Source organism: Hordeum vulgare, chromosome 5H (genome assembly GCF_904849725.1).
Source record: "Hordeum vulgare subsp. vulgare chromosome 5H, MorexV3_pseudomolecules_assembly, whole genome shotgun sequence".
Lineage (NCBI taxonomy): Eukaryota > Viridiplantae > Streptophyta > Magnoliopsida > Poales > Poaceae > Hordeum > Hordeum vulgare.
Window position 1 is genome coordinate 95891156 of NC_058522.1, and position 144179 is coordinate 96035334.

General features: G+C 44.6%; 1 pseudogene; it reads right to left on the reverse strand.

Moving 5' to 3' along the window:
- Positions 1 to 2173: 2173 nt before the first annotated feature.
- LOC123396364 lies at positions 2174 to 101760 on the reverse strand (annotated as a pseudogene).
- Positions 101761 to 144179: the final 42419 nt, after the last annotated feature.

Sequence of the window (144179 nt, forward strand, 5' to 3'; positions counted from 1 at the left end):
CATACATTTGGGAAGATGATAAAAAGAGAAGTATATGTATATGTATATACGAAAACTACATGCCATCATATGTATATACGAAATTTATTGTGATAACTCATCATAGCTCCAGATTTACGCAGAAACATCTCAAGTATATGTATATACGAAAACTACATGCCATCATATAAGGTACTATACAAAAAATTGAACTCCTAATGACCTTCACTCTCAAGTAGTATGAGCTAGCAACTCTCTTTCCCTCTATCTAGTTCTAAATATGAACAACTGAGTAACAAAAAGCATGTGATTACTCACTCTCCTCATCTTTACATATCCTTTTTTGTATAACTGTAGTAGAAATTGAGCCAATACCAGCAATCATGACATATATAACATCTTCCCTTGAAAACGGAAACAAAATCTGATAGGTTCATGCTCAATCTTGAATTCCAGACCCAAACCATAGTCAAATCTGTACGCAAAACAAGACTGGATTGACTGGTCTTAGATCACCTCGACTTTTTCCACTGTTGTTTGAAATCCTCGGATATTTTTTCTTTATATAAGCACAACAGATAATCAGCTGAATAATGGAAGTGGGCATATTATTCTAGAATGCTCCGAATAATTCTAGATGGCTACATGTTATTACATTCTTTTTCTAGTGCCTACATCTTGTACTTACAAGAATATATGATCTATCTGAAGTAAAGTATGTACATTGAACATAATGATATCTGAATTATTTTGCGGATTAAGTACTTTTCTCCAAATTTAGTATCCTTGATTGTGTGGGAATCAGGATAACAACGAGTTAGTCGAGAACGAAAATAAGGCAAAAGCAGCCTTACATGACAGATAACCTTTGCTATGACATCATAGATGATATTCGCTTTGGCCGAACCTATTCATAAAAAGAACTATCAATAACAAGATAAAAAAAATAACAACAACAAAAATGGCATAAGAAACAACTGAAGGGTGGTGGTTCCAGGTGCGATGTAGGTTTTTTATTGAACTATAATCGGCTGGTTTATCGTCTGGTTTATGGAGGGATTGAAAAAAATCGGTGGAACGGTGGGAAGGCTAGCGGTAGGAGGGGGATCGCTCGAGGTTGAACCATCACGAAGACGACAGATCCCCCTTTCTGACTGTTCATGAACCAACATACTCGAAGAGCTAGGTGTGATCGTCCATGAACCCAAAAACTGGAAGCACACTATTACGGGAAAAAAAGTCTATGTAGGTGATAGCATCCAAGATCACTAATATATTGTTAAGCGTCTATAGGTTTTTAGATGAACACATTCCAGTCTTGCCTATATTCCTATAACTCTGTGTGATTAACTGAATATGTACCAGCAGGCCAATAAGAATGGCACCTAGAACACCATAAAGGTAGGACCAAGCCAGAGACCCGGTCTATAGTTTGTGTCAACATAAGTTTGCAAAATGTCAAGTTCAGTCTGCATAAACGCCTTTTCTCTCCTATAAGATTTCACACAAGTAATGGGTATGTTCTTATTTCATTCAATGTTGATCTGAACTGTGCTGAAGAAAAGCTATCCTATGCTACAGCTTCACAAAAACTTCTCTCGTGAAGATATGTGTCATGGTAACTACATCACACTGCTTGAATATATACAATAATGGTAATACCTGAACTTGATAACATTTAGGGTTAATAGGTGTGTCGTTCTTACACTTTCTCTACATAGTGGGTCACACGGTTACTCCTTGATCATTTTATCAATTACATTAAAAAGGTGGTTCTTAGATCTGTGATTGCAGCTGACATGGAGAACCTCATCCGTATTTCCCATGTGTAATTACAATGCAAGGTACAAAGAAAATTTATTACTAAATATATCTAGAGCTTTGTGTGTTTACTTGTACCCCTTAAGATTTCCCCCTTAATATTGAAAATCTTGCTGAAGAGGCTTGGTCTTGTGCTTCTTGAACGGGCATAATACTCCGAGACCTATAATAGAAGTGTAAAAACAGATACATACAGTAAAATGGACATGCAGATTCCATATCTTGACTACAGTTAAACTATCATCAGAAAAGAATTAAACTTCCTAATCTACAAAATTACCAAAAGATTATAGAATATAAGAGATGCAACCTTACTAAAACAGGACGGAACAACAAGTCGCAAATGCATATTGATCCGAGAATTTTTCAGTGTTCACTGGGTGATGTTCGTCGTCGTGATGTTGCACAGTGGCACATCAGGCCATCTATTTCTATAGATGGCATAAATGTACTCAGAATTCAGCTGCAATTTACAAATTGAGAATAGTCCAAGGAAAATTTAGAATAGTCGAAGGAAAACTTGGCTCTCCCACTGGCTGACATTGGTGAACAAAAGTTGACTGAAACGTAAATAAGTTCAAGCCTGCAATATTTTGAATCCAAGGCAGATCTGTTTGTGACTATTGCACATGAATTAAAACATAGAACTGCGGGACTTGATTAGAATATAAAATCCCACGAATTCATAAGAAAACTGATCACGTTGGAAAACTCAACAAGTGATCACACACATACGGGGAGCTAAAGGTGCAGGTGGGGTTTCATTTTCCTTCGAAGAAGCCCATGTAGAACTTATTTTGGTCTAAAAGTGTAGACTAATATACGACCAATTTATCTACTTGCACAGATAAGTTCAAAATGAAGATTGTAACACTTTGTGTTCAAATTAATACACACTTGTACTCCTCGATCTTCAATGTAGCAGTTGGGTAAACTAAATGACATCACATTATCTGATTTCATGAACCAACCCTGCACTGAACGATGGGCGGAGGAGAATAGATAAGCGAGACATCGAGAGCAACCCAAATTAAGATGGGGAAATGCACTTACAGGAAGGTATGTGACATTTTTTTTGCTTCCAATGCTTCCATGCAACATCAACGGGCCGAACATCCAACAGAGAAAGAACTAACGTACAACATGAACCGACAAAAAAATCAAGATTAAGGCGAAAAGTAACCAAGGGAGAGTGAAGAAAAACAGGACGGGGAAGGAATAGAGCCACACCACCCAGAGTCGGCAGCATGTGCTTCAAGATGCACCGGCACATGAGGACCTCGCCGGAGCTCTTATCATGCCGCCGCTTGACATGGATAGTGTCACCATCGAAGAACGAATACACCGGCCATGAACCTGAAGCAGACTAAATCAAGATATATATCAAAAATCAGATTTAATCCAATCCATAGCAGTAAAATAAAAAGAGTATATGGACACAAAAAACTATTCTACTTCAGGAATATGATGACAAAAGCAATGATCAGCTAATATTGCAAAGGGGAAATCAGTTACGTACCCTGGTGAGAAGCTGGTTGGCTTTCTTCTCGGCGAGCAGCCTCCCTCTCATTTGTCTGCCCTCCTCCCCAGTGATACTATGGCCCCCGAAGCTCGCGCACGTCTACTACCCAGACATCGGCGGCGTTTCACTGGATTTGGATGGATGCGAGCTACTCTCACCGTCGTCTTCACGTGGTTCTTCCTTCTCTTGGAGCAGTGGCATCGGCTGCCCGTGGTGTTGGCCTCCGAGTGCGCGCCGGTGCAGGGCTTCCTCTTGTGCCCGGACAGCGGCGGCTTGCCGGCGGACACCAGGCTGCGGCCCTTGGACACGCTCCCCTCGGCAACGGTCACCAACGAGAAGAAGGACGTGGACGTCACGGACGTCGCGCCCAACATGGTCAGGTTCGGCTTGGTGAAGTCTAGCGTCAGGCTCTGTGGCTGCGGGACCGAGACAGCCATCGAAACCGGCACCACGACGGCCAAAGGGGCTGGCCTGGACAGCTCGAGGGCGAGAGGGCGCGGTGGGGAAGGAGGAGGAGCGACCAGAGCTGGAGGAGGCGGCGGCGGCGGTGACTAGATGGGGCCGCGGTGAAAGCGGGCGTGGCCGGTGCGGTCGGGGATCTCGCCGAACAGTTGCTGGTGCTGCTGCCGCGGCACCTTGGAGACGGCCTGGTCGGCGATCTCGCCGAACAGCTGATGGTGCTGCTGCTGTGGCGCCTTGGAAGAGATGCCTCTTGCGGTGGTGGAGGCGAGCAGGTCGTACAAGGGCGGCGTGCACGGGCTGCGAGACGGCGATCGAGGCGGGCGCCCGATGGCGATGGGATGGGCAGTTCATCGGGGAACACGACTGTGGGTGCGGCGGCGGCGAGATCGAGGGAGAGAAGAGATCGGGAGCGAGAGGTGGGGCAGACCGGGACAAAGGACATGTGACGGGGGACGGGACTGGGTCGTGGTTGTTTCCTTTTTTCAATTGTGCGGAGGAAGGTTGCGAGGGAACGTGGGAACATGGGATGCTCGTGCGATCTTTTTGCGCGCGGGGTCAACGAGGGTTGTTGCTCCTCTTTTTTACCGCACGGGTAAGGTGGGATCGAAGGTGGGATTGAGAGGTCGAACCATCACTGGTTGAACCATCATGATGGCACATCCTGCTTTAATCTACTACTATTACTCCACACATCGACCGCTATCCAGCATGCATTTAGTGTATTGAGTTCATGACGAACAGAGTAATGCCTTAAGCAAGATGACATGATGTAGAGGGATAATCTCAAACCAATGATGAAAACCCCATCTTTTTACCCTTGATGGCAACAACACGATGCATGCCTCGCTACCCCTTCTATCACTGGGTGAGGTCACTGCACGGTATGAACCCAACACCAAGCACTTCTCCCAATGCAAGAACCCTAGATCTAGTTGGCCAAACAAAACCCACAACTCGAAGAGAATTACAAGGATATGAAATCATGCATAAGAGAGATCAGAAGAAACTCAAATAAGATTCATTGATAATCTGATCATAAATCCACAATTCATCGGATCTCGACAAACACACCGCAAAAGAAGATTACATCGGATAGATCTCCATGAAGATAATGGAGAACTTTGTATTGAAGATCCAAGAGAGAGAAGAAGCCATCTAGTTACTAGTTATGGACCCATAGGTCTATGGTGAACTACTCACGCATCACCGGAGAGGTCATGGTGTTGATGCAGAAGCCCTCCGTATCCGAATCCCCCCTCCGACAGGGCACGAGAACGTGCCCCAGATGGGATCTTGCGGAGACAGAAGCTTGCGGCGGCGGAAAAGTACTTTCGATGATCTCCTGATTTTTTGTGGAATTTTTGGGGATATATAGATGCAAACCCTAGGGCAAAGGAGGTCCAGGGGGCCCACAAGCCTGTGGGCCGCGGCCTCCCCCCTGGCCGCGGGGTGAGGACTTGTGGGGCCCCAGGGGCCCCGCTGCCTTGGCTCTCAAGTCTCCTCATCTTCTTCTGTTACGGAAAAAATATTTTCGGGGATTTTATTCCTTTTGGACTCCGTTTCAAAATCTCCTCTGAAAGGGGTCAAAAACATGGAAAAAACAGGAACTGGCACTTGGCACTGAGTTAATAAGTTAGTCCCAAAAAATATATAAAAGGCATCCAAAACATCCAAAGTTTGACAAGATAATAACATGAAACCATCAAAAATTATAGATACGTTGGAGACGTATCACCATCATGGCGTAAATACTGTGAAGGAAGAAGGGGTATACCGCCCCGGGCAAGGGCCGCTCCTCGATGGTGCTAGGCCAAATCAGGGTTCGCCCGTGCTTGCTGGACTCGGCCGCGGTCCATGGAAACACTGGGACAAGATCTGCGTCCTTGGAAAGGGCGCAGTCGAGGAGCGGACAAGCCGGGGCCGGATCGTGCCCCTCTAGCTTGTGCTTGTCGGCGGGCGCCATTACTGAACTGTCAAGGAACTATGCGGCACAGGATCTGGGAGGCGCCGGTTGGAGTCGGAGACCTAAGAAGAAAGGCGAGTACGGAAGAAGGAAAGCAATAAGGCACCGAAGCTACAAGCAGGGCACCTAATAAGGGGGGCAGAGATAGAGGACAAGGAGGACCAGACACCAGCCGCGTGACACACGACGGCCTGGCCTACAGGCATTCGAGGGCCCACGGTGTCTCATTCTGCCCCCCGAGGCTCCGTCCCAAAGACAACGCGAGCACTCCGCGGGCCCAGGGGCTACTGTCGGTGTTCTGGGATTGGGGGTACCCAGACCTGCCTGCCTGTGGCCCAGGGCGGGCCCGCCTCACTAGAGCAAACCAACGAGCCTGACACAGTTCAACGTAAGGCCCTCGTGAGGGGCCAAGCCTTACGAGGAGGAGCAGCGTCAAGACCCGCATGGGGCCTCCTCGCGACTCCTCCGGAGCGGCGGTTATTGTGAGGCAAGGCCAGGCCTCATGAATCAAGGGTGACGCCAGGAAAGGACAGGCGAGCAGCAGATGGAAGGACGGGGCAGTTTCCCCTTTGGTGCAAAGGAGGAGGGAGCGTATAGGGGTTCCAAAGGTTTCCATTCTGGTGCAACAAAGCCGCAGCCGCTCGCCAGTAGGGCAAACGTCACCCTCAGGCCCGTCGCTGCAGCGTGGACAGTTACTTTGCACGCGAAGACCACCTTTGGGCAGGGGAGCATGTTCCCCTGTTTCCCTTCAAAATTAGCCGCTGTGGGATCCCTTCTCGCCAAAGCTATGAGGGAAGAGGACCCAGGCCTCCGACATAAATAGAGAGGGTAGGATACTTGAGAGAGAGAGAGAGTTTATTCGGATGGTAGAACAATACACCTAGCCACTTGGCCTCCGGAGGCTCGAGAGCACTATACTAATTCATCCACCACCTCTGCGAGAGGCAATCCAGCAAAAGCAGGAGTAGGGTTTTATGCTTCGGAGCGGCCCGAACCTGGGTAAACTGTTGTGTCCTATGCTACCCTCGCAATCGAGCAAGTCCCTCATCGTTTCCATCGAGTAGTGGGCTAGGCGAGGCAGAGCAGGAAGAGACCTTCGTACATGCCCCATTGTTCGAATCCTTAGGGTTATGCGGAGCCCGGAATCTGATAACTTCATGTGGCAGATTAAGTCCTTGACCGTTGCTTCCTCTTCGGTGCCTTCATCTTGCTGTGGACCGAGTGACGAGATCCGTCCTACTGACGCGAGGTTGTCCGAGTGACTCTGAGCAGGCCAAGTAACGGTTGTCAAACCGAGTGAGGTCGAGGCTTCAACCGTGACTTGTAGGACAGTGATATCCGTGAGGGATCCTGGGTAGGCTTAGGGAAGCGGATCCGTAGGCCTACCCCTAATGCACAACCCCATCACCGCCAACTATTTCCATTCATCCCTACCGATTTTATTCTTGACACATCCTATACCAAACCCTACCATCTCGATACCACCAACTTTCACATCGGTGCCACCGATATTTAGTGACCAACTTTCTGTAGAGAAGAATTCAAGAATCAGAATTTCCGAGTTTGAAATCGGTCTCACCGAGATTTGGAAACTCGTCTAGGTCATCGTATCTGTACCACCGAAATTCCTATATCAATATCATCGAGAACTCAAAAGTTGCCACATTTAGTGCAACTCGGTACCACCGAGATTCATTTCGGTGTCACCGAGGTGGGCAATAATGTTGGAACGATTGGATTTTGGGGTATGCCTATATATACCCCTCCACCTACCTCTCATTCGTAGAGAAAGCACTCAGAATACGCTTACACTTGCCATATCCATTTTTTTGAGAGAGAGCCACCTACTCATGTCCTGAGAGCAAGAGAATCCATTCCAACCATTTGAACCTTGATTTCTAGCCTCCCCAAGTTGCTTTCCAAAAGATCAATCTCTCCTACCCATGCCAAATCTGTGAGAGATTGATTGAGTGTTGTGGAGACTATCTTTTAAAACACAAGAGCAAGGAGTTCATCATTCTACCGCATCTATCACCTTTTGGAGGGTGGTGCCTCCTAGATTGGTTAGGTGTCGCTTGGGAGCCTCCTACTTCGTGTTGTGGAGTTGAACTAAGATGTTTGTAAGGGCAAGGAGATCGCCTATTTTGATAAGATCTACCATGAGTGAGGCTAGTCCTATGTGGACGGAAGCCATGGTGGAATAGACAAGGCCGCTTCTTCGTGGACCCCTTGTGGGTGGAGCCCTCCGTGGACTCCCGCAGTTGTTACCCTTCGTGGGTTGAAGTCTCCACTAACATGGACGTACGATAGTGCCACCTATCGGAACCATGCCAAAATCTCCATGTCAACCTTTGTGTTTGATCTCCCTACCTTACCCTCTACTTTACATTTGCATGACTTACTTTCCGCTGCTATACTCTTAGATGTGCATGTGTAGGGTGAACTTGACTAGTCATAATTGCTAAAACTGGCCCACAACTAAAATTGGGAAAAAGCTAAGTATTTATCTTATCAAGTAGTCTAAACACCCCCCCTAGACATACTTTCGATCCTGAAAGTGATATCAGAGCTTTGGTATCCATTATATTAGTTTCACAACCTAGGTGAGTATGGCGCCTAGTGAGGGAATTATCACCGTAGAGGTCCATACTTTGATGGTACTAATTTCGCTAGTTCGAAGCATAAGATGAAAATGCATATTCTTGGTCATAGTCATGTCGTTTGGGCTGTTGTTCGTGTTGGTGTGCAAGGTGAATTCTTCACAGAAGGAAAAGAACCGGATCGTGATGCGACAACGGATGAGCTGAAGATGTTGCAACACAATGCTCAAGCCTGTGATATCCTGTTCATCTGCTTGTGTCCCAAAGAATTCAACAAAATTAGCTGCCTTGATAATGCAAAGGAAATTTGGGATACTTTGATTGATATGCATGAAAGTACTGATTCTGTGAGGGAATCTGAGTTGGATGTGCTTCAAAGTCGGCTTGACAAGTTCAAGATGAAGGATGGTGAAGAAGTCGCTGAGATGTACTCTAGGCTAGCTCGCATCACAAATGAGATTGCTGGCTTAGGAAGTGAAGAGATGACGGGCAAATTCATCATCAAGAAGATACTTAGAGCCTTGGATGGAACATACAACACCTTGTGCATATTAATCCAAATGATGCCAAACTACAAGGATCTCAAGCCAAGTGAATTCATTGGAAGGATTGTCGCTCATGAAATGTCACTCAAGGACAAAGATGAGTTGCACAACAAGTCAATCTGTGCTTACAAAGCTTTAAGTGATACTCCCGTTACTTCAAATAACAACCTTGTTATCAATGAAGAGATCAGCCTCATGGTGAGAAAATTCAACAAGTTCTACAAGAGTAGATGCAAAGAGAGAAGCTCAAGCTCAAGATATGATGAGAAGCGTTCCTCTAGTCTTGACCGAAACTGCTACAACTGTGGAAAGCCTGGACATTATTCCAATGAGTGATCGGCTCCCCACAAATGAAGAGAAGCGTCACCTAGAAGATGAAGCTCAAGGGATGAGCCACCTCGCACAGAGAGAAGGAGTAGAGAAGATCATTATGGATGAAGACACTCCCGAAGAGGCAAAGAATCGGAGAAGAAGGACAAGTACACCAAGAACAGCTCAAGAAGAAGACATCAAACTCATGTTAGTGAATGAGTTCCCGGCTCCGAGTTTGACAACCAATCCGAGAGAAGCTACCATTCCAACTCTGACTATAGTCAAGATGAAGGTGTTGCCGGTCTTGCACTCGTTTCCTCCAACTCATGTGACTTATTTGATTCACCAAGTGAAGGGATTGGAAACTGCTTCATGGCAAAAGGCCCCAAGGTATCACACCCCGAGTACTTTGACTTTTATAGTTATGAGGATGAATTGTTAGGAGAAGATGACTTGCTCTTTGATAAGACTAGTGATAACATTGAAAATGAACTTGAAAATAATCATGCTAGTCAAGAGAAGTCAAATGATGATGATAAGAAAGAGACTGAAGGACTAACTAAAGAATTAAACACTCTTAAGATAGCTCATGAACCTACTCTAGAAGATCATAGAGAGCTTGCAAGAACTCATGAGAAGCTACGCATCAACAAGCTAAATTTAGAGCAAGAGCATGAGTTTCTAAAAGCAATCAACGATGATCTTTGAAAGAAGAGTTCTTCTTATCCAACCAAATGATTAATATTGTCTACTTTTGTTCCACAAGTTAAACCTAAGAACACTAGTAACAAAGGCAAGAAAGTGTCTTCATCAAGTAACAACAATGCTCACGCTAGATCAAATGATGTTGTTGCTAGTAGATCTCTTGATTCCACTAATGATTATCTTAGCCTAGTTACGCTTGAGCAAGAAAATGATTTATTGAAAGGGATTAAAGAGAGAGGTGTCATCGAGAGTCTTGCCGGAACTATGAAATTCGAGGAAATTGTGCGCAAGCAAGTAGGACATCAGAAGAAGCAAGGTGTTGGCTACTTCAATGTCAACAGAGATGTTTGGGAAGAAGGTCCATATCCCATTCCCAAGTTTGTTCCTCGAGAAGAGAAGTATGATCCTACTCCTCCCAAGGGAACAATCTCTCAAGATGGCCTTCTACCACAAGACCACAAGGGCAAGGGAAAGCTTCAAGAGGAGATTCACTTATTTGAGGAAGAACCCCAAGCCAAGGTCGAGTGGGTTCCCAAGGATACTTATACTACTATCTAGTACGTCTCAAACATATCGACTTTTCCAAACACTTTTGCTATTATTTTGGCCTCATTCTTGCATGATTTGAATGAAACTAACCCGGACTGACGCTGTTTTCAATAGAGCTGCCTGTATGGTTTTCTTGTGTGCATGAAAATGAATATTTAGACGCCCCGGAAAAATCCCATAAAAATAGAGGAAATCCACGTTCCGAGAGGGACCATGGGCCAGAGGGGAGCCACAGGGCCCCCAGGTGACCTGCTCGCGCATCCTGCACCCTGGCCACGCTAGGAGGCCGACTGGGCGGGGCCCACCCCCTCTAGTGCCCTACTTTGGCTTCTATTTTTACCCGTGACAAGGAAATTCCAGAACAGAAGTTGTTTTGCAAGTTCTCAACGCGGAGCCGCTGCCACACTCGGTTCTTCATCGGGAGAGCTAATCTGGAGGCTGTTTTGGCCTCCGGAGAGGGGAAATCGTCGCCATCGTCATCACCATCACCACTCCATCATCCTTCCATGGCTTCTCCCGTCATGTGTGAGTAATTCCCTGCTGTAGGTGAAGGAGATGGGAGAGATTGGATGAGTTAGATCATGTAATAGTTCGTCGGATTTTTGGGGGCATGTTGCATATCATCTACTATGGTGTTTATCATCTTTGCTACTACTTGTTACTCTTAAGGCTTGTCACTTTGGGCCCGAGTGCCATGATTTCAGATCTGAATTCATTATGTTTTCATGAATATATTTGTGTTCTAGATCGTATCTATGAGTAGTATGCACCTATTATAGTCAGAAACCGACGATCCTAATGGTGACAGCTTGGGACACCAAAGAGGATAGGCTATAGTTTGAGGATTCCATGTATCCATTGATTGTTAATGCTTTGTTCCGGTGCTCTTTGACAGGAGCACCTTAATCTCCATATGTTTCTTTTCGCCCCGTTGATAGCGGGATGGTAGGACAAAAGATGTTGTGCAAGTTCTTATTGCAAGCACGCACGACTACCTCGGGATACATGCCTAATGTTTGATATATGCCTAGATGATCATTACTTTTCTATGTGTCTTGCCCCGAATTAAATACATGATATCTCTCATCCATGACCAACCATCCATCTCCTTAGAATGTAGTGTTTTAATCCTGCTAGTCACAAGTTACTTTCCTTTCATCGTTTTACTTTTGTTGCTTTGCCACTATTATTCCCGTTGCCACCATCACATCCATATCACCGTTGCTACTAATATTTCGTTGCCAAGCAAGTATCTTTCAGGTGCGGTTGAATTGACAACTCAACTGTTAAAGCCTATAAATATTCTTTGGCTCCCCTCGTGTTGAATCAATAAATTGGGTTAACTTACCCGTGAAGACTATTGCGATCCCCTACACTTGTGGGCTATCAAGACCTTTTTCACGCGCCGTTGCCGGGGAGCCTAGCTTTATTTACAAGTCTACTTGGAGTTATTTTTCTTGCTGCAATTTATTCACTATGGGTAAGAAAGGAGACCCCAAGGTTCCAATTTAACCATCCACTACTAGAAAAGGTACGGTTCTTAGCACTAGCGCTACGCTTGATTCACCTTCCGTTATGAGTAAGTTCGCTTCACCACCATCACATGTCGCTTCTACCGACTCTGTTACTATGCCTGATAGTTTTGATGATGCTTCCACTACTATTGATGAGACTGGTTTGCTTGGTTATTTATTGAGACTCAGATTGCTAAGGCTGCTAAGTAGTCTGGAATTGAACTTCCTGTTACACGCTACCCCATTAGTAGATCTTTTGGTTACCCAGACTTGAGTGGTCTCAAGGAAATAATTCTCGATGATGATTATATTGAACTTGATGATATTTATGCAGGGAACTTACAGAGTGTGCTGACTCTGACCCTGCTTGTGTTAAGAAGCTACTTGAAAAGCATTCTATGAAGAACAAGTTTACTCCTAATCCTAAGTTTTCTTCATCTCCTATTTGCATTGAGGATGTTGATTTTGATTTCTTTGTTGATCTTTCACTTACATCCACAGTTGAAGCTGACCCCTTTTATGGCAAAGAAGATGACGATGCTATTGCACACCTTACCAAACTCACTGAGTTGGGTGGCTTATTCACTACAGAGGACAAGAAGAGAACTTATTATGTTACTAAGCTACTTCCTTTCTCTTTGAAGGAAGATGCTAAAGTATGGTATGATGCACTACCATGTGGTTCCATTAAGAGTCCTCTAGATTTAGCTCAATCTTTTGTTCCATTAAGAGTCCTCAATTTATAACTTTAAATAGTTGCAGGATGAGCACCTCCCTAAAGCTTGGGGGAGGTATTGCACTTTGCTTAAGGCTAGACCTGTACATGGAATTCCAAAGAATGAATTGCTTGATATATTTTATGCCGGTCTAACCGATGAATCTAGAACCTATCTGGATAGTTGTGCTGGTTGTGTTTTCAAGGAAAGAACACCGGATGATGCCGAAGAATTAATGGGCAAGATAGCTAAGAATCATGATGATTGATCCCTTCTTGAACCACCTCCATCACCCAAGAAGAGAGGTATGCTTTTCTTAAGTCCAGAAATTATGCAAGAAGCCAAGAAGTCTATGAAAGAGAGAGGTATTAAAGCTGAAGACGTGAAGAATCTACCTCCTATTGAGCAAATATGTGAGCCTACCACTCACCCACCTATGGTAGAGGAACACTCCCTTTTAGAATTCAATGCAAGAATCATGTAAGTCTCCTGGGTAATGTTTAGATGAGCTTGATAATTTCATTGTCAAGCAAAATTACTTTAATGAGTGGATTCAAAGCCAATTGCATGATAATTCCCTTGCTATCAAAAGTTTGCTTGATGTTTTAAATAGAACTGTTAATGATGTTAAAGGTCTTATTAAGCATTTTCATATGGTTCAAACTCAGCTTGAACAAATTTCTAATGTGCAAAATGATTTTCTTGCTAACAATGCCAAACAAGTTGATACGCACGCATGTGGTATAAAGACCCGAGGAGGTACACATACCCAGGACCCCCTTTATCTGGAGGGGCATCCAAACATGATCGAGCAAGATTCTCAATTGCAAGAAGAAGACATTGTCAGCTCCTGAAAGAAGAAGAAGAAACACAAGGAGGCTGACAACTCCAATGATCCCTTAATTAATGAAGAGCCCATTGTTGATCCTAATAGTATATCTATTTTCGATGCTGAAACTGAAGATGGTGGTGAACCTGATAAACATAATGAGAATATTGATCCTCCTGAGATACGAGTAGAAGAAGCACCAGACAAGCGCAAAAGGTATACTAGAGAAGATATTACTGCAAGAAAACATGGGAAGGAAAGAGAACCATGGAAAAAAAATCAATGCCCTTCCCAGATAAGTCTTTCAAAACTAAAGAAGAAGAGCATTACAATAAATTTTGTGATTGAATGAAACCTCTTTTTCTTCAAATTCCTTTGACTGATGCTACTAAGTTGCCTCCATACTCAAGGTATATGAAAGATATTGTTACTAACAAAAAAAGAGTTCCTAATGAGGCAATATCTACTATGCTTGCTAATTACTCTTTCAGTGGCAAGATTCCTGGGAAGCTTGGTGATCCAGGTATACCCACCATTCCTTGCTCCATAAAAAATAATTATGTCAAAACTGCTTTATGTGATCTTGGTGCAGGAGTGAGTGTTATGCCTTTCACTCTTTACAAAAGGCTATGTCTAGATAAACTAAAGCCTACAGATATCTCTCTTCAAATGGTTGCTAAGTCAACAACCGTTCTTGTAGGAATTTGTGCGGATGTTCCCGTTGAAGTTGCTAATTGCTTGATCCTTACTGACTTTCTTGTGCTTGACATGCCCAAGGATGGGAGCATGTCTATTATTCTAGGTAGACCTTTTCTTAACACTGCAGGTGCTATTATTGATTGCAATAAAGGAAAGGTGGCCTTCAATGTTAATGAGAAGGAGCACACGGTATATTTCCCGAAGAAGATTGATAAAAGGCATGGCCTTAATTCTATTGAGAATATTGAGACCGTGAAGTTTGGAGAGTGGGATTGTCCTCTACATGTGCAGCACAAATACAAAACCATTATGGTGGGGACAATATCCATTGAAATAAAGGTACCATGATTGCTTTATAAGAAGTGAAACTTTTTGCTTGATATAACACCTAATTGGTAGTAAGACTTGATCAACCTTGCTAACAAATATGTTTTATATGAGTAAAAAGTGAAGCTTCTTATGTTTCATTTCCTTTATCTTTCTTCCTCCTTGTTGTACCATAGTTTAATGTTTTTGAAACTTCATATGTTTTACTATTGTTTCGAGCTTACCGGAAGTTTTGCAGCTTTTAGTATTTCGAAAAAAATTCAAAAGTGAAGTTGTCAGAAAAATTCCAGAAAATTCAAAATAAAAATTTCCATCGAAAAAGTGACGCACGGGCAGCTGGAGCCAGCTAGTGGGAACCCTCTGTCCAGGTGACCAGCTTGCGCGGCCTCCCCCCTGGCCGCGCCCACAAGTCGCTTGGGCCCACCTGGGCCCCTTTCCAGGTACTTCTTCCTCCATTCTCTCTCTCTCTCACTCTAAAAATGCCGATTTGTCTGCCAGGGCTCGAGTTCTTGCTGTTCTTGGTGGAAAATTTCGATCTCTCTCTACATCCCATCATTTGCATTAAGAATTTGAGCATTTGCTCCCTCGTATGTGACTCCTCCACTCCTCCAATTAAAATTTTGATTGGTGGTCTTATTTGTGATTATTTAGGAGCTCTTAGTGTTGTCCATATGAGCTTGCTTGCCTGCTTAGAAATTTATTTGTGAAGTTTTGATGCAAGCTTATGCATAAGGGAAGTTGTGGGGACCCCGACTTACGAGTCAAGATCGCCGTGCTCAGTGATCCCAGAGATCAATGCTCACCGAACACAGATACCGAATAAGAGAGTCTTACATCCAAATACCGATTATTACAACACAAGACTGAATGGTCAGGTTCACAAGGCAGGGCCTAAGTCCAAATCACTCAAATACAACTAGAAGCGGAAATCATAAGGGCTAAGCGGGTGCCCATGACATCAAGCCTACACCGATAGGCATTCTGACTTGGAAGCATCCTAGTTCGCAGGGGCGTCTCCGAAGGCATACTCATCTCCAAACTCCGGTCCTTCCATGTCTGGTCAATAACATAACCAGTGGCAAGCCAATGATTACTTCGAATGTACTCGCAAACAACCCATGACATGAACAATGAAAGTGAAGGATAATAATAACATGCATCTTTGGTGGAATTACTCTTGGTGGAATGATCAGGAATATGCATCAAATTATTGAAGTACTTTTGAAGAATAGGTTACAGATATCAATATATCTGTCGAGGGCCGAACATCCGGGTTCACCCTATATGCCAAGTCACCAAACTTGGTCATATCATTACTTTCATAACAATACCTTTTTATCACCACTCACAGACACTTGGTTTATGGGAAACAACTGGACGTAGTTTAAGCAGGATTACCAAACTGTCCTTGACCGTGGACATGACTATTCGAATAGTTTTACACTTTGCAGAGGTAGTACGCTGGACCCACGAGATCCAGGAAACTTCCGTGTCATCCACGACTCGTGGTATATAACATACCCGAGGTAAGTACCCGATCAATGCCTTTCCCCTGACGATACTAGACAAAGAGGTCCACTCGATTGGTACCCAGCCCATATGTTGTACGTCTTACGAGCACCGACTCTGGACAGTAACAACCATGCAGGGACCAACGGTGTGCCTGGAACTCATAAAAATGGCATAGTCGTCCTACCTGGCACGACCCCATAATGAGTGACCACACATCACTCCCACCACTAGTAATGTGGCTCTTTGCTAGCACCGACCAGAGTAATTAACATACCCCCGTACCATAAGGGGTAACGTGGTCGTACTGGTAAGGTTGGGACGGTCGACACATCTTAAATCTAATCCCATTTCCGAAACCATACTTACACAAATACCGGGTGCACCACTTCACCAAAAGTGGCCACCTAACTCATCATCACCCTCGGGCATTAGTGGCACCCGATAGGGTTTTCATAAATCTTTGATTTATGTCATCAATATGCTCATGTTATTTACTCTAGCATTACTTGTCAACATGATAATAGTGTGATCCTCAAAAGGGGGTAGGGTCAAGCTTAATGCATGTGCTCCGGAGGAGCCATCGGTAACATCACCATCGGATGATTTACCGACACTCATGATCATATGCAACGGAAATACTTGCTATTTTAACATGCAATATAACATATGCTCAGTCATGGTCAAAGGGTTGCTTGCCTTGGTCAGCTAGGTATCCGGGGCCTTCGAGGTCTTCCGCTCTGATTCCCTCGTCACACGGATTTTCTATCGTCGATAAAAGAATAAATAAGAAATAGCTCACACAGAAACAGATCACAAAGTCATTTTAAAAATGTTCTTTATTACTGATAAATCTAAGTTGTCATTTTGAAAAATATTTGCTTCACTTTTTCTTGAAGGAACATTTTTAAAATTAACCCAACAAAAGCAAAACTATTCCAATTTAGTCCATTTTATTATTGTAAAACAGAATAGTTGTTGCAAAATTCATCCAATCATATCATTAAATACTACATATTTTTAGAAGAATAAAAGTGGAAAAAATATATTTTTACACTGGGTAAATGTTTTTATAAAAATCTTAGATATCAGGTTTTAAAAATAAAAGAAAACAGGCTAAGTCCCTGGCTGGCTCGGCCTGGAACTAGGCTGGCCCATGGCCAGCCGATAGCCTGCCCAGGCACGCGCGTCGTCAGGTTTGAACCTGACGTGCGGGGCCCTGCGGTCAGTGGCTATGGGCAGCGCGGGGGAGGAAGCTGGGCTACTGACAGGTGGGGCTCACCTGTCGGGGTCGTCTCCTACCTCTGGCCAAAGAGGAGGAGGAGCACGCCAGCAAGGCTGCCGATGCTCTCAAGCCCCAACAAGGAATGGAACGAGTTTGCCATGACATCGCCTACCTGCTGGTGGTCGGAACAATGTCGGAGAGGCAGGGGTTCACCGACGACAAGGAGGCCGCGACGGAGGAGTTTCAGGAGGTGGTCGAGGAGGTGACTAGAGGCACGAAAATGCTCTGGCGAGTTGGGGGAAAGCTTCCTGGGGTTGAGGGGGTCAATTTGGTGGGTCGAGGGGCGCAGGAGCCGTCGTGTAGTCAGAGATTGACCGGAGTTCCGAGGCGGAGGGGCCTCGGTCGATCTCGAGCACGGGGGCTTTGCTGGTTTGCTGGGGTGGCTAGGGAGGTGCTAGTGGTCGTGGTGAAGCTATCTGAGAGGTGCTGGAGCGAGGGGGGGTATAAATAGGCCCGCGACGGTGAGCCGATTCGGGAGCGCTGGTGACTCACCGTGGCGCGCATGGGGGTGCAGAGAGGGGCTGGGATCAAAACCACGGTCTCAAGACATGGTTTTGGACTACCAGAACCATCTGCTGCAGAGTGAGAGAGGGAGGAGTCGAGCATCCATGGCCGTGCAACCTTGGCCGGTTCTGGTGCGCGTGGGCACGCGTCGCATGAGCTCTAGCACGGAGAATGAGGGACCCTGATGGTTTCTCGACGCAGAGGGGTTGTCGGGGAGGAGGTTGGACACCTCGGGGGAGGCTGGAATCGGTCGGGAGCGTCGCCCCCACCTTGGTGGCTTCCTGTAGCGTGCCCAGAGCGCAGTTTTGGCATGACACGGCATGCTGGTGCGCTCGGAGGCACTTTGGACATGTCTAGCATGTCCTGGCACTGGCTGGGAGTGTGGCTAGCCGTTTGGGTCTCTTGGGAGCTTTGGCTGGTCAAGGGAGACAAGAAATACTGGTGCTGTCAGCCTTGAACTGAAGCCTAAATTGGAGTTTTTGGCCTTTCCACTTTGAACCAGTGACGGGGCCAGTTGACTGGGGTTAGATATGGATACTGGCCACCTAATCTATGAGTTTGGGGCAAAGGGGTTGGGTTTAGCTGTTCCTAAGGTGGCTTTTTCCCATCTGTCAGAAGGTGCTCGACAGTGGTTTGAGGGGGTTGCACCCCACCACTGGTGCTGCGACATAACAGGTTTGGGTTTGGTGCTAAAACATGGGGTTTCACCAAGTTTGAGCTCAATTGGACAAGTTTAGCTTTGTAAACTTGAAAACAATTCAATTTGACCAGATCTGTCCCTTTCAAAGAGAGTGTGGGCAAACTAAGTCCCGCAAATCCCATTTTTTGTGTGGAACCCTCATTTGAGGTATTAGGCACTCCTGCAAAGTTTCAGCATCATTGGATAAACTTTGCTATGTAGAGTTTCTCTAACTTCAATGTAGACAGAAGGGGTTTTAGGGTTATTTGTGGTCCTTAATCACCTTGTATCAAGGTGAAACTTTATGTGGACACCAAATATGGCTTAGGGATACTACTAGAATTTTCTAGGATTTTATTGAGAATATTTCCTTTGGAAATATTTCAAAAGGTCAAAATAAACAGAAATGGCTTCCAGGGTTTTATTCAAATAATTATAATATAAAATAGGGTTTAAAATCTTATGTATGGAAAATATATTTCCTTGTGATCATCTCCAAATTTAATCAGATTTTTCTAAGGCAGAAAAGTATTTTTCCATGTAGGAATGCCAATTCTGGCCTCAGAAATGGACATGCAATTAAATTAGGGAAATAATTATGAAAATAATTATTTTTGTGGTTTTGGAATATAAAGACAAGTTAAAAATCAGATCACCAACTTTGAGTAGAAACACCTCTTGCCATCAAGGGCATGTAGTGCAACTCAAAGTAGGGTTTTTACCTTGATCAGAAATAAGTAAAGGTTTTTAGAAACAATTCAATATTGTGAAATGGGTTTTTATCATCTCATGATCACACACACAAGCATACAATGACAATCATGGCACTCACATCATTAGTTTTGAAAAAAAATAACAAGCTCAGATTTTCACAATACAGAGAATGTGGTAGTAAAAACACGGTGTGACAGACCTATCCCCCTTACAAGAATCTCGTCCCCGAGATTCCTAGGTTAGGTGCTAAAAAGGTCTGGAAACTCAGATCGGAGATAGTCTTCACGCTCCCATGTTGCTTCTGCTTCGGTGTGGTTGCTCCATTGAACCTTGAAATACTTGATGGTGCGGCTTCTGGTGCAACGCTCAGCTTCATCCAGAATGCGGATCGGCTTCTCGTGGTAGGTGAGATCAGGCTGAAGGTCAATGGCGTGATGGCCAATGTCCTTGTAAAGATCCGGACGATTTGGCGCTTGAAGACACTTCCGAAGTTGTGACACGTGAAAGACGTTGTGCACACCCGAAAGTTCCGGAGGTAGTTCCAACTGATAAGAAACTTCTCCATGCCTTGCCGTGATCTTAAAAGGTCCAATGAACCTTGGAGCAAGTTTCCCTTTAACGTGGAAACGCTTGGTTCCCTTGAGAGGTGTAACACGAAGGTACACCAGGTCTCCGGGAATGAACTCCACATCCCTGCGGCGAGAATCCGCATAGCTCTTTTGTCGTGACTTGGCTGCCATTAGATTCTCTCGGACCGGTTGCACCTTCTCTTCTGCCTTGTGCAAAGCTTCCGCCCCGAAAATCATCCTTCTCCGGTTTCAGACCAGTTGAGCGGGGTGCGTCACTTTCGTTCGTACAACACTTCGAATGGGGCCATCCGGAGACTGGACTGGTAGCTCTTGTTGTATGAAAACTCAACGAACGGTAGACAATCTTCCCATTTGGCTACATGCACCAAGACGCATGCACAGAGCATATCTTCTAGTATCTGATTCACTCTTTCTGTTTTCCGCCCGTTTGCGGGTGGAAAGTGGTGCTGAAAGAGAGCTTTGTTCCGAGGGCTTCTTGGAACTTTTTCCAAACTCTTGAGGTGAACTGCGTGCCTCGGTCAGATACAATTTCCTTGGGAACTCCATGAAAGCTTACAATATGCTCAATATAGAGACTAGCTAACTTGTTCCCATCATAAGTGGTGTTGACAGGAATGAAATGGGCCACTTTGGTCAAATGGTCGACAATAACCCATATAGAGTCATGGCCTCCGCTAGACCTTGATAAGCCGGTAACAAAGTCCATAGCTATCTTGTCCCACTTCCATTCTGGCACCTTGAGAGGTTGTAGCAGTCCTGCAGGTCGCTAATGCTCAGCCTTGACTTGTTGGCACACGTCGCACTTGGCAACATAAGACGCTATTTCCCTCTTCATGCCATGCCACCAGAATCTTTCTCGGAGATCTTGATACATCTTGGTACCACCGGGGTGAATAGAGTAGGGTGTATCATGTGCTTCCTGTAGGATCAAGTCCTTGAGTTCAGCCTTGTTGGGTACGCATAAACGTTTCCCAAACCACACCACTCCTTGTTCATCCACCGAGAATCCTGGGGCCTTGCCTTCTTGAATCTTCTTCCTCATGCCTTCAATGCTCTTATGACCCTTCTGGGCCTCCTTGATGTCATCCACCAGCGTTGGTTTGACTTTGAGGTTATCTAGGAATCCTGATTCCACTAGCTCCAACCCAAAGTTCACCAATTCTTCATATAAGGCGGGTTGCCTTTCCTTGAGCATGACGTTCAAGGTGCTGGTCTTCCGGCTTAAGGCGGCCACTACATTGGCCTTACCGGGGTGATATTGAATGCTGAGGTCATAGTCTTTGATTAACTCCAACCATCTTCGTTTCCTCATATTCAATTCCCTTTGGGTGAAGATATACTTCAGACTTTTGTGCTTAGTGTATATTTCACATCGCTTCCCCAGAAGGTAATGTCGCTATGTCTTCAGGGCATGCACTACTTCTGCCAACTCGAGATCATGGGTGGCATAGTTCTCCTCGTGCGGGTGCAGTTGCCGTGACAGATACACCACGGCTCTGTCATCCTGCATTAGAATCCCACCGAGTCCGGTCCTGGAGGCATCACGATATATCACAAACTCCTTGATGATATCTGGAGTGGCCAATATCGGGGCGGTCGTTAATCTCTTCTTCAATTCTTGGAATCTTGCTTCACACTCCGGCGTCCATTCGAACTTCTTGCCTTTCTTCAAAAGCTGAGTCATGGGTCTAGCGATGCGGGAGAATCCTTCTATGAACTTGCGGTAATATCCCGCGAGTCCGAGGAAGCTCCTGACTTCCTTCACATCAACTGGCGATTCCCATTTGGTTATCGTAGTAATCTTGGAGGGATCAACTGCCAATCCACTTGCTGTCATGGTATGACCCAACAATCCAACTTCGTTCAGCCAGAATTGGCACTTGCTGAACTTGCCATAAAGTTGGTGCTCTCGAAGCTTCTCCAATACTAACCTCAAGTGTTGGTCATGCTCTTCTTCGGGCTTGGAAAAGATTAATATGTCATCGATGAATACAACGACAAACTTGTCCAGGTATTCCATGAAGACCTTGTTCATGAGATACATGAAGTAAGCTGGGACATTAGTCAACCCAAAAGACATGACAGTGCATTCATACAGACTGTACCGGGTCACGAACGCAGTCTTGGATATGTCCTGAGGTCGGATCTTCAGTTGGTAATATCCAGATCGGAGGTTGATCTTGGAGAATACCTTAGCTCCATTTAGCTGATCGAACAAGTCTTCAATCTTGGGGAGTGGGTACTTGTTCTTAATCGTGACCTCATTGAGAGAACGATAATCGACACAAAGTCTGATAGTCCCATCCTTCTTGGGCACGAAAAGAACGGGTGATCCCCACGGTGACGCACTCAGACGAATAAATCCTTTCCTGAGTTGCTCATCCAGTTGCTTCTTCAATTCTGCTAGCTCTTCGGATCCCATCCTGTAAGGCTTCTTACAGATAGGCCTTCATCCGGGCATGAGCTCAATAATGAACTTGATGTCTCGGTGAGGAGGCATTCCCTGTAGCTCATCAGGAAAGACGTCCGGGTAATCACAGACTATTGGGACTCGATCGAGTTCTTCCTCTGACAGGGTGTTAACCCGTGGTACTCGAGCGGGTACTAGCTCAAAAACATACTTGACTTTGACCCCTTGGTCTCTTGTCATGGTAATGGCCCTGTTGGCACAGTCCAAGATGCTTTGATGCTTGGCCAACCAATCCATGCCGAGAATTACTTCTAGGCCTTGCGACTTAAGCACAATGAGATCCGCTAAGAAGCTCGTCCCATTGATAACTATCTTGACCTTCCTACACCCTAGGTTGGTCCTCAAAACTGCTCCCGGGGTTTGAATTGCCATATGCCCACGAAGCAAGGTAGGTTCTAAACCACATTTTCCGCAAACTTTTGCATAACAAAAGAATGTGAAGCACCACAATCGAACATTACTATTGTTGGGGTAGAGTTGACGAGGAACGTACCCAGAATGCAGACCGGGTCTTCCTGTGCCTCTTCTGCGGAAATATGATTAATCAGCCCCTTGCTGTGATACTGCTGATTGCGGGGAGTCTGATTCCTGCCTGGTGCTCCTTGGCCTGGATTTGGCGCATTGGGGCGCGGAGCATCGAGCTTCTCGTTGGAGCACTACCTGGAATAGTGCCCTGTTTGACCACATCCAAAATAGGTAACTTGCACTGGAAGATTTGTCTTGACTCCACCTTTGTTCGGCGGATGGTTTGCTGGCTTGGTGTTGACTTGCTGCTGAGGCTGGTAGTTCTAGCGAAATGTTGGATACTTGTACTACTGCTGCTGATAGTTGGGTCTTGCTGGAGCTGACTGCCATGGTCGTGGCTTCATGTTACTTGGTCCTCCATTACCCATTAGCTTGCGCTTACGGGTGTCATCCATAGCACGGCGCTTGTCTTCCAACATAAGTGCCTTATTAACCAGATCGTTGAAGGCCCGGCATTCACAAACAACCAGATGATACTGGAGTGACTGTTGTAGTCCTTCCATAAAGCATTCCACTTTGGCGGCCTCAGTGTTGACGTCCTCAGGTGCGTACCTTAATAGGAGGTTGAACTTCTGCAAATATTCCTTGACGGATCCACTGCCTTGTCTTAAGGCTCGGAATTCCCGCTTCTTAATGGTCATCATTCCGGGAGGAATGTGAGCACCGTGGCATCCATCTTTGAACACAACCCAAGTGATGACTTGCCCTGCTCGCATGATCTGGAATCCATCCCACCAAGCTCTGGATGTGCCTCCATGACAGTGAGAAGCATAGAGAACTTTCTCACGATCATCAGTGCACTTGATCCAGCGTGAGGAGGTCTTCGATAGTACGGATCCAGTCATCGGCATCCAATTGTTCAGTCGTCTCCGTGAATTTGGGTGGCATAGTTCGCATGAACTCACAGAGAGTAGAGAGACCATTTCCTTTCCCGTTCTGCGGCGGGTTGTTCACCAAGGTTTGAGCCAGCTGCTGAATAGCGGCATTGTTGGCTTGACGCTCCTCTCGAAGAGCTTGAAGGAACTGAGCCATAGTCATGCTTTCAGGAGGAGGCGGTAGCGGTGGAACATCGTCTTGCTGCTCGTGGTGATCTCCAGCTTGAGCTTCCCCTCCGGTTCCCTGCTGCTGACCTGAAGAGGCAGAGCCGGGGTTGCCGAAGGTGCTGTTGCGAGTTGCATTACCATCCTGTCAGGGGAGTAGACAAGTCAATTTGCCGAACTGGCTGAAATCATCAGGGATGATGCTCTAGTAACAAGGGGGTTGGTTGTTGTGCTAGTGTGAATTTTTTTTAAGCCAATGGTTTTTGAAAGAGCTACTGCATTAGATTAAAAACAAGCGATGTAGTCGCTCACAAGCTACTTAAGGCAGAATGCGACTTGCATCCAACATGCTTACACAACACTCGTGGTTCATACAAACCAATACAAGAACTCCTATGCTCGGGGGTACATCCTAATTGCCTATGCTGCTAAAGCTAAATGGCCGACTGTGCGGTCTCATAAGCGGGTTGTGCGGGATCTTCGTTTTCATCTTCATCTTCATCTTCATCTTCATTAGTGCTTCCCTTCTTTGAAGGAGTAGGAGAAGGAAGCGGATCATCACGGCGTCTCTTGGTTGGCGAGGTGGCGAAGAGTTCGGTGTACTCTTCCACGGTCAAGCGACGACTCTGAAGAGTGGCCTGAAGCGGTGGTATTCCTCCTCGAAAAGCAAAACCAGATGGTCCTACGGGTGCTCCTTCCTTCTTCACCTTGCGGTTCTTCATCTTCTCCGTGCGAAGCAGATCCTTGACTTGGTGCAGCTCTTGGCGAATCCTAGTTGACTCCTTGATCAAAAGGTGCGTCGAAGTGTCGGAGGAGAGATTGAAGTAGGTCTGAAACCTCAGTGGCGTCCCGTCCTTGGAAGATGGGTTGAGTGTCCAACTCCCGTCTACCCCATCCTTAAAAAAAGGTTGATGACGAGTAGCTGGATCATCAGCCATCTCGGGTAGGATGTCGCGGAGTCGCACGAGCGCCTCTCGTGTTGCGGTCTCCACTACCAACATCAGTCCTCCATCTGTGGTCCTTCAAAGAACCAGCTAGTCGGGGAGCCGTTAGCCTTTACTATCACGTCCACGTGATATTCCTTGGTGTTGGCGTTGACCCAGTGCTCGTGGTAGAGAAAGATGGGCATGCGGCGTACTTGACACTTCTCGAGGCTATCACTCAAAAGCAGAGGAAAGACCGTCTCCAGAAGCATCTCAGGTACGGCGGCCATCTACAAGATGTAGAGGAGAGAGTTAGAAAGTTTTTAGTGGGTGCAGAATCTCAGTTTAAGGTCTTTGTGCACTAAACGTCTCAGCTATCGCCCATGCTACCTAAGGCCTCCTATAGTCAGGATGGCTCTGATGCCAGCTCTGTGGGGACCCTGACTTACGACTTGAGATCGTCGTGCTCAGTGATCCCAGAGATCAATGCTCACCGAACACAGATACCGAATAAGAGAGTCTTACATCCAAATACTGATTATTACAACACAAGACCGAATGGTCAGGTTCACAAGGCAGAGCCTAAGGCCAAATCACTCAAATACAACTAGAAGCAGAAATCATAGGGGCTAAGCGGGTGCCCATGCCATCAACCGTACACCGACAAGCATTCTAACTTGGAAGCGTCCTAGTTCGCAGGGGCGTCTCTGAAGACATACTCATCTCCAAACTCCGGTCCTTCCATGTTTGGTCAATAACATAACCAGTGGCAAGCCAATGAGTACTTCGAATGTATTCGCAAACAGCCCATGACATGAACAATGAAAGTGAAGGATAACAATAACATGCATCTTTGGTGGAATTACTCTTGGTGGAATCATCATGAATATGCATAAAATTAAAGAATTAATTATGAAGAACAGGTTACATATATCAATATATCTGTCGAGGGCTGAAACATCCAGGTTCACCCCATATGCCAAGTCACCAAACTTGGTCATATCATTACTTTCATAACAATACCTTTTTATCACCACTCACACACACTTGGTTTATGGGAAACAACTGGACGTAGTTTAAGCAGGATTACCCAACTGTTCTTGACCGTGGACATGGCTATTCGAATAGTTTTACACTTTGCAGAGGTAGTACGCTGGACCCACGAGATCCCGGAAACTTCCGTGTCATCCACGATTCGCGGTATATAACATACCCGAGGTAAGTACCCGATCAATGCCTTTCCCCCGACGATACTAGACAAAGAGGACCACTCGATTGGTACCCAGCCCACATGTTGTACGTCTTACGAGCACCGACTCTGGACAGTAACAACCATGCAGGGACCAACGGTGTGCCTGGAACTCATAAAAATGGCATAGTCGTCCTACCTGGCATGACCCCATCACGAGAGTGATCACACATCACTCCCACCACTAGTAATGTGGCTCTTTGCTAGCACCGACCAGAGTAATTAACATAGCACCGTACCATAAGGGGTAACGTGGTCGTACTGGTAAGGTTGGGACGGTCGACACATCATAAATCTAATCCCATTTCTGAAACCATACTCACAAAAATAGCGGGTGCACCACTTCACAAAAAGTGGCCACCTAACTCATCATCACCCTCGGGTATTTGTGGCACCCGACGGGGTTTTCATAAATCTTTGATTTATGTCATGAACACACTCATGCTATTTACTCTAGCATTACTTGTCAACATGATAATAGCGTTATCCTCATAAGGGGGTAGGGTCAAGCTCAATGCATGTGCTCCGGAGGAGCCATTGGTAACATCACATCGGATGATTTACCGGCACTTATGATCATATGCAACGGAAATACTTGCTATTTTAACATGCAATATAACATATGCTCAGTCAGGGTCAAAGGGCTGCTTGCCTTGGTCAGCTAGGTATCCGGGGTCTTCGAGGTCTTCCCCTCCGATTCCCTCGTCACATGGATTTTCTATCATTGATAAAAGAATAAGTAAGAAATAGCTCACACAAAAATAGATCACAAAGTCATTTTAGAAATGTTCTTTATTAATGATAAATCTAAGTTGTCATTTTGAAAAATATTTGCTTCACTTTTTCTTGAAGGAACATTTTTAAAATTAACCCAACAGAAGCAAAACTATTCCAATTTCGTCCTTTTTATTATTGTAAAACAGAATAGTTGTTGAAAAATTTATCCAATCATATCATTAAATATTACATATTTTTAGAAGAATAACAGTGGAAATTTCATATTTTTACACTAGGTAAATGTTTTATTAAAATCTTAGAAATCAGGTTTTCGAAATAAAAGAAAACGGGCTAAGTCCCTGGCCTGGCTTGGCCTGGAATTGGGTTGGCCCATGGCCAACCGACAGCCTGCCCAGGCACGCGCGCCATCAGGTTTGAACCTGACATGTGGGGCCCTGCGGTCAGTGGCTGTGGGCAGCGCGGGGGAGGAGGCTGGGCCACCGAGAGGTGGCGCACACATGTCGGGGTCGTCTCCTACCTCTGGCCAGAGAGGAGGAGGAGCACGCCGGCGAGGCTGCCGACGCTCTCAAGCCCCAACAAGGACTGGAACGGGTTTTCCATGACGTCGCCTACCTGCTCGTGGTGGGAACAACGTTGTAGATGCAGGGGTTCGCCGGTGACGAAGAGGTGATACGTCTCCAACGTATCTATAATTTTTGATGGTTTCATGCTATTATCTTGTCAAAATTTGGATGTTTTGCATGTTTTTTATTTATTTTCTAGGACTAGCTTATTAATTCAGCGCCAAGTGCCAGTTCCTGTTGTCTTTCATGTTTTTGACCCCTTTCGGAGGAGATTTTGAAACGGAGTCCAAACGGAAGAAAATCCCCGAAAAGATTTTTTTGGAACGGAAGAAGATCGGAGAACTTGGGAGCCTAGCCAGAAGTGCCCCAGGGGCCCCACAAGCCTCCACCCCGCGGCCAGGGGGCCGCGCCATCCAGGCTTGTGGGCCCCCTGGAGGTCGCCTGACCTAGATCTTGCGCCTATATATTCCCAAATATTCCCAAAAAAATCAAGAGACGATCACAATTACTTTTCCGCCGCCGCAAGCTTCTGTCTCCGCAAGATCCCATCTGGGGCACGTCCTGGTGCCCTGCCGGAGGGGGGATTCGGATACGGAGGGGTTCTTCATCAACACCATAACCTCTCCGATGATGCGTGAGTAGTTCACCATAGACCTATGGGTCCATAGCTAGTAACTAGATGGCTTCTTCTCTCTATTGGATCTTCAATACAAAGTTCTCCATGATCTTCATGGAGATCTATCCGATGTAATCTTCTTTTATGGTGTGTTTGTCGAGATCCAATGAATTGTGTATTTATGATTAGATTATCTATGAATCTTATTTGAGTTTCTTCTGATCTCTCTTATGCATGATTTCATATCCTTGTAATTCTCTTCGAGTTGTGGGTTTTGTTTGGCCAACAAGATCTATGATTCTTTCAATGGGAGAAGTGCTTGGTTTTGGGTTCATACCGTGCGGTGACCTCACCCAGTGACAGAAGGGGTAGCGAGGCACGTATTGTGTTGTTGCCATCGAGGGTAAAAAGATGGGGTTTTCATCATTGGTTTGAGATTATCCCTCTACATCATGTCATCTTGCTTAAAGTGTTACTCTGTTCGTCATGAACTCAATACACTAGATGCATGCTGGATAGCGGTTGATGTGTGGAGTAATAGTAGTAGATGCAGAAAGTATCGGTCTACTTGTCTCGGACGTGATGCCTATATGCTAGATCATTGCCTTAGATATCGTCATGACTTTGCGCGGTTCTATCAATTGCTCGACCGTAATTTCTTCACCCACCATGATATTTGCTATTATGAGAGAAGCCTCTAGTGAACACTATGGCCCCAGGGTCTACTCCACACCATATTTTTAGCCTTACACTTTTTACTTCGTTGCACTTTCCGCCTTTAGATCTCACTTTGCAAACAATCCTAAATGGATTGACAACCCCTTGGAAGCATTGGGTGCAAGCTTGTTTGTGTTTGCGCAGGTACTTTGGACTTGACGAGGATCTCCTTCTGGATCGATACCTTGGTTCTCAAACTGAGGGAAATACTTACTGCTCCTGTGCTGCATCACCCTTTCCTCTTCAAGGGAAAAACCGACGCAAACCAGAGAAGTAACAAGAAGAATTCCTAAGCACTAGGTAAGGACTTTTGATGCCGCAGCAGAAGAATTTCTGACGCCATTGCCGGGGAGGAAGATCAAGTCAAGAACTCATCCAAGTAGGTGTCGCAAACTCATCTCTTGCATTTACTTTGTTTGCCAGTTGCCTCTCGTTTTCCTCTCCCCCACTTCACCAATTTGCCTTTTTCGTTCGCCCTTTTTCTCGCCCTATTTCTGTTTGCTTGTGTGCTTGCTTGCTTGCTGAAGTCACCATGAACGAAAACACCAAACTTTGTGACTTCCCGAATACTAATAATAATGATTTTATTAGTACTCCGATTGCTGCCGCCACTAGTGCGGAGTCATACGAAATCAATGCCGCTTTGCTGAATCTTGTTATGAAACAGCAATTCTCTGGCCTTCCTAGTGAAGATGCCGCATCCCATCTCAATACCTTCATTGAGCTTTGCGATATGCAAAATAAAAAAGATGTGGATAATGACGTGATTAAATTGAAGCTTTTTCCTTTCTCGTTGCGAGGTCGCGCAAAAACTTGGTTTTCTTCTTTGCCCAAAAATAGTATCGATTCTTGGGATAAGTGCAAATATGCTTATATATCCAAGTATTTTCCGCCGGCTAAGATCATCTCTCTCCGTAATGATATCATGAATTTCAAGCAACTTGATCATGAACATGTTGCACAAGCTTGGGAGAGAATGAAATTAATGATTAGAAATTTTCCCGCTCCTGGTTTGAGTCTTTGGATGATTATTCAAATCTTTTACGCTGGCATGAATTTCGCATCTAGAAATATCTTGGACTCCGCCTCAGGTGGAACGTTCATGGAAATCACGTTAGGAGAAGCCACAAAGCTCTTAGACAACATCATGATGAACTACTCTCAGTGGCACAGTGAAAGGTCACCTACTAGTAAGAAGGTACACGCTATAGAGGAAATTAACTCGTTGAGTGCCAAGATGGATGAGTTAATGAATTTGGTTGCTAGTAGAAGTGCTCCTTTGGATCCTAATGATATGCCTTTTTCTTCTTTGATTGATAGTAGCAATGCTAGCTTGGAAATTAATTTTGTTGGTAGGAATAACTTTGGCAACAACAACACTTGTAGAGGAAACTATGTTCCTAGGCCTTTTCCTGGTAACTCCTCTAATAACTTTGGCAACTCCTACAACAATACCCATGGAAATTACAATAGATTACCCTCTGATCTAGAGAGTAATATCAAAGAGTTCATCAACTCTCAAAAAAAATTCAATGCGTCCATAGAGGAAAAACTACTCAAAATTTACGATTTGGCTAAGAGCATTGATAGGATTTCTTGTGATGTTGATGCTTTGAAAGCTAGATGTGCTCCTCCCAAAATCAACATGGATGAAACTTTGAAAGCTATGCGTGTTTCCATGATTGAGAGCCAAGAAAGAACCACCCAAATTCGTGCTAGACATGAATGGCTTAAAAAGGCGTGTTCTTGTGATGAGAATCACGAAGATCTTAAAGTGCTTGGTGTGACTCCCATTGAATATTTGTTTTCTTGTGTCAAACCTAATGATTATGGGGCTGGATATGAATCCACTTTGGTTGAAAAGTGCCCCAAGGATTCGAAGTCCATGTACCTTGATGCTAAAAGCATTAAAAGTGGAGTAGAAGACGTTAAAACTTTGAGTAGTAATAAAATTACTACCGTGGATTTCAAGGAATTCAATTATGATAGTTTCTCCTTGATTGAATGCATTTCTTTGATGCAATCCATGTTGAACTCTCCACACGCTTATAGGCAAAACAAAGCCTTTACCGATCATAGCGTCGAAGCTATGATAAAAGCTCTTGAAGAGAACCTTGAATTGGAAGTCTCTATCCCTAGAAAGCGTCATGATGAGTGGGCACCTACCATCAAAATCAAAATCAAAATCAAAAACTATGAGTGCAATGCTTTGTGTGATTTGGGTGCTAGTGTTTCTGCGATTCCAAAGTCTTTATGTGATATTCTGGGTTTTAATGAGATTGAAGAGTGTTCTCTTAATTTGCATCTTGCTAATTCTACTATCAAGAAACCCATGGGAAGGATCAATGATGTTCTTATTATTGCAAATAGGAACTATGTACCCGTGGATTTCATTGTGCTTGACATTGATTGCAATCCTACATGCCCTATTATTCTTGGTAGACCTTTCCTAAGGACTATTGGTGCTATCATCGATATGAAGGAAGGGAATATTAGATTTCAATTTCCTTTAAGGAAGGGCATGGAACACCTTCCTAGAAAGAAAATAAGATTGCATTATGAATCCATGATGAGGGCTACTTATGGTTTGAGCACCAATGACGACGATACGTGATTCTATCGCTCCTATGCCTAGCTAAGGGCGTTAAACAATAGCGCTTGTTGGGAGGCAACCCAATGAATTTATCTTTTTCTTTCTGTTTTGTTGCATCCACACTTTCACAATTCTGTTGTGATTGTGTTTTTTGTGTTTCTTTTTGTGTTTGTGCCAAGCAAAACCTTTATGACTAGTCTTGGTAATGGTTGTTTGATCCTGCTGGAAAAAGACAGAAACTTTTCGCTCACGAGATGATTTTTCATTTTTATTCAGAAAGAGCTTTTGAGTTGATTTTTTTTCTGCTGATTCATATGGTCTTTCCCCCACACCTTCCTAAGTTTTCAGATTTTTTGAGGTACCAGAAATATACGAAGTATACAGATTGCTACATACTTGTCTGTTTTTGACAGATCCTGTTTTTGTTGACTTGGTTGCTTGCTTTGATGAAACTATGGTTAGTATCGGGGGTACTAGCCATGGAAGAGTGAGAATATAGTAGCCCATCATCAATATAGATGGAATTCAAGTTTTCTACAGTACCAAAAGAAGTGGTAGTTTGTTTTCTTGTACTAATGTTATCACAAGTTTCTGTTTAAGTTTTGTGTTGTGAAGTTTTCAAGTTGTGGGTGACGTTCTCATGGAAAAATAGATAAGGAGTTGAAAGAGCTCAAGCTTGGGTATGCCCAAGGAATCCCAAGCCAAATTCAAGGACACCAAAAAGCCTAAGCTTGGGGATGCCCCGGGAAGGCATCCCCTCTTTCGTCTTGAATCCATCGGTAACATTACTTGGAGCTATATTTTTATTCACCACATGATATGTGTTTTGCTTGGAGCGTCTTGTATGTTAGGAGTCTTTTCTTTTTGTTGTGTCACAATAATCCTTGCTGCACACCTTTTTGAGAGAGAGACATGCACTCATCGTGATTTTGCTAGAATGCTCATAGTGCTTCACTTATATCTTTTGAGCTAGATACTTTTGCTCTTGTGCTTCACTTATATCTTTGGAGCACGACGGTGCGTGATTTGGTAGTTGGCTTATGCTATGAAAGTATTCCCAAATGTGCTAGGTACCCGAAGAGGATGCAAAAACCTCCATCTTCATGTGCATTGAATTGAAAGAGAAGTTTCGATTCCTCTCAATTAGTTTTGAGACGTGGATTCGGCAATATTGAGAGTTATGTTAGTAGGGTGTTGTGAATCTAGAGATACTTGTGTTGGAGTTAGTGATTCCCGTAGCATGCACGTATGGTGAACCGCTTTGTTAGGAAGTCAGAGCATAATTGATCTATTGATTGTCATCCTTTGTGTTGAGGTCGGGATCGCGCGATGGTGTACACCTACCAACCCTTCCCCTCGAAGTATGCGTTTAGCACATTGTTTTGATTACTTATAAAAACTTTCGCAATAAGTATGTGAGTTCTTCATGATTAATGTGAGCCCATGGTATAGATGCACTTTCACCTTCCACCATTGCTAGCCTCTCTAGTGTCGCGCAATTCTCGCCGGTGCACAAACCCACCAAATTCCTTCCTCAAAACAGCCACCATACCTACCTACTATTGCATTTTCATAGCCATTCCGAGATATATTGCCATGAAACTCCCACCGTTCCGTCTCATGACTTGTGCCGTCACTCTTATATTGCCATTGCATGATCATACTAGATCGTTGCACATCCTAGTACATTGCCGGAGGCATTTCCTATGGAGTCATCATCATTGTGATCTTTGACCTGTGAGTAAATAAAAGTGTGATGATCATCATTATTAGAGCATTGTCCCATGTGAGGAAATAAAAAAGAGGCCAAAGAACCCAAAAACAAAAAAAAGAGAAAAGAAAAAAGAGGCCTAAGAGCCCAAATAAAAAAAGAGAGAAGGGACAATGCTACTATCTTTTTCCACACTTGTGCTTCATGATTAGCACCATGTTCTTCATGATTGAGAGCTTCTTGCTTTGTCACTACCATATGCTAGTGGGAATCTTTGTTTTATAACTTGGCTTGTATATTCCAATGATGGGCTTCCTCAAAATTGCCCTAGGTCTTCGTGAGCAAGCAAGTCGGATGCACACCCACTAGTTTTTCTTCTTGAGCTTTCACATACTTATAGCTCTAGTGCATCTCTAGTATGGCGATCCCTACTAATTCACATTGATATCTATTAATGGGAATCTTCATAGCCTATTGATACGCCGAGTCAGTGTGACCATCTCCTCCTTTTTGTCTCACAACCACCACCACACTCTATTCCACCTATAGTGCTATATCCACGGCTCGCGCTCATGTATTGCGTGATAGTTATAAAAAGTTTGAGAAAGTAAGAGTGTGAAAACAATTACTTGGCCAATTCCGGGGTTGTGCATGATTTACATTAGTTGTGTGAGGATGATGGAGCATAGCCAGACTATATGATTTTGTAGGGATAACTTCCTTTGGCCTTGTTATTTTGAAAGTTCATGATTACTTTGCTAGTTTTCTTGAAGTATTATTGTTTTCATGTCAATAGCAAACTATTGTTTTGAATCTTACGGATCTGAACATTCATGCCACGTGAAAGAAGTTGCAAAGGACAACTATGCTAGCTAGCATTCCACATCAAAAATTCATTATTTATCACTTCCCTACTCGAGGACGAGCAGGAGTTAAGCTTGGGGATGCTTGATACGTCTCCAACGTATCTATAATTTTTGATGCTTTCATGCTATTATCTTGTCAAACTTTGGATGTTTTGCATGCTTTTTATTTATTTTCTGGGACTAACTTATTAACTCAGTGCCAAGTGCCAGTTCCTGTTTTTTCCATGTTTTTGACCCCTTTCAGAGGAGATTTTGAAACGGAGTCCAAACGGAAGAAAATCCCCGAAAAGATTTTTTCTGGAACGGAAGAAGATTGGAGAACTTGGGAGCCAAGCCAGAAGAGCCCCAGGGGCCCCACAAGCCCCCACCCCGCGGCCAGGGGGCGCGCCATCCAGGCTGGTGGGCCCCCTGGAGGTCCCCTGGCCTAGATCTTGCGCCTATATATTCCCAAATATTCCCAAAAAAATCAAGAGACGATCCCAGTTACTTTTCTGTCGCTGCAAGCTTCTGTCTCCGCAAGATCCCATCTGGAGGGCTTCTTCATCAACACCATGACCTCTCCGATGATGCGTGAGTAGTTCACCATAGACCTACGGGTCCATAGCTAGTAACTAGATGGCTTCTTCTCTCTCTTGGATCTTCAATACAAAGTTCTCCATGATCTTCATGGAGATCTATCTGATGTAATCTTCTTTTGCGGTGTATTTGTCGAGATTCGATGAACTGTGGATTTATGATCAGATTATCTATGAATCTTATTTGAGTTTCTTCTGATCTCTCTTATGCATGATATCATATCCTTGTAATTCTCTTCGAGTTGTGGGTTTTGTTTGCCAACTAGATCTATGATTCTTGCAATGGGAGAAGTGATTGGTTTTGGGTTCACACCGTGCGGTGACCTCACCCAATGACAGAAGGGGTAGCGAGGCACGTATCGTGTTGTTGCCATCGAGGGTAAAAAGATGGGGTTTTCATCATTGGTTTGAGATTATCCCTCTACATCATGTCATCTTGCTTAAAGCGTTACTCTGTTCGTCATGAACTCAATACACTAGATGCATGCTGGATAGCGGTCAATGTGTGGAGTAATAGTAGTAGATGCAGAAAGTATCAGTCTACTTGTCTCGGACGTGATGCCTATATGCTAGATCATTGCCTTAGGTATTCTCATGACTTTGCGCGGTTCTATCAATTGCTCGACAGTAATTTGTTCACCCACCGTGATATTTGCAATTATAAGAGAAGCCTCTAGTGAACACTATGGCCCCCAGGGTCTACTCCACACCATATTTTCAGCCTTACACTTTTTACTTTGTTGCACTTTCCGCCTTCAGATCTCACTTTGCAAACAATCTTGAAGGGATTGACAACCCCTTTGAAGCGTTGGGTGCAAGCTTGTTTGTGTTTGCGCAGGTACTTTGGACTTGATGAGGCCCTCCTTCTGGATCGATACCTTGGTTCTCAAACTGAGAGAAATACTTACTGCTCCTGTGCTGCATCACCCTTTCCTCTTCAAGGAAAAAAACGATGCAAACCAGAGAAGTAACAAGAAGAATTCCTAAGCGCCATGGAAGGACTTTTGTTGCCGCACCAAGAGGCCACGACGGAGGAGTTTCGGGAGGTGGTCGAGGAGGTGACTAGAGGCACGGAAATGCTCACGCGAGTTGGGGGAAAGCTTCCTGGGGTTTAGGGGATCAGTTTGGTGGGTCAAGGGGAGTAGGAGCCGTTGTGTAGCCGGAGATCGACCGGAGCTCTGATACATCTCCATTGTATATACTTTTCCAAACTCTTTTGCCCTTGTTTTGGACTCTAATTTGCATGATTTGAATGGAACTAACTTGGACTGACGCTATTTTTAGCAGAATTGCCTTGGTGTTGTTTTTGTGCAGAAATGAAAGTTCTCGGCATGTCCTGAAAATTTACAGAGAATATTTCTGGAAAATATGAAAAATACCTGCGCAAAGATCCACCGGAGGGGATGGGCCAGTGGGCCACAAGCCGTGTAGCCGCCGCCCCCTGGTGGCGGCTACCAAGCTTGTGGGGCCCACGTGGCTCTGCCACCCCCACACTCATGTATATAAATTCACTTTCGTCCTAGAAAAAATAAAGAGAGAAGATCTCATCGCGTTTGCGATACGGAGGCGCCGCCACATCCTGTTCTTCATCTAGAGGGCAGATCTGGAGTCCGTTTTGGGCTCCGGAGAGGGAAATCGTCGCCATCGTCATCATCAACCTTCTTCCTTCTCCAATTCCATGAATCTCTTCATCGCTCGTGAGTAATCTATTTGTAGGCTCGCTGGGCGGTGATGAGTAGGATGAGATCTATCATGTAATCGAGCTAGTTTTGACGGGGATTGATCCCTAGTATCCACTATGTTCTGAGATTGATGTTGCTACTACTTTGCCATGTTTAATGCTTGTCACTAGGGCCCAAGTGCCATGATTTCAGATCTGAAATTATTATGTTGTCACCAATATATGTGTGTTTTAGATCCGATCTTGCAAGTTGTAGTTACCTACTATGTGTTATGATCCGGCAACCCCGGAGTGACAATAACCGAAACCACTCCAGGTGATGACCATAGTTTGAGGAGTTCATGTGTTCACCAAGTGCTAATGCGTTGGTCTCGTTCTTTATTAAAAGGAGAACCTTAATATCCCGTAGTTTCCTTTTGGACCCCGCTGCCACGGGAGGGATGGACAATAGATGTGTAAGTGCATCTAGTGCCCCTTAGTGATTTTGGTTGTTTTGAAGACTTATAGGTTAAGTATCTAATGTGTTTGTGAGTGTACACAGGATCTATAAGTAATTGAGGAGTCTGAGATATTTGAAGAATATCGACCCCTAAAAATATATGTCTTCAGTTGAAGAGATTGGTCTGAAGCTGAAGAAATGAATCGCGAGGAATCTGCGATGAAATTGATATTCCTCATGAAGATACTGATATTGAAATTCGGTGGTTCCTGAAGAAAATCACTCTGAAGAATTGAAGCATGAAGATTTACACCTTCTGTTTTACTTTCTTCGCATTCGAGTAATAGGAACACCGTACTATTAAAGGGGGTCGAAGTTACACTATGGAATGAATTTCCTCATGATGCTCAACCCAAGCCTAATCCTACCAAAAGCCTCAAATGAGGAATACGAGTGACATGAGGACTCTCACAGTTGAGGGTTCCGACCGTTTCGATAGCCACGCCAAGTCACTGGTCTTATCCACTCCAACGGTCATATTACTTAAGGGCATTAGTGTCAAATCATGTCGGGATGCCCCCAGGCTATAAATAGCCACCCCCCACAACCACTAGATGGTTGGCTGCTCCGTTAGAAACTGACACTTGTCATAAGAGCAACCCAATTCCTCAGAGCCTTCGAGAGTAATTCATCAGTGAGGAAATACACCATACACCGAAACCACAAACCAAACCTAGTGATTGAGCATCACTGAAGAAGTTGTTCCTGTGTGGGACTGAAGCCTTTTACCTTTGAGGACTGTGCATCCTCCATACGGTTAGGCATCATGGTCTAGAGCTTTCCAGCAGTCAATTGTGGATCGTCGGGTGACCAAGTTTGTGAGGGTTTGGAAGTCTGCCCTGAAGACTTACCACGAGTGTTGGGCGAGGACTGTGTGTCCTTAGCTCAAGGAGAATACGGTAGGGACTGTGTGTCCCGGGACTGTGTGTCCTTTGGTTTCAATACCAAGCCGCTCCAAACCAGATGTACGACTGTCACAACAGTTGGAACTGGGTCATCAACGACTGTCTTCACTGAGAAACGGGTTCTAATTCCTCAACTCCTTACTTTCCTCGTATTATGTGTTGATGACTTTCACTGCGACTGTTTGAAGAATTTGTTGAAGACTTTCTCTGAATTTCCTCAACCCCAAATTCCGCATGTTAGTAAATCCTCATCTGTATTCTGCGTGCCTGCTCATAGTGCAATCTGTTTTCACATTCTTCACTCTGAAAAACTGCTGTTGTGAAACTTTGCACATCTGATCCTTTACTGTTTCCGCTGTAAGTTAGTCATCAATGAGGAATTTCCCAAAAGGAATTTTCTCAGTGATAAATTCTAAAAATCTCCTATTCACCCCCCTCTAGTCGATATAACGCACTTTCAAGATGTCATGCAAGTTCTTTTCCCTAAGCACGTATGACGACACACGGAATTCATGCCTACATCACATTGACGAATGGGAGCTAACCACATATCTCTCTGTGTTATAACTGTTGCATGATGAATATCATCCGACAAATCACCGACCCATTGCCTACGAGTTTGTCCCACTGCTGCTGTTACTACTGCTGCTGCTGTTGTTACTTGTTTTGCTCTGCTACTGTTACTACTGTTGCTGGTGCTGTTACTTGTTTTGCTCTGCTGCTATTACTACTGTTGCTGATGCTGTTACTTGCTATGCTCTGCTGCTACTTTCTACTACTGTTACTTGCTACTGTTGCTACTTGCTACTGCTGTCACTGCTGCTGTTCCTTGCCACTGTTGTTACTCGTTACACTGCTGCTACCTGCTACAATACTTTTTCTCGCGCCGTTGACGGGAAAGAATATTTTCCGTCCGCGGGCAACTTCTAGCGCCATTGATACAACAGTTGGGAATAGTCTGCCGTTAATAGATCGTTTCTGGCACTGTTGTTATCATACTACCTTGGTGCTGATACTATGCTTGCAGATACTAATCTTTCAGGTGTGGTTGAATCTGACACATTCAGCTGCTAATACTTGAGGGTATCCTTCCACTTCCCGTCGGGCGAACCAACAAATTTGGGTTGAATACTCTACCCTTGAAAACTGCCTTGATCCCACGTGTTGGTGGGCTATTGCAATACAATTTCTAATTGTTGAGCAATTGGGAGCAGCTCTCTTCTGACTCCGTTGTCGTGGAGGCATCCACTCGGGAATAGTTGCACGTCAACAGTATTTTTCTGGAGTCATTGCCAGGGAACTGCGATCAGCACTTTTCTGGCGCCGTTGCCGGGGAAGGGATTGCTATATTCTCTGAGCCACTTGGGATTTATATCTGCTGATCACTATGAAGAATCTGAAAGACCCAAAATCCAAAGTCTTGCCCTCAACTACGAGGGGAGGTAAGGAACTGCCATCTAGCTCTGCACTTGATTCACCTTCAGTTATGAGTAAGTTTGCGACACCACCTCCTGCTAGAAATCTTGATATGTCGCCTGTTCTTGATGATGCTTATGATGCTACTATGCGTGATACTGCTAGAGATGCTATGCGTGATACTGCTAGAGATGATATGCCTGATACTGCTAGAGATGCTATGCTTTATACTGCTTTGCCTGATGATGCTAGAGATGCTATTTTGCCTGATGATGATATGCCTGATACTGCTAGAGATGCTACTTTGCCTGATATACCACTAGGGGTATTCCTCGATGCTCATATTGCCATAGTTACTGCCAATGCTCGTGATGCTTCTGAAACTGCCGATACTATTGAGATAGAACCTGCTTTTGCTCCTGCTAGATCGAGCTCTCCTAGATATGAATTGCCTGATATACCTGAGGGTTATGTTATGGAGGGAGAGATAGCTAAGGATTTTCTTGCGTGTAAGGATGCCTATGACGCTGAGAAATTACTTCTCAAGTGGAAGGAAAAATCTTTGAAAGCTAGGATGAAATACGACCCGAAGTTTGCCACATCACCTATCTTTATCACCGATAAGGATTATGAATTCTCTGTTGACCCTGAGATATTCTCTCTAGTCGAATCCGATCCTTTCTACGGTTATGAGTCTGAGACGGTCGTAGCCCATCTTACCAAACTACACGATATAGCCACCCTTTTTACTAGTGAGGAGAAGATCCGCTACTACTATATTCTTAAGTTGTTTACTTTCTCTCTAAAGGATGACGCTAAAGCCTGGTTCACTTCTCATGCTCCTGGATGTGTGAGTAGTCCCCAGGATATGGTCTGTTACTTCTGTGAGAAATATTTCCCTGCCCATAAGAAGCAAGCTACCTTGCAGGAAATATACAACTTTGCTCAACTCAAAGAAGAGAGTCTCTCACAAGCTTGGGGGAGGCTCATCCAGCTACAGAATGGTTTGCCTGATCACCCTCTTAAGAAGAACGAGATACTTGATATCTTCTATAACGGACTTACCGATGCTTCTAAAGCCCACCTAGATAGTTGTGCCGGTTGTGTTTTTAGGGAACGAACTATAGAACAAGCTGAGATTCTATTGAATAACATCTTGATCAACGATAATGCTTGGACTATTCCCGAACCACCTCCTAAGCCAACTCCTAAGAAAAGAGGTATTATATTCCTCAGTCCCGAAGATATGCAAGAAGCCAAGAAATCTATGCAAGAGAAAGGCATTAGATCTGAAGATGTCAAAAAACTACTACCTATCGATACAAGTAGTAGAAGTGAATTCTCTACGTAGGTTTGATGAGAGTGATATTCCTTTTGACAAACCTACTAGCCTATGCTTTGATGAGTTTGACAACTTTGTTGCCAAACAACAGAGTTTCAATGATTATGTTAGCAGACATTTGGAACAAAGTACTCGTATGCTTAGTCATTTAAGTGCTTGTGTAGACATAAATGTCAATGATCTGAAGCTTCTGAGTAAACATGCCTCTATGATTACTACTCAGGTAGAACAAGTACTTAAAGCTCAGAATGACTTTCTCAATGAATTAAATGACAGCTCTGTCAGAGTCATTACTAGAGGAGGCAAAATGACTCAGGAACCTTTGTATCCTAAAGGCCATCCTAAGAGAATTGATCAAGATTCTCAAGGAATTAATGCTGATATACCCAGTCATCCTAAGAAGAAGAAGGATGACAGAAACCTACATGTCAGTTCACCAAATACTGTCACCCCTGAAGAACCAAATGATATTTCTGCGTCTGATGCAGAAACACAATCTGGTGATGAACATGAACCTGGTGACAATATGGAGAATGATGTTCATAATGAGGCTCAACCTAGCAATGATAAGGATGTGGAGATTGAACCTACGGTTAATCATGATAACCCACAACCTAAGAGATACGATAAGAATGACTTCACTACTAGGAAGCATGGTAAAGAAAGGGAGCCATGGGTTCACAGACCCATGCCCTTTCCTCCTAAGCCATCCAAGAAAAAGGATGATGAGGATTTTGAGCACTTCGTTGAGATGATAAGACCCGTCTTTCTGCAGATGCGGTTAATTGACATGCTCAAAATGTCTCCATATGCCAAGTACATGAAAGATATTGTGACTAATAAATGGAAGATACCAGATCTTGAGATCTCCACCATGCTTGCCAATTACACTTTCAAAGGTGGAACTCCTAAGAAAATTGGTGATCCCGGAGTGCCCACTACATCTTGCTCCGTTAAGGGAAACTACATAAGAACTGCCTTATGTGAGCTTGGAGCCGGTGTTAGTGTTATTCCGCTCTATCTTTATCGTAGACTTGAACTGGATAAGTTGACACCCACTGAAATTTCTGTGCAAATGGCCGACAAATCAACTGCTTTCCCTATCGGCATTTGCGAGGATGTGCCTGTTCTGGTTGCTAACACCACTATCTTAACAGACTTTGTTATCTTGGATATTCCCGAGGACGATGCCATGGTTGTCATCCTCGGAAGACCCTTTTTACACACTGCAGGGGCTGTTATAGACTGCAACAAAGGCAATGTCAACGGTAATCAGCATACAGTGCACTTTCCAAAGAAACGATATCAAGTACATTGCATCAATGCTATCAAAAAAACTTCATCGATTCTTATTGGGAGCTTTGAATGCCCTATTCCTCGTGTCAAGATGAAGTATGATTTGCTTGTTGGGGAGATACATATCCCCATTGAGGTGACTTAGTGGCTATTCGACAATTCTCCGTTTCCTCTTGCGATTCGAAAAGGTTTTGTCATGAGGATTTGATCAACCCCATTGACGGATTCCTTTCGATGACCATGAAATGGATGAATCAAAGAGTCACACACCTCTGTTTTAAGCTTTCAGTTTCTGTTGCTTAGAAGAAAAATGATAGATTTAGTTTAGATTTTCCTGTTTTCTATTTAGCGTCCCGGAGAAAAATACCCCGAAAATAAATGTTCTCCGATTGTCCTGAAAATCTAGTATGACTTTTTCTGGAAAATTTGAAAAATACTGGGACTGAGAGCTGGCCTGGGGGCCACAGCAGTGGGCCACAAGCCCTGTAGCCGCCGCCCCCTTGGTGGCGGCTACCAAGCTTATGGGGCCCACAGGGACCCCCTCCACTCATTCCAGCTCCCATCCTCTTCTTCTACCTCCAGAAAAAATCGTTTCGCAGCTCAAACCCGTGTTCTTGCTCATTTGGCTGAGATTTTCGATCTCCTTGCTCAAAGCAACATTCTCCGAACCATTTTGGGGGAATTACTCATTGGTAAGTGACTCCTCCATTGGTCCAATTAGTTTTTGCTCTAGTGCTTTATCCTTCACGTATTCTTGCTACCTTGGTGACCCTGTTCTTGAGCTAGAAATGTTGATTTTAGCTGGTCCCAAGTAGTTTTAGCGCGTGATACGGTCTCTAGGCACTAGTAGGAGTAATTGCTACAAGGTGTGGTTGGTCTTTATTCACTTTTCCCTTGAACTTAAAAAATTTCAGCAAAAGGAAATTATGTTCAGGAGGAAGTTTCATGGTGGTTTCTCAAGTAAGAAGGGTCCCCGTCTTTCTTTTTGGGAGCCCGAACCTTATCAACTAAGGGACGCACCGGTACAACCATGTGAATGGCCTTCCGATGAGTTCATGATCGAAGCAGGCTTCAAGGATGAGTTTGATACACTTGTCCGCAATGCCGGGTTAGAAGAATTCCTCTCAGATAAATGTGAACAGTATGCTATGCTCACTTCCTCTTTCGTGCGTAGATTTCATTTTTCAGTTGGCCGTGACTTATCCATACTGTTCGATCTGTATTATAAATCCTACACCATGGATTTGGAAGATTTCAATAGGATTTGCAAGATACCCGATGGGGGTAGTCTTAATGATCCTGCTAAGTCTTCGGTTAGAGATTTGTCTCCAGTATAACTGTTGGAGAAACTAGAGACATCACGCAAGCTACCATAGGAAGCATTCATTTCCCTGCCTTGCACTACTTTGCCCTCTTCATAGGTAGATGCATTAATGGCAAGGGTGCACATTGTCACCTATGCGCTACCCAACCTTAGTATCATTAAGAGCGCAGTAACAGGTGACAGGAGCTTCAATATGGGAGCTATAATAGCAAGGAGGCTGAATAATAATGCCATTGATGGGGATTTCTTTGGTGTAATTTATGCTACGCGCTTAGCAAATTTTCTTGGAGTATCCATCCGTTCAGGAGATCCCCCTCTCCGTACAGCCTACCTTGATCGTGTTGCTCTAACACGCTACTAGTTCCTTGAGAGGGATGATGAATCCCACCTATACCGTTTGATATTTAACCGGCAGCGTGTTTTCCATATTACCCTTCCTACTCCTGCTTTCTTTGACTTTCAGGTAAAACGGAGATACTACATAACCATAGGAGAGACAAAGTAGTATGAGAGGGAGGCGACGGCTGCTCGTCCTCATGAGACAGCTATTCATGCAGTGGCTGCAGCATTCCCGTATAACACCCATTATGATTTTGGGTTTCGCCAGGACCATCCTTGGGAGTAGAACAAGCTAGGCCAAAAGCCTAAGCTTGGGGGAGTACGTGTTCTCACTGACCTTACATTCATGCTTATGCTTTCACTTTGTTAGTCGGTGTTTACACTTTGCCACTGTATTATCCATGCTAGTTTTTTTTTTGTTTTTTTTCTTGTTTTGTGTCCTTTTGAGAAAACCCAAAAAGATTTTCCTTTCTTCTTTTGCTTGTTGGGAGTTATCCCGTGTAAATAGTTTTCTTTTTCTTTGGGTCAAGGTAGAAGATATTGATTACAATGTTTAGTGGCTCTTGCATGCATACCTGTTTAGCATTCAAAGAGCCGTATTACTTTGTCTTCTCCTTTGTGTTTGCCTGCAGATTTCAGCTTAGTCCAATGCACGAGCACTCTTATTATTGTTCACATCGTTCGATCGTGCAAGTGAAAGGCAATAATGATGATATATGATGAAGTGACTGAGACTGGAAAAGCTGGTATGAACTCTATCTATTTGGTTTTTGTAAATATGACTAGCTTGTCATCCCAGATTCAGCTTTGTTGTGAGAGAACCATGTTTGCAATGACAACTTAGAGATCATAGTTTCTGATGCCATGCTTAATTAGCTGAGAGCTTATAATGGTTTGTCTTGAATGCCAACATAGATTTTGAGATGACTATGATCTAGTATGATAGGATGGTATTCTCCTTTGAATGATTCAAGTGGCTTGACTTGGCGCATGTTCATGCATGTAGTTGAAACAAAATCAACATAGCCTCTATGATGTTCGTGTTCATGGTGATTTATATCATGTTCATGCTTGCACTCCATGTTATTCAAACCCATTGCATCTTGATGACTGTTGTCGCTCTCTAGTTGGTCGCTTCCCAGTCTTTTGCTAGCCTTCACTTGTACTAAGCGGAATACTTCTTGTGCATCCACTTCCATAAACCCAATTTTTTTTCCATGAGAGTCCACCATACCTACCTATTTGCGGTATCTACCTGCCGTTCCAAGTAAATTTGCATGTGTCATTCTCTAAACCATCAAGGAATAATCTTTTTTGCATGCCCGAATCGCTCATGTGGTGACAGGGGGCTATTGATATCTTCCATGTTAGGCGTGTTATCCTCGACATGTGTTTATTCACTGTCATTCATGAGAAAGGGGCCAGTAATTGCAATACCCAGTTCCACGCTTAAATCGAAAACATAACTGTAAAACATGACTCCCCCCCGGATTGATGTTAGTATGGACGACACCCGAGGATTCGGCTCGCCGTGGAGTGTGATTGATTGGTGGTGGGGGAGTTAAAACTTTACTTTTCTATTTGGGAACCGCCTATAGCATGAGTAGCATGGAAGATATTGAGAACTCTTGGTCATTGCGTTGACAATGAAAGCATGTCACCCAAATTTATTATCTCTGTTTTCAAAGCTTGAGCTCTGGCACCTCTGCAAATCAATGTTTCCCACTGCGAAGGGCCTATCTATTTATTTTCCTATTGAGTCATCCTCTTCTTGTATAAGCACCAATTAGAGATCACCTCTGTCATTTTTATGCTTTGCTTTTGATTGATATTGAGTATGACTATGACTAGATCTTCGTTGCTATGAATTACAATGTTTAGTCAGCCCTTGATCTTTGAAAGTGCTCTGCATTTATGTTTTGCGGTCTCAGAAAGAGCTAGCGAGATACCACCTATTCATATTGCTTCATGCTTGTTTCGATTGAATTGTTGGTATCTGAAACTCATTATTATTTGCTCGCTAGCTTATTATGCCATTGATATTAGTTTACTGTGAGACCTTTGTGTCACTTGCTTATGTGGTTAACTTGTGATCTTGTTGAAATTCTAGATATGAGTTAGACATAGTTGCAACAACAAGATCAAACAGAGTTTGTCAAAGTTTTTCTTTCTCTTTCAGTTTGTCAACTGAGTTGCTTGAGGACAAGCAAGGTTTTAAGCTTGGGGGAGTTCATACGTCTCCATTGTATCTACTTTTCCAAACTCTTTTGCCCTTGTTTTGGACTCTAATTTGCAAGATTTGAATGGAACTAACCTGGACTGACGTTGTTTTCAACAGAATTGCCTTGGTGTTGTTTTTGTGCACAAATGAAAGTTCTCGGAACGTCCTAAAAATTTACGGAGAATATTTCTGGAAAATATGAAATATACCTGCGCAAAGATCCACCGGAGGGTATGGGCCAGTGGGCCACAAGCCGTGTAGCCGCCCCCCCTGTTGGCGGCTACCAAGCTTGTGGGGCCCACGTGGCTCTGCCGCCCCCAAACTCAGCTCTATAAATTCACTTTTGTCCTAGAAAAAATAAAGAGAGAAGATTTCTTCGCATTTGCGATACGGAGGCGCCGCCACATCCTGTTCTTCATCTGGAGGGTAAATCTGGAGTCCGTTTTGGGCTCCGGAGAGGGGAAATCGTCGCCATCGTCATCATCAACCTTCTTCCTTCTCCAATTCCATGAAGCTCTTCATTGTTCGTGAGTAATCTATTCGTAGGCTCGCTGGGCGGTGATGAGTAGGATGAGATCTATCATGTAATCGAGTTAGTTTTGACGGGGATTGATCCCTAGTATCCACTATGTTCTGAGATTGATGTTGCTACTACTTTGCCATACTTAATGCTTGTCACTAGAGCCCGAGTGCCATGATTTCAGATCTGAAATTATTATGTTGTCACCAATATATGTGTGTTTCAGATCCGATCTGCAAGTTGTAGTTACCTACTATGTGTTATGATCCGGCAACCCCGGAGTGACAATAACCGGAACCACTCCCGGTGATGACCATAGTTTGAGGAGTTCATGTGTTCACCAAGTGCTAATGCGTTGGTCCGGTTCTTCATTAAAAGGAGAACCTTAATATCCCGTAGTTTCCTTTTGGACCCCGCTGCCACGGGAGGGGTGGACAATAGATGTCATGCAAGTTCTTTTCCGTAAGCACGTATGACGACACACGGAATGCATGCCTACATCACATTGATGAACGGGAGCTAGCCACATATCTCTCCGTGTTATAATTGTTGCGTGATGAATATCATCCGACAAATCACCGACCCATTGCCTACGAGTTTGTCCCACTGTTGCTGTTACTACTGTTGCTGCTGTTGTTACTTGTTTTGCTCTGCTGCTGTTACTACTGTTACTGCTGCTGTTACTTCTTTTGCTCTGCTGTTGTTACTACTGTTGCTGCTGTTGTTACTTGCTTTGCTCTGCTGCTAGTTGCTACTGCTGTTACTTGCTACTGTTGCTACTTGCTACTGCTGTCACTACTGTTGTTCCTTGTCACTGTTGTTACTCGGTACACTGCTGCTACCTGCTACAATACTTTTTCTCGCGCCGTTGATGGGAAAGAATATTTTCCGTCCACGGGCAACTTCTGGCGCCACTGATACAACCGTTAGGAATAGTCTGCCGTCAACAGATCGTTTCTAGCACCGTTGTTATCATAATACCTTGCTGCTGATACTGTGCTTGCAGATACTAATCTTTCAGGTGTGGTTGAATCTGACACATTCATCTGCTAATACTTGAGAGTATCCTTTCACTTCCCGTCGGGCGAGCCAACAAATTTGGGTTGAATACTCTACCCTCAAAAACTGCCTCGATCCCATGCGCTGGTTGGCTATTGCAAGACAATTTCTAATTGTTGAGCAATTGGGAGCAACTCTCATCTTACTCCGTTGCCGTGGAGGCATCCAGTCGGGTATAGTTGCACGTCAACATTATTTTTGTGGAGTCATTGCCAGGGAACTGCGATCAAGCTCCGAGGCGGAGGGGCCTCGGTCGATCTCGAGCACCGGGGTTCTCCCGGTTTGCTGGGTGGCTAGGGAGATGCTAGTTGTCGTGGTGAAGCTATCTGAGGGGTGCTGGAGCGAGGAGGAGGGTTATAAATAGGCCCGCGACGGTGAGCCGATTTGGGGGCGCCGGTGACTCACCATGTCACGCATGGAGAGGGGCTAGGGTCAAAACCACGGTCTCAGGACATGGTTTTGGACTGCCAGAACCATCTTCTCCAGAGGGAGAGAGGGAGGAGTCGAGCATCCGTGGCCGCGCAACCTTGGTCGGTTCTGGTGCGCGCGGGGAAGGAGGGACCCTGAGGGTTGCTCGACGCAGAGGGGTTGTCGGGGAGGATGTTGGACACCTCGGGGGAGGCTGGAACTGACCGGGAGCGTCGCCCCCATCTAGGTGGCTTCCTATAGCGCGCCCAGAGCGCAGTTTTGGCATGCCACTGCATGCTGGTGCGCTCGGAGGCACTTTGGACGTGTCTAGCATGTCCTGGCACTGGCTGGGAGTGTGGCTAGCCGTTTGGGTCTCGTGGGAGCTTTGGCTGGTCAAGGTAGACAAGAAATATTGGTGCTGTCAGCCTTGAACTGAAGCCTAAATTGGAGTTTTTGGCCTTTCCACTTTGAACCATTGAGGGCCCAGTTGACTGGGGTTAGATATGGATACTGGCCACCTAATCTATGAGTTTGGAGCAAATGGGTTGGGTTTAGCTATGGCTAAGGTGGCTTTTCCCATCTGTCAAAATAGACAGAAATGGCTTCCAGGGTTTTATTCAAATAATTATAACATAAAATAGGGTTTAAAATCTTATGTATGGGAAATATATTTCCTTCTCATCATCTCCAAATTTAATCAGATTTTTCTAAGGCAGAAAAGTATTTTTCCATGTAGGAATGCCAATTCTGGCCTCAGAAATGGACATGTAATTAAATTAGGGAGATAATTATAAAAATAATTATTTTTGTAGTTTTGGAATATAAAGACAAGTTAAAAATCAGATCACCAACTTTGGGTAGAAACGCCTCTTGCCATCAAGGGCATGTATTGCAACTCAAAGTAGGGTTTTTACCTTGATCAGAAATAAGTAAAGGTTTTTAGAAACAATTCAATATTGTGAAATGGGTTTTTATCATCTCATGATCACACACACAAGCATACAATGATAATTATGGCACTCACATCATTAGTTTTGAAAAAAGTTATAACAAGCTCAGATTTTCACAATACAAAGAATGTGGTAGTAAAAACAAGGTGTGACAGAAGTGAGTAGAATAGTTTGCTCCAACTCATTTTTGCTTAAATCTCCATTTTTGTGGTGAACCAAAAATTTCAAAAATGAGCTTGTTTGGAAAGGCAAAGGGGTGGCTTGGGAAGAAGAGACCCGAGCCTACCGATAGATTAACTAGAGTTGCAGCTTCATCTTCTACTGTGAGGACAAGTTACAATGATGATATCGTGCCACCGGAGTTGTTCCACGAGACGGACACGGCACATGCCATGGCATACCCGTGTTCTGATTTTCTTATGGTGGAAGGTATTAAGAATGAGTTTGATAACCTCTGTGCAGTGGCAGGTTTGATACACCACATGACACGATGTGTGCAACAATATCCAAAACTCACTTATTATTTTGTCAACTTGTTTAGATATAATGATAAAACTTCCATGATTGAATTCAGATTATATGAGGATGTCTTTACCATGTCTTTGGCAGAATTTTGTGATATTATAGGTGTGTGGAATGCCGGGAAGACGACCAAAATGAACGTTCAACCATACGAGCTGAAATCCCTATTCGCTTCCATTTGCAGTGAGGACCCGCGAGAAATTCACCGGTGGAAGATCTCCAACATCTTGTTTCCCCACATCAGGTATTTCGCATATTATATTGCTCGAGGGGTGATGTCAGCTGTGCTTCCCTTGCAATGGCGCCACATATACTTCTGCTACCTCAAAAAGATCTCCGGCAACGGATCCGGAAATTGTTGTGTCGACGGCACGAGGAATCCTTCAGCTACGGCTACGCCTTAAGGGACTTCCTAGGCAAGTATGCAAAGGATTTCCCTCGTGGCCTTGGAGCCTTGCGTTGGTGTTCCCTCTAAGCGGAAAGGGTGATGTGGTGATGTAGCACAGCGGTGGTAAGTATTTCCATCACTTTGATAACCAAGGTATCAATCCGATGGAGGAGTATCTCAAGATCCTGCACAAACACAAAAACTTGCTCCCAACGCTATGAAGGGGTTGTCAATCCCTTATAGATTGTTTTCCAAGTGCGAACTAAAAGCAACAAAGTAACAAACCAAAGTAAAAGCGGAGGTGTAAACGATGGATGTGAATAGACCCGGGGGGCATAGTGTTTACTAATGGCTTCTCTCATGAAAGCAAGTAGACGGTGGGTGAACAAATTACTGTCGAGCAATTGATAGAACCGCGCAAAGTCGTGACAATATCTATGCAATGATTATTTCTATAGGCATCACGTCCAAAACAAGTAGACCGATACTATCTGCATCTACTACTATTACTCCACACGTCAACCGCTATCCAGCATGCATCTAGTGTATTAAGTCCATTAGAACAGAGTAACGCCTTAAGCAAGATGACATGATGTAGAGGGATAATCTCAAACCAATGATAAAAACCCCATCTTTTTACCCTTGATGGCAACTACTTGATGTGTGCCTTGCTGCCCCTACTGTCACTGGGAAAGGTCACCACATGGCAGAACCCAAAACCAAGCACTTCTCCCATTGAAAGAATCAAAGATCTAGTTGGCCAAACAAAACCCAAGACTCGGAGAGACTTACAAGGATATCAAATCATGCATATAAGAAATCAGCAAAGACTCAAATATATATCATAGATAATCTGATCACAAATCCACAATTCACCGGATCTCGACAAACACACCGCCAAAGAAGATTACATCGAATAGATCTCCATGAAGATCATGGAGAACTTTGTATTGAAGATCCAAGAGAGAGAAGAAGCCATCTAGCTACCAACTACGGACCCGTAGGTCTGAAGTGAACTACTCACGAGTCATTGGAGGGGCGATGATGATGATGATGAAGCCCTCCAACTCCAAAGTCCCCTCCGGCAGGGTGCCGAGAAGGGTCTCCAGATGAGATCTCACGGAAACGGAAGCTTGCGGCGGCGGAAAAGTATTTTCGAGGCTCCCCTGATTTTTTGCGGAATATTTGGGAATTTATAGGCCAAAAACCTAGGTCAGGGGGCAGCCAGGGAGGCCACAAGCCTGCCCACCGCCGCCTCCCCCTGGTGGCGGAGTGGGGGCTCGTGGGCTCCCTGGAGCCCACCTGGCTTGGCCCAAAATCCGCCTGGTCTTCTTCGTTCGGGAAAAAATCATTTCGGGGTTTTACTTCCGTTTGGACACCGTTCCAAAATCAGATCTGAAAAGATTCAAAGACACGGAAAAAATAGGAACTGGCACTTGGCACTGAATTAATAAGTTAGTCCCAAAATAGATATAAAAGGTACATAAAACAACCAAAGAAGACAAGATAACAGCGTGAAAGCATCAAAAATTATAGATATGTTTGAGACGTATCAAGGGGTGATAGCTCATGACAACACGACCAACATTTCGGCTCCGGATCTTGCTATATTAGCAGCCGCCCTCTTATAAGATAACACGTATAATATTGGTGCTTTGATTGCTCATCGCCTCGTCGCTAAAAGCGGCAAAGGGCCTCACTTTGGTGGAATTTATGCCACGCTTATCCTCGAGCACCTCGGGCGCACAGTGCGCACGGATGTGATACGTCTCCAACGTATCTATAATTTTTGATGGTTCCATGATATTATATTGTCAACTTTGGATGTTTTGTATGCATGAATATGCTATTTTATATCTTTTTTGGGACTAACCTATTAACTCGGTGCCAAGTGCCAGTTCCTGTTTTTTTCGTGTTTTTGACCCTTTTCAGAGAAGAATATTAAACGGAGTCCAAACAGAATAAAATCTTCAGAATGATTTTTTCCGTAACAGAAGATACGAGGGGAACTTGATAACCAAGGCAAAGGACCACGGGGGAGGCCACCAGCCCCCTAGCCGCGGCCTTGGGGGCGCCTACCAAGCTTGTGGGCCCCCCGTGGCTCCTTTGCCCTACTTCTTCCGCCTATAAATTCCCTAAAAATCCAAAACTGCCAGAGAGAGCCACGAAAATACTTTTCCGCCGCCGCAAGCTTCTGTTCCGCAAGATCCCTGATGACCCGCAAGTGTAGGGGATCTATCGTAGTCCTTTCGATAAGTAAGAGTGTCGAACCCAACGAGGAGCAGAAGGATCTGACAAGTGGTTTTCAGCAAGGTATTCTCTGCAAGCACTGAAATTATCGGTAACAGATAGTTGTGTGGTAAGATGATTCGTAGCAAGTAGCAAGTAACAATAGTAACAAAGGTGCAGCAAGATGGCCCAATCCCTATTGTAGCAAGGGACAAGCCTGGACAAACTCTTATAGGAGGTAAAGCGCCCCCGAGGACACATGGGAATTTCTGCCAAGCTAGTTTTCATCATGTTCATATGATTCGCGTTCGCTACTTTGATAGTTTGATATGTGGGTGGACCGGTGCTTGGGTGCTGCCCTTACTTGGACAAACATCCCACTTATGATTAACCCCTCTTGCAAGCATCTGCAACTACGAAAGAAGAATTAAGACAAAGTCTAACCATAGCATTAAACTAGTGGATCCAAATCAGCCCCTTACGAAGCAACGCATAAACTAGGGTTTAAGCTTGTGTCACTCTAGCAACCCATCATCTACTTATTACTTCCCAATGCCTTCCTCTAGGCCCAAATAATGGTGAAGTGTTATGTAGTCAACGTTCACATAACACCACTAGAGGAGAAACAACATATAACACATCAAAATATCGAACAAATACCAAATTCACATGACTACTTATAGCAAGACTTATCCCATGTCCGCGGGAACAAAAGTGACTACTCACAAAGCATAATTATATTCATGACCAGAGAGGTATTGAATAGTGTCAAGGATCTGAACATATAATCTTCCACCGAGTAATGCAACTAGCATCAACTACAAAGAGTAATTAGCACTACTAGCAACCTTACAACTACCAATCGGAGTCGCGAGACGGAGATTGGTTACAAGAGATGAACTAGGGTTTGGAGATGAGATGGTGTTGATGAAGATGTTGATGGTGATGAGTCCCCTCTGATGAGAGGAGTGTTGGTGATGACGATGGCGACGATTTCCCCCTCCGGGAGGGAAGTTTCCCCAGCAGGACGGCCGTGCCGGAGCTCTAGATTGGTTCTGCTGAAATTCCGCCTCGTGGCTGCGGCTATTCCTCCCGAAAGCCTCCTCTTGATTTTTTCTGGAACGAAACCCTCCTTATAGCAAAAGATGGGAGCCAAAGGGCCAACAGGGAGCCCACAAGCCCCCTAGGCGTGGCCAGGGGGTAGGTCGCGCCTAGTAGGCTTGTGGCCTCCTGGTGGCTCCCCTCTGGTACTTCTTCCGCCCTGTATTTTTTATAATTTCCAAAATAATTCCTCTTTGTTTTCACGGCTTTTGGAGTTGCGCAGAATAGGTGTCTCAAACTTGCTCCTTTTTCAGGCCAGAATTCCAGCTGGCGGCATTCTCCCTCTTCATGTAAACCTTGTAAAATAAGAGAGAAAATGCATAAGTATTGTACCGTGAAGTGTAATAACAGCCCATAAAGCGATAAGTGTCAATGTAAAAGCATGATGCAAAATGGACGTATCAACTCCCCCAAGCATAGACTTCGCTTGTCCTCAAGCAGAAACCGAGATCAATAAATATGCCCACATGTTTAGATATAGAGGTGTCGACAAAACAAAATGCGGACATGCACGCATCATGATCATAATTAGAACAACAATAACGCCATATAATCTCTTATGCTAAAGTGACAATTCCTTCACAAAGTAAAGTATGGATCAAGAACCTTATTGAGAATTAACAACCAATAGATTTAGTCATTGAAGCAATTGCAGTTTATCATAACATCGAAAAGAGTCAAATAAGAGCTTGTAAAGCAAATCCACATACTCAATCATCCTTTCGTCTCCTACAATTGCTAAAACTCACGTGGTACTCATGAGATCAAAGTTTCAGTTGGACACAGACAAAGATAGGGGCTTATAGTTTCGCCTCCCAACTACTTACCTCAAGGGTAATGTCAACAATAATAATTCATGAATACTTACTTCCAAGTTGACATATGAATATAGATCTTTCCCTAGCATATGACGTTAGCCAAGATAAAGGCGAAATAAGGAATTGGTGTCGATCACCATGGCACTTTTAGGGACAAAAAGTAAAGGTACAAGATAGGCCCTTCGCAGAGGGAAATAGAGGTTGTCATGCGCTTTTGAGGTTTGGATGTGTGACCTCTTAGTGTGAAGGAACATCACTTTATATTGCCTCCTGTGATAAAGAACTTTATTATGCAGTCTATAGCTTTTATGTCTTCCTCATCACAGGTTCGTACAAAGCTTATTTTCCACACACTAATAGATCATACATATTTAGGGAGAAATTTTTTATTGCTTGCACCGATGACAACTTACTTGAGGGATCTTCTTCAATCCATAGGTAGATATGGTGGACTCTCATGGCAAAACTGGGTTGAAGGTTGATGGATGCACAAGTAGTATCTCTACTTAGTGCGGAAGTTTTGGCTGATAAGAGGTGGAAGCAATCGTCACATGCTAAGGGATCTCTAGTCATATAACATTGTTCGGAACCAAGCAAACATAATTCATTACGTTGTCTTCCTTGTCCAACATCTACTTCTAAGAACGTAATAGTTTAGTGAGTGTTCACAATCATAGATGGGGCCCAAGATGATATATTTATATGTGAACCTCTCCTTTTTTATTACTTCCTATTAATTGCAACAATGACCAAGGTCTACGTTTGTCCACCCACAACAAGTTTCAATCAACATTCTTCTTATATGTGAAGCCATCACTTCCCATAAGATCATTACATGATCTTTCATGCTTTTGTTCTCTTATCATTCTTTTCTTTAGATCATGGCATGAAGCAAGGCCCTTAATTAAAACACTCTTTATTATATGACTCACGAACTCGAATACATTGGGGGTGGCACAAAGCAAAACTCAAGCCTAGACCACTAAGAACTTTATTCTACTAGAGAAAGATAAAACCAAAAAGGATCGAACTTAGAAAAGGTCAAGGCAAAAGATGTGATGGTGATACGATAACGGGGCAAATCCCCCAAGGTTGGCACAAGCCATGGGGATTGCCCATACCCGTGCTTAGTTGTCTTCCTTCGAAGGTGATGGTGGTGGAGTTGTCCTGTCTTTTGATTCCAATAGGGCCATCAATCTTTGATTTATACCTTGGAGGTCTGTGATATGTTTCTCCAGCAAAACAACTTCACGAGTGACATAAGTATTACGAACACGAGTTATTTCACATAACCTCAAGAGCTCGATCAAGGATGGAGGTAAAAGGTGGAGGTAGGGTTGAAGAAAATCCTCTTCTTCAGCTTCTTCCTTGTTGAGCACAGATTGCCAATCGTCCAACGCCGGATTCTCCTCCTTAATTTTGCCCTTAGTTTCTTCAAGCAGCCTCTCATTAGCCTCCATGACCTCCATTCTTTTCAGATCAGCATTTACTTCTTCATAGACTTGAGGGAGATTGTTCTCCCCAACAGATTCCTGAGAAGACATCCTTGCCCTAAATCTGAGATATAATGTTTGATTCTTTGCCCATTTACAACTCTCGGAAAATTACCTTCCGTGTTGTTGATCTTGATGGCACCGGGACGATATACTTCCTCAACAATGTAAGGACCTTCCCATTTTGATAGAAGCTTGCCTGCAAAAAATCTTAAACGGGAATTATATAGCAAGACATAATCACCTACATTGAACTAACGTTTTTGTATCCTTTTATCATGCCACCTCTTAACCTTTTATTTGAACAACTTGGCATTTTCATATGCCTGAGCTCTCCATTCATCAAGTGAGCTAATACCAAATAACCTCTTCTCACTAGCAAGTTTGAAATCAAAGTTGAGCTCTTTGATTGCCCAATAAGCCTTATGCTCTAGCTCAAGAGGTAAATGACATGCTTTACCGTAAACCATTTTGTATGGAGACATGCCCATGGGATTCTTATAAGCAGTTCTATAAGCCCACAGTGCATCATCGAGCTTCTTAGAACAATTCTTTCTAGACCTATTAACAGTCTTTTGCAGAATTAGTTTAATGTCTCTATTACTTAGCTCTACTTGACCACTCGACTAAGGGTGATAGGGAGATGAAATTCTATGGTTGACATCATACTTAGCAAGCGTTTTATGGAACGCAGCATGAATAAAATGTGAACCACCATCAGTCATTAGATATCTAGGGACTCCAAAACTAGGGAAAATAACTTCTTTAAGCATCCTGATAGAGGTGTTGTGATCAACACTACTAGTTGGGATAGCTTCTACCCACTTAGTAATGTAATCAACAGCAACTAGGATATGAGTATACCCGTTGGATTTTGGAAAAGGTCCCATATAATCAAAACCGCAAACATCAAATGGTTCAATGACAAGTGAATAATTCATAGGCATTTCGTTTCGTTTACTGATATTACCTATTCTTTGACATTCGTCACAAGACAAGACAAAATTATGGGCCAATAGAAACCTGATTGCAATACCTTGTGTGCAGTTCTATCTCCCGCATGGTGTCCTTCATAAGCCTCGAAGTGACACTTCTGTAGGATCTGTCCATGTTCATGTTCAGGTACACAACATCTAATAACACCATCTACTCCTTCCTTATAAAGGTGAGGATCATCCCAAAATTAATGTCTCAAATCAAAGAAGAATTTCTTCTTTTGCTGGTATGTGAAACTAGGTGGTATATATTTGGCAACGATATAATTTGCATAATCAGCATACCACGGTGTACTAAGTGAAGATGATGACATTCAATTGCTCATCAGGAAAGCTATCATAAATAGGTTGTGGGTCATCAAGAACATTCTCCAACCTAGACAAGTTATCTGCTACGGGGTTCTGAGCACCCTTCTTATCAACAACATGCAAATCAAATTCTTGTAGCAAGAGAACCCATCTGATAAGTCTAGGTTTAGCATCTTTCTTTTCCATGAGATACTTAATAGCAGCGTGATCAGTGTGAATAGTGACTTTGGAATCAACTATGTAAGATCTGAACTTTTCACATGCGAACACGACTGCTAAAAATTCATTTTCAGTAGTAGCGTAGTTTCTTTGGGCACTGTCTAGAGTTTTACTATCATAGTGAATAACATTCAACTTCTTATCAACTCTTTGTCCTAGAAAAGCGCCAACAGCATAATCACTAGCATCACACATGATTTCAAAAGGTAAGTTCCAATTAGGTGGTTGAACAATAGGCGCAGTTATGAAGGCCTTTTTAAGTATTTCGAAGGCTTCCTCACAATCATCGTCAAAAACAAAAGGAATATCCTTTTACAAGAGATTTGTAAGAGTCCTAGAAATCTTAGAAAATTCACTAATGAACCTTCTATAGAAACCGACATGACCAAGGAAACTTCTTATACCTTTGATATCTGTAGGGCATGGCATTTTCTCGATCGCATCAACCTTAGCCTTATCGACTTCAATACCTCTTTCAGAAATTTTATGTCCTAAGACGATGCCTTCGTTAACCATAAAGTGACACTTCTCCCAATTCAAGACAAGGTTGGTATCTTTACATCTCTGCAAAACTCGATCAAGGTTGCTCAGGCAATCATCAAAAGAAGGAACGTAAACGGAGAAGTCATCCATGAAAACCTCAACAATCTTTTCACAAAACTAAGAGAATATAGCCATCATACATCTTTGAAAGGTAGTAGGTGCATTATATAAGTCAAAAGGCATACGTCTATAAGAAAAGGTACCAAAAGGGCTGGTGAAAGTGGTTTTCTCCTGATCAGATTGTGCAACAGGTATTTGGGAGAAACCAGAATAACCATCTAGAAAGCAGAAGTGTGTATTTAGATAATCTTTCTAGCATTTGGTCAATAAAAGGCAAAGGGTAATGATCTTTCTTAGTGGCCTTATTCAATTTCCTAAAATCAATTACCATCCTATAGCCAGTAATAATCCTGTGTGGGATCAATTCATCCTTATCATTAGGGACAACGGCAATGCCTCCCTTCTTAGGGACGCAATGCACCGGACTTACCCAATCACTATGAGCAACAAGATAGATAATACCTGCTTCCAGGAGCTTTAGTATTTCTTTTCTTACTACCTCTTTCATCTTAGGATTTAATCTCCGTTGATGATCGGCAACTGGTTTGGAATCAAGATCGGTTTCAATCATGATCGGCAACCTTAAGATCATCAAGAGTGTATCCAATAGCAGCACGGTGCTTCCTCGGAATTTTTAGTAACTTCTTTTCTTCATGTTTTGAGAGGCTAGCACTAATAATAACAGGATATATCTATTTTTCATCAAGATAAGCATACTTAAGAGTATCAGGCAACTGTTTAAGCTCGAACACAGGATCACCCTTTGGTGGGGGTGGACCTCCAAGCAGTTCAATAGGCAAATTATTCTTCAGGATAGGATGTTGTTCAAAGATAACTCTATCTATCTCATTCCTTTCATCCATATGCATATAATTTTCATGCTCAAGCAAGTATTGCTCTAAAGGATCACTCGGAGGCACAACAATAGAAGCTAGAGAAATAATTTCATCCTTACTAGACAACTCTTTTTCATGAGGTTGTCTACCAATCTTGGAGAAATTGAACTCATGTGACACACCTTCAAAGCCAACAGTGACAGTTTGCTTCTCACAGTCAATATGAGCATTGACAGTATTGAGAGAAGGTCTGCCAAATACGATGGGACAAAAGCTATCTTGTGTGGTATCAAGAACGATAAAATCAGCAGGATACTTAGTTTTACCACACAATACTTCAACATCTCTAACAATTCCCAAAGGGCAGATAGTATCTCTATTGGCAAGCTGAATAGTGACATCAATAGGTTCCATCTCGACAGGTGCAATCTCGTCTTTAATTTCATTATATAAAGATTGAGGTATTGCACTAACACTAGCACCCACGTCACATAAACCATGATAACAATGATCTCCTATCTTAACAGAAACAACAGGCGTGCCAACAACAGGCCTATGTTTGTCTCTAGCATGAGGTTTAGCAATTCTAGCTGCATCTTCATAGAAGTGAATATCATGGCCATCAACATTGTTGGACAGGAGATCTTTGATAATAGAAATTCTAGGTTCAACTCTAATTTGCTCAAGGGGTGTAGGTGTTCTAATGTAGCCCCTATGTATCACAGTTGAAACTTTAGAATGATCCTTTATCCTAACAGGGAAAGGTGGTTTCTCAATGTAAGCACTGGGAACAATAGGATCATTATAAGCAATGACTTTCTCTTCAACTGGATTGGGTTTAACTACATTGACTTCTAAGGGAGGATGATATTTAAACCACTTTTATTTAGGGAGATCAATATGAGCAGCAGATGATTCACACAATGAAGCTACTATCTCAGAGTCAAGTCCATATTTAGCGCTAAAATCACAAAAAGTATTTGTTTCAACAAAGGACTTAACGCAATCGAACTTAAGATTCATAGCTGGCTCCTTACCTTCATCAAACTCCCAATCTCCAGAGTTGCGTTTAATTCTTTCCAGTAAATTCCATCTGAAGTCAATATCTCTCTTCATAAAAGAACCGGTACAATAAGTGTCAAGCATGGTGCGATTATCATGAGAAAGCTGAGCATAGAAGTTCTGAATGATAATTTCTCTCGAGAGCTCATGGTTGGGGCATGAATATAACATTGATTTAAGCCTCCCCCAAGCTTGAGCGATACTTTCTCTGTCACGATGTACCAAATGCATAGCATAAAACTTTTGATGAAATTCCAATTTCAATCGGTTGTAGTTCCATGATCCAGTATCATCACATAGCCTATACCATGTCAACGCTTTATCCCCCAAAGATAAGGGAAAGACCTTCTTCTTGACCTCATCCTCGGGCAAACCTGAATGCTTAAATAAACCACAAACTTCATCTACATAGATTAGATGCAAGTCGGGATGTGATGTTCCATCTCCTGTAAAAGGATTAGCCAACAGTTTCTCTAGCATACCCAAAGGAATTGCATAACAAGTATTTTCAGTAGGTGCAGCAGGTTGAGGAGCAACTCCTTGTGCTTCCGTTCGAGGTGAAGATACCCCGAACAAGCTCCTCAAAGGATTAGTTTCCATAGTGACAAGTGACAATAAATTTCAGCACACTATATAAATGTTTCCTTACCAAATTCCACTTACCAAAGGCGCTTCACTCTCCGGCAACGGCGCTAGAAAATAGTCTAGATGACCCACAAGTGCAGGGGATCTATCATAGTCCTTTTGATAAGTAAGAGTGACGAACCCAACGAGGAGCAGAAGGATCTGACAAGTGGTTTTCAGCAAGGTATTCTCTGCAAGCACTGAAATTATCGGTAACAGATAGTTGTGCGGTAAGATGATTCGTAGCAAGTAGCAAGTAACAATAGTAACAAAGGAGAAGCAAGATGGCCCAATCCCTTTTGTAGCAAGGGACAAGCCTGGACAAACTCTTATAGGAGGTAAAGCGCTCCCGAGGACACATGGGAATTTCTGTCATGCTAGTTTTGATCATGTTCATATGATTCGTGTTCGCTACTTTGATAGTTTGATATGTGGGTGGACCGATGCTTGGGTGCTGCCCTTACTTGGACAAACATCCCACTTACAATTAACCCCTCTCGCAAGCATCCGTAACTATGAAAGAAGAATTAAGACAAAGTCTAACCATAGCATTAAACTAGTGGATCCAAATCAGCCCCTTACGAAGCAACACATAAACTAGGGTTTAAGCTTCTGTCACTCTAGCTACCCATCATCTACTTATTACTTCCAAATGCATTCATCTAGGCCCAAATAATGGTGAAATGTTATGTAGTCGGCGTTCACATAACACCACTAGAGGAGAAACAACATATAACCCATCAAAATATCGAACGAATACCAGATTCACATGACTACTTATAGCAAGACTTATCCCATGTCCTCAGGAACAAAAGTGACTACTCACAAAGCATAATTATATTCATGAACAGAGATGTATTGAATAGCGTCAAGGATCTGAACATATAATCTTCCACCGAGTAATCCAACTAGCATCAACTACAAAAGTAATTAACACTACTAGCAACCTTACAAGTACCAATTGGAGTCGCGGGACGGAGATTGGTTACAAGAGATGAACTAGGGTTTGGAGATGAGATGGTGCTGATGAAGATGTCGATGGTGATGAGTCCCCTTCGATGAGAGGAGTGTTGGTGATAACGATGGCGACGATTTCGCCCTCCGGGAGGGAAGTTTCCCCGGTAGGACGGCCCTGCCGAAGCTCTAGATTGGTTCTTCTAATGTTCCACCTCATGGCGGCGGCGATTCCCCCCGAAAGCCTCCTCTTGATTTTTTTCTGGAATGAAACCCTCCTTATAGCAAAAGATGGGAGCCAGAGGGCAACAGTGATCCCACAAGCCTCCTAGGAGAGGCTAGGGGGGTAGGTCGTGCCTAGCAGGCTTGTGGCCTTCTGGTGGCTCCCCTCTCGTACTTCTTCCGCCGAGTATTTTTCATAAATTCCAAAATAATTCCTCGTTGATTTTCACGGCTTTTGGAGTTGCGCAGAATAGGTGTCTCAAACTTGCTCCTTTTTCTGTCCAGAATTCCAACTGCCGGCATTCTCCCTCTTCATGTAAACCTTGTAAAATAAGAGAGAAAAGGCATAAGCATTGTACCGTGAAGTGTAATAACAACCCATAAAGCGATAAATGTCAACATAAAAGCATGATGCAAAATGGACATATCAATCCCGTCTGGGGACCGTTCTGGTGCCCTGCCGGAGGGGGGATTCGGACACGGAGGGCTTCTTCATCAACACCATTGCCTCTCTGATGATGCGTGAGTAGTTCACCACAGACCTTCGGGTCCATAGCTAGTAGCTAGATGGCTTCTTCTCTCTCTTGGATCTTCAATACAAACTTCTCCATGATCTTCATGGAGATCTATCCGATGTAATCTTCTTTTGCGGTGTGTTTGTCGAGATCCGATGAATTGTGGATTTATGATTAGATTGTCTATGAATATTATTTGAGTTTCCTCTGATCTCTTGTATGCATGATTTCGTATCCTTGTAATTCTCTTCGAGTTGTGGGTTTCGTTTGGCCAACTTGATCTATAATTCTTGCAATGGGAGAAGTGCTTGGTTTTGGGTTCATACCGTGTGGTGTCCTCACCCAGTGACAGAAGGGGTAGCAAGGCACACAGCGTGTTGTTTCCATCAAGGGTAAAAAGATGGGGTTTATATCTATTGCATGGATTTATCCCTCTACATCATGTCATCTTGCTTAAGGCGTTACTCGGTTTGTGATGAACTCAATACACTAGATGCATGCTGGATAGCGGTCGATGTGTGGAGTAATAGTAGTAGATGCAGACAGTATCAGTCAACTTGTCTCGGACGTGATGCCTATATGCATGACCAGGGCCTTAGATATCATCATGACTTTGCGCAGTTCTATCAATTGCTCGACATTAATTCGTTCACCCACCGTAATACTTGCTATCATGAGAGAAGCCTCTAGTGAACACTATGGCCCCCGGGTCTACTTCACATCATATTTTCAGATCTACACTTTTACTTTGTTGCACTTTCCACCTTCAGTTCTCACCTGGCAATTAATCGTGAAGGGATTGACAACCCCTTTATAGCGTTGGGTGCAAGTTTTTTTGTTTTTGCGCAGGTATATTGGTGACTTCCCTTGATACTCCTACTGGATTGATACCTTGGTTCTCAAACTAAGGGAAATACTTACTGCTACTGTGTTGCATCACCCTTTCCTCTTCAAGGGAAAAACCAACGCAATCTCAAGAGGTAGCAAGAAGAATTTCTGGCACGGTTGCCGGGGAGTATCAAGTCAAGAATAGTCTCCCTTCAACGTGTCAATTTCTGGCACCGGGGAGTATTCAAAGTGAAGCATATCCAAGTAAGTGTCGCAAACTCATATCTTGCATTTACTTTATTTGCCTTTTGCCTCTCGTTTTCCTCTCCCCCACTTCTAAAAAAACAAAATTTACAAAAATATTTGCCTTTTTCGTTTGCCTTTCCTTTGCTTGTGTGCTATGTGCCTTCAATATGCTTGCATCTTCTCTTGCTGAAAATCTATTGATATGGATCCTCATCCACTTGCTAATCTCTTTAAGAGATCAAATTATGTTGATCCAATTGCTAGTGAGTTGAGTGCACTTGACTATCTTTATGAAGTTTTGCTTGAGATGCATGAATCCGAAAATTGTCATGAAAAATTTTATGAAGTGATTCACGAGGGCTCCTTGGATGAAAAGCATGATTGCAATGGTTTCAATATAAATTCTATTAATGACAATCATGCTAAAAATATGCAAAACCCTAAGCTTGGGGATGCTAGTTTTGCTATGTCCACTACTTGTTGCAATGATCATGATTTGGGTAATGATTTTTCTTATAATCTTGAAAATTTGTTTAAGCCTCATGATGATTATGATATTTGCAATAATATTGAAAGTGGGATTGGAGAAGTCATGACTTTAGTTGATGATAATCCCACTATTTTTGAAGAGCGTCAACTTTGCATGCATGTGGATCCTGAAAAGAATTTCCTATGTGATAGCTATATTGTTCAATTTGAATATGATCCCACATGTAATTGTTATGAGAGAGGAAAATATTGTGGTAGAAATTTTCATATCACTAAATCACCTCTCGTTATGTTGAGATTGCTATTGTCTGTTTCTTGTTCCTTGCATATGGTAACTATTGGTTGTCTTGACAATCTGTTTTCCTATAAAATGCCTATGCATAGGAAGTATGTTAGACTTAGATATGTTTGTCACATGTTTCATGATGCTCTCTTCGTGTCCGATTGCTATCTTCTATGTGAGCATCATTGAATTATCAATGCCTAGCTAAAAGGCTTTAAAGAAAAGCGCTTGTTGGGAGGCAACCCAATGAATAAATTTATTTTTTGCTTTTTGCTTTCTATTTTGTTGTGTACACACCATCATAATTCTGTTATGATTGTTTTTTTTGTGTTTCTTTTTGTGGTTGTGCCAAGTAAAACCTTTATGACTAGTTTTGGTGATGGTTGTTTGATCTTGCTGAAAAGACAGAAACTTTGCACTCACGAAATTAATTTTATTTCCTATCTGGAAAGTGCTTTTGAGTTGATTCTTTTTGCTGCTGGTTGATATGCCAATTTCCCTAATTGTCATAATGTTTTAGAATTTTTCAAATACCAAAAGCATACGAAGTATACAAATTGCTACACACTGGTCTGTTTTTGACATATTCTGTTTTTGTTGTGTTGATTGCTTATTTTCATGAAACTATGGATAGTATTGGGGGTAATAGACATGTAAAAGTGAGAATACAATAATCTAACGTCAATCTAAATAGAAATCAAGTTTACTACAGTACCTAAAGAGTTGGTAGTTTGTTTTCTTATGCTAATGATATCATGAGTTTCTGTTTAAGTTTTGTGTTGTGAAGTTCTCAAGTTTTGGGTGATGTTCTCATGGACAATGGGCTAAAGAGCGGAAAGAGCTCAAGCTTGGGGATTCCCAAGGCATACCAAACCAAATTCAAGGACACCAAATATCCTAACCTTGGGGATGCCCCGGGAAGGCATCCCCTCTTTCGTCTTCAATCCATCGGAAACGTTACTTGGAGCTATATTTTTATTCACCACATGATATGTGTTTTGCTTGGAGCATCTTGTATTATAGGAGTCTTTTCTTTTTGTTGTGTCACAATCATCCTTGATGCACACCTTTTTGAGAGAGACATGCACTCATCGTGAATTTGCTAGAATACTCATTGAGCTTCACTTATATCTTTTGAGTTAGGCAATTTAGCTCGCATGTGCCTCACTTATATCTTTTGAGCTAGATAATTTTGCTCTAGTGCTTCACTTAAATATTTTTAGAGCACGGCGGTGTCATATTTTGAAGAAATAAAAACTCTCGATCTTCACTTATATCTTTTTGAGAGTGATCTCCCTAAGTAACTTGGTAATTGGCTTGTGCTATGAAAGTAGCCCTAAAGATGATAGGCATCCGAAGAGGATATAATAAAAACTTCCATATTCATGTGCATAGATTAGTAAAGAGAAGTTTGATTCCTCTCAATTAGTTTTGAGACATGGATTTGGTAATATGAGAGTTATGTTAGTAGGGTGTCGTGAATCTAGAAATACTTGCGTTGAAGTTAGTGATTCCCGTAGCATGCACGTATGGTGAACCGCTATGTTAGGAAGTCGGAGCATAATTGATTTATTGATTGTCATCCTTTGGGTGGCGGTCGGGACCGCGTGACGGTTAACACCTAACAACCCTTCCCCTAGGAGTATGCCTTTAGCACTTTGTTTCGATTACTAATAAAACTTTCGCAATAAGTATATGAGTTCTTCATGACTAATGTGAGTCCATGGTATAGATGCACTTTCACCTTCCACCGTTGCTAGCCTCTCTAGTGCCGCGCAAGTTTCGCCGGTGCACAAACCCACCATATACCTTCCTCAAAACAGCCACCATACCTACCTATTATGGCATTTTCATAGTGTCGTGCGTATAAGCCTGATAGTAGCTGTGTAGGGTACGACTGAGATGGGCAGAGTCCTAGCTACGGCGAGGTTGTATGAGTTTAGGCCCCTCTGCGGTGGAGGTAACAGCCCTACGTCTTAGTGCTCTCGGAGCTTGTTGTCGAGTGTAATATGGAATACAATGATTTGCTAACCCCTCTACCAGTGGGGGAGGGTGGCTTATATAGAGTCCGCTGCCCTCCGCAACGGTTCCGGTACAGGGGTGGAGTAACGGGGGTTGCATGCGTACGTTACAGGTAACGTATGCCCTAAATGGTAATAAATGCACCCGGAAACGTACGGCAGTTTCCCTCGAGAGAGGTTACGATGTACCGAGTGTATCCAGTCGGTTAGCTTGGTATCCTCCGAATGCTAGTCTCCGACTGGATGATTGAGGACCTGTTACCGACTGGATGATGGGGACTCCTTAATTCAGTAAGGACAGACTTAGGGCCCTGTCCTTTGTGTGGGGTAGTCCTTGGGTAGGACCCGTATGGCAGGCCTATGACCCTACCCTAGGACTATGACCCCATCATTAGTCCCCGAATGGATTGGGGTTGAAACGACGAAGCGGTGCTTGAAGTTCGGATCCGACTGGATTAGATTCGGCTTGGGCGTTGCTTGCCTCTATCCATTTTATCTTTTCTGACCAACGATCTGAGTGGAAGTGCGTGCGGAACAGACTGTCGGGAGCCGAGTGTCTCTGCGGCATCTTTAGACGCGACCGGTCAATTGACAGCGGCGGATTTTCCGGGATATCAAATTTCGGGTTCCGCGCGCTCAGCGGGGACGACGTCAGCGCACTCGAGTAGCGCGTGACGCCTCGATTCTCGCGCCTTCAACTCCTCCACTGATATCGCCGCGGCCGGTCGGGCGGATACGGTTTCGGGGCCACCCGCTAGTGACCCAGTCGAAACCCTATTTAAATCTGGGCGGCGAGGCTTCTTCGTTACGCTCGCCGAATCTTTCGCTCTCGCCTGCTCCGTCTTCCTCGCCACCTCCAGCGCTCCTACACTCCTTCCTTCTCCTTCCTCTCGAGGTTTCGCTGTCGCCTCCATGACCAAGGGTCAGACCAGCAAGATGGAGGCGAGGAAGAAGAAGGGCATGGCGGCGGCGCCTGCTCAGCGGCGGCAGCGGCCGCTGCCGGCGGGGTGGATCCAAGGAGACTTCCTGCCCTCCACGGTGACGGAGGGAGATCTGCTGCAGCTGGTGGAGCACGGAATGCTCGTGCATAAGTCCTGGAGATTGCCGGCGGAGGATGAGGTCGAGCCAGCGCCTCGGGAGGGGGAGCGTGTCCTCCTCCTCAGCCATGTCCACCGAGGTTTTTCTTTGCCCCTGCATCCTTTCTGCAAGGGCATCATGAATCACTTCGGGGCCCAACTTCACCATTTTCCTCCGAATACCATTGCCCATCTTTCTGCCTTTATAGTTTTGTGCGAGTGTTTCATCGGTTGCCCTCCCCATTGGGGTTTGTTCCAACACATCTTCTCCGCCCGATCCCAAACCATCAAACGACTTAGCCAGTCGGATGATAAGACGCACCTCCTCCAGCTCTGCGGGGGTTTAGGATTCCAGAAGAAGAGTCGGAGTAGCTATCCTGCTCTCCAGTTAAGTGAGTCGGTTAGGAACTGGAAGTCGACGTGGTTCTACTGCCAGGATATTGCCTGTCCGAATGCGTCGACTGGGCTGCCTCCTTTTAGTCTAGACCGGCCCGCCCCGCCTAAGCAGCTCGCGCTCTCGAAGGCGGAGAAGAACGACGTCCAGCCCTTGGTTGAGGCACTCGTGGACGTCGTCAGGAGGGGGGGTCACCGGTATAGACCTGCTGGAAATCTTCCTTGGTCGGCAGATCCAGCCTCTGCAGGCTCGCGACCATGCCATGTGGCATTATACGGGGCCCGAGGATTCCACTCGGACCAATGTTGTGGGCGTGACTGAGGAGAGGGTGACCTCGTGGGTGCTCTAGATCACGGGCCCCTGCGAGAATCCCAAAGGATCACGGCGAGTGAAGCCCTTCTGCGCGGATAATCCTCCGCCGAATCAGGTGAGAGACTCTTGTCGAGTGCTCCTAACTGTCTTAATCTTGTCGTTTGCTTGAATCTCTGTGTGATGTTTGATGTCGCCGACTGAATTTTATGCAGGAGTGGACCAACTGGTTTTCTCCCGTCTCGAACGGGAACTCGACCGAGGAGGAGGAGGACAGCCAAGAGGGCAGCATGGAGAGCGCTGAATATGTCTCCGACAGTGGGGAGTCGGAGGAAGAGTCCAGCGAGGAAGAGGAAGAAGACGAGGAGCAGGACTCGCCACCTCCACAACTGGAGCATCAGACCAAGCGCCGACACGAGCCCGCTGTCCCCTCAGCTCCTCCCGCGTCTTCGAGTGCTCCGCCTACTGCTCCAGTGGTCCCGAGGGTTCGAAGCGCTAAGAGGACCAGGTATGCCGCCGCTGAGCCTGTGGGCCAATCTTCTAAGGCGCCCAAGCCGAGTGGGCCTTAACCTCGGAAGGCTCTGCCGCGAATGAGGGTTGTTGTCCCCGTCACCTCCACGTAAGTGTACTCAGCTTTCAGTTTTTTGCTGATATCCGAGTGAACTTCTGTTTACTGGCCGAATGGATCTCACTCGACAGGGTCGCTACTTCTGCCACCTCTCCGGCGCGTCAGGAAGACGACCCCATGGACACGGACAACGTCGTCTCGTCTCAGCCAGGTGCATTGTAGGAACGTCGAGTGTTTTATACCATCACGTACCAGCCAGGTGCTTCTTTCTTTTTCTGAGACCTCGTGTCATTCGGCCTGTCAGGGGCGATCTGCCTGGATGAGGGCGACCAGGGGAGAGCCGACCCAGCTGTGGAGCCCGTTTTTGAGGCTGCTCCTCCCGCTGCCACTCTCGCCGCCGACGTGCTGCCGACAGAGGCGCCGCCACCGACTGAACCAGTGCTGGTGGAGGAGGAGCCGACTGGGGCGGATCTTGGGATGCCTCGGGAACCTCCGATGATTCCAGGTTTGTCGAATGTTGAATTCAGCATCCAGCGTCTTCCGGAGGAGCAGGTGGGAGCGGCCAAGGGGGCTATGGTGCAGGCGGAGCTGATGGCTGGAGAAGCCAAGAGGGCCTATGACTGCATTGCGGCCTTGTACCAGCAGAGCTTGGAGCTGCGCGATGATATCCGAGTAAGTGGTCTAGTAAGTATTTACTTTTCCCCTGTAACCCACTGGGTGTTCTTGAATAGCAGCTGTTGTTTGCAATGGGTTCACTCTGAGTGAACCCAGTGGGTGTAGTCCCCGAGACTTCTGTCGAGTGCTTGCACCGACAGTTGTCTTTATACATTTTGCCTTGGGTTTGGTTGTGTCTGTAGATAGGATTACCGAGTGCGAGTAGTTGTTGCAGTCGGAGTGCACGGTAAGAGTCTCCGAGAGTAAGTTGTACTCAGGTCGGGTAGTATTGGCCTCGGAGGCATAGGTGATAACATGCATCTCAATAGGGCGGGCCTGCTTGAGGTGCATGCCAGTGGGGTCACTCTTAGTGAACCCACTGGGTGTAGTCCCCGAGACCGCTGTCGACTGCTTGCGTCGGCAGGGGTCTGAAGAACTTAGACGGTTAACTGTTGAACTTTCTGATTGTCCCTTGTTTCCTGTTGGCAGAAAACTTGTGCAATGGGATCAGCCTATGAGACTCTCAAGGCGGAGAGGAATCAGTTCGCTGGTGAACTTGATGCGGCCATGCTTGCAATGGCCGGCATGAAGGATGCCCTGACGGAACGGGAGAAGTCATTGGAGCAGGCGCGTGAAGTGAACAAGGTATTGACTTAGGAAGTGGAAAAGATGGGGAAACAGAGGACTGCGCTGATGAGTCAGATGGATGTGCTGAACAAACGATGTAGAGCACAAGAGAAATATGTCAGCGACTGGGTTCGGCAGATGATGACGCGTCTGGCTGGTAAGTCCTTATTTTTCCGAGTGGTTGTGCTATGCGCGTAGCACTTGGCGCTTATTGTCTGTTTGTCCTATTGTCGCAGATTTTTGCTTTGACGCCGAAGCTGAAGCGGCTGACGTGGAGCGTTCGATTCTTGAGAACGTTCCACTCGGCGACGACGCCAATCGGGATCTGCTCCGTGCGCACATCCGCGTGGGTAAAGTTGGTCCTTTCATCGGTCGACTGAGAGAAGTCGTCGGCCGAATCGACAAGGAGCTTTGGCCAGAAGATGAGTCGCGGTAGGAGATGGAGAACCTGATGACCCGACTGGAGGAGATTCCCAACAGAGTGCAGTCGTGGAAGAAATCTGCAGCTCGTTGCGGTGCAGATGTTGCTCTGTCCTTGGTCCGAGTGCATTGCAAGGAGGTGCGTGAGGAACAACTGAAGACGCTGAAGGTCGCCAACACGAAGAAGCTTCGATTCGAAGACTTCATGGAGACGTTCCTTGAGAGTGCTACCCGCATCGTCGACGGAATCGACTTGGACACTTTCGTGGAGCCCTCCAGTCCTGGCGTCAAAGAAACTTTATCCTCGGTATGCCGAGTGTTTATCTGTAAGGTACTTTGGCCACTTCTATTGGCCGTCACACTTTTAAATTGGTGCGGGTAAGCTTGATCCGCACCGAGTTAGCTATCTTTGCGAGAATTTTGGAATCCGAGTTTTGCTCTTCTGTTGCAATGTTGATTCGAGTTTTTGTTTGGCGTTTCTTGGTGAAGCCAAAGGCAGACAGTCAATGCTGGATCGCTGCTAAGCCCCCGAGTGTGATGTTAAGTGCACACTCGGAGAAGGTTAATACTTAGGCGATGCTAGATCGCAGCTAAGCCCCCGAGTGTGACGTGTAGTGCACACTCGGAGAAGGTTAACACTTAGGCGATGCTGGATCGCAGCTAAGCCCCCGAGTGTGACGTTAAGTTCACACTCGAAGAAGGTTAATACTTAGGCGATGCTGGATCGCAGCTAAGCCCCCGAGTGTGACGTGTAGTGCACACTCGGAGAAGGTTAACACTTAGGCGATGCTGGATCGCAGCTAAGCCCCCGAGTGTGATGATAAGTGCACACTCGGAGAAAGTTAATACTTAGGCGATGCTGGATCGCAGCTAAGCCCCCGAGTGTGACGTTAAGTTCACACTCGAAGAAGGTTAATACTTAGGCGATGCTGGATCGCAGCTAAGCCCCCGAGTGTGACGTGTAGTGCACACTCGGAGAAGGTTAACACTTAGGCGATGCTGGATCGCAGCTAAGCCCCCGAGTGTGACGTTAAGTGCACACTCGGAGAAAGTTAATACTTAGGCGATGATGGATCGCAGCTAAGCCCCCGAGTGTGACGTTAAGTGCACACTCGGAGAAAGTTAATACTTAGGCGATGCTGGATCGCAGCTAAGCACCCGACTGTGACGTTAAGTGCACACTCGGAGAAAGTTAATACTTAGGCGATGCTGGATCGCAGCTAAGCCCTCGAGTGTGACGTTAAGTGCACACTCGGAGAAAGTTAATACTTAGGCGATGCTGGATTGCAGCTAAGCCCCCGAGTGTGACGTTAAGTGCACACTCGGAGAAAGTTAATACTTAGGCGATGCTGGATCGCAGCTAAGCCCCCGAGTGTGACATTAAGTGCACACTCGAAGAAAGTTAATACTTAGGCGATGCTGGATCGCAGCTAAGCCCCCGAGTGTGACGTTAAGTGCACACTGGGAGAAAGTTAATACTTAGGCGATGCTGGATCGCAGCTAAGCCCCCGAGTGTGACGTTAAGTGCACACTCGGAGAAAGTTAATACTTAGGCGATGCTGGATCGCAGCTAAGCCCCCGAGTGTGACGTTAAGTGCACACTCGGAGAAAAGTAATACTTAGGCGATTCTGGATCGCAGTCAAGTTTTTTTTTTTTTGAGACCGAAGTCTGCGACCGCGGAAGAACTTTGAACCTGCAAAAAACTCAATCTTCTTTATACTATTTCGCCAATACTTGTTCTTCACATCGCTTCAGTCGACGGTCACGTGTAGAAGCGCTTCAGGAGATCTCCGTTCCATGCGCGCGGCTCGTCTGTCTCTCTCTCGATGTGGTAGAGTCTGTATGCTCCGTTGTTCAGCACCTTGGAGATGATGAAGGGTCCTTCCCAGGCCGGAGCCAACTTGTGAGATCTTTGTTGATCCACTCGGAGCACCAGGTCGCCTGCTTGGAACGTCCGATTTCTGACGTGGCGTGCATGAAAACGCCGCAGATTTTGTTGATAAATGGTCGAGCGAGTTAATTCCATCTCGCGTTCCTCCTCTATAAGATCTACTCCATCTTGCCTTGCTTGTTCTGCTTCAGCTTCGGAGAAGAGTTCGACTCATGGGGCATTATGAAGCAGGTCACTCGGAAGGACCGCTTCTGCTACATAAAGGAGGAAGAACGGTGATCGCCCTGTTGATCTATTCGGAGTGGTGCGGAGGCCCCAAAGCACTGAAGGTAACTCGGTGACCCATGCGCCAGCAGCGTGTCCCACCTCTCGCAGGAGTCGGGGCTTCAAACCTTGAAGAATAAGCCCATTCGCCCGCTCAGCTTGTCCGTTGGATTGAGGATGTGCTACGGAAGCAAAATCCACTCGGATACCCTGACTCGCACAGAAACCTTTGAATCTGTCCGAGTCGAAGTTTGTCCCGTTGTCCGTAATTATGCTGTGAGGTACATCGAATCTGAAGATGATGTCCCTGACAAACTTAACGGCTGTCGAAGCGTCGAGCTTCTTGATGGGCTTCGCTTCGATCCATTTCGTGAACTTGTCGACTGCCACCAACAGATGTGTGTATCCACCTTGGCCTGCCTTGAATGGGCCGACTGTATCTAATCCCCACACTGCAAACGGCCACACAAGAGGGATCGTCTTCAACACAGACGTTGGCTTGTGGGACTTGTTGGAGTAGAACTGGCAGCCCTCACATCGATCAACCATATCCTTAGCCATCTCGTTAGCCTGCAGCCAAAAGAAGCCATCCCTGAATGCCTTGGCTACGATTGCTCTCGAAGAAGTGTGATGACCGCAGGTTCCCGAGTGAATATCCTCCAGAATCAGCTGCCCCTCCTCTGGGGAGATGCATCGTTGAAGAACGCCTGAGATACTTTCCTTGTACAATTGGCCTTCAATGACAGTGAATGACTTCGACCTGCGGACTATCTGCCTGGCTTGGACTTCGTCTTCTGGAAGTTCTTGCCTCAAGATATATGCCATGATCGGCACAGTCCAATCGGGAATGACAACCAGAATCTCCATGACCAGATCAACCACAGCAGGTACATCGACTTCAGTCGGATCTGTTGTGCTCTTGGGTTGTACCGGTTCCTCTGTGAAAGGATCTTCTTTGACTGAGGGGAGGTGGAGGTGCTCGAGGCAGACGTCACTCGGGACTGGTCTTCGAGTGGATCCGAGTTTTGCTAACTCGTCAGCTGCTTGGTTCTTCAGTCTTGGAACATGGTGTAGCTCTAGACCTTCAAACTTCTTCTCCAGCTTCCTCACTGCATTGCAGTATGTGGTCATGGTGGGGTTCCTGACGTCCCACTCTTTCATCACTTGATTGACCACCAAATCCGAATCGCCGTAGACCATCAAGCGACGGACGCCGAGTGAGATGGCCATGCGCAATCCGTAGAGGAGAGCTTCATACTCTGCCTCGTTGTTGGAGGAATCAAAGTGTATCTGCAACACGTACTTGAGCTTGTCGCCCTTTGGTGATATGATCACAACACCAGTGCCGGAGCCATTCAACATCTTAGACCCATCAAAGAACATTGTCCAATGAGCCGAGTAGATGTGGGTCGGTTGCTGTTGTTCTACCCATTCTGCTATAAAGTCAGCCAGGGCTTGAGACTTAATAGCTTTATTGGCCTCGAACTTGATGTCACACTACAGCATCTCCATTGCCCACTTCGCCACTCGGCCTGATGCGTCTCGATTGTGGAGAATTTCTGACAACGGAGCATCAGAAACAACAGATACCGAGTGGTCTTGGAAATAATGAGCCACCTTCTTCGCACTCATATAGATCCCATAGATAAGTTTTTGATAATGGGGATACCTCTGCTTGGAAGGAGTCAGGACTTCGGAGACGTAGTACACCGGCCGATGAACTTTGTATGCTTTGCCTTCTTCTTCTCGCTCGACTGTAAGAACAGTACTAACGACTTGATTTGTAGCCGCGATATATAGAAGAAGGGGCTCTTTACTGAGCGGAGCAGTAAGAACCGGCTGGGTGGAAAGTAGGACTTTGAGGTCGTCGAATGCGACTTGGGCTTCATCTGTCCACTCGAAGGTATTTGATTTTTTCATGAGTCGGTACAGAGGAAGTGCTTTTTCGCCGAGTCGACTGATGAACCTGCTCAAAGCCGCTAGGCAACCTGTGAGCCGTTGAACATCGTGTATTCTGACCGGCCTTTCCATTCGGACGATGGTCCCGATCTTTTCGGGGTTGACATCGATCCCTCGTTCGGAAACGAAGAAACCGAGTAACTTTCCGCTGGGAACACCGAATGAACATTTGGCTGGGTTGAGCTTGATATCGTACCTACGAAGGTTGGCGAATGTTTCTCCCAAGTCAGTCAGCAGGTCGGAACCTTTGCGTGACTTGACTACGATATCATCCATATATGCCTCCACATTACGACCGATCTGGTCGAGGAGGCATTTTTGGATCATGCGCATAAAGGTAGCTCCTGCATTCTTCAGACCGAAAGGCATAGTGATGTAGCAGAAGCACCCGAATGGGGTGATGAAGGCTGTTTTTAACTCATCGGGACCATACAGACGGATCTGATGATAGCCCGAGTAGGCATCGAGAAACGAGAGACGCTCGCAACCCGCAGTCGAATCGACAATTTGATCTATGCGGGGGAGCAGAAAATGGTCTTTCGGGCAGACCTTATTGAGGTGCTTGAAGTCGATGCACATTCAGAGCGACTTGTCCTTCTTGGGCACCATGACAACATTGGCGAGCCACTCGGAGTGGTGAACCTCGCGAATGAAGTTGGCTGCCAGCAGCTTGGCCACCTCTTCCCCGATTGCCTTCCTCTTGTGCGCGGCGGACCGGCGCAGGCGCTCTCGGACAGGCCGAGCCGTGGAATCCACGTGCAGTCGGTGCTCAGCCAACTCCCTGGGTACACCTAGCATGTCAGAGGGTTTCCATGCGAAGATGTCCCAGTTCTCACGGAGGAATTGGGTGAGCTCGGCTTCCTATTTAGGATCGAGGGTGGTGGAGATGTTCGTCGGGGCAGCAGTGGCGTCTGTCGGGTGGATGTTAACCTTCTTCGTCTCTCCCGCCGACTGAAATGCAGACTCTGAAGCTGGCTTCTTCGAGCGCATCAGGTCGGCGGGGTCGACTGTTTTCTTGTACTCGTCCAGCTCGAGGACGGCCATCTGCTGGTCGGCGATCCTTGATCCCTGCTGCAGACACTCTTCAGCCCGCTGCCGATTGCCTGTGATGGTGATCACACCTTTCGGGCCCGGCATCTTCAACTTCAGGTACACGTAACATGGACGGGCCATGAAGTGCGCATACGCTGGGCGACCCAGAATTGCGTGATAAACGCTCTGTAAGTCAACCACTTCGAACGTCAGCCTTTCCTTGCGGAAGTTCTTGTCGGAGCCGAAAACGACGTCCAACGCGATCTGGCCGAGTGATTTGGCCTTCCGTCCAGGGACAACTCCGTGGAGCTGCATGCTGCTCTCGCTGAGTCTGGACATCGGGATGCCCATCCCCTTGAGGGTGTCGGCGTACATGATGTTCAAGCCGCTGCCGCCATCCATGAGGACTTTGCGCAGTCGGACTCCTTCTACCACCGGGTCGACGACCAGGGTCTGTCTTCCCGGGGTGGGTACATGTGCCGGATGATCCGACTGGTCGAAGGTGATCGCAGTTTGGGACCATTTGAGGAACTTGGGGTTGGAAGGGGTGGCCATGTTCACCTCTCTGTTCACCAGCTTCAGTCGGCTCTTGCTCTCGACGTCAGCAAAGATCATCAGCGTTGCATGGACTTGGGGGAACGGATCCTCCTTATCCTCCTCATCCTGTTCATGGTCCTTCTCACTCGGTTGCCCTTCGCTGAACCCCTAGATCAGGAGGCGACACTGTCGAGTGGTATGCTTCGCATATATGGGGTTGCCTTCTTCGTCCATCTTCGAGTGCACCGGACAAGGCTGGTCCAGGATGGGATTGTTGAACGGCTTCTTCTTGGGGGTAAACTGCACCTTCCCTTTGCCCTTGAACTTGGCATTGGTCACGGCTACAGCTTCTGCTTGCGGTGTGGGCGGAGCTTTCTGTTTCTGCTTCCGAGTGTTACCTCTGTCAACATCGCCGACTGTCTTGTGCTTGCCGCTCCGGATGCGGTCCTCTTCTTCGCCATTTGCATAGCGAGCCGCTATCTCCATCATCTTGCTCATGGAGATGTCGCATGTTCGACTGAACTTTAGGTACAGCTCTCTGTACCGCACGCCTGCCTTGAAGGCGCAGACTGCTTGATGCTCGGTGACGTTCTCCACCGTGTGGTAGAGAGTTGTCCAACGCTGGATGAAGTCGCGCAGGGGCTCATTCGGCTTCTGGACACAGTGCTGGAGCTCCACAAGGCCTGCAGGGCGTTTGCACGTCCCTTCGAAGGTCCTGATGAACACTCGGGCCAGATCCGCCCAACTGTAAATGCTCGAGGGGGCCAACTGGTTTAGCCACGCTCGCGCCGAGCCGTCGAGCATCAGAGGGAGGTGCTTCATAGCGACATGGTCGTCCCCTCCTCCGATCTGTACTGCCACTCGGTTGTCATCTAGCCATGTTTCCGGCTTGGACTCTCCTGTAAACTTACTGATTCCCGCTGCCAATCGGAAGTTGGGCGGGATGTCAGCCGAGCGGATGGCTCGACTAAAACACTCGGGACCGGACACAATGGCCCTGCTTCCACTCGGACGGTCCATATCGTGACCATCACGGTGGGCTCGACCCCTGTCGACTCTTTGCTGGGCGATACGTCCTCTTGCGTCGGGTCTTGGGTCGTAAGTGTCGCCGACTGAACGCCGATCATCATGATGTCGGGACCCATAGGGCCCACCCCGTGGAGGGGTGCGTGAGCGGCGGCGATCTTCATGAATCATGGAACGGCTGCCTCCCATGTGGCGCTGATGAGATCCAGGGTTGTGAACCGACCGATGCGTGTTGGTGTGGACGGAACTATTGTAGATCCGGTTGTGCGTCTGGGAGACTGCCGAATTCTGCTGCTGCGCCGTGCGCAACAGGGCTCGGATTTGATCAATCCCCCTTCCTGCCTCTGAATCAGTCGGCTGGAGGGAATCGGCTATCTTGGCAGCCGCGGCCAAGTTGAGGAGGGGCGTGTGGAACAACTCTAAGTTGCTCCGCCGAGTGTGTCGACTGGCAGAATGGCGAGGTGGACGGCGCGCACCGGATGCTTCGCCGACCTCGCGCTCGCTTCGACCAGCTTGACGGGGATCTTCATGGGAGTTGGCCATGTGTACTTCTGCTGTAGGCCCGCGACCCGCGTACTCGGAAGGAAACTCAGTCGGAACTGAGCCCGAGCGCTGGGAACGCGGGGCAACCACAACAGACTCCAGAACTGCCACTTGAGAAGACGCGATCTGACGCGCTCGGGCATGCTGCACCCAACGTTGGAGACGCGGACGACGGGACCGCTTGTTGCAGCGCATGATGGAGGTGCAGGTCGACAACGGAGCCGATTCTTGGAGAAGAAGAACGCCGCGGGCGCCGGCACGGAAGTGCGTGGCCCCACGACGGGGAAGTGCCTCGACGTCGAGAGGTGCCTCCCGAAGCCACGCCGAATCGTCGACGATGAAGGAGAGAGCGCCGAAGAAGATCTGGTGACCCATGCTCGAATCTCCACCGGTCGACATGACGAAAGGAAGTAGTCGCAAACTCGCCGGAAGTCGCTTAGACGCCTGCCCCATGGTTGGCGCCAACTGTCGTGGGTATAAGCCTGACAGTAGATGTGTAGGGTACGAATGAGATGGGCAGAGTCCTAGCTACGGCGTGGTTGTATGGGTTCAGGCCCCTCTGCGGTGGAGGTAACAGCCCTACGTCTCAGTGCTCTCGGAGCTTGTTGTCGAGTGTAATATGGAATACAATGATTTGCTAACCCCTCTACCAGTGGGGGAGGGCGGCTTATATAGAGTCCGCTGCCCTCCGCAACGTTTCAGGTACAGGGGTGTAGTAACGGGCGTTGAATGCATACGTTACAGGTAACGTATGCCCTAAATGCTAATAAATGAACCCGGAAACGTACGGCAGTTTCCCTCGAGAGAGGTTACGATGTACCGAGTGTATCCAGTCGGTTAGCTTGGTATCCTCGGATGCTAGTCTCTCACTGGATGATTGAGGACCTGTTACCGACTGGATGATGGGGACTCCTTAATTCAGTAAGGACAGACTTAGGGCCCTGTCCTTTGTGTGGGGTAGTCCTTGGGTAGGACCCGTATGGCAGGCCTATGACCCTACCCTAGGACTATGACCCCATCACATAGCCACTCCGAGATATATTGCCATGCAACTCCCACTGTTCCGTTTCATGACATGTGTTGTCACTTTCATATTGCCATTGCAGGATCGTAAGATAGCTAGCGAGATGTTTCAATGTCATACGCTAAGCTAGATCGCTGCACATCCCAGTACACTGCCGGAGGCATTTCCTATAGAGTCATCATTGCTCTAAGCGTTGAGTTGTGAGTAAATAAAAGTGTGATGATCATCATTATTAGAGCATTGTCCCATGTGAGGAAAAAAAAAGAGGCCAAAGATGCCCACCAAAAAAATGATGTAAAGAGGCCAAAGTGCCCAAACAAAAAAAAGAGAGAGAAAAAGAGAGAAGGGACACTGCTACTATCTTTTTCCACACTTGTGCTTCACAATAGCACCATGTTCTTCATGATTGAGAGTCTCTTGTTTTGACACTTCCATATACTAGTGGGAATTTTCGTTATATAACTTGTCTTGTATATTCCAATGATGGGCTTCCTCAAAATTGCCCTAGGTCTTCGTGAGAAAGCAAGTTGCGTGCACACCCACTAGTTCTTCTTTTGAGCTTTCACACACTTATAGCTCTAAGTGCATCCGTAGCATCGTAATCCCTACTCATTCACATTGATATCTATTGAATGGCATCTCCATAGCCCGTTGATACGCTGAGTCAATGTGACCATCTCCTCCTTTTTTGCCTCACAACCTCCACCACACTCTATTCCACCTATAGTGCTATATCCATGGCTCACGCTCATGTATTGCATGAGAATTGAAAAAGTTTGAGAAAGTAAGAGCGCGAAAACAATTACTTGGCCAATACCGGGGTTGTGCATGATTTAAATTCGTTGTGTGGGGATGATGGCTTGTGCTATGAAAGTAGCCCTAAAGATGATAGGCATCCAAAGAGGATATAATAAAAACTTCCATATTCATGTGCATAGATTAGTAAAGAGAAGTTTGATTCCTCTCAATTAGTTTTGAGACATGGATTTGGTAATATTAGAGTTATGTTAGTAGGGTGTCGTGAATCTAGAAATACTTGCGTTGAAGTTAGTGATTCCCGTAGCATGCACGTATGGTGAACCGCTATGTTAGGAAGTCGGAGCATAATTGATTTATTGATTGTCATCCTTTGTGTGGCGGTCGGGACCGCGTGACGGTTAACACCTAACAACCCTTCCCCTAGGAGTATGCCTTTAGGACTTTGTTTCGATTTCTAATAAAACTTTCGCAATAAGTATATGAGTTCTTCTTGACTAATGTGAGTCCATGGTATAGATGCACTTTCACCTTCCACCGTAGCTAGCCTCTCTAGTGCCGCGCAACTTTCGCCGGTGCACAAACCCACCATATACCTTCCTCAAAACAGCCACCATACCTACCTATTATGGCATTTTCATAGCCACTCCGAGATATATTGCCATGCAACTCCCACAGTTCCGTCTCATGACATGTGTCGTCACTTTCATATTGCCATTGCAGGATCGTAAGATAGCTAGCGAGATGTTTCAATGTCATACGCTAAGCTAGATCGTTGCACATCCCAGTGCAATGCCGTAGGCATTTCATATAGAGTCATCATTGCTCTAAGTGTTGAGTTGTGAGTAAATAAAAGTGTGATGATCATCATTACTAGAACATTGTCCCATGTGAGGAAAAAAAGAGGCCAAAGATGCCCACCAAAAAAATGATGAAAAGAGGCCAAAGTGCCCAAACAAAAAAAAGAGAGAGAAAAAGAGAGAAGGGACAATGCTACTATGTTTTTCCACACTTGTGCTTCACAATAGCACCATGTTCTTCATGATTGAGAGTCTCTTGTTTTGACACTTCCATATACTAGTGGGAATTTTCGTTATATAACTTGGCTTGTATATTCCAATGATGGGCTTCCTCAAAATTGCCCTAGGTCTTCGTGAGCAAGCAAGTTGGGTGCACACCCACTAGTTCTCCTTTTGAGCTTTCACACACTTATAGCTCTAAGTGCGTCCGTAGCATGGTAATCCCTACTCATTCACATTGATATCTATTGATGGGCATGTCCATAGCCCGTTGATACGCTGAGTCGATGTGACCATCTCCTCCTTTTTGCCTCACAACCTCCACCACACTCTATTCCACCTATAGTGCTATATCCATGGCTCACGCTCATGTATTGCGTGAGAGTTGAAAAAGTTTGAGAAAGTAAGAGTGCGAAAACAATTACTTGGCCAATACCGGGGTTGTGCATGATTTAAATTCGTTGCGTGGGGATGATGGCTTGTGCTATGAAAGTAGCCCTAAAGATGATAGGCATCCAAAGAGGGTATAATAAAAACTTCCATATTCATGTGCATAGATTAGTAAAGAGAAGTTTGATTCCTCTCAATTAGTTTTGAGACATGGATTTGGTAATATTAGAGTTATGTTAGTAGGGTGTAGTAAATCTCGAAATACTTGCGTTGAAGTTAGTGATTCCCGTAGCATGCACGTATGGTGAACCGCTATGTTAGGAAGTCGGAGCATAATTGATTTATTGATTGTCATCCTTTATGTGGCGGTCGGGTCCGCGTGACGGTTAACACCTAACAACCCTTCCCTTAGGAGTATGCCTTTAGCACTTTGTTTCGATTACTAATAAAACTTTCGCAATAAGTATATGAGTTCTTCATGACTAATGTGAGTCCATGGTATAGATGCACTTTCACCTTCCACCGTTGCTAGCCTCTCTAGTGTCGCGCAACTTCCGCCGGTGCACAAACCCACCATATACCTTCCTCAAAACAGCCACCATACCTACCTATTATGGCATTTTCATAGCCACTCCGAGATATATTGCCATGCAACTCCCACCGTTCCGTCTCATGACATGTGTCGTCACTTTCATATTGCCATTGCAGGATCGTAAGATTGCTAGCGAGATGTTTCAATGTCATACGCTAAGCTAGATCGTTGCACATCCCAGTACACTACCGGAGGCATTTCCTATAGAGTCATCATTGCTCTAAGCGTTGAGTTGTGAGCAAATAAAAGTGTGATCATCATCATTATTAGAGCATTGTCCCATGTGAGGAAAAAAAAAGAGGCCTAAGATGCCCACCAAAAAAATGATGAAAAGAGGCCAAAGTGCCCAAACAAAAAAAAGAGAGAGAAAAAGAGAGAAGGGACAATGCTACTATCTTTTTCCACAATTGTGCTTCACAATAGCACCATGTTCTTCATGATTGAGAGTCTCTTGTTTTGACACTTCCATATACTAGTGGGAATTTTCAGTATTTAACTTGGCTTGTATATTCTAGTGATGGGCTTCCTCAAAATTGCCCTAGGTCTTCGTGAGCAAGCAAGTTGGGTGCACACCCGCTAGTTCTCCTTTTGAGCTTTCAGACACTTATAGCTCTAATTGCATCCGTAGCATGGTAATCCCTACTCATTCACATTGATATCTATTGATGGGCATCTCCATAGCCCGTTGATACGCTGAGTCAATGTGACCATCTCCTCCTTTTTTGCCTCACAACCTCCACCACACTCTATTCCACCTATAGTGCTATATCCATGGCTCACGCTCATGTATTGCATGAGAATTGAAAAAGTTTGAGAAAGTAAGAGCGCGAAAACAATTACTTGGCCAATACCGGGGTTGTGCATGATTTAAATTCGTTGTGTGGGGATGATGGCTTGTGCTATGAAAGTAGCCCTAAAGATGATAGGCATCCAAAGAGGATATAATAAAAACTTCCATATTCATGTGCATAGATTAGTAAAGAGAAGTTTGATTCCTCTCAATTAGTTTTGAGACATGGATTTGGTAATATTAGAGTTATGTTAGTAGGGTGTCGTGAATCTAGAAATACTTGCGTTGAAGTTAGTGATTCCCGTAGCATGCACGTATGGTGAACCGCTATGTTAGGAAGTCGGAGCATAATTGATTTATTGATTGTCATCCTTTGTGTGGCGGTCGGGACCGTGTGGCAGTCGGGACCGCGTGACGGTTAACACCTAACAACCCTTCCCCTAGGAGTATGCCTTTAGGACTTTGTTTCGATTTCTAATAAAACTTTCGCAATAAGTATATGAGTTCTTCTTGACTAATGTGAGTCCATGGTATAGATGCACTTTCACCTTCCACCGTAGCTAGCCTCTCTAGTGCCGCGCAACTTTCGCCGGTGCACAAACCCACCATATACCTTCCTCAAAACAGCCACCATACCTACCTATTATGGCATTTTCATAGCCACTCCGAGATATATTGCCATGCAACTCCCATAGTTCCGTCTCATGACATGTGTCGTCACTTTCATATTGCCATTGCAGGATCGTAAGATAGCTAGCGAGATGTTTCAATGTCATACGCTAAGCTAGATCGTTGCACATCCCAGTACAATGCCGGAGGCATTTCCTATAGAGTCATCATTGCTCTAAGCGTTGAGTTGTGAGTAAATAAAAGTGTGATGATCATCATTACTAGAACATTGTCCCATGTGAGGAAAAAAAGAGGCCAAAGATGCCCACCAAAAAAATGATGAAAAGAGGCCAAAGTGCCCAAACAAAAAAAAGAGAGAGAAAAAGAGAGAAGGGACAATGCTACTATGTTTTTCCACACTTGTGCTTCACAATAGCACCATGTTCTTCATGATTGAGAGTCTCTTGTTTTGACACTTCCATATACTAGTGGGAATTTTCGTTATATAACTTGGCTTGTATATTCCAATGATGGGCTTCCTCAAAATTGCCCTAGGTCTTCGTGAGCAAGCAAGTTGGGTGCACACCCACTAGTTCTCCTTTTGAGCTTTCACACACTTATAGCTCTGAGTGCGTCCGTAGCATGGTAATCCCTACTCATTCACATTGATATCTATTGATGGGCATGTCCATAGCCCGTTGATACGCTGAGTCGATGTGACCATCTCCTCCTTTTTGCCTCACAACCTCCACCACACTCTATTCCACCTATAGTGCTATATCCATGGCTCACGCTCATGTATTGCGTGAGAGTTGAAAAAGTTTGAGAAAGTAAGAGTGCGAAAACAATTACTTGGCCAATATCGGGGTTGTGCATGATTTAAATTCGTTGCGTGGGGATGATGGCTTGTGCTATGAAAGTAGCCCTAAAGATGATAGGCATCCAAAGAGGGTATAATAAAAACTTCCATATTCATGTGCATAGATTAGTAAAGAGAAGTTTGATTCCTCTCAATTAGTTTTGAGACATGGATTTGGTAATATTAGAGTTATGTTAGTAGGGTGTAGTAAATCTCGAAATACTTGCGTTGAAGTTAGTGATTCCCGTAGCATGCACGTATGGTGAACCGCTATGTTAGGAAGTCGGAGCATAATTGATTTATTGATTGTCATCCTTTATGTGGCGGTCGGGTCCGCGTGACGGTTAACACCTAACAACCCTTCCCTTAGGAGTATGCCTTTAGCACTTTGTTTCGGTTACTAATAAAACTTTCGCAATAAGTATATGAGTTCTTCATGACTAATGTGAGTCCATGGTATAGATGCACTTTCACCTTCCACCGTTGCTAGCCTCTCTAGTGTCGCGCAACTTCCGCCGGTGCACAAACCCACCATATACCTTCCTCAAAACAGCCACCATACCTACCTATTATGGCATTTTCATAGCCACTCCGAGATATATTGCCATGCAACTCCCACCGTTCCGTCTCATGACATGTGTCGTCACTTTCATATTGCCATTGCAGGATCGTAAGATAGCTAGCGAGATGTTTCAATGTCATACGCTAAGCTAGATCGTTGCACATCCCAGTACACTGCCGGAGGCATTTCCTATAGAGTCATCATTGCTCTAAGCGTTGAGTTGTGAGCAAATAAAAGTGTGATCATCATCATTATTAGAGCATTGTCCCATGTGAGGAAAAAAAAAGAGGCCTAAGATGCCCACCAAAAAAATGATGAAAAGAGGCCAAAGTGCCCAAACAAAAAAAAGAGAGAGAAAAAGAGAGAAGGGACAATGCTACTATCTTTTTCCACAATTGTGCTTCACAATAGCACCATGTTCTTCATGATTGAGAGTCTCTTGTTTTGACACTTCCATATACTAGTGGGAATTTTCAGTATTTAACTTGGCTTGTATATTCTAGTGATGGGCTTCCTCAAAATTGCCCTAGGTCTTCGTGAGCAAGCAAGTTGGGTGCACACCCGCTAGTTCTCCTTTTGAGCTTTCAGACACTTATAGCTCTAATTGCATCCGTAGCATGGTAATCCCTACTCATTCACATTGATATCTATTGATGGGCATCTCCATAGCCCGTTGATACGCTGAGTTGATGTGACCATCTCCTCCTTTTTGCCTCACAACCTCCACCACACTCTATTCCACCTATAGTGTTATATCCATGGCTCACGCTCATGTATTGCGTGAGAGTTGAAAAAGTTTGAGAAAGTAAGAGTGCGAAAACAATTACTTGGCCAATACCGGGGTTGTGCATGATTTAAATTCGTTGTGTGGGGATGATGGCTTGTGCTATGAAAGTAGCCGTAAAGATGATAGTCATCCAAAGAGGATATAATAAAAACTTCCCTATTCATGTGCATAGATTATTAAAGAGAAGTTTGATTCCTCTGAGTTAGTTTTGAGACATGGATTTGGTAATATTAGAGTTATGTTAGTAGGGTGTAGTGAATCTAGAAATACTTGCGTTGAAGTTAGTGATTCCCGTAGCATGCACGTATGGTGAACCGCTATGTTAGGAAGTCGGAGCATAATTGATTTATTGATTGTCATCCTTTGTGTGGCGGTCGGGTCCGCGTGACGGTTAACACCTAACAACCCTTCCCTTAGGAGTATGCCTTTAGCACTTTGTTTCGGTTACTAATAAAACTTTCGGAATAAGTATATGAGTTCTTCATGACTAATGTGAGTCCAAGGTATAGATGCACTTTCACCTTCCACCGTTGCTAGCCTCTCTAGTGCCGCGCAACTTCCGCCGGTGCACAAGCCCACCATATACCTTCCTCAAAACAGCCACCATACCTACCTATTATGGCATTTTCATAGCCACTCCGAGATATATTGCCATGCAACTCCCACCGTTCCGTCTCATGACATGTGTCGTCACTTTCATATTGCCATTGCAGGATCGTAAGATAGCTAGCGAGATGTTTCAATGTCATACGCTAAGCTAGATCGTTGCACATCCCAGTACACTGCCGGAGGCATTTCCTATAGAGTCATCATTTCTCTAAGCGTCGAGTTGTGAGTAAATAAAAGTGTGATGATCATTATTATTAGAGCATTGTCCCATGTGAGGGGAAAAAAAGAGGCCAAAGATGCCCACCAAAAAATGATGAAAAGAGTCCAAAGTGCCCAAACAAAAAAAAGAGAGATAAAAAGAGAGAAGGGACAATGCTACTATCTTTTTCCACACTTGTGCTTCACAATAGCACCATGTTCTTCATGATTGAAAGTCTCTTGTTTTGCACTTCCATATACTAGTGGTAATTTTCGTTATATAACTTGGCTTGTATATTCCAGTGATGGGCTTCCTCAAAATTATCCTAGGTCTTCGTGAGCAAGCAAGTTGGGTGCACAGCCACTAGTTCTCCTTTTGAGCTTACACACACTTATAGCTCTAAGTGCATCCGTAGCATGGTAATCCCTACTCATTCACATTGATATCTATTGATGGGCATCTCCATAGCCCGTTGATACGCTGAGTCGATGTGACCATCTCCGCCTTTTTGCCTCACAACCTCCGACACACTCTATTCTACCTATAGTGCTATATCCATGGCTCACGCTCATGTATTGCGTGAGAGTTGAAAAAGTTTGAGAAAGTAAGAGTGCGAAAACAATTACTTGGCCAATACCGGGGTTGTGCATGATTTAAATTCGTTGTTTGGGGATGTTGGCTTGTGCTATGAAAGTTGCCCTAAAGATGATAGGCATCCAAAGAGGATATAATAAAAACTTCCATATTCATGTGCATAGATTAGTAAAGAGAAGTTTGATTCCTCTCAATTAGTTTTGAGACATGGATTTGGTAATATTAGAGTTATGTTAGTAGGGTGTCGTGAATCTAGAAATACTTGCGTTGAAGTTAGTGATTCCCGTAGCATGCACGTATGGTGAACCGCTATGTTAGGAAGTCGGAGCATAATTGATTTATTGATTGTCATCCTTTGTGTGGCGGTCGGGTCCGCGTGACGGTTAACACCTGACAACCCTTCCCCTAGGAGTATGCCTTTAGCACTTTGTTTCGATTACTAATAAAACTTTCGCAATAAGTATATGAGTTCTTCATGACTAATGTGAGTCCATGGTATAGATGCACTTTCACCTTCCACCGTTGCTAGCCTCTCTAGTGCCGCGCAACTTCCGCCGGTGCACAAACCCACCATATACCTTCCTCAAAACAGCCACCATACCTACCTATTATGGCATTTTCATAGCCACTCCGAGATATATTACCATGCAACTCCCACCGTTCCGTCTCATGACACGTGTCGTCACTTTCATATTGCCATTGCAGGATCGTAAGATAGCTAGCGAGATGTTTCAATGTCATACGCTAAGCTAGATCGTTGCACATCACAGTACACTGCCGGAGGCATTTCCTATAGAGTCATCATTGCTCTAAGCGTTGAGTTGTGAGTAAATAAAAGTGTGATGATCATCATTATTAGAGCATTGTCCCATGTGAGGAAAAAAAAAAAGAGGCCAAAGATGCCCACCAAAAAAATGATGAAAAGAGGCCAAAGTGCCCAAACAAAAAAACGAGAGAGAAAAAGAGAGAAGGGACAATGCTACTATCTTTTTCCACACTTGTGGTTCACAATAGCACCATGTTCTTCATGATTCAGAGTCTCTTGTTTTGACACTTCCATATACTAGTAGGAATTTTCGTTATATAACTTGGCTTGTATATTCCAATGATGGGCTTCCTCAAAATTGCCCTAGGTCTTCGTGAGCAAGCAAGTTGGGTGCACACCCACTAGTTCTCCTTTTGAGCTTTCACACACTTATAGCTCTAAATGCATCTGTAGCATGGTAATCCCTACTCATTCACATTGATATCTATTGATGGGCATCTCCATAGCCCGTTGATACGCTGAGTCGATGTGACCATCTCCTCCTTTTTGCCTCACAACCTCCACCACACTCTATTCCACCTATAGTGCTATATCCATGGCTCACGCTCATGTATTGCGTGAGAGTTGAAAAAGTTTGAGAAAGTAAGAGTGCGAAAACAATTACTTGGCCAATACCGGGGTTGTGCATGATTTAAATTCGTTGTGTGGGGATGATGGCTTGTGCTATGAAAGTTGCCCTAAAGATGATAGGCATCCAAAGAGGATATAATAAAAACTTCCATATTCATGTGCATAGATTAGTAAAGAGAAGTTTGATTCCTCTCAATTAGTTTTGAGACATGGATTTGGTAATATTAGAGTTATGTTAGTAGGGTGTCGTGAATCTAGAAATACTTGTGTTGAAGTTAGTGATTCCCGTAGCATGCACGTATGGTGAACCGCTATGTTAGGAAGTTGGAGCATAATTGATTTATTGATTGTCATCCTTTGTGTGGCGGTCGGGTCCGCGTGACGGTTAACACCTAACAACCCTTCCCCTAGGAGTATGCCTTTATCACTTTGTTTCGATTACTAATAAAACTTTCGCAATAAGTATATGAGTTCTTCATGACTAATGTGAGTCCATGGTATAGATGCACTTTCACCTTCCACCGTTGCTAGCCTGTCTAGTGCCGCGCAACTTCCGCCGGTGCACAAACCCACCATATACCTTCCTCAAAACAGCCACCATACCTACCTATTATGGCATTTTCATAGCCACTCCGAGATATATTACCATGCAACTCCCACCGTTCCGTCTCATGACACGTGTCGTCACTTTCATATTGCCATTGCAGGATCGTAAGATAGCTAGCGAGATGTTTCAATGTCATACGCTAAGCTAGATCGTTGCACATCACAGTACACTGTCGGAGGCATTTCCTATAGAGTCATCATTGCTCTAAGCGTTGAGTTGTGAGTAAATAAAAGTGTGATGATCATCATTATTAGAGCATTGTCCCATGTGAGGAAAAAAAAAGAGGCCAAAGATGCCCACCAAAAAAATGATGAAAAGAGGCCAAAGTGCCCAAACAAAAAAAGAGAGAGAAAAAGAGAGAAGGGACAATGCTACTATCTTTTTCCACACTTGTGCTTCACAATAGCACCATGTTCTTCATGATTCAGAGTCTCTTGTTTTGACACTTCCATATACTAGTGGGAATTTTCGTTATATAACTTGGCTTGTATATTCCAATGATGGGCTTCCTCAAAATTGCCCTAGGTCTTCGTGAGCAAGCAAGTTGGGTGCACACCCACTAGTTCTCCTTTTGAGCTTTCACACACTTATAGCTCTAAGTGCATCCGTAGCATGGTAATCCCTACTCATTCACATTGATATCTATTGATGGGCATCTCCATAGCCCGTTGATACGCTGAGTCGATGTGACCATCTCCTCCTTTTTGCCTCACAACCTCCACCACACTCTATTCCACCTATAGTGCTATATCCATGGCTCACGCTCATGTATTGCGTGAGAGTTGAAAAAGTTTGAGAAAGTAAGAGTGCGAAAACAATTACTTGGCCAATACCGGGGTTGTGCATGATTTAAATTCGTTGTGTGGGGATGATGGCTTGTGCTATGAAAGTTGCCCTAAAGATGATAGGCATCCAAAGAGGATATAATAAAAACTTCCATATTCATGTGCATAGATTAGTAAAGAGAAGTTTGATTCCTCTCAATTAGTTTTGAGACATGGATTTGGTAATATTAGAGTTATGTTAGTAGGGTGTCGTGAATCTAGAAATACTTGCGTTGAAGTTAGTGATTCCCGTACCATGCACGTATGGTGAACCGCTATGTTAGGAAGTCGGAGCATAATTGATTTATTGATTGTCATCCTTTGTGTGGCGGTCGGGTCCGCGTGACGGTTAACACCTAACAACCCTTCCCCTAGGAGTATGCCTTTAGCACTTTGTTTCGGTTACTAATAAAACTTTCGCAATAAGTATATGAGTTCTTCATGACTAATGTGAGTCCATGGTATAGATGCACTTTCACCTTCCACCGTTGCTAGCCTCTCTAGTGCCGCGCAACTTCCGCCGGTGCACAAACCCACCATATACCTTCCTCAAAACAGCCACCATACCTACCTATTATGGCATTTTCATAGCCACTCCGAGATATATTACCATGCAACTCCCACCGTTCCGTCTCATGACATGTGTCGTCACTTTCATATTGACATTGCAGGATCGTAAGATAGCTAGCGAGATGTTTCAATGTCATACGCTAAGCTAGATCGTTGCACATCACAGTACACTGCCGGAGGCATTTCCTATAGAGTCATCATTGCTCTAAGCGTTGAGTTGTGAGTAAATAAAAGTGTGATGATCATCATTATTAGAGCATTGTCCCAAGTGAGGAAAAAAAAGAGGCCAAAGATGCCCACCAAAAAAATGATGAAAAGAGGCCAAAGTGCCCAAACAAAAAAAAAGAGAGAGAAAAAGAGAGAAGGGACAATGCTACTATCTTTTTCCACACTTGTGCTTCACAATAGCACCATGTTCTTCATGATTCAGAGTCTCTTGTTTTGACACTTCCATATACTAGTGGGAATTTTCGTTATATAACTTGGCTTGTATATTCCAATGATGGGCTTCCACAAAATTGCCCTAGGTCTTCGTGAGCAAGCAAGTTGGGTGCACACCCACTAGTTCTCCTTTTGAGCTTTCACACACTTATAGCTCTAAGTGCATCCGTAGCATGGTAATCCCTACTCATTCACATTGATATCTATTGATGGGCATCTCCATAGCCCGTTGATACGCTGAGTAGATGTGACCATCTCCTCCTTTTTGCCTCACAACCTCCACCACACTCTATTCCACCTATAGTGCTATATCCATGGCTCACGCTCATGTATTGCGTGAGAGTTGAAAAAGTTTGAGAAAGTAAGAGTGTGAAAACAATTACTTGGCCAATACCGGGGTTGTGCATGATTTAAATTCGTTGTGTGGGGATGATGGCTTGTGCTATGAAAGTTTCCCTAAAGATGATAGGCATCCAAAGAGGATATAATAAAAACTTCCATATTCATGTGCATAGATTAGTAAAGATAAGTTTGATTCCTCTCAATTAGTTTTGAGACATGGATTTGGTAATATTAGAGTTATGTTAGTAGGGTGTCGTGAATCTAGAAATACTTGCGTTGAAGTTAGTGATTCCCGTAGCATGCACGTATGGTGAACCGCTATGTTAGGAAGTCGGAGCATAATTGATTTATTGATTGTCATCCTTTGTGTGGCGGTCGGGTCCGCGTGACGGTTAACACCTAACAACCCTTCCCCTAGGAGTACGCCTTTAGCACTTTGTTTCGATTACTAATAAAACTTTCGCAATAAGTATATGAGTTCTTCATGACTAATGTGAGTCCATGGTATAGATGCACTTTCACCTTCCACCGTTGCTAGCCTCTCTAGTGCCGCGCAACTTCCTCCGGTGCACAAACCCACCATATACCTTCCTCAAAACAGCCACCATACCTACCTATTATGGCATTTTCATAGCCACTCCGAGATATATTACCATGCAACTCCCACCGTTCTGTCTCATGACATGTGTCGTCACTTTCATATTGCCATTGCAGGATCATAAGATAGCTAGCGAGATGTTTCAATGTCATACGCTAAGCTAGATCGTTGCACATCAAAGTACACTGCCGGAGGCATTTCCTATAGAGTCATCATTACTCTAAGCGTTGAGTTGTGAGTAAAGAAAAGTGTGATGATCATCATTATTAGAGCATTGTCCCATGTGAGGAAAAAAAAAGAGGCCAAAGATGCCCACCAAAAAAATGATGAAAAGAGGCCAAAGTGCCCAAACAAAAAAAAGAGAGAGAAAAAGAGAGAAGGGACAATGCTACTAATTTTTTCCACACTTGTGCTTCACAATAGCACCATGTTCTTCATGATTCAGAGTCTCTTGTTTTGACACTTCCATATACTAGTGGGAATTTTCGTTATATAACTTGGCTTGTATATTCCAATGATGGGCTTCCTCAAAATTGCCCTAGGTCTTCGTGAGCAAGCAAGTTGGGTGCACACCCACTAGTTCTCCTTTTGAGCTTTCACACACTTATAGCTCTAAGTGCATCCGTAGCATGGTAATCCCTACTCACTCACATTGATATCTATTGATGGGCATCTCCATAGCCCGTTGATACGCTGAGTCGATGTGACCATCTCCTCCTTTTTGCCTCACAACCTCCACCACACTCTATTCCACCTATAGTGCTATATCCATGGCTCACGCTCATGTATTGCGTGAGAGTTGAAAAAGTTTGAGAAAGTAAGAGTACGAAAACAATTACTTGGCCAATACCGGGGTTGTGCATGATTTAAATTTGTTGTGTGGGGATGATGGCTTGTGCTATGAAAGTTTCCCTAAAGATGATAGGCATCCAAAGAGGATATAATAAAAACTTCCATATTCATGTGCATAGATTATTAAAGAGAAGTTTGATTCCTCTCAATTAGTTTTGAGACATGGATTTAGTAATATTAGAGTTATGTTAGTAGGGTGTCGTGAATCTAGAAATACTTGCGTTGAAGTTAGTGATTCCCGTAGCATGCACGTATGGAGAACCGCTATGTTAGGAAGTCGGAGCATAATTGATTTATTGATTGTCATCCTTTGTGTGGCGGTCGGGTCCGCGTGACGGTTAACACCTAACAACCCTTCCCCTAGGAGTATGCCTTTATCACTTTGTTTCGATTACTAATAGAACTTTCGCAATAAGTATGTGAGTTCTTCATGACTAATGTGAGTCCATGGTATAGATGCACTTTCACCTTCCACCGTTGCTAGCCTCTCTAGTGCCGGGCAACTTCCGCCGGTGCACAAACCCACCATATACCTTCCTCAAAACAGCCACCATACCTACCTATTATGGCATTTTCATAGCCACTCCGAGATATATTACCATGCAACTCCCACCGTTCCGTCTCATGACATGTGTCGTCACTTTCATATTGCCATTGCAGGATCGTAAGATAGCTAGCGAGATGTTTCAATGTCATACGCTAAGCTAGATCGTTGCACATCACAGTACACTGCCGGAGGCATTTCCTATAGAGTCATCATTGCTCTAAGCATTGAGTTGTGAGTAAATAAAAGTGTGATGATCATCATTATTAGAGCATTGTCCCATGTGAGGAAAAAAAAAGAGGGCAAAGATGCCCACCAAAAAAATGATGAAAAGAGGCCAAAGTGCCCAAACAAAAAAAAGAGAGAGAAAAAGAGAGAAGGGACAATGCTACTATCTTTTTCCACACTTGTGCTTCACAATAGCACCATGTTCTTCATGATTCAGAGTCTCTTGTTTTGACACTTCCATATACTAGTGGGAATTTTCGTTATATAACTTGGCTTGTATATTCCAATGATGGGCTTCCTCAAAATTGCCCTAGGTCTTCGTGAGCAAGCAAGTTGTGTGCACACCCACTAGTTCTCCTTTTGACCTTTCACACACTTATAGCTCTAAGTTCATCCGTAGCATGGTAATCCCTACTCATTCACATTGATATCTATTTATGGGCATCTCCATAGCCCGTTGATACGTTGAGTCGATGTGACCATCTCCTCCTTTTTGCCTCACAACGTCCACCACACTCTATTCCACCTATAGTGCTATATCCATGGCTCACGCTCATGTATTGCGTGAGAGTTGAAAAAGTTTGAGAAAGTAAGAGTGCGAAAACAATTACTTGGCCAATACCGGGGTTGTGCATGATTTAAATTCGTTGTGTGGGGATGATGGCTTGTGCTATGAAAGTTGCCCTAAAGATGATAGGCATCCAAAGAGGATATAATAAAAACTTCCATATTCATGTGCATAGATTAGTAAAGAGAAGTTTGATTCCTCTCAATTAGTTTTGAGACATGGATTTGGTAATATTAGAGTTATGTTAGTAGGGTGTCGTGAATCTAGAAATACTTGCGTTGAAGTTAGTGATTCCCGTAGCATGCACGTATGGTGAACCGCTATGTTAGGAAGTCGGAGCATAATTGATTTATTGATTGTCATCCTTTGTGTGGCGGTCGGGTCCGCGTGACGGTTAACACCGAACAACCCTTCCCCTAGGAGTATGCCTTTATCACTTTGTTTCGATTACTAATAAAACTTTCGCAATAAGTATATGAGTTCTTCATGACTAATGTGAGTCCATGGTATAGATGCACTTTCACCTTCCACCGTTGCTAGCCTCTCTAGTGCCGCGCAACTTCCGCCGGTGCACAAACCCACCATATACCTTCCTCAAAACAGCCACCATACCTACCTATTATGGCATTTTCATAGCCACTCCGAGATATATTACCATGCAACTCCCACCATTCCATCTCATGACATGTGTCGTCACTTTCATATTGCCATTGCAGGATCGTAAGATAGCTAGCGAGATGTTTCAATGTCATACGCTAAGCTAGATCGTTGCACATCACAGTACACTGCCGGAGGCATTTCCTATAGAGTCATCATTGCTCTAAGTGTTGAGTTGTGAGTAAATAAAAGTGTGATGATCATCATTATTAGAGCATTGTCCCATGTGAGGAAAAAAAAAGAGGCCAAAGATGCCCACCAAAAAAATGATGAAAAGAGGCCAAAGTGCCCAAACAAAAAAAAGAGAGAGAAAAAGAGAGAAGGGACAATGCTACTATCTTTTTCCACACTTGTGCTTCACAATAGCACCATGTTCTTCATGATTGAGAGTCTCTTGTTTTGACACTTCCATATACTAGTGGGAATTTTCGTTATATAACTTGGCTTGTATATTCCAATGATGGGCTTCCTCAAAATTGCCCTAGGTCTTCGTGAGCAAGCAAGTTGGGTGCACACCCACTAGTTCTCCTTTTGAGCTTTCACACACTTATAGCTCTAAGTGCATCCGTAGCATGGTAATCCCTACTCATTCACATTGATATCTATTGATGGGCATCTCCATAGCCCGTTGATACGCTGAGTCGATGTGACCATCTCCTCCTTTTTGCCTCACAACCTCCACCACACTCTATTCCACCTATAGTGCTATATCCATGGCTCACGCTCATGTATTGCGTGAGAGTTGAAAAAGTTTGAGAAAGTAAGAGTGCGAAAACAATTACTTGGCCAATACCGGGGTTGTGCATGATTTAAATTCGTTGTGTGGGGATGATGGCTTGTGCTATGAAAGTTGCCCTAAAGATGATAGGCATCCAAAGAGGATATAATAAAAACTTCCATATTCATGTGCATAGATTAGTAAAGAGAAGTTTGATTCCTCTCAATTAGTTTTGAGACATGGATTTGGTAATATTAGAGTTATGTTAGTAGGGTGTCGTGAATCTAGAAATACTTGCGTTGAAGCTAGTGATTCCCGTAGCATGCACGTATGGTGAACCACTCTGTTAGGAAGTCGGAGCATAATTGATTTATTGATTGTCATCCTTTGTGTGGCGGTCGAGACCGCGTGACGGTTAACACCTAACAACCCTTCCCCTAGGAGTATGCCTTTAGCACTTTGTTTCGATTACTAATAAAACTGTCGCAATAAGTATATGAGTTCTTCATGACTAATGTGAGTCCATGGTATAGATGCACTTTCACCTTCCACCGTTGCTAGCCTGTCTAGTGCCGCGCAACTTCCGCCGGTGCACAAACCCACCATATACCTTCCTCAAAACAGCCACCATACCTACCTATTATGGCATTTTCATAGCCACTCCGAGATATATTTCCATGCAACTCCCACCGTTCCGTCTCATGACATGTGTCGTCACTTCCATATTGCCATTGCAGGATCGTAAGATAGCTAGTGAGATGTTTCAATGTCATACGCTAAGCTAGATCGTTGCACATCACAGTACACTGCCGGAGGCATTTCCTATAGAGTCATCATTGCTCTAAGCGTTGAGTTGTGAGTAAATAAAAGTGTGATCATCATCATTATTAGAGCATTGTCCCATGTGAGGAAAAAAAAAGAGGCCAAAGATGCCCACCAAAAAAATGATGAAAAGAGGCCAAAGTGCCCAAACAAAAAAAAGAGAGAGAAAAAGAGAGAAGGGACAATGCTACTATCTTTTTCCACACTTGTGCTTCACAATAGCACCATGTTCTTCATGATTGAGAGTCTCTTGTTTTGACACTTCCATATACTAGTGGGAATTTTCGTTATATAACTTGGCTTGTATATTCCAATGATGGGCTTCCTCAAAATTGCCCTAGGTCTTCATGAGCAAGCAAGTTGGGTGCACACCCACTAGTTCTCCTTTTGAGCTTTCACACACTTATAGCTCTAAGTGCATCCGTAGCATGGTAATCCCTACTCATTCACATTGATATCTATTGATGGGCATCTCCATAGCCCGTTGATACGCTGAGTTGATGTGACCATCTCCTCCTTTTTGCCTCACAACCTCCACCACACTCTATTCCACCTATAGTGCTATATCCATGGCTCACGCTCATGTATTGCGTGAGAGTTGAAAAAGTTTGAGAAAGTAAGAGTGCGAAAACAATTACTTGGCCAATACCGGGGTTGTGCATGATTTAAATTCGTTTTGTGGGGATGATGGAGCATAGCCAGACTATATGATTTTGTAGGGATAACTTTCTTTGGCCTTGTTATTTCAGAAGTTCATGATCACCTTGCTAGTTTGCTTGAAGTATTATTGTTTTCATGTCAATAGTAAACTATTGTTTTGAATCTTACGGATCTGAACATTCATGTCACAAGAAAGAAGTTACAAGGGATAAATATATTAGGTTGCATTCCACAACAAAAATTCAGTCTATTTCACTTCCCTACTCGAGGACGAGCAGGAGTTAAGTTGGGGATGCTTGATACGTCTCCAACGTATCTATAATTTTTTATGGTTCCATGCTATTATCTTGTCGACTTTGGATGTTTTGTATGCATGATTATGCTTATTTATATATTTTTTGGGACTAACCTATTAACTCAGTGCCAAGTGCCACTTCCTGTTTTTTCCATGTTTTTGACCCTTCTTAGAGAAGAGTATTAAACGGAGTCCAAACGGAATAAAATCTTCAGAATGATTTTTTCCATAACAGAAGATACGCAGGGAACTTGAGAACCAAGGCAAAGGACCCCGGGGGAGGCCACAAGCCCCCTAGCCGCGGCATGGGAGAGGGTCGCGCCTACCAGGATTGTGGGCCCCCCGTGGCTCCTTTGCCCTACTTCTTCCGCCTATAAATTCCCAAAAATCCAAAACTGCCACACAGAACCACGAAAATAATTTTCCGCCGCCGCAAGCTTCTGTCTCCGCAAGATCCCATTTGGGGACCATTCTGGTGCCCTGCCAGAGGGGGATTCAGACACAGAGCGCTTCTTCGTCAACACCATTGCCTCTCCAATGATGCGTGAGTTGTTCACCACAAACCTTCGGGTCCATAGCTAGTAGCTAGATGGCTTCTTCTCTCTCTTGGATCTTCAATACAAAGTTCTCCATGATCTTCATGGAGATCTGTCCGATGTAATCTTCTTTTGCGGTGTGTTTGTCGAGATCCGATGAATTGTGGATTTATGATCAGATTATCTATGAATATTATTTGAGTTTCCTCTTATATCTTATATGCATGATTTTGTATCCTTTAATTCTCTTCGAGTTGTGGGTTTCATTTGGCCAACTTGATCTATAATTCTTGCAATGGGAGAAGTGCTTGGTTTTGGGTTCATACCGTGCGATGTCCTCACCCAGTGACAGAAGGGGATGCGAGGCACGCATCGTGTTGTTGCCATCAAGCGTAAAAAGATGGGGTTTATATCTATTGCATGAATTTATCCCTGTACATCATGTCCTCTTGCTTAAGGCGTTACTCTGTTTGTTATGAACTCAATACACTAGATGCATGCTGGATAGCGGTCGATGTGTGGAGTAATAGTAGTAGATGCAGACACTATCGGTCTACTTGTCTCGGACGTGATGCCTATATGTATGATCATTGCCTTAGATATCATGATGACTTTGCGCGGTTCTATCAATTGCTCGACAATAATTCGTTCACCCACCGTAATACTTGCTATCTTGAGAGAAGCCTCTAGTGAACACTATGGCCCCCGGGTCTACTTCACATCATATTTTCAGCTCTACACTTTTACTTTGTTGCACTTTCCACCTTCAGTTCTCACCTTGCAATTAATCGTGAAGGGATTGACAACCCCTTTATAGCGTTGGGTGCAAGGTTGTTTGTTTTTGCGCAGGTACATTGGTGACTTGCCTTGATACTCCTACCGGATTGATACCTTGGTTCTCAAACTGAGGGAAATACTTACTGCTACTGTGCAGCATCACCCTTTCCTCTTCAAGGGAAAAACCAACGCAAGCTTAAGAGGTAGCAAGATGATACGCCTTTTTCATTCATAAGCTTTGATCTTACCTCTACGAAGCGGCATGAGTTTGTTACTAGGACGTTCGAGTTTGGTAACCTTGTTTATATTATGAGATTTGGCGAGCTTACTACTCGCGAGATCCGTCTACCTGCACCAATTTTGTTTGATTACACTAGCAGGAACGGATGGTCTTTCACCTCGACTGAGCTGGACGAGTTCATGATCCAGCAGCAGTTCCACAACCCCATGGACGTGGTTGTTTCCGAGGAAGAAGAGCCTTCTCCTTGGGAGGCCCGCCGGGCATCAATGTATGCGCCCGAGGCATCATATGATTCTTGGAGACACCAGTACCACTCCGGAGCCGGAGGAAGCTCCTGGAGCCCGCAGTAGCCGAGCTCAACTTAGGCCAAAAGCCTAAGCTTGGGGGAGTACATATCCTTCTCCCCTTCTATTGTATCATTCGTAGTTTCCTTTTAAAGTCTTTTCAGTGTTTTGTCCTATTTTCTTTGTTCTCTCTTTGCAAAAACAACAAAAAGATTTCTCTTTTCTTTTGCTTTCGTTTAACCTTTGGAAAACCCAAAAATATTTCTTTTATTTCTTTAGTTTGCTTTGTTTGCAGAGTTCATCTCACGTCCATGGTTGCAATTGTGCTTGATTATATTTTTCTACGTTCGATCGTGCAAGTGACGATGCAATAATGACGAAGATCGACGGAAGGAATGCAACAAGGAAAGCCGGTATGGACTCTATTTGTTTCTACTTTTGTACATATGTGTGTACTTATGATCTAGAGACCAGCTTGTAGCGACATAGTGCTATGACTACAATGCTTTCCCAATAGTTCATCCTTTCTTTGTGACTAGTCTCAAATAGCTGGAGTGCATAATGTGTTATTGAAATGATTTGCATGCATTACATTGTTCATGGTTTGGCATATTAGAGTGGTATTTCCCTTCAAAGAGTTTTTGGATTGACTTGGCACATGCTTACACATGTTTATGGCTAAAAGTCTATCAAGCCTTGACGATCCTTTATTTCAGAATAGTTATATCGCTTTCATGCCCGATTAAATGTTGCTTTGTCGCTCTGCATGATTATGACCGTTATTGCTCTCTAGTTGGTCGCTTCCCCATCTTTTGCTAGCCTTCGTCTGTACCAAGCGGACTGACTGCTTGTGCATCCAAAATCCTTAAAGCCAGCTGCGCCATATGAGTCCACCATATCTACCTGTATGCGGTATTTATGTGTCGTTCTAAGTAAATTTGCATGTGTCGTATTCTAAATTTTCAAGTGAATATTTTGTTTTGTATGCCCGAATCGCTCATGTAGTGACTAGGGGATATCAGTATCTTCCATGCTAAGTAGGTTATTCTCAAGATATGTGTTGATTCACAATCATTCACGAGAAAGTGGCTGGTAACCGGGATGCCCAGTTCCATGCTTAGAGTCAAATCAAATTAAATGAAACAAAGCTCCCCCAGGATTGTTGTTTGAATGGACAGTACCCGTGGATTCGGCCCGCTGTGGAGTGTGATCGATTGGTGGAGGGGGAGTTGAAACTTTACTTTTCTGTTTGGGAACCGCCTATAATGTATTTAGCATGGAAGATATTGAGATCGTTTAGTTATTATGTTGATAATGGAAGCATGCCATTCAAAATGTTGATCTATCTCTGTTTTAAAGCTCAGGCTATGGAACCTCTGCAAATCAATGCTTCCCACTGTGAAGGGCCTATCTGTTTTACTTTTCTGTTGAGTCGTCCTCTTCTTATAAAAAGCACCAACTATAGAGAGCATAATTGTCATTCTGAGTGTAATGTGTGTTGTCCCAAAGCACCACATTGTCTTCTCCATGATCGTGATATTGCTTATTCTGAAATATTTATTTCTATTCTCCTTTAATACTCCAAAGGAGCTTCTTCATTTATGTTTTGGTTCACTCATGGGGGCTAATGATATACCACTCTAGTATATCCAAGTGATGTGCATTGTGATCTCGTTATGAATTTCAGTTACATATTACTCATTCTTAGTTGTTTTAAACTCTTCACATGATCGAAGGATTGCTCCGTGCATTGTCCTTGTAGCATTACTTCAATACTTGTTGGACTTGTTCATAGTGCATGCTTATATACATCTGATGAAGCAAAAGAGTTTGTCAAAGTTTTGTTTGTCGCGTTTAGTTCGTTAAACTGAATTGCTAGAGGACAAGCAATATGCTACGCTTGGGGGAGTTGATACGTCTCAACCGTATCGACTTTTCCAAACACTTTTGCTATTGTTTTGGCCTCATTCTTGCATGATTTGAATGAAACTAACCTGGACTGACGCTGTTTTTAGCAGAGCTGCGTGTATGGTTTTCTTGTGTTCAGGAAAATGAATATTTAGATGCCTCGGAAAAATCCCATAAAAATAGAGAAAATCCACGCACCAGGAGGGACCATGGGCCAGAAAATGGGCCAGAGGGGAGCCACAGGCCCCCCAGGCGACCTGCTGGCGCGGCCGGCCCCCTGGCCGCGCCGGGAGGTCGCCTCGGCGGGGCCCACCCCCTCTGGTGCCCTACTTTGGCTCCTATTTTTACCCGTGATGAGGAAATTCTAGAACAGAAGTCGTTTTGCAAGTTCTCGACGTGGAGTCGCCGCCACCCTCGGTTCTTCTTCGAGAGAGCTAATCTGGAGGCTCTTTTGGCCTCCGGAGAGGGGAAACCGTCGCCATCGTCAACACCATCACCACCACATCATCCTTCCTTGGCTTCTCCCATCATGTGTGAGCAATTCCATGTTGTAGGAGAAGGGGATGGGAGAGATTTGATGAGTTATATCATGTAATAGTTCGTCGGATTGTTGGGGGCATGTTGCCCATCATCTACTACGGTGTTTATCATCTTTGCTACTACTTGTTAGTCTTAATGCTTGTCACTTTGGGCCCGAGTGCCATGATTTCAGCTCTGAATTCATTATGTTTTCATGAATATATTTGTGCTCTAGATCCTATCTATGAGTAGTATGCACCTATTATAGTTCGGAACCGGCGATCCCAATGGTGACAGCTTGGGACACCAAAGGGGATAGGCTATAGTTTGAGGATTCCATGTATCCATTGATTGTTAATGCTTTGTTCTGGTGCTATTTGACAGGAGAACCTTAATCTCCATAAGTTCCTTTTGGCCCCGTTGATAGCGGGATGGTAGGACAAAAGATCTTGTGCAAGTTCTTATTGCAAGCACGCACGACTACCTCGGGATACATGCCTAATGTTTGATATATGCCTAGTTTTCTATGTGCCTTGCCCCCAAGTTAAATACATGATATCTCTCATCCATGACCAACCATCCATCTCCTTAGCCTAAAGTGTTTTAATCCTGCTAGTAGCAAGTTACTTTACTTTCGCCGTTTTACATTCGTTGCTTTGCCACTATTATTTTCGTTGCCACCATCACTTCCATATCACCGTTGCTACTAATATGTTGTTGCCAAGCAAGTATCTTTCAGGTGTGGTTGAATTGACAACTCAACTGTTAAAGCTTATAAATATTATTTGGCTCCCCTTGTGTCGAATCAATAAATTGGGTTAACTTACCCGTGAAGACTGTTGTGATCCCCTACACTTGCGGGTTATCACTACCTCATCTAGTGCTACCACAACTCCAAGGATCTCCATCGAGGTGATGTGGGTCCCCAAGAGGAAGAACTAGGAAGTTCTTGTGGGGTGACTCTGCCAATGAAATTCACTCTTATTCATTTTGGCAAGAACTATATGCAATCAACTCCAACCATATGCGTTAGTTCAAGGAGTCTCACATTCCCTAGAAGGTGAGGAAGGGACAATGCAATTAATGCATCTTTGGACATCACCTCCCATGTATTTCACTCTATGTCCATATATATCCTTGCATTTGTTCCTTTTGCTCTGGGACTAACCCATGTAGGTGAGGAGAGTAAGAAAAAACAATGATTTCTCCCAACTCAACATGATCTTCATCAACAATGAGCATCCACCACTACTGCACCTACTTGAAGTATTCTACGACAAAACCCAAGGTTAGTTTATCACTCTTAGGGGGATGTCACATCTAGGGGGAGCTTTACTCTAAGACTTTACTACAAGTGTCTCCTAAATGATGTGAACACATTAATGCATTATGTAAAAGTGGTAACCCCACTTGTGCTTAATCAATGAGTATGGCCTATGATCAAGTATTATTACTTGGATACTAAGTCAATATACTCATATATAGATGACTTCGTTGTCGCCAAAGTGCTTGATAGATGCTAGAATGTCTCAACATGTTCAACATGTTTTATTTGACATTTTATTGTGTGAGCATGTTGGTATACATATTTTGCTCATTTGAGGATATCCAATTGTTGTTATTTGGCTTTCTATTTCTTTTGGACAATTCGATATACAAGAATGCCTAAGTACCTTTCTCTAGCTATCTATGCTTTATCGTCTCAAATTCTATTCATGCTTCATCACAAGCTTTGAGCAAGCACTTTAGGGACACTCTGTGTGAGGAGCACTCGGAGATCCGTCTTGACAAGGGTTGAATTCCAAAACCTCCCAATATGCATCTCGGTGTGACCAATCTCAAAATCTCGGTCCTACTAAAGCCTAGGGTTGATCAGGTTTCCTCATCTCGGTACCACCGAATCATTCTTTTCGGCTTCACCGAGTTTCTTTGTCAGCTAACAGCTAAGGAACTCGGTGCCACCGAAAATTTAATCCTGGTGTCACCGACAGCCAGGAGATATATATATCCAGCAGAACCCGATGTTAAACTATTCTTCAAACGTTGTGTGCTGCACCTCCTCGCTGACGTGCCCTAGTCCCCTGTACTTCTTCTTGATCCTCCAGTGCTCCCTCGCCATCGGAGTCCTCGCCGCCGACCGAATCTTCACCGTCATCGCCGTTGTAGCAGATCCTCACCGAGTTAGGGTACGGATCCGACCCTTTTTGTGCTCTTTTTAATTTGGTTCTTGCGCAAATAGGTACTCACAAATCTTCCCAATTACTACTAGTTATATCGAGAAGATAATTCCCATAGTTTAGCGAGCAAAGAAAAATTTAGGGTTACCAGTCCGCAAAATTGAATCTCGGTGTCACCAATTCATAAAAGTCGGTCTTACCGATTTTGGTTTTAGGGTTACTGAGAATGTTCTCAGTGGAACCGAGTTCTCCTTTTCAGTGAACCGAAATAGGTGTCAAGTTTGTGTTAATGAGAACATCTGTCTCGGTGGCTTCGAATGTGTTGACTCGGTGGAATCGAAATCCCCTTTTGATGAATGTTAAAACTAATTTTCAAAGTTAATTTTGAAAAAACTTCTGCAATTTTGTGATGCTCATCCATTCCAGCTCCTCTATATCTTTTCATAGGGTCTGCTTGTGTGCTTGTCTGCGAGTCTGCTTGTCTGCTTGGTCTTGCCAGAATATCAGGTTCACAGGATAGTGAGAACAACTTGAGTGAGCCTAGTGGTGAAATGGACCTAGGCACTAGTACTGAGAGGACACCTTCTCGCCCATGTACTCCTAGCTCCCATGGCTTCCCCAAGGCAGCTATCATGTCCATGAGGAGAATAAATTCTGATGAAGAAGATGTTGACTTCATCCGTGAAAAATCTACTCCCAGAAGTAGAAGGAGAAGACCACAGTCAAGAAGACTATGAGGAAAGAGTATGTCAGACCTGCTAACACTAGAGCTCCAGAAGATAATCTTGCAAAGAAGCCAAATCATAAAAGAGCCAGGAAGAGGATTGTCTGTATTGTTGGGAGGTCAACCTCAATGTATGAAGATGCACCAGAAGCTGCTGATGAGGAGGAGGAAGAAATTACAGCTGAGGTTCCTTTTCCCAAGAAGAAAAAGCTGATGGTTGATGCTATGCCTAAGAAGACTGCCCAAGCCTTCAACACCTCAGGCGAAGAAGTCTGTAGCTCCCAAGAGGACTACAAAGGATATTCCTGCATCTGAAAAAAGGCTCTGCATCCAGAGATTTTGCCGCAGAGGAAGATGAGGATGTCGTGTGCTTATGAAGCTGAGAGTTCATATGCCAACCCATGATGCTTTTCACTTGCCGCCGAGGACATGAAGAAGAGAACATATCAAGGTCTGAGGAAATGGAGTTATGTTGATCCATATGTTGTGAGAAGGAGAACTAATGTTGATCCCCACTTTCACGCAAGGGAGCAACAAGATTTCTATGAGACAATTTTGCTTGATAAGAGTCGAGCAGTGAGCGACATGAGATATTTCGATTGGGAATACATCAAGGACAATGAAGATTATTTTCCCCATGTGAGAGAAAAATTCATGATGGTTGATATTTAGGATTTTGTTGGCAAAGAGATTACTTCTTGGAATGATGACATGATCATGCAATTCTATTCCACTGCTCACTTCTATTCTGATGGAATAATTGTATGGATGACCGAGGGTCACCGGTATGAGTCTATAGTTGACGAATGGGCCACTATAATTGGTTCTCCAAAGGCACAAGAAGGAGATTTGGATGTGTATTCACAACTCTAGATGAATCACAACACCATGGACATTATGTACAACCGAGTGCCCCATGAGTTTGTGCACTTGCACAAGTTTGGCTCTGTCTATTTCTTGCAAGCAGGAATACCTACTACAAACACCATCATGAGATACACCCTGATGCCCAAATTAGGAGATGATAAGATGATTAGAGGTTATTCCATCAACATGCTGCATCATCTAGACACCCACACCCGGTTCCGAGTGAAGGACTTGGTAGTTGAGACTCTTAAGATGACTGTTGTGGATCATAAGATATCCTATGGATACGCTCCATATATTCACATGCTCATCAATGCCAAGATTGGCGAGCATGCATATCTACTTAATCGTCCCCACCTGCCACTTAAGCCTGATTTTGAAGACAATGAAGTTGTAATGGACAAAAGCCATCCCAGCTCAGCTACTGCTTGAGAGGAAGTAAAGGCAGCAACGGTAGAGTCTGCTAGGAATGCTCTAGCTCCAACCCCACAGCATAGAACTAGAGATGAGGAGATGTCCTTCTTGGTCAGCACCATCCAAGGGATGGAGAAGAAAGTGTCTGAGATCTTGCTGAACCAAAAGAGCCTCGAGAGGATCATGGAGACAAAATTCCATGACCTGGATATTAAGGTAATGGACTTGACTACCATTGTTGAGCAGCTCCAGCATGAAGTTGATTCTGTGAAGATTCGACGCTCCACCAGTGATAATGAAGAGTCGCCTCTTCCTACTATTACTCAGTTCAGGATCCAGACTAGATCAACAACTGTGCCAGTTCCGGAAGGAAGACCATCTTCATCAACTCAAGCTTCAGCTCCTGCTCATGCGCCTCCAGTGTCTACACCTCCAGCTCCTGTGACTTCCGCAGAAGCCTTCGTCGACGCTCTCTTGTCCAATCCATAATCAGCTACTAGAGGAGATCGTGCCCAGAGAGACGCTTAGTTCGAAACCTTTGAACTTTTTGGTAACTTGTTGCCAAAGGGGGGAAGTGTATAGATCAAATAGGGCTTCGAGAGGGAGAGCTTTGCACTTTACTTGTTCTCATTTGATTTTTCAAATTTTTTGGTCTTTTTGATGATTTTATCCGTTTCGAAGAGTGTTTGATCATACACTTTGATTATTTGATGCTACCACGTTATTACCCTTCCACTAGTAGGAGAAAGGCTACCAGTAGCGCTGGTTTGTGCCTTACTAGTAGCACAGGTGCCAGCGCTACTGCAATCGCGCTACATCTAATTTGTTAGCAGTACCGTTGTTTTATCCAGCATTACTGGTATACACATTAGCAGTAGTGCTGGAGAAGATAAAGCGCTACTCATAACCCAGCGCTACTACTAATGTTCCAGTGCTACTGCTAATGTTACTGCTTTCAATATTTAGTTCCCATCGTATTAGCGGCGCCATTATACAGGTTTTCATACAATATCATCATAATACATCATTTTCATATAACAACTCCTCATCATCATCATTTTCGTCCACGATACATCATTTTCGTCCATGATACATCACTAATTGTTCTTAATACCTAGGACCTACCCCTGCTGCTCTCTCTCTCAGGTAAAATAGCATAAAACATGTGTAGATGCACTCATGTGCAATACAGGATATCTTGGATGTAAGCTAACCATTGTCATGCGACCTTTAGACTCGATCCAACGAGGCACAACACTCATCAGGAGTCTCTGTTCAATACATAGATGTAACATACATAGTAATGAAGTTTAGTTTAAAAATAATGTATGCAAAAGATACACTGAGGAAAAATAGTAAATATCTTACCACCTTTCCTAAATAGATGTGACCGTAGTTCAATACACACACTAGTATCGCACGTTTTGAGTACTATTATCTCGAAGTCCAGGAAAATAGCCTGTCTTGACAGTATCATGGATCCTCAAGCCATGAAACATAATGACCTATCTCCTCACAGTTTAGTTCAGCCTCGGGACACTAGTAGGTGTTGTCTACCAAGCGCTGGACATGTTTGCTTGAATGGAAATAAGTTGTCAATAGAAATTAGTTGTCAACTATTTTTAAATAAACAATATAAATTACTTAATAAATCTGGTTGATGAACTATTACTCAATATGCAACGGGTTGACTTTAGGTCTGTCGAGTGATCCTTCCTAAACTCTTATCTTACGTATATGGTGGACAGTCCCTCACTGATTTTTCGATCGTCGATGATGGTCGCTACTCCTACTTCCCCTAGTGCATAACAAATATCGAGCACAAGGAGAAGAAGGAGAAGCGACCCACATGACAATAGTCGACATTCTTCTTCCCTCATATATGGTGGACACTCCCTCACTGATTTTTCGACCGTCGATGATGGTCGCTACTCCTTCTTCCCCTTATGCCCCCTCTATGTATTTGTGCATGCTCTAAACAATAGTTTCATCATATCATAATAAACATGCATTATTCTCATCATAGCATACACATAAAGTATCATGTCATATAACACATCATCATCTTACATACTCATCTAACAACTCATCATCATCTTAATCATATATCAAGTTTAAATCTTGTAAAATAGAAAAACATCATAATAGTCATCATATGCATGCATCCTAATCGATCATGCCAAGTTATATAAACCAGAAAAACATGTCTCTCATAAGACCTAGTCCTCGCTCGTAGGTATAATGTCATAAAACAGAATAACACCTTTGTCTCCATGATGAAGCACACAGATCAAACGGTCTCCAACTTGTGGCTTGCGATCCTTCTTTATTTCTCTCCATCTTCAATTTGGAGCCTTCTTGATTTGCGGCTAGTCGAGTATGGGGCATCGAACTCAGCCCTGAGCAGGCTTTTAATTTTCATATGACCTTCTTGGTGCATCAACAGAGGCACTACATCAATTGGCAGTTGTTGTTGAAGAACATAATAATAACCTAGTTAGCAATGTAATCAACACCATTTATGCAATAGTAGAGCATACTTAATTAGGAAACTCTTACCAAGATATTTCAGTGAATGTCATCCGCCCTCAACCTATGCACTAGTGGCATGTAAAATGTATAATTTTGGCCAATTCCCAAATTATACGGGAAGTTCTCCCTACCAACCAGGACACCAACAAGATAATAGAGAAGAACATCCTTCTCTTCCCAAGTTAGATGTGATCCATACGTGTAGTGTGTCGTGTCAATTAATTTCCGCAATTCACTCAAAGTACCGAAATAAGTTGTAAATTATAATTTAACAAATTTAGTATATGGATGAACACCAACTATTTCTAAATATAGAATGCAAATTACTTGACAAATATGGTTGAGGAACTCACATGGAGGTAAAACAGGAAGCATATTGACAACCACCCAAATGTCGATGTTGCCTCGCATATTATCTTTAGGATGAAGATTGAAGGTTATTTCCGTACCCTCCTAAAATCCATATGCCTTGCAAAGATCTTCCCACTTTGGGCACCCTATTTTTGTGTTAAAAACTGAATTAAATACTTTGATCACAAATGTGTGGCCATGTATAGTCCTCAGGTTAGCGCTCCTCGTCTCCATATTCTCGTGGTCTTTGAAACCGAGCCTCTCCAACACATATATTCTTGCATGGCAAGGGAGGAACTAGTCGACTTGTATAAAATAAAAATTACACGTTGAAGCAAAAAAAAGAAGTCATGCATGCTTAATTACGAAAAAACACTTGTCATCGTTGCGTACCATACAAACCTTGAAGGTCTCGTCAAGCTTCATGCTGAAGAACCTGTCGTCTTGCAGGTGAGTCGTGTCGCACATACCCCGATAGTCGCCGCAATATTCACACTCCCAATATTCATCGTCAGAAATTTCCTGTTTTAATGTGGTAATTTAACTTATAATCCATCGAACATGTTTGTAAGTGCGTAAACAACAACCGTGACACTATATCGAAAGAATTGAACATCTATATATAAACAGAAGCATGAATAATAAAAAGGGACCTATATTTGGTCGGAATATTGATTCACTCCCATTTCCGGCAATTCCAGGGCACTCCATATGTCCTAGTTTATAGCACTAGTCATGCCGATTTTTTTCATGAATTTCGGCATGACCTTTGCTAAAAAGTGCACATATGGAGTGCCTGAAATTTGCCGGAACGGAACTAAATCAACATTCCAGCAAAACATAGGCCACTCGGATATACCAACAATGAACAAGTACAACAGATGGGCTAAATTCTTCTCATGAAGATGCATAAATATCCATACAAAAAAAATTGGTTTCTACTTTCAATATTCAAAGATTGCATATAAAATGAGTAAGATTGCATATAAGATTCTGGTTTCTACTTTCAATATTCAAAATTGCATATAAAAACTCTGGTTTCAATATTCAAAGATTGCATATAAATTATATCACTAGCATTTAAAATACACGTGATGGTTTTCCCTGAAAATACAAAATACAAAGATTGCATATAAAATGAGTAAGAACTTGAACTTGAAATGTTTGCTTATATTTTGTTGCATCCATGCCCTTTTTATTCACCCATAATTTTCTACAAGTGACAAACATCATCATCATCAACACTAAAACCAAAACTTTCCCTAGACATACTAAAACCAAAACTTTCCCTAGAGATACATATTGTAGATTTAGCTACATGTTTTCCCTAGACATAGATATTGTAGATTTTTTTATAAAACAAATTGTATGTCTCTGGTGGGGAGGGATCCGGTGGGGGAGGTCTCCGGGGGAGGTGGGGAGGGCTCCGGTGGGGGAGGGCTCCGGGGGGAGGGCTTCGGGGGAGGTGGGGAGGGCTCCGGTGGAGGTGGGGATGGCTCCGTTGGGGGAGGGCTCCGAGGGAGGTGGGGAGGGCTCCAATGGGGGCAGCGGGGGAGGGCTCCGGCTGTAGCGGCAGGGGACGGCTCTGGTAGGGGTGGAGATGGCTCCGGGGGAGGTGGGGAGGGCTTCGGTGGGGGAGGGCTCTGGTGGGGGCGACGGGGAGGGCGCTGGCGGCGGGGGGGAGGGCTCCGGGGAGGGCCGCGGCGGCGGTGGCCGGGAGCGGGGGCTTACAAGGGTGGGGAGGGCTCCAGGGAGGGCTCCGGCGGTGGGATGGGGAGGGCTCCGGCGGCTGCGGCGGCGACGGGGGGAGTTGAGCGCGCATGGGAGAGGGGGAGAGGGAAGGAGTGGAGGGACAAGGGGAGTTAGCGGATATTGGGTAGGGTTAACCGTAGGTAGCAGTAGCGCTGGATTGGCAGTAGATCCAGCGCTACTGCTAAGTTACAGTAGCGATGGAGCTAACCGATCGTTACTGCTAAATGACCTAGGTTATATAGCAGTAGCGCTAGTTTGGCTCGAGCGCTACTCCTACGTTATCAGTAGCGCTAACTCCAAACGAGCGCTACTGATAACCTTATTTTCTTTATTGATTTTCTTTATTAATTTATTTTGGTTATTTTTCTTCATTATTTTATTTTTATTACCTTTCTTTCCATTTTATTATTTTCCTATAATTTTCTTTAACTTTTGTTTTGCTTTCTCCCTTTTTTTCTCCCGACGGCCTCTCGCACGCATGGAGTCGATGACGAGAACATATCCCTCCCACACTATGGGAATATTACCGGAACCATGTGTTGTTGCGTACACAAAATACGTACATATATATTAATGATTGTTTCTCAGCTGCGTCAAAGACGTTTCACGTTCAGCTTCTTCCCTTTCTTTTTCTTTGTCTTGATTTTTCTTTTCCGACACCATGAAGTACGACCTTTCTTAGGTAATGTAGTCTTGATTCTTCTTTTCACGTATGCTTCATCACCATCGTCATCTTCCCTCATCGGGTTTCCATATTGGTCGTAGTCTTCCTCGTTGGCGACTCCATCCATTCCGACGGTGTTCCTTTTGCCTCTCCTCACGAAAACACGACTCGGATTGGTCGGGTCGGTTATGAAGAAGCATTGTGTCACGTGCTTAGCGTGTATCCATGTTGGAAATATGCCCTAGAGGCAATAATAAATTAGTTATTATTATATTTCCTTGTTCATAGTAATCATCTATTATCCATGCTAGAATTGTATTGATTGGAAACTGATACGTCTCCATCGTATCTACTTTTTCAAACTCTTTTGCCCTTGTTTTGGACTCTAATTTGCATGATTTGAATGGAACTAACCCGGACTGACGTTGTTTTCAGCAGAATTGCCATGGTGTTGTTTTTGTGCAGAAATGAAAGTTCTCAGAACGTCCTGGAAATTTACGGAGAATATTTCTGGAAAATATGAAAAATACCTGCGCAAAGATCCACCGGAGGGGACGGGCCAGTGGGCCACAAGCCATGTAGCCGCGGCCTCCCCCTGGCGGCGGCTACCAAGCTTGTGGGGCCCGCGTGGCTCTGCCACCCCCAATTCCAGCGCTATTTATTCCCTTTCATCCAGAAAAAAATCAGGAGAGAAGATTTCATCACGTTTGCTATACGGAGGCGCCGCCACATCCTGTTCTTCATCTGGAGGGCAGATCTGGAGTCCGTTTTGGGCTCCGGAGAGGGGAAATCGTCGCCATCGTCATCATCAACCTTCTTCCCTCTCCAATTCCATGAAGCTCTTCATCGTTCGTGAGTAATCTATTCGTAGGCTCGTTGGGCGGTGATGAGTAGGATGAGATCTATCATGTAATCGAGTTAGTTTTGACGGGGATTGATCCCTAGTATCCACTATGTTCTGAGATTGATGTTGCTACTACTTTGCCATGCTTAATGCTTGTCACTAGGGCCCGAGTGCCATGATTTCAGATCTGAAATTATTATGTTGTCACCAATATGTGTGTTTTAGATCCGATCATGCAAGGTGTAGTTACCTACTATGTGTTATGACCCGGCAACCCCGAAGTGACAAAAACTAGAACCACTCCCGGTGATGACCATAGTTTGAGGAGTTCATGTGTTCACCAAGTGCTAATGCGTTGTTCCGGTTCTTTATTAAAAGGAGAACCTTAATATCCCGTAGTATCCATTTGGACCCTGCTGCCACGGGAGGGATGGCATTAGATGTCATGCAAGTTCTTTTCCCTAAGCACGTATGACTACACACGGAATGCATGCCTACATCACATTGACGAACGAGAGCTAGCCACATATCTCTTCGTGTTATAACTGTTGCATGATGAATGTCATCCGACGAATTGCCGACCCATTTCCTACGAGTTTGTCCCACTGCTGCTGTTACTTGTTTTGCTCTGCTGCTATTACTACTATTGTTGCTACTGTTACTTGCTTCCACTGTTACTTGCTCTGCTGCTACTGCTATTACGACTGTTGCTGCTATTGCTACTTGCTACTACTGCTACTTGCTACTATTGCTACTTGCTACTGCTGTCACTACTGCTGTTCCTTGCCACTGCTGTTACTCGTTGCACTGCTGCTATCTGCTACCATACTTTTTCTCGCACCATTGCTGGGAAAGAATATTTCCCGTCCACGGGCAACTTCTGGAGCCATTGATACGACAGTTAGGAATAGTCTGCCTAGTATCTAGATCGTTGATGGCATCGTTGTTATCATACTATCTTGCTGTTGACACTTTGCTTGCAGACACTAATCTTTCAGGTGTGGTTGAACATGACGCATTCAGCTACTAATACTTGACAATATGCTTTCACCTCCCGTCGCGCGAACCAACAAATTTGGGTTGAATACTCTACCCTCGAAAACTGCCTCGATCCCACATGCCGGTGGGTATTGCAAGACAATTTCTAATTGTTGAGCAATTGGGAGCAGCTCTTTTCTGGCTTCGTTGTCGTGGAGGCATCAAGTCAGGAATAGTTGAACGTCAGCAGAAACTCAAATACATGTGTGGATACATAGACAACTCACTGTCCCTAGTGAGCCTCTAGTTGACTAGTTCGTTGATCAAAGATGGTCAAGGTATCCTGGCCATAGTCAAGTGTTGTCACTTGATAACGGGATCACATCATTAGGAGAATGATGTGATGGACAAGACCCAAACTATGAACATAGCATATTGATCGTGTCGTTTTATTGCTATTATTTTCTATATGTCAAGTATTTGTTCCTATGACCATGAGATCATATAACTCACTAGCACCAGAGGATTACCTTGTGTGCATCAAACGTCGCAACGTAACTGGGTGACTATAAAGGTGCTCTACAGGTATCTCCGAACGTGTCCGTTGAGTTAGTATGGATCTAGACTGGGATTTGTCACTACGTGTGACGGAGAGGTATCTCGGGGCCCACTCGATAATACAACATCACACACAAGCCTTGCAAGCAATGTGACTAGGTGTAAGTCACGGGATCTTGTATTACGGAACGAGTAAAGAGACTTGCCGGTAACGAGATTGAAATAGGTATGCGCATACCGACGATCGAATCTCGGGAAGTAACATACCGAAGGACAAAGGGAATGACATACGAGATTATATGAATCCTTGACACTGAGGTTCAACCAATAAGATATTTGGAGAATATGTAGGATCCAATATGGGCATCCAGGTCCCGCTATTGGATATTGACCGAGGAGTACCTCGGGGCATGTCTACATAGTTCTCGAACCCGCAGGGTTTGCACACTTAAGGTTCGGTGATGTTTTAATATAGTTGAGTTATATATGTGTGGTTACTGAAAGTTGTTCGGAGTCCCAGATGAGATCACGGACATCGCGAGGGTTTCATAAATGGTCCGGAAGTGAAGGTTGATATATAGGATGGCTTCATTTGGTTACCGGAAGGTATTCGGGCATTACCGGGAATGTACCGGGAGTGACGAATGGGTTCCGGAAGTTCACCGGAAGGGGGGCAACCCTCCCCTGGGAAGCCCAAAGGCCGTAGGGGTGGCGCATCAGCCCTTAGTGGGCTGGTGGGACAGACCAAGAGGGTCTAGGCGCCATAAAGAGAAAACCAAAGAAAAAGGAAAAAAAGAAAGGTGGGAAGGAAGAGAAGGACTCCACTTTCCAATCCTAGTTGGACTAGGATTGGAGTAGGACTCCTCCTCTCCTCTTGGCCGGCACCCCCTTGAGACTTGGTCCTCAGGCAGCCTCCTCCCCCTCCCTCCTATATATAGTGGTGTTTTAGGGATGATCTGAGACAACTTTTGCCACGTGCAACTCAGATCTAGACACCATAGTTTCACCTCTAGATCGTATTTCTGCGGGGCTCGGGCGGAGCCCTGCAGGAGTAGATCCTTCACCACCACCGGAGCGTCGTCACGCTATCGGAGAACTCATATACTTATCCGTCTTGCTTGCTGGATCAAGAAGTTCGAGATCATCGTCGAGCTGTACGTGTGCTGAACGTGGAGGTGCCGTCGGTTCGGCACTAGATCGGAGCAGATCGTGGGACGGGTCGCGGGACGGTTCGTGGGACGGTTCACGGGGCGGATCGATGGACGTGAGGATGTTCCACTAAATTAACCGCATTTCTGAACGCTTCCTGTTGTGCGATCTACAAGGGTACGTGGATCCATATCTCCTCTCGTAGATGGACATCACCATGATAGGTCTTCGTGCGCGTAGTAAAAATTTTGTTTCCCATGCGATGTTCCCCAACATTGCCATCATCAGCTAGGTTCATGCGTAGATGTAATGTCGAGTATAACAGAAACGGTTTTGTGGACGGTGATGTTCGATTTGCTGCCCTCCTTAGTCTTTTCTCGATTCGGCGATATTGTTGGATTGAAGCGGCCCAGACCGACATTATTCGTACGCTTAAGAAAGAATGGTTTCATAGCTTGACATGCAACCTCGTTGCATAAAGATGACTGGCGGGTGTTGGTTTCTTCAACTTTAGTTGAATTGGTTTTGACCGAGGCGGTCCTTGGAGAGGTTAAATAGCAATTTGCACATCTCCATTGTGGCTTTTGCGTAAGTAAGATGCGATCATACTAGATTCCCATAGCAGCCACGTAAAACATGCAACAACAATTTAGAGGACGTCTAACTTGTTTTTGCAGGGTATGCTTGTGATATGATATGGTCAATGACGTGATGTGATATATTGGATGTATGAGATGATCATGTTGTAATAGTTAATATCGACTTGCACGTCGATGGTATGGCAACCGGTAGGAGCCATAGGGTTGTCTTTAAACTGACGTTTGTGTTTGCAGATGCGTTCACTATATTGCTAGGATGTACCTTTAGTAGTAATAGCATAAGTAGCACGACAACCCCGATGGCGACACGTTTAGGGAGATCATGATGATGGAGATCATGGTGTGGTTCCGGTGACAAGAAGATCGTGCAGGTGCTTTGGTGATGGAGATCAAGAAGCATATGATGATGGCCATATCATGTCACTCATGAATTGCATGTCATGTTAATCCTTTTATGCACCATATTTTCCTCAGAACGACGGTAGCATTATCAGGTGATCTCTCACTAAAATTTCAAGACAAAATTATGTTCTCCCCGACTGTGCGGCCGTTGTGACAGTTCATCGTTTCGAGACACCACGTGATGATCGGGTGTGATAGACTCAACGTTCACATACAACAGGTGCAAAACAGTTGCACACACGGAACACTCGGGTTAAACTTGACGAGCCTAGCATGTGCAGACATGGCCTTGGAACACATGAGACCGAAAGGTCGAGCGTGAATCGTATAGTTGATACGATTAGCATAGAGATGCTTACCACTAAAACTATTCTCGACTCACATGATGATCGGACTTGAGATAGTGGATTTGGATCATGTACCACTCAAATGACTAGAGAGATGTACTTTTTGAGTGGGAGTTCTTAAGTAATATGATTAATTGAACTAATTATCATGAACATAGTCTAATGGTCTTTGCGAATTACGTGTAGCTTGCGCTATAGCTCTACTATTTTTATATGTTCCTAGAGAAAATTTAGTTGAAAGTTGATAGGAGCAACTTTGCGGACTTAGTCCGTAAAACTGAGGATTGTCCTCATTGCTGCGTAGAAGGTTGATGTTCTTAATGCACCACTTGGTGTGCTGCACCTCGAGCATCCTCTGTGGATGTTGCGAACATCTGACATACACGTTTTTGAGGACTACGTCATAGTTCAGTGCACAATACTTAATGGCTTAGAAGCAAGGCGCCGAAGACATTTTGAAAACGTCGCGGAACATAAGAGATGTTCTAAGAGATGAAATTGAGATTTCATGCTCGTGCCCTTCTTAAGAGGTATAAGACCTCCGACAAGATTATTTGCCTACAAAGTAAAGGAGAAAAGCTCAAATCGTTGAGCATTTTCTCAGATTGTCTGAGTACAACAATCGCTTGAATCAAGTGGGAGTTAATCTTCCAGATAAGATAGTGATGGTTCTCCAAAGTCACTTCAACTAAGCTTCTAGAGCTTCATGGTGAACTATAAACATATCAAGGATATATATGATGATGCTTGACAGATTCACAATGTTTGACACTGCGAAAGTAGACATCAACAAGGAGCATCAATTGTTGATGGTTAGTAAAACCACTAGTTTAAAGAAGGGGAAGGGCTAGAAGGGATACTTCATGAAACGGCAAACCAGTTGCTGCTCTAATGAAGAAACCCAAGATTGAACCCAAACCCGAGACTGGGTGCTTCCGTTATGAGGCGAACGGTCACTGAGGTGGAGCTTCCCTAGATACTTGGTAGATAAGAGGGCTGGCAAACTCGATAGAAGTATATTTGATATACATGATATTGATGTGTGCTTTACTGGTACTCCTAGTAGCACGAAGGTATTGGATACCGGTTCGGTTGCTAAGTGATTAGTAACTTGAAATGAAAGCTACGGTATAAACGAAGACTAGCTAAAGGCAAGGTGATGATAAGTGTTGGAAGTGTTTCCAAGGTTGATGTGATCCAACATCGCACGCTCCCTCTACCATCAGGATTGGTATTGAACCTGAATAATTGTTATTTTGGTGTTTACGTTGAGCATGAACATGATTGGATCATGTTTGTTGCAATACGATTATTCATTTAAAAGGAATAATAGTTCTTCTATTTGCTTGAATAATTACCTTTAATGGATTATTGAATCTTGATCGTAGTGTTACACATGTTCATAATATTGGTGCCAAAAGATACAAGGTAATAATTAATGATAGTACCACATAGTTGTGGCACTCCCAGTTGACTCATGTTGGTATAAAATGCATGAAGAAGCTCCATGCCAATGGATCTTTGTACTCACTCATTTTTGAAACGTTTGAGACATGCAAACCATACATGTTGGTATAAATGCATGAAGAAGCTCGAAAGAGATGGATCGTTTGGACTCACTTGATTTTGAATCACTTGAGACATGCAGATCATGCCACATGAAATAAGAGAGTAACTTGTTGGGAGTAATACATTTTTTATGTGTGCAGTCCAATGAGTGCTCAGGCACGCAGTGGATATCGTTATGTTCTTACTTCACTGACGATTTGAGTAGATACAGGAGTATTTACTTGATGAATCACAAGTTTGAAATATTGAAAAGTTCAAAGCTATTTCAGAGTGAAGATCGTCGTGACAAGAGGATGAACAGTCTACGATATGATCATAGAGATGAATATCTAAGTTTCGAGTTTTGGTACACAGTTAAGACAATGTGGAAATTGTTTCGCAATTCATGCCACCTAGAACACCATGGTGTGATGGTGTGTCTGAACGTCATAGCCACGCCCTATTTAGATATGGTGCATACTATGATGTCTCTTATCGAATTACCACTATCGTTTATGGGTTATGCATTAGAGACAACCGCATTCACTTTAAATAGGGCACCGCGTATTTTCATTGAGATGACACAGTATAGACTATAGTTTGGAGAAACCTAAGCTGTCGTTTCTTAAAATTTTGGGGCTGCGACGCTTATGTGAAAAAGTTTCAGTCTGATAAGCTCGAACCCAAAGCGGATAAATGCATCCTCATAGGATATCCAAAACAGTTGGATACATCTCCTATCCCAGATCCGAAAGCAAAGTGTTTGTTCCTAGAAACGGGTCCTTTGTCGAGGAAAGGTTTCTCTCGAAAGAATTGAGTGGGAGGGTAGTGGAACTTGATGAGGTTAGTGAACCGTCACTTCAAACAGTGTGTAGCAGGGCGCGGGAAGATGTTCTTGTGGCGCCTACACCAATTGAAGTGGAAGATGATGATGGTGATCATTGAGCTTCAGATCAAGTAACTACAAACCTCGTAGGTCGACAAGGTCGCGTACTACTACAGAGTGGTACGGTAACCCTGTCTTGGAGGTCATGTTGTTGAATAACAATGAACCTACAAGCTATGGAGAAGCGATGGTGGGCCCGGATTCCGACAAATGGGTGGAGGCCATGAAATCCGAGAGAGGATCCATGTATGAAAACAAAGTGTAGACTTTGGAAGAACTACTTGATGGTTGTAGGACTGTTGAGTAAAGATGGATCTTTAAAAGGAAGACAGACGATGATGGTGATAAGTCACTATTAAGAAAAGCACAACTTGTCGCAAAGATGTTTCCGACAAGATCAAACAGTTGACTATGATGAGGCTTTCTCACTCGTAGCGATGCTAAAATCTGTTAGAATTATGTTAGTAGTTGCTGCATTATTTATGAAATATTGCACATAGGATGTCAAAACATTGTTTCCTCGACGGTTTCCTTGAGGAAAGATTGTATGTGATATAACCAGAAGGTTTTGTCGATCCTAAAGATACTAACAAGTATGCAAGCTCCAGCGATCCTTTTATGGACTGGTGCAAGCATCTCGGAGTTGGAATATACACTTTGATGAGATGATCAAAGCTTTTCGGTTTGTACAAGGTTTATGAGAAAACTTGTATTTCCAAAGAAGTGAGTGGGAGCACTATAGTATTTCTGATAAAGTATATGTGGTTGACATATTGTTGATTGGAAGTAATGTAGAATTTCTGTGAAGCATAAAGGTTGTTTGAAAGGGGGTTTTCAAAGGAAGACCTGGATAGAGCTACTTGAAAATTGATCATCAAGATCTATGAAGATAGATCAAAATGCTAAACAGAACTTTCAAATGAAATGCATGCCTTGACAAGTTTTTGAAGGAGTTCAAAATAGATCAGCAAAGAAGGAGTTATTGGTTGTGTTGTAAGGTGCGAATTTGAGTAAGACTCAGAAGCCCGACCATGACAGAAGAAAGAGAAAGGATGAAGGTCCTCCCCTATGCCTTAGCGGTAGACTCTACAGTATGCCATGCTGTGTACCGCACCTGATGTGTGCCTTGCCACAAGTCTATTAAGAGGTACAGAGAGTGATCCAGGATTGAATCACTGAACAACGGTCAAAGTTATCCTTAGTAACTAATGGACTAAGGATTGAATCACTGAGTATTTCCGAATAGCACGTAGTAGCAGCATCTATAAGATGACATAAATATTTGTAAAGCAAACACGGATCTGAAAGATTTAGAACCGTTGACTAAAACCTCTCTCACGAGAAAAACGTGATCAAACCCCAGAACTATATGGCTGTTGGATTCATTAGAATCACATCATGATGTGAACTAGATTATTGACTCTAGTGCAAGTAGGAGACTGTTGGCAATATGACCTAGAGGCAATAATAAATTAGTTATTATTATATTTCCTGGTTCATAATAATCATTTATTATCCATGCTAGAATTGTATTGATTGGAAACTCAAATACATGTGTGGATACATAGACAACACACTGTCCCTAGTGAGCCTCTAGTTGACTAGTTCGTTGATCAAAGATGGTCAAGGTTTCCAGGCCATAGGCAAGTGTTGTCACTTGATAACGGGATCACGTCATTAGGAGAATCATGTGATGGACAAGACCCAAACTATGAACGTAGCATATTTATCGTGTCTTTTTATTGCTATTGTTTTCAGCGTGTCAAGTATTTGTTCCTATGACCATGAGATCATATAACTCACTAGCACCAGAGGATTACCTTGTGTGCATCAAACGTGGCAACGTAACTGGGTGACTATAAAGGTGCTCTACAGGTATCTCCGAAGGTGTCCGTTGAGTTAGTGTGGATCAAGACTGGGATTTGTCACTCCGTGTGACGGAGAGGTATCTCGGGGCCCACTCGGTCATACAACATCACACACAAGCCTTGCAAGCAATGTGACTAAGTGTAAGTCATGGGATCTTGTATTACAGAATGAGTAAAGAGACTTGCCGGTAACGAGATTGAAATAGGTATGCGGATACCGACGATCGAATCTCGGGCAAGTAACATACCGAAGGACAAAGGGAATGACATACGGGATTGTATGAATCCTTGACACTGAGGTTCAACCGATAAGATCTTCGGAGAATATGTAGGATCTAATATGGGCATCCAGGTCCCTCTACTAGATACTGACCGAGGAGTACCTCGGGGCATGTCTACATAGTTCTCGAACCCGCACGGTCTGCACACTTAAGGTTCGGTGATGTTTTAATATAGTTGAGTTATATATGTGTGGTTACCGAATGTTGTTAGGAGTCTCGGATGAGATCACAGACATCACGAGGGTTTCCGGAATGGTCTGGAAACGAAGATTGATATATAGGATGGCTTCATTTCTTTACCGGAAGGTTTTCGGGCATTACCGGGAATGTACCGGGAGTGACGAATGGGTTCCGGAAGTTCACTGGGAGAGGGGCAACCCTCCCCGGGAATCCCAAAGGTCCTAGGGGTGGCGCACCAGCCCTTAGTGGGCTGGTGGGACAGCCCAAGAGGGTCTAGGCACCATAAAGAGAAAACCAAAGATAAACAAAAAAAGGTGGGAAGGAAGAGAAGGACTCCACTTTCCAATCCTAGTTGGACTAGGATTGGAGTAGGACTCCTCCTCTCCTCTTGGCCAGCGCCTCCTTGGGACTTGGTCCTCAAGGCAGCCTCCTCCCCCTCCCTCCTATATATATGGTGTTTTAGGGCTGATTTGAGACAACTTTTGCCACGTGCAACTCAGATCTAGACACCATAGTTTCACCTCTAGATTGTATTTCTGCGGAGCTCGGGCGGAGCCCTGCAGGAGTAGATCCTTCACCACCACCAGAGCGTCGTCACGCTGCCGGAGAACTCATCTACTTCTCCGTCTTGCTTGCTGGATCAAGAAGGCTGAGATCATCATCGAGCTGTACGTCTGCTGAACGCAGAGGTGTCGTCCGTTCGGCACTAGATTAGAGCGGATCGTGGGACGGATCACGGGACAGTTCGTGGGACGGTTCGCGGGGCGGATCGATGGACGTGAGGATGTTCCACTACATCAACCGCGTTTCTTAACGCTTCCTGCTGTGCGATCTACAAGGGTACGTGGATCCAAATCTCCCCTCATAGATGGACAGCACCATGACAGGTCTTCGTGCGCGTAGGAAATTTTTTGTTTCCCATGCGACGTTCCCCAACAATCCATGGCTCAGTTTTGGCGATGATGTTAACGTTGACGGTAGCGCTCTTTGTGTCGGGTATAGAGGTGGTAGTGAAATACTTGTTTTCTCTTACGACAGCCTTAGCCCACCTGGCACGGAACATCGTCACATCGTGCTTTCCAGCGTAGTTAAGCTCCGAGATCTCTTCGATCCTTCTGTAGAATCTTTCAGTTGTGCCGTTGGAGTCGATCACGCATTCAGTCGTCACCCCTGAGTTCTGGTATTCACTCTCCATGTCTTTGGCCTCCGTGTAGAACGTGTGCCCATTGATATCGTATGCCTCATAGGACAAGAGTTTGGGTGCGGGGCCCTCTGCTAAGATGTGTATGAGAAACCCGTCCACACTGCCCTCTTCGGGGGGATTAGCACGAACCAGCTCTTTGAACGAACACAAGAAAGTGTCGTTGTGCTCTATAGTAACTTCGTCGTCCGTCTTGCGCATCCCCTGATAAAGGTACTTCTTTGCGATGATTTCTTTGTGTAGTGTTACATAATCATCTACCACATCTAGGTGCTGTAGCACTACTAAGTTAGTCGTGTCAAAGTCGTCCCGTCGATCCGAGTAGTCCACGTGCAATTCCCTCCGGCCGTTGTTGTGACCTTCTGCTCCGACCCTCCCATGGTGCTTGTTGACGGGCAAACCAACAACAGGGTCTTCTTTTTCCATATGATTCTCACAAAAGGAGATGCACTCTTGGGTCAGATACCCCTGGATGATGCTCCCCTCGGGACGGGCCAAATTACGAACGAATCCTTTGATCACCCCATTCATCCTCTCCAACAACATCATTCTGTAAAGGAATGTTGGCCCGAGGTCGATGATGTCGTCCACGATGTGGACACACAAATGCACCATGATGTCAAAGAATGCGGGCGGGGAGTACATCTCAAGCTCACATAGTATGAAAACGATCTCTTCCTATAGCCTTCGCAATTGCTTCACACTGATGGACTTCTGAGAGATAACATCGAAGAATTTGCAGATACCGGTAAGTGTCTCACGAACGTGCTTGTTCATTATCCTTCTAATGGAAACCGGGAGTATCTGCGTCATCATCACGTGACAGTCATGAGACTTCATCCCGCTGATCCTTTACTTCTTGGTGTCTAGAAATCTGCTTATCTTCCCACAGTAACCGGAACTAAATTTGATTCCTATAAGGCACTTGACGAATTGATCGATCTCCTTCAGACTTAAGGTGAAGCAAGAAGGGGGGCAACAATTCTGCTCCTTCTTGTTGACTTTTCTTCCCCTTGTCCCCACCGCCGTCTCCATCTCTGTCTCCTCCGTCGACTTTTTACGGGGCATGTGGAGATCCCCCTGATCTCCAAATCCTCCAAGTCTTTCCTTGCCTTCGGCACCATCCTTGGTCTTCTCCGGCATGTTCATCAGTGTGCCAAGTAAGCTCTCGAGGACATTCTTCGTTATATGCATTTGATCAAGGCAATGAGGTGTGTCATGATTGGGCCAGTACTCCATGTCCAGAAAACATACCTCGTTTTCCATACCTTCCGCAGCGGATCCGACGCCTTTTCCATCTTTCGCGGCGCGGGGCACTGTTGCCAAACATTCAACAGCTCGTTGATTTTAGCACCGCTCCTCTTACGTGGAGGTCCTCAATGCTCATCCAAACCATTGAATAGATCTCCACGTTTTCTCCACAGGTCATCCTTTTCGAGCCATCTACGATGCCCCATGTACACGATTTTCCCAGACCCGCCATCTTTCGTTGGCGTAAGCTGCTGAGACATTGTATCATCCATGCACCTCGTGCATCCATTGTATCCGTGGCACACCTGGCCTGAGGTGTACCCGTAACCGAGATAGTCGTGCACCGTCTTCATTAGCGCATCTCTCATATAGAAATAATCTCTGGTGCTGGCGTCCCATGTCTTCACTGGCGATTTCCATAACGTGTCTTCATGCACTTCCATGGGGGGAGGTTTTACATCCATAGAAAGATGGGCCATGTGTTATGGTTGGTGCTCTGGTTTCCAAACGGATTCATGTCATCGGTACACGCACCAAGCACGATGTTCCTTGCATCGTCTCTGAAAAAACGATGTTCGGCATTTAGGGCTCTCCACTGGCTACCATCTGCGAGGTATCTCAGCTTCTGATCATGTCCATCGTCAGGCTTCTTCCTCTCCGCATGCCAGCGCATGAGCTTTGCTTCCTTAGGATCTACGAAATACCGCTGCACACGGGGAGTGATCGGAAAGTACCATACAACTTTCTGAGGAGCTTTCTTTCCTGCCTTCTTGTATCGAGAAGCATTGCACACTGGACACTTGGTTTTTTCCGCGTGCTCACCCCGATAAATAATGCAATTGTTGGTGCATGTGTGCTATCTAATGTGCGACGGAATCAGAGTGCAAACGATTTTCTTGGCCTCATTGACACTAGTAGGAGACATGTCCCTTGCGGGGAGAACTTTACTTTGTAGATACTTCAAGTGCTCATCAAGGCTTTTGTTTGTCCATTTGTTTTTTGCCTTCGTCCTTATAAGGTCGAGCATGAAACTCAAGCGGGTAACCTCGAGATGACAACCGTCATATAGTGGAGTCTTCGAGTCTACTTCAAGTTGCGCCAGCTTGGCCTCCTCTCTATCATCAACTGTGTCGCTATTCGCACTCTTGCAAAGGAGGTCTCAAACATGAGGGTCCTGCACGACTGAACTTAGTAGTGTTGAAGTCTGCGGTGTGTCCATCGACCCTTCTCCGCCATGTCCGGACTCTTCTACTTCACCGTGTCCAGAATCTTCTCTGACACCATGTCTAGAATCTTCCCCGCCGTCGTGTCCGGACTCTTCACAGCCGTCGTGTCCAGCGCCATTGTCTTCTTGTCGATCGGTCATCTCTTCATCTAGACCCATGTCGTTATTCCTTGCCATGTGGACATCCTCATCATCATCTTCATTTATCCACCGAGTATAGCCATCCATGAAACGATTGATCAGCAAGTGGGCCTTCAAACTGCCACGATCAAAAGAGTCCAAAATTACTCCTTCTTTGCATGTTGTACACAGACATCGAATCCCAGTCCATTTACTTTCATACAGGTCGATAATCACGGATTTCAAGTATCGCTCCACCTTCCTACCACTCACCTTCATGACTGCAAGGTATGACAAGCACAAGGGTCATAAACAAAATGCATGCATATAAAAAATTGGCATGACCTTGCCTAAAATTAGGACATATCGAGTTTGCTCAAAATTCGCTGAAACGGAAATAAATCAACATTTTGGCAAAACATAAGCAACTCACGGGTCATGTCACTCACACAATATCCCTTCATATCACAAACACACATATTCCCATTATTGAAATGCACAACTTTTTACTCACCTATATATATCCCGAGAGACATTGTGCATGGCTAAATAATGGAGAGGTAACGATGGTGGAGAACTTAGAGAGAGGAAAGGAAAAAGGAGGGGATAGGGAAAAGGGGGGAAGGGGGGAGGGGGTGTGTGTGGGTGAAATGAGGGCAACAATGGTGGAGGAAAGGAGAAAGGAGGGGATATGGCAAAGGGGGGAGGGGCGGAGGGGGAGTGTGTGGGTGAAAGGGCAACAATGGTGGAGGAAAGGAGATAGGAGGGGATAGGGCAAATGGGGGAGGAAGGGGGAGAGGGTGTGTGGGGGGTGATAGGTAGAAGAAAGAGAGAAGAAGGGCAATAATGGTGGAGAAGTAACAATGGAGGAGGAAAAGAGAAAGGATGAAAAAGGGGGACGAAGGGGGAGAGTGTGTGCGGGTGTAAATGAAGTTGCCCACGTGTAGCAGTAGCGCTGGTTCCAAGGAAGCGCTATTGCTACGAAAATTAGCAGTATCACTTTTTACAGTCCAACGCTACTTCTACAGATACTGTTGGTGGACTCGTTGGGCCCCATTTAGCAGTAGCGCTTGCTCCTGTCCAGCGCTACTGCTATGGAAATTAGTAGTAGCGCTGGCTCCATGGAAGCACTACTACTACGGGTACTGCGGATGGCCTCGTTGGGCTCCGTTTAGCAGTAGCGCTGGAACTACATCCAACGCTACTACTACGGTAGTTATCAGTAGCGCTTACTATTTCGAGCGCTACTGCTAAGTAGCAGCAGCGCGTGGTATTTTCCAGCGCTACTGCTAGGCTCCTACCTATAAGGTTTTCCCTACTAGTGTTGAGCTATCTACATGATGATCATTCACTTGCTTGTTTGGTGTTATGTGCATTACTATTCATACATATCATTTATGCGCACCACCAAGTTGTATGTGACATGGAAGAGTAACCCATGATCCTAATTGATTGTGCTTTGCATTCAAACACAAATTTAAAATAATACAAAAATTTAGGGTGAGCTCTTGCTTTTCACGTACTTCTCAAAGCGTCGACACTAATCATTGATTATATATTTTGTTGAAGCTTTGATCTATATGTTGTCATCAATTACCAAAAAGAGGGGTATTGAAAGCACAATTGCTCCCTAAAGTGGTTTTGGTAATTAATCACAACATATGCATCATTGGACTAATGATCTTATCCAAGTAAATTTCAGAACAGTTCAAAGATGCCTTGGCTATAGGATTCTGAGGAGATGCCCCTTGATGCAAGGAAAGGAATAGAATTGGCTCAAGCTTCAAGCAAGAACACTACATTTTACATTTGTGAGAAATCACTTTGAGTCCATAGGAAAGTCAATACTATTAAAAGGGGGTGAGGTATTATGATGAATTTGTTGCTCAAGTGCTTAGAGGAAGCCACCAGAAATACTCAGCCATTCTCCCACAAAATGTCTCTCTCAAAAGCTAAACCTGCAAAATCGGTGCCACCAACTATTTCCATTCGGCCCCACCGAGATTTAGTGATCAACTTTCTCTTGAGAAGATTTCAAGAATCGGAATTTCCGAGTTTGAAATCAGTCTCACCAAGATTTGGAAACTGGTCTAGGTCATCGTATCGGTACCACCGAGATTCCTATATCGGTCTCACCGAGAATTCAAAAATTGCCACATTTAGTGCAACTCGGTACCACCGAGATTCATATCGGTGTCACCGAGTTGGGCAATAATGTTGTAACGACTGGATTTTGGGGTATGCCCGTATATACGCCTCCACCTAACTCTCATTCATAGAGGAGGCACTCAAAACACACTTACACTTGTGAGATCCATTTTTCTGAGAGAGGGCCACCTACTCATGTGTTGAGATCAAGAGATTCCATCCCAACCATTTGAACCTTGATTTCTAGCCTCCCCAAGTTGCTTTCCACAAGATCAATCACTCCTACCCATGCCAAATCTATGAGAGAGTCATTGAGTGTTGAGGAGACTATCTTTTGAAGCACAAGAGCAAGGAGTTCATTGTTCTACCGCATCTATTACCTTTTGGAGGGTGGTGCCTCCTAGATTGGTTAGGTGTCACTTGGGAGCCTCCTACTTCGTGTTGTGGAGTTGAACCAGGATGTTTGTAAGGGCAAGGAGATCGCCTACATCATGAAGATCTAATGTGAGTGAGGCTAGTTCTGTGTGGACGCAAGCCATGGTGGAATAGGCAAGGCCGCTTCTTCGTGGACCCCTTGTGGGTGGATCCCTCCATGGACTCTCATAGCCGTTGCCCACTGTGGGTTGAAGTCTCCACTATGGACATACGATAGTGACACCTATCGAAACCATGCCAAAAATCATCGTGTCAACCTTTGTGTTTGATCTCCCTACCTTACCCTCTAGTTTACATTTGCATGTCTTACTTTCCACTGCTATACTATTAGATGTGCATGTGTAGGGTGAACTTGACTAGTCATAATTTCTAAAATTGGCCCACAACTAAAATTGGGAAAAGGCTAAGTTCTTATCTTGTCAAGTAGTCTAATCACTCCCCCTCTAGACATACTTTTGACCCTACACAGAGACTCGGGGGCGAGAGAGGTTGGAGTCGAGGCCGAAGGCGGGATCGGGAGGACGGAGGAACATGGAGGAGCTGGGGTGTCGCAGTCAAGTCCCAAAGTCGGCATCGCAGTCACACAAGTGAGTGATGCGGGAGCGGTCGACACCAGCACTGCAGACTCCAAGGTGGCAACCATGGGGTCGACAGATGGATGGAGCTAGGGCACAACCGTGTCAGTGACCGGATCATCAAGGGTGGTGTCTGCGACGGACTGGTTCATTTTGAGGGAGCGGGCGATGACGTCGGGAGGACAAGCAGGCCGACGCTGGAGTTATCACTCTCCTCGGCCGAGTGTGCCGGGGAGGCCGGACCGGGGGGGATCTAGACCACGGTGTCCACGACCATGCTGGAGGGAAGTGAGGTGTGAGAGCGCCCTGCGGTTGAGCCCTCATAGCTGCGGTCGGTCCCACGGGTCGAGGAAGGGAGCGACTATCGTCATACTCTTGCTCATCATCATTTGGATCCAAGTGGCGCAAGTGGCGATGGCGACCAGGGTGGCCATTATTCCGCCAACCCCCGGGCCACCCCCAAAGAGGCTAGGGAGGGGAGGGAGACCGACATGGTTGGGAGGCTTGAGGGAGATATGGAGGTCAAAACCTTGACCATTGAAGAAGACGCGGACCGTGGCATTGAGATTGGAAGAGTCAACGGATTTCACCTTGACCCGAACCTCCTCCTCATTGCACAGAGAGAACTCGTCCACCACCATCACCACGCCGAGGATCCGAGACATGCGGGAATCACCCGCTCTAAGCGGGCAATGTCAGGGAGGCCGCCGATGAGGATCCATGTCGTGTCCAAAACAGGGACCGCCTTGGGGTCGCGGGCCGGCTCCGAGATGTCCACCACGAGCTTGTTGAGGGCGAGTGTGATGCATCCAGTGCGGATATCGTAACCGTGGTTGACTGCGTCAGGGAAGATAACCGTGCACTCGTTGACAGAGGTTGGGGTCACCTGCCAGTGCCACTGACATCAATAGAGGTGGTTGAGCTCGGCCTCGATCATCTCGGGGGAGGCCATTCCCTCACCCAGGACAGTGACAACCGCAAGGAGCGAGGGAGTGGGAGGCGGGATGTCGGCCACCTCGATGTGGAAGAAGCCCAATCCCTCGATGCCATGGCCATACATCATGAGCTCCTCAACCACCGGGCGGTCTAGGCAAAGGGGATCAGGGTGGCCCGGTTCCTGGCAGAGGTAGCAGTAGGGAGGATTGGTGCATGAGATCTGCGAATGTCCGAAGACACCGCAGTTGAAGCATGTCACTTGATCCAAGGGGTTTCCATACGAGGAAGCAAGCCTGCGGAAGGGGCGCATGGTTGGCCGTGCACGGTCGGTACCCCCGCCCTGACCACGTCTCTTCTTATTATTTTTTAGCCCCTGCCGGCCCTGAGCAGACCCATTAACGTTGGGGGGAAAGCTGGGCTTGTTGCACGACAGTTGGTACCTGCGAGGGGGAGCGGGGGGGTGCTGCTGCAGGTGTTGTTGATGAAGGCAAGGTAGGGAGCGGCTCGTGTCCCACCGCCGGACTGGGAGGGGGAGCGGCGGTGCGAGCTCCTCCAAGCCTCGGCGGGAGCCAGAGAGCGGGAGCAGCTACGACAGTCATCATGGCCAGAGCAGCGATGGGGAGGCGAGCGACGATCTACATGTGACAGCAAGCAGTAGGCGTCTCAAGAGGAGACTATCGGCGGAGGTCCTCCTCGCGATGGGTGACATCGGGTGAGGGGCGAGGGGTATCACGCGTGTCGTCAAGGTGGCGCTTGAGGCGGCCACCATCGTCACCCCATTCACGCGACATGGGAGGGGCGGGGAAGAGCCGGTGCGGGGAGGGAGCGAGGACGGGCGATGACGATGCAGTTGGGGGAGGATTAGGGATTCAGGTATCGGGGGATGAAGCAAGGATGGATGCCGAGGGAAACCGGTGGGAGGGCATATTGGGCAAGACACCAGCCCAAGAGAGGAGGTCCTCGTCGGCCCACGAAGGGGGGGGGCGATCCATGGTCGAAGTGGCCCGTGAGTGTGATAGCCCGAGACTGACCCTCCAGAAGATTCCCCTTTTATTCCGTTCTCGTCGTGTGATTGGTTTGGGTGTCGCATTCATCATCGCATCATTCGCATCATCCGCATTGCATCGGCACTCTGTTGCTGCCAGTTTTCAAAACTGCATCCATCATTAGTTGTCGGTTCTCTCCGTTTTTCTTGTTGACCGTTTTGAGACCGATCACACTCGCACGCGCCAGCGGCATCGTTAAAAACTTGTTTTTAAAAGTGTCCAGAAAATATTCTCGGATTGGGATGAAACTTGGCATGCTGTCTTAATATAGGGTAGGTAGGCCGCCTGCCAAATTTCGAAGCAATCAAAGTCCGTTTGATACCCGAACGGTCGACCATAGCGGCACCACCATCTGTTTATCGTCGGATGTTTTCGAGTGTTTAAAATTCTCATTGTCGGTCCGCAACTTCCCTCTCTTCCCCACCTGGCCTATTCTACACAACCGCAGAAACCCACCTAGCCACCCCTCCATTTCGGACCGTCGGATCGCAATCCAACGGCTTGAAAACGGGGCAAAAACCCTAACTCTAACCCCGTGTGTTTAAATAGACAACAAATTCTCTCTCCTCCTCAATTTTCGTGCCCTAAACCTAGCGAGCTGCCACCCAGCTCCTCAGCTCCTCCTCCTTAGTCGTCGGGCCCACCAAGCCCATTTGAGGCCCGCCTCGGGCCCGGATCCGCTGCCACGTGTGCAAGCCGCGCCTCCCTGCCTACCCATCAGGGCGAGAAGATCCAAGCCCGAGCTCCCGAGCCAACACTCCCGCGTCAGTTCCTCCCTGAGCGCGAGGTGCAGCTCCACCGGTCGCTGTCCCGCCAGCCCGAGTGCCTCTACCAACGAAGATCCCCGGGATGCAGCTCCTCCCGCCGACGGATCTCTACCTCGCTGCCGGCGCGTTCTTCGGAGCCCCGTCGCCGTCAGAATAACAGCACCGGCCGGCAGTCTCCGCCCCAGCCCCCAGAACCATCGCCCTCGATCTCCTTCGCTGGAGTGCGCCATCGCGGTCTCCCTATCTGGACGGGATCCACATTCAGCGACCCTCCCGTTTGTCGTTGACCAGCATGAGCGCATGTCCTCGCCTTCGCCCCGACCTACCCCGTGCTCTAGGCCCATCCTCGGTCGGTCTGCCTCACCAAGGCCCGTCTACGCCAGCCCAGCGCCAAGGCCGAGCCGGCCTGCCTCCTCTTCCCCCCGAACCGGCCCAGCTCGCTCCCACCAGCCTCCCAAGCCCGAGGTGAGCAGTCTCCCTCTATCCTACGCCCTGTGCATAGCATAAAGATGTTGCACTCAGTCCCCTGCTAGGCCCGTGGCAGATTCGGCCCATTTGTTTTTTTAACCCTATGGCGGATTTATCCATTTTCCAAGACTTCTAATTTTCAAAAAAACAAGCATGATTTTCAAATGTCCGTATCTTTTAATCTTTGCGTCGGATTGCGACAAGTTATATATGTAACTTGGCTAGAACTTCATGTAGATTAAGATTTTCCAACTCTCATGCATATTTAAAAATGTTAGACGTGCTATTTGCATTGGTTTGCGTGTCGACGTAATAGAAATAGTTTAGGTCATAGTTAATTAACCGTAGCTCCGTTGGAGATAAGCCATATATGTAAATGGACTAGAACGACGAGTAGAATCACGTCAACCACTTTGTGTTGCCGTTTAACAAACATAAAATGTGATTACGGCAAATCTGTATAGAATTATAATGTAATGTGTGGGGTCATTTCGGAGATGCTATATGTCGTTTCCGGCTCATTTAAAATGCCTAGATAGGTAGTTTAATTGTGCTTCAACCCTTGCCATGTTTAACAACATTTAATATTGTTGTGTACCTAAATGGGAGTGAACAAAATAATTCGTATGTAGAGTTTCGTCAATATGCAACTCGTTGCATATTGAGCTTCACTTAATGTGTAATGTTTGCGTGAGGTCAATTGCCATGCCATGTCGTGCATATTTGAAACTGAACATGCTTCATATTAGGTGGTGCATCATATCGTGCTTTTGTGGTGGTGTTGTCGTGTGTTGATACTTGTTTCCGGTTTGCTTTGACTCGATAGAGTTCCGCAAGCGTGTCGGAATATGAGGATCCATTCGGCTACGTCAATTCGTCTGCTTCACGGAGGCATTCTTCTTCCAAGCGGGATCTCACGCAAGATGATCATTTCCCCAGAGATCTTTACTATCATTGTCATGCTAGTTGTCTCGTTTCTTTCGTTATGTCTCGCTGCCTACCACCTGCTAAATATCAGCCTCCCAACATTGCCATGAAAACCTTCAACCTTTCTACAACCTAGCAAACCACTGATTGGCTATGTTACCGCTTGCTTAACCATTGGATAGCGTTGCTAGTTGCAGGTGCAGTTTCTTCCATGTGCTAACATGGGTTCCTTGTCATATCACCATATTATTATTAATTAATTTAATGCACCTATATACTTGGTAAAAGGTGGAAGGCTCGGCCTTTCTAGCCTGGTGTTTTGTTCCACCTTTGCCGCCCTAGATTCGGCTACCGGTGTTATGTTCCATAAATGAGCGCTCCTAACATGCTTGGGGTTGTTATGGGTCCCCCTAGATTCTCGTTTTGCGATAAAGCTCGCCTGGCAAGGGCCAACATTTGTCCTATATTTCCCCAACATAATAATACTAATATTAATGTGATGCATAGGGAGTTAGCGCTACCCGAGGAGTAATTCAACATAATACAGGGGGGCAGTGCTGCTGGTATTGGTCCCAAACAGAGCCACTTGCTGGGCCACCCGGAGCAACTCGGGGGATTTCTATTCGGCCACAGTACATATTGCTTATCCGCTGTGTCCTGAGAACGAGATACGCGGCTCCTATCGGGATTGTCGACACGCTGGGTGGCCTTGATGGGCTTGTTTTACCTTTCTCGAGCGTCTTGTGCGAGGGATTCCAAGGATACTTTGGGTTATCTCGAGGTTGAGGCTTTCCATTAGGAACCTGAGAAGATCACAAGTTTCCCTTATCGTGGTCATTCCATCACAGCGTGTGGTAGTTTGTGATGGACTAGTTGGAGCACCCCTACAGGGTTAAATCTTTCGAAAAGTCGTGCCTGCGATTATGTGGCAATGTGGAAACTTTGTTTAACATCCAATTCTAGATAACCTGAAGTAAGCTTAATTAAAATATGCCAACTGAGTGTGTAACCGTCACTGTCTTTTTCGTGAGCTCCTTCTTCGATCGAGGACTCAGTGGGGTTATGTCAAACGTAAGTAGGTGTTCAGGATCATTCATTTGATCATTGGTAGTTCACGTCCGCTGTGCGTAGATCATACCCCTCTTTATTCTTGTACTCGTAAGTTAGCCACCAAATAAATGCTTAGTCGCTTGACGCAGCCTCGCCACTATACCATACCTCACCCGTTAAGATTTGCTAGTCTTGATACCTTTGGAAATGAGATTGTTGAGTCCCTGTGGCTCATAGATTACTACAACACTAGTTGTAGGTACAGGTAAAGGGTTACTTTGACGTGAGTATCATTATTGAGCTATTTGGAGTCCTTCTTCTTCTACTTCTCTTTCGATCTAGGATGGGTTCCAGGCCGGCAGCCTGGGTTAGCAAGGATGGACGTCGTTCTTTTATCATTTGTTTTCGTGCGTATTCAGACCCTGCTCTTATTTATGATGACTGTATATTGTTGTATTGATGTGACGTGATGTAGCTTGTGGCGAGTGTAAGCCAACTCCTTATACTCATCTTTTCAGTACTTGTACTTGTAACGATATCCATTATTGCCAAACGACGAGATGCGTTTCTATTCGTGTCGAGGGGCTCGTGCCAAAATAAGGATAGGAGCGCATTATGGGCGGTACAAGTTGGTATGAGAGCAGTACCGACCTAGGAGCCCCCTTGATTGATCGAACTTGGCCGAGTCAAGTCTAGTGAAAAAATTGCTTTGAGTCTAGTTATATATCGGAGAGTATGATTCTTTTTTTCTCCTCTTCTATGCTCTGGTGAGGAATCCTTATGTTAGAATTTGATTCTACTTCTCTTGTCACTCAAAAGTTTTTAGGATCACGCGGATATTTTCAGAATCTATATGATCTCGATGTGACGGAGTTCTCTCTTGGTGCCTCCTGCTGTGTTGATTTTATTCCGGGGAGTTGAGCTCCAGGGGATTCTTGAGCACATCGTTATCATGGAGATTTCTTAATATCTCAGGATGGAGGACCTACTGAGTACAACTTCTCATAATCCTGACGGACCCAGAGCCGTTTTCAAAGCATAATCATTATGCGGTCCTGTTGACCAAGACAAACCTAAGGGTCAATTTTCGTACCAGTTCAGTCCCGCCTGTCAAAATAGATAGTCATTTTCATTAGCTTGTGTGAGGTTTAGGTCATAAGGCATCTTTCATGGTGAATTTTACAATATGTACGATCTAGCTCCAGTTTCCGTATATGATCATGCTTTTCTTCCTGGCGCATGTGTCCTCGGTGGCCGAAAAAGACCTACGCTTCTTGCTTCTACTATTGGTACACACTTCGACTTGAGCTTCTCCCTTTCATGGATAGAATATCATGGTAGTGGCGACATAACCCCGACATCCCCGGTATTGGTGTAGAGAGTTCGGGGGTACTTCCATACTTAGTATCGTTGTGTTTTCGAGGATCTGAGCTAGATGAGTTTCCGAGATCTCTGTTTATGTGTTGACAGATGTGATACACTGGACGTGTAGTGTTATTGCTAGGAGTTGAGTGATGGATTTTACTCCTTGTATCCATGGACCCGATTGCATGACTAGAAATTTCGGGAGTTCTTAGGTGGGAATTCAAGTAGTTACTTATAGGACAATCTTCCAACAGATGCATGTTGTGAGGTTGGGGTTCGACATCTAGTGGATTCGTTTGTTCACGTCGTCTTACAGCAGTTCTCGTTGTGTCTTAAAGAGTCCTTGTAGCTTGCTACGACTCGGGGACGCTTCGTATGACGTGTGCACTGCCTTGTACAGGATGGCTATTGTAGTATAGAGCCCGTGCGATCCTATCCACGAAAATATCGATTGAAATCTCTGTCATGAATCCGTTCTGGCTTGTTTCATAAGCCGCAACCTTTGTTTTGTTGGAATATGGTAATTCGAGTTGCTTCAATGTCAAGTGGTGATTACATATCTTTCCTTAAAGGTGTTCTCATATTTTTATGGGAATGCAACTTATTTTCCTCAATCAAATTGCCTTATCAACTCTTTTCAACCGGAGTCATATCAATTCTTTTCAACCGATGTGCTTCTCTTCAAGTCAATTCTATTCTCTCCAATTTTGCAAGATTAATCCCTCATTTCTTTTCGGAGTTCATCTCATCTTTCCCAAGTTGTCTTTGTTTTCCCCGCCCTCCCTCCCTTTTTCTCCAATGATTCAGTTATCATCCTAGTGACTTTGTTTTCAGTGTTGCTTCCGCTATCTGATCTTCTGTGTTGTTTCTGGTGATTCTGGTGAAGATTCTCACGAGTGGCTAGTTCTTCATTCTTCGTTCTTGTTTTCTTCTCCGGTGGATTCAATTCAAGCTTACGATTCTCATCATATCCTTTTCTTCCTCTAGTGAGTTTCCATGTTCAAGATATCTCAGAGCTTCTTGTTTTCAATCCTTCCAATTATTTCAAGGTGCTAACCTCATCAAGTTTTCAGTTATACCGGTGCAGTATCTCTCTTCATGAGCAATCTTTCAATGGTGGTTTCTTTTGAGTGGGCCCATAACCCACACGTTCTTCAGAGGATCTTATCTGGCTCTTCTAATCTTTTACCCAATATCTCGAATTCTTTTCAATTATGACATAAGTATGCATTCCATCACTCATATCCCTTCTCCAAGATCTATTCATATTAACTCCCTTTGTTGGCTCACTTTTCCTTGTTCATTATTCCGGAGTATCTCAGTAATTCTTGGTGGTGTTCCTCTCATCTTTCTCAATCTAAAGAATGAGGGAGTGTCTCTCTCAAATCTTGTCCATTTTTTGAAGATTGTCATCTCAGCTTTGTGCTCTTCTCAACTGTTCTCCATCATGACAAATTCTCCATATCTATCCGGTGCATTTCAGATTTGTTTTCATTCTTGATGCTCCGAAGGCCATAATTTAAGAAGATTTCTTCGTTCTTAGCTTTCAGCTTTCATTCTCAAATTCTTCACAATTATTGTCTCTTCGTTCGTCTCTCAATTATTCTGGTGCCTTGTTGAAGTTTTCTGTTAGGCGGATCATGATCTTTTCATTCTCATATATCTTCATTCATTCTTGTTATCCTCATTCATTCCAATTCTTACCGGTGTCTCCTTCAAGACTTCTTCAAGTTTGTGCTCATATATCTCCTCAATCATTTCAAGAAGAATAAGTGGTATGCTAAATCCATTGCTTGTCGTCAATTTAACTTGATGAAGGATAATCATAACATAATTCTTATTCTTGTTTCATAGTGATTTCAATTCTTCTTCCGAGTGGCTCATGATATCAATTCTTTTCCCAACTACTCCATCTTTTCTTTTCCTTTATCCTTTGAGGTGGTGTTATACGTTCTTGTTAGTCGAGGAGTCTTGAAGAGAAGTTGTTTCAACAGTTAATTATGTAAACCCACCAAACCCTTTGATCATGAGATATTTTGACCATGGTTTCTTCATTGAGTTATCTGGGATTAGATTTCACCTTATGCTTTGTCTAAGGATTGTTGCTATTATGGTGTTACCATTAATCCAAGTTTTCAATGTTTCCTCTTGGTGTAAGAAGTTGTGCACATCTAGTTTCTCGCAATCAGTCCTTGTTTCTGTTAGTGGCTGGTTCTCACCTCATTATTTTGGGATGGTTTTCATAAGTCCACTACAAGCTTGTTCTTTCCGTTTTTGGTTTCCAACAACTCTGTTCTATCCTTCTTGTAGGATTCTCTTAAAATTCAATTGTGGTGGAAGTTGTCATTTTCTACTTGATTCTATTCTTCTCAAAAATCTAGTTTCTATTCTCTTGTTCAGGAGTTGTGGTGATGTTGCTCTCTTCAATCTATCATCTTGTGTTGTCAAGATCGTGTCCTTTCCTTTCTTTTCAGTTCAACCGGAGTGTTGTGTCTTCTTTCATGTTGTTTCCTTGCTTATAAATTTAGTTGGTTTGTTGTGAATCTTATCTTGCTATCTTATCTAATTTTTTTCCCAATTTCCTACCGAACTGCTACCAAATTTTTATGTGAATTCTTGCTTGTTTCTCATATCATTCTTCATCTCTTTGCAACCTTCAAGGATCATTGATTTCACTCGTTTGTCAAAGAAGAAACTAAGTTTTTCCTCTTCCTTTTCTCTTCCTCTCCCCCTTTTCATTATTAGATCTTGGGGTGATATCTCTTGTTAGTGTAGGAGAGTTGTGACAGACCGAGACCGACGCTCTAGAAGATTCCCCTTTTATTCTGTTCTCGTCATGTGATTCGTTAGGGTGTCGCATTCATCATCGCATTATTCGCATCATCCGCATTGCATCGGCACTCCGTTGTCGCCAGTTTTCAAAGCTGCATCCGTTATTAGTTGTTGGTTCTTTCTGTTTTTGTTCTTGACCATTTTGAGACCGACCACACTCGCACGCGCCCGCGACATCGTTAAAATCATGTTTTTAAAAGTGTTCGGAAAATATTCTCGGATTAGGTTGAAACTTGGTGTGCGGTCTTAATATAGGGTAGGTAGGTCGCCTGCCAAATTTCGTCGCAATCGGAGTCCGTTTGATACCCGAACGGTCGACCCTAGCGGCACCATCATCGGTTTATTGTCAAACCTTTTTTGGTGTTTAAAATTCTCGTTGTCGAGCCGCAACTTCCCTCTCTTACCCACCTGGCCTATTCTACACAACCACCGCAACCCACCTAGCCACCCCTCCGTTTCGGACCGTCGGATCGCAATCCAACGACTCGAAAACGGGGCAAAAACCCTAACCCTAACCCCCTGTCTTTAAATAGACAGCAAATCCTCTCTCCTGCTCGATTTCCATGCCCTAAACCTAGCAAGCCGCCTCCCAGCTCGTCCTCCCTCAATCGCCGGGCCCGCGAAGCCCATCTGAGTCCCACCTCGGGCCCGGATCCGCCGCCACCTATGCAAGCCGCGCCTCCCTGCCTCCCCATCGGGGCGACCAGCTCCGAGCCCGAGCTCCCGAGCCAGCAGTCATGCGTCGGCTCCTCCCTGAGCGCGAGGCGCAGCTCCACCGGCCATTGCCCCGCCGGCCAGAGTGCCTCCACCGACGAAGCTCCCTGTGTCGTTGCTCCTCCCACCGACGGATCTCTGCCCCGCTGCCGACGCGGTTCTTCGGAGCCCTGTAGCCGCCGCCCCAGCCGCGAGAACCATCGCCCTCAAGCTCCTTCGCCGGAGTGCGCCGCTGCGGTCTCCCGGTCTGGACGGGATCCACATCGAGCGACCCTCTCGTTAGTTGTTGACCAGCGCGAGCGCGTGGCCTCGCCTTCGCCCCGGCCTGCCTCGTGCTCCAGGCCCAGCCTCAGATGATCCGCCTCGCCATGGCCCATCTACGCCATCCCAGCGCCAAGGCCGAGCCAGCCTGCCTCCCCCCCCTCCACCTCGCTCCCACCAGCCTCCCAAGCCTGAGGTGAGCAGTCTCCCTCTCTATCCTACGCCCTGGGTGTAGCATAAATATGTTGGGCTGAGTGCTCTGCTAGGCCCGTGGCAGATTCGGTCCATTTGTTTTTTAACCGTGTGGCGGATTTATCCATTTTCCACGACTTTCTAATTTTGAGAAAAACAAGCATGATTTTCAAATGCCCGTATCTTTCAATCCGTCTGTCTGATTGCAACAAGTTATGTATCTAACTTGGCTAGAATTTTGCGTAGATTAAGATTTTCCAACCCTCATGCATATTTAGAACTGTTAGACGTGATGTTTGCATCGGTTTGCGTGTCAATGTAATAGAAATGGTTTAGGTTATAGTTAATTAACCGTAGCTCCATTGGAGATGAGCCATATATTTAAATGGACTAGAACGATGAGTAGAATCATGTCAACACTTTGTTTTGCCGTTTAAAAAACATAAAATGTGATTAGGGAAAATCTGGACAGAATTATAATGTAACGTGTGGGGTCATTTCGGAGATGCTATATGTCGTTTCCGGCCTCATTTAAAATGCCTAGATAGGTAGTTTAGTTGTGCTTCAACCCTTGCCATGTTTAAGAATATTTAATATTGTTGTGTACCTAAACGGGAGTGAACAAAATAATTCGTATGTGGAGTTTCGACAATATGCAACTCGTTGCATATTGAGCTTCACTTAATGTGTAGTGTTTGCGTGAGGTAAACTGATCATATATCATATTAGGTGGTGCATCATATCGTGCTTTTGTGGTTGTGTTGCCGTGTCTTGATTCTTTTTTCCGGTTTTCTTCGTCTCGATAGAGTTCCGCAAGCGCGTAGGAATGTGAGGATCCGTTCGGCTACGTCGGTCTGTCTGCTTCATGGAGTCGTTCTTCTTCCAAGCGGGATCTCAGGCAAGATGACCATTTTCCCAGATATCTTTACTACCATTACCATGCTAGTTGTCTCGTTCGTTATGTCTCACTGCCTACCACCTGCTACATATCAACCTCCCAACACTACCATGAAAACCTTCAACCTTTCTACAACCTATCAAACCACTGATTGGCTATGCTACCGCTTGCTAAATCATTGGATAGCGTTGCTAGTTGCAGGTGCAGTTGCTTCCATGTGCTAACATGAGTTCCTTGTCATATCACTATATTATTGTTAATTAGTTTAATGCACCTATATACCTGCTAAAATGTGGAAGGCTCGGCCTTTCTAGCCTGGTGTTTTGTTCCACCTTTGTCGCCCTAGTTTCGGCTACGGGTGTTATGTTCCATAAATGAGCGCTCCTAACATGCTTGGGGTTGTTATGGGGACCCCTAGATTATCGTTTTGGGATAAAGCTCGTGTGGCAAGGCCCAACATTAGTTCTATATTTTCCCAACATAATAATACTAATATTAATGTGACGCATAGGGAGTTAGTTCTACCCGAGGAGTAATTCAACATAATACAGGGGGCAGTGCTGCTGGTGTTGGTCCCAAACAAAGCCAGTTGCGGGGCCACCCGGGGCAACTTGGGGGATTTCTATCCGGCCAGTGTACGTATTGCTCATCCGTCGTGTCCTGAGAACGAGATACTCGGCTCCTATCGGGATTGTCGACACGCCGGGCGGCCTTGATGGACTTGTTTTACAATTCTCGAGCGTCTTGTGCAAGGGATTCCGAGGGTGCTTTAGGTTATCTCGAGGTTGAGGTTTTCCAATAGGAACCCGAGGAGATCATGGGTTTCCCTCATCGAGGTCATTCCGTCGCAGCATGTGGTAGTTTGTGACAGACTAGTTGGAGCACCCCTCCAGGGTTACATCTTTCGGAAGCCGTGTCCGCAGTCATGTGGCAACATGGAAACTTTGTTTAACATCCGAATCTAGATAACTTGAAGTAATCTTAATTAAAATATGTCAACTAAGTGTGTAACCGTGACTGTCTCTTTTGTGAGCTCGTTCTCCGATTGAGGACACGGTGGGGTTATGTCTGATGTATGTAGGTGTTCAGGATCATTCATTTAATCATCAGTAGTTCACGTCCGCTATGCGTAGATCATCTCCCTTTTTATTCTTGTACTCGTAAGTTAGCCACCAAATAAATGCTTAGTCACTTGCTGCAGCCTCACCACTTAACCATACCTCACCCATCAAGCTTTGCTAGTCTTGATCACTTGTTGACTCCCTGTGGCTCATAGATTACTACAACACCAGTTGCAGGTACAGGTAAAGGGTTACTTTGACGTGAGTGCGCTGATTGAGCTATTTGGAGTCCTTATTCTTCTACTTCTCCTTCGATCTAGGATGGGTTCCAGGCTGGCGTCCTGGGATAGCAAGGATGGACGTTGTTCTTTTATCGTATGGTTTTGTCCGTAGTCGGACCCTGCTCTTCTTTAAGATGACAATATATTGTTGTATTGATGTGACGTGATGTAGCTTGTGGCGAGTGTAAGCCAACTCGTTATACTCATCTTTTCAGTACATGTACTTGTAATGATATCCATTCTTGCGAAATGATGAGATGTATTTCTATCCCTGTCGAGGCCCTCACGCCAAAATAAGGATAGGACCGCTTCTTGAGCGTTACAGTGAGGTACCAGGCTGCCTAGTGATACGTCCCAAACGTATCTATTATTTCTGCTTGTTCCATGATCTTTTGGGTGACATTGTTGTATGTTTTGCTAGACTTCTATATTTATTACACATATTTAGACAAACCTAATAACTCAGTGCCCCCAGTGGCAGTTTATGTCTCCTGATGTCTTTTTTGCACGGGGTTTTACCCAATTTTCCAAAGCCCCAAAAATCCAGAGAAAAATATATATATATCAGCGTAACGGAAGCTTCCACATCACCAAAGATGGGCCAGAGGGGGCCAGGGCCTGCCCAGGCGACCTCCCGACGCGGCCTGGCCCCTGGCCGCACCCACAGGCTGCCTGGGTGGACCCCACCTCCTCTGACGCCCTCCTTTGGCCTATATTTACTCCTTCGAGAGGAAACCCTTCCACAGCTTCCAGAATCTCAAATTTATCCATCATTCTGCCGTCGCAGCGCTTCCGAGATCCGGAGCGTCAGGAGACCTCTTCCCGGCACCCGGCCGGAGGGAGGATTGACTTTCGGGAGCTTCTCCACCACCATGGACGCTTCTCGGATGTGTCTGAGTAGTCCTCCTTGGACCATGAGTCCATAACCAGTATCTATGTGATGTATTCTCTCCAATCTTGTGCTTCCATGATTAGCCCTTGTGAGCCGCCCTACATGATCAAGGCATCTATGTAATTCTCTTGCTATTGCTATGTTCGGTTTGTTGGGATCTGATGGATTATGAGATTATGTTCAGATTGTTATGAGTTATATATTTGATTATCCTTTTATATTATGTTCTTTAGTGATTCATACATGTTCTCAGTTGCTCTTTATTGCTTTGGCCGAGTAGTAGATCGTAACTCCAAGAGGGAGCGTTATTCATGATTGTGGGTTCATGCCCCTTGATGTCTAGCTTGAGTGACAGAAACATCAGACTAGGGGATGTGTTGTTGCCACCAGGGAGAAAACAATGGTGCTTGTGACCACGGTTGCCAGGATTGTTTACCTTACGCATAGTTCGTTAATGCAGTTGTCCGTTGCTTTGAGTTTACACTTTGGGTGGGGCTCGCAACTTAATACCAGCGAGATGTTCTGGATAGATATCTCAAGGTGGATGATTAGTAAGTAGATGCTGATGAATAAACGGTCTACTTGTCTTCGCGTACTGCCCATTACTATTGAGCTTCTAACTTTCAAGTAGCATAAGTAGCATTGTGGTGCGTTTATAATTATGTCAAGTACCCAGCTGTAGTTTGTTTACCCAAGCATATTGTTTATCGTCTTTTGGGAGAGAGACATCACTAGTGAATATCATGTGACTCCGGTCCATACCACCATCATTGCTTACACCTCCATCATTTACCGTTTTCTTTACTTTTCCGTTGCAACCACTATTACCTTCTCGCTTGTGTTTTGATCCTTTGCAAACTACAAGGCCGGAGATATTGACAACCTCTCTGTACTTGTTGGGAGCGAAGTTAATTTTGTGCGTACAGGTCCACGTCTTCTACTTGCGCTAGGGAAGCGGACACCTACTTGTTGATCCTAGGAGTCCTTCTGGTTCGATAACCTTACAGTCTCCGTGTAAGGGAAAACTTGCTGCTGACTACATCTCCACCTTCCACTTGGGGTAACCAACGAGGAGCGAGAAGTATATACATCATCTCGTCATCAAGCAAAGTTTTCTGGCGCCGTTGCCGGGGACTCCAGTCTTCAAGATAGGGGAGTTGCACACTATCTTTTACTTTTGCTTTTTAGTCTGGTTAGTTTGCTTTCTAGTTTTTGCTTTAGAGTCTTATACCAAAAAGCACAAAAAAATTAGTTACTTTGCTTTGTTTAGTCAGTATTCCTAAGTCCTTTGCCTCTAGTGTCGCACCCGAAGGAGAGATTCTCACCTTCAAACAAAGGGTTGAATAAAGTTTGAAAGATGCTTGGTATAGAATTAAAAATTCTCAAGATAGAGCCACCAACAATCAATCCACCACTATTTTTCTTAGAAATTTTTATGTTGATATTACTTCTTAGCATAGGTTTTTCTAGACATAGCAATAGGAGGGGATTTCTTGGAAGCTCTCATTGGGAGGCTCTTAATGTTATGGAAAATCTTGTCGGGATCCCACCTATTCTTGACATAAAGGATGATATCACTTTAGCTCACATTATGTGTAAACTTGAGAAGATAGAGCTAGAGATGCCAAGCATGAGTAAAATAAATAAAGTAGATCGTAGGATTCAAGGGAACTTAAATAGACTTGATAGCTCCATGCACCAAATTTGCAAAACTTTGGAGACCCTTAAATCCCATGATTTGGATCCTTCTAGGATTGATAAGATCGAGGATATTTTTGAAACTTTAGGAACTACTTTATCCTCCATCAAGACTAAAAAGGTAGAAACCCCCGCAAGGAAGGAACCTAGGTTTGTTAACGTACCCAAGGTTCCTCAACCCAAAACGAGTCTACCTATTGCTAGGGGTGTTGAAACTACGAAGACCTTGGAAGAGATACCTCTCTTAAATAGAATTAGAAATGAAATTCCAATCGGTCTTACTACCTTTGCTTTTGTTCCTAGAAGTGTTGCCACTAAGCCTCTCTTTGAGAGTCCTCTTAAGATTAGTTGTACTCTTGAACATCTTTTTGATGATCTTTGTGATGGTCTAATTGATACAACTTGATCTTTTTTTTGCATCATGCCTAGCTCAAAGGCATAAAAGAAAGCGCTTGTTGGGAGGCAACCCAATTTGTTTTTTTACTTTCAGTTTTAGTGGTCTCTATGCTTGTTACTACTGTAGCAACATCATTGTATCTTTATTTTCAAGCTTTGTGCCAAGTTTTAGCCTCCGATTGCAAGAAAGTTCAAAAGTTGTGACATGCTGTCCAGAAATAGATTATGTGTGCTTGACGGAAAAATTCAGCAAAAATCATCAGATCATCTTTTTTATCTGAATTGTTTTGACAGCAAGCTCTATATAATTGTCTTTCTGGCATATGTTCTGAATTTTTTGATTTGAGTTGCAGAAGTGCCCCAAAAAAATTATTTACTACATGTTGTTCTGTTTTCACAGATTCTGCCACGTTTTACGTTTTCATCATTTTCCAAATCTTAATCTGCTTTTCCTTTGGAAAAACCTTTTGGCAATCATGAGAAACAATATCTTTTCATGAAAATCTTTATTTCCAGTAGGTAATAAATTATTTTATCATGGGTACTAACCACTCTAATCAGCTTATGATGAGTTTTGTATGAAGGTAGTTTTCAAGTATGCGATGGAAGATGATGAAAGAAGATCTAGGAGTGTCAAGCGCTCAAGCTTGGGGATGCCCCCATGCATCCCCAAGAAATATTCAAGGAGACTCAAGTGTCTAAGCTTGGCCATGCCCCCGTGCATCCCCTTCTCTATCAACAATAACCAGTTCGTCCATCTCCATGCTATATTTTTATCACTTCATATGTTATGTGCGATACCTGGAGCGTCCCGCTCTTTACTTTTTAGTTTGTTTTAGTTTTGCTTGATGTTCAAAACAAGTCGGAACCTAGCCTACTTTGTTTGTGAGAGAAACACGCTCCATCCCACTCTAGAACACAACATAGGTGTTCATGCTTATCCTTTTTGTGTGTTCTCTATCTTTACATAGCTACTGTCATGCTTAGCTCTTAGTTTTCATGCTTTATCTTTTAAGAGATTTTATTTAGGTTGCTTTTGGAACTCTCTTGAGTTATCATGCTTATCTTGTTTAGAGAGTTGGCTTGTTGCACTGAGTTGTGTGTCTTGCATGAGTAGGTAATTAAGGTTGCTATTTAAGTATAGTAGTAACATGCAATAGTTTTGAGGTATTGATTTGAGTAATTTTTGGACTATTGGTGCCAATAGCTTGAGCCTATTATTGATAGGTGTCGTATTTTAGGAAATCCGCGTGTCAAAAACTAAAAAATAGTTGAGAACTCTAGCTACTAAATTGATCGCTAACCTCTCGAGGGGTTGGAATATATAGAGTACACTCACGTTACCATATGTCGAGGATGCGCAAGGATAACCAAACCCCACAACACTCCTCCTCGGGATACTTGTCTCTTTGTGAATTTCCTAACTAGATAGTGAGTTACCGATAATAAGTGTATGAGTTCTTCGGACTAATGTGAGTATTCGATTGTTGGAACTTCCACCATCCATATTTTGCTAGCCTCTTTGATATAGTGCATTGCCCTTTCTCACCTTGGGAGTTGGTGCAAACTTCGCCCGTGCATCCAAACCCTTGGCATGATATGCTCTGTCATCATAAGCCTCATTATATCTTTCCTCAATACAACCACCATACCTACCTGTTAAGGCATTTCCATAGCCTTTCCGAGATACATTGCCATGCAACATCCACCATCTCATGACTTGATCTTCATGTCATACATGCTTTTGCTTGATCGAGGAGCCGCGTGCTAGTTGGGCCTTGCCCATATTATTTCTATATGACGCACTAGTATCATTGCATATCCTGCTACACTCGCAGAGGCATACATTTGCATACATCATGATAGTTTTCACTTGTCTTTATGTTGAGTACTTCTTATAAAGTGTGATGATCTTCATTTTATTCTTTTAAAACATAGAGTGTTGCTCTTAAGTGAGGAAAAGATCCCAAAGAGGACAAATTAAAAGATCCCAAAGAGGACAAATGAGAGATAAATAGAAAGAGCCAAAGAGGACACACACAAAAATTTAAAAAATTAAAAGAAATAAAAAGAGAGAAGAGGACAACACTACTATTCTTTTTGAAAGATCCACACTCGTACTCCATTATTATATTTTTACTGCATACAGATTATCATTCACGCATAACTATGTGGGGACCCTTACACTATAGGACTTGGCTTGCATATTCCAATTATGAGCCTCCTCAAATGATCTCTAGGTCCTCATTAGCAAGCAAGTTGTATGCACCCCCACTAGTTCCATTGGAGAGCTTACCTTAGCTCATATGTGCATCTGTTGCTGGCAATCCCTACTCCTCACATCATATCTATCATTTGGCTTTCTCTCGCCTATGGTTGTCCTCATTGATGTGAGCCTTTCACACCCTTTTTGTCTTCCTTCCCCATCATTATTCTATTTGCCATCCTAAGAGTCAGCATATCTTGCTTGATCTCATCCATTGCATGAGTGCTCAAAGTCGAAAGGGAGAGGATCATTTTTACTTGTGCCTGACTAGTTGTCTGGGGATGAGTCAAAATAAGATTCCGAAGGAGACCAAGTGTGAAGTTTAGTAGATTGAATTCTCAATTAAAAAATATTTTATTCTCTGAACCCATCTCCCACTTCTTACACGAAAACACCATTTGGAGACATTCGAGTCATGGACAGAGAGATTTCTTGCACCTTTATGTTC